General features: G+C 38.1%; 1 protein-coding gene and 1 non-coding gene across 3 annotated transcripts; one reads left to right on the top strand and one right to left on the bottom strand.

Annotated features, from left to right (window-relative positions):
• Positions 1-5,009: 5,009 nt before the first annotated feature.
• On the bottom strand, positions 5,010-5,116 carry LOC128118067 (U6 spliceosomal RNA). Its single transcript, XR_008220990.1, has one exon. It is a non-coding gene; the product is annotated as a U6 spliceosomal RNA (small nuclear RNA).
• Positions 5,117-22,150: 17,034 nt separating this feature from the next.
• Positions 22,151-110,429, top strand: Cul3 (cullin 3). Of its 2 annotated transcripts, XM_052749997.1 has the most exons (16): positions 22,151-22,330; positions 46,098-46,295; positions 67,957-68,070; positions 83,120-83,280; positions 84,451-84,565; positions 86,293-86,521; positions 90,147-90,292; positions 91,033-91,209; positions 92,435-92,605; positions 93,111-93,218; positions 94,460-94,584; positions 95,124-95,220; positions 96,146-96,280; positions 103,329-103,515; positions 105,677-105,822; positions 108,651-110,429. In XM_052749997.1, exons 1-16 carry the CDS (start codon positions 22,265-22,267, stop codon positions 108,780-108,782), a joined length of 2,307 nt encoding a protein of 768 aa, XP_052605957.1. In that variant the 5' UTR covers positions 22,151-22,264; the 3' UTR covers positions 108,783-110,429. The 2 variants fall into 2 exon arrangements, with proteins under 2 accessions (XP_052605957.1, XP_052605958.1); XM_052749998.1 differs by lacking the exons at positions 22,151-22,330; positions 46,098-46,295 and adding an exon at positions 47,385-47,510.
• Positions 110,430-121,896: the final 11,467 nt, after the last annotated feature.

The raw sequence follows: 121,896 nt of genomic DNA, 5'->3' as shown, positions 1-121,896 counted from the left end.
GAGACTGGCGCGCCCACGGGCTGGAGTGGAGGGTTTTTATAGGGTTGGGCAGCGGAAGGGCGGGTACAGAAGCAGGAAGCATAGTTTACAGGGTTCTGATTGGACGATTCGTATGAGGCCAGGTTCAAACTCAGGACAGCTCGTGGTTTTTCCCCGAGCTCGACACGCCTGCTGACTTGGCTCTCATCCAGGGTACAAGTTGTTTTTCTGACCTCTAGTTACTTTTCAGACCCTGCTCAAAAATGGCGTTAGGCTAAGCAAGTATGCTGGGGCCCTTCAATGGGTAACATGCTCCCAAACACAACTCTATCCTAGGGTGGAGCCTTTAAAGTCTGGTGTCACTCTCCATGGTTTAAGAAATAACTCCAAGGCCGGGCGGTAGTGGCACATACCTTTAATCCCAGCACTTGGGAGGCAGAGGCAGACGGATCCCTGTGAGTTCAAGGCCAGCCTGGTATACAGAGCGAGTTCTAGGACAGGCTCCAAAGCTACACAGAGAAACACTGTATGGAAAAATAAAAAAACAAAAAGAAAGAAAGAAAAAACTCCAAGTTGTCCCTGTTAGAATATATATGTCCTGCAAAGATCACCAGATGTTTTATAGTCTCCAAAACATTTATACACCAGACACTGTGCTGGAATCATTATCCCCATTAATCATTTGGTAGAAATAGATATTTTAAATGTTATATTTCACCACCACCACCACCACCACAACCACCACCACCCCCGCAAAAAATGGGGCCTTTGGGGAATGGAATAAAAGGAGAGTGATTTATGTTGTGAGATAAGCTCTGTTTTGCTTCCGAGTGTGTCCAGAAGAGATGAGATTTCACGGAACATGGGGTGATTAGGGTGTGGGCTCAGCCCCTGGGTATGGAGGAGGGATGGGATATGGCTGCTCTACTGTGCTGATGCACCCTGAACTGTGACAGTGCCACTGTCCCTAGCTGTACCAGTTCCCTAGCCTGATTTGAGGCAGTGTCTTCAACGTCGCTGGGAAGCCCTTAGGTTCCTGAGGTTGCTCAGGCTAGTCTCTCCAGAGGGGGACTGACAAAGGATGAAGACAAAGTTCTGACACAGAACTCAAATCTGTTACTACTGTTGCATTATTTTTATTAATCACTTATATTCACCAAAAGACTACTTGAAACATCTGTTGTTGCTATCATGTTATTTTATGCTCACATACACACTAAAAGGACATTTGAAATGCTTAAAAGCAATAAAAATTTGGATTTAATTTATGCATAGTTTACAAACGCTTAGTGATTTCCTACCAGGGCTGTCTGGCTAACCGTACGAATTTATCCTAATCGAAAGTTAAGTAGCCTTTTTTTAAAGTCCGAAGCATTTTGGTGAATTCTGTAGTTAACATCACATGGATTCACGGGAGTCTTACACAGATATTATATAATGCTAGAAAACTGTATTCAAAACACACTTCTCAGGGGCTGGAGAAATGGCTCAGGAGTTAGTAAGAGCACTGGCTGCTCTTTCAGAGGACCTGGGGTTCAATTTCCAGCACCCACAGGGTGGCTCGCAGCCATCTATGACTCCAGTCCCAAAGGATCAGACACTCACTTCTGGCCTCTGTGGACATTTGATGAATAGACATACATATAGGCAAAGCAGCCATAAACATACAATTTTAATACATGAATAAACACGCTTCTCTTTTATATTCTCATTCACATTTTAGAAGGGAAAAATGGAGACTGTGCTACTGATACTTCAAATAAGTTTTAATTAGTTTCACTGGCAGAGCGGTAAATCTTTAAATTAGAGAGTTCAGGAGTGCTTAGCCCCATCAGTTCTCTAAGGAAATTTAAATAGGAATAAGCTTTAAATACATCATCCCTGGTGCTTCCCAGGTGGCAGCCAAAGTTGCCCCTTGACACATGTCAAACATAAATACGCCTTGAATCTCCAAGAGTCCATCACAGACATTTAGTAAAATAAAATGCCATGATTAAAAGTCAAACTCTCCTGTCAGAGAATAGTACACAGCAAATATCAAGCAGGGAATAAATGGTGTACTCTTTTGTAATGATGGCCAACATTTACTAAGTTCTTGTTAAGCTCTGTTTTATGTGCTTTCCACTATTTCAATATGCCATTCTTTTACCAACCTTATGTAATGGTACTATTATCATTTCCATTCTACAGATGAGGAAATTGGAACATTAAACAGCCTCGAATAATATCCTAAGAATAAACCATAAGAGGAAATATGTAGCCAAGTCTGTAAGTGTGCCTACTATTATTTCTTCATGCTTTATCCATGTGATAAATACCCAGTTTTCACTCATAACTGCCAAGGCCCGTTGCAACCATCTTTGTGCTATGCAAGACTGGTCAGAGTTCAGGGCTAGAATCAAAACCTATCCACCCCAGGAGCCCTCAACCAACCGACATGTGGGAACTGGTATACTACCTCCCAGTTCCTTCACCCTCTGGCAAGATAACTCTAAAGTTCTCATTTTATATTGGCCACCAAGAGTTCTTGAGTAGAATTAAGCTGAATATCCACCATCATAACTTCCTTGAAAGTTCATCATTTATTCACTTTCATTTATTCCTCTCATTTTTAAAAAAGATTTATTTATATTTTATCTATATGTGTACCATGTATGTGGAAGCCGTGCCCATAGAGGCTAGAAGAGGGCATCAGAAGCCCTGGAATTGGAATTACAGGAGGTTGTGAGATGCCATGTGGGTGCTGGGAACCAAACCCGGGCCCTCTGTAAGAACAGACAGTGTTCTTAACCACTGAGCCATCTCTATTCTCCTTACCTTTTCACTGTGTAACAGTGATTTCTAAGATTGCTGCCGTCATAGTCTTGATGCAGAGTCAATTTCTGGCGGAACAGAAACTAAAAGAAGGCCCTAGCCAGGATTAAACTAAGACAGCCTGGCTGCAGAGTCTGTGTTCTTTATCATTGTGATATGCTACCTATTTTTTAAAATCTAGTGCATATGTTGCAAAAACTCTCTCAAGAAATGACAGGAAGAAGAATCTTTGTCCCCACACAACATATAACTTCTTGTCAAGATCCATGAACAATCTGAACTTTGCCTCCTCATTGTCTATATTGGTTATTTTTCTTCATGTTGTGATAAAACACCCGACAGAAGTAATCTGAGGAAGGATGGGTTTATTCTAACCTCCAGTTCAAGGGTCCAGTCCATCTTGGTGGGCAAGGCGTAGCATCAGGAGCATTAGGGGGCAGGTCACATCAAATCTGCAGTCAGGAAGCAGAGAGAGAGGAATGCTGATATGCCACTTCTTTTTCTTCCTCTTCCTCTTCTCCTTCTCCTCCTCTTCCTCTTTTTTTTTTTTTTTTAGAATTTTATCATTTCCTATTGTGTGTCTGTGTGTGTGGCATGTGTGTGCAGGTGTCCACAGGTGCTCTTCATCTGCGAGCAGTCTCTCCAGTCCCATCTTTTTTTGCCCTTAAACATTTGTGTGTGTGTGTGTGTGTGTGTGTGTGTGTGTGTGTGTGTGTGTCCATATACATATACATATACATAAGGCATACAAGTGGAAGTCAGAGGACAACTTGTAAGAGTCCATTCTCTTCCATCTGTGGGTCCCAAGGATCTAAATCATGTCGTCAGGTTTGGGGGCAAGTGCCTTTGTAGATGAATATCTAAATGGTCTTATTAAATAAAAAACACAGAGCCAAATATAGGGGTGAAAGCCTTAGAGAGATCAGAGAAATAGGGATAGCCTCCAGCCAACCTTACCTCACCAACTCTGCAGCTTCCAAATGTGAGTTACCTCCTGTCTACCCACGCCTTTATTTGCCTTGCTTTTCTGCCCTCTCATTGGCTCTTAGCCCAGCTACCTCACTTCTTTGTCACTGCCTGTCTGTACAGACCTCCAGGTCTCTACGGTTGGTACTGGGATTTAAGGCATGTGTCACCATGCTTGGCTCTGTTCCCTAGTATGGCCTTGAACACACAGAGACTCTGCCTGATAAGTGATTGGATTAAGGGCATGTGCTGCCTGACTTTGTTTTCTTAAAATGGCTTGCCTTTTCCCCCTGATCTCCAGTCAAGATTTATCTATTAAAGCACAAATAAAATATCACCACATTTCAGCACAAATAAAATATTACCACACCATCTCACTATGTCCTTAGCTTCAGCCTGTGCAATGGTGCCACTCCCATTCTGGATAAGTCTTCCTTCCCCTATTAGACATCATTGGATAGGGACTTACAGATATGTTCAGAGGTTTGTTTCCCAAGTGACTCTAAATCCAGTCAGTTTGATTGTGGATATCAACACTGACTAATGAATTAGCATGCCACAATTCAATGAAGGCTGTGAGATAATATGAGGCTCCTGGGTCAAGGATAGAGGGCTTTATCTTACTCTATAGGTAGCATCAGCATTTGCATTGGCACCCCAACACCTACTTTCAATAGGGTAATGCAGGGCATTGCAAATGAGTGCAGACAGCTGGATATGCAGTATTGTGTAACAGGTAAGAAATCCTAAGCTAAGGAACCTAACTCTTTAATATAGTATATTCTATATAGAGTATTCTATTGCTGTGAGGAGACACCATGGCCAAAGCAACTTATAAGAGAAGGCATTTAAGTAGGACCTTGCTTACAGTTTCAGATGGTACATGACCATCATGGTGGGGAGCATGGCAGCAGACAGCAGGCATGGTACTGAAGAAGTAGCTGAGAGCTAGTGACTGATCTTCAAGTTGCAGGCAGAGAGAGAGAGAGAGACTGGGCTTGGTGTGGGCTTTGGAAACCTCAAAGCCCACTCCTAGCGACAGTCCTCATCTAAAAAGGCCACCGCTCCTAATCCTTCCCAAATAGTTCTATTAACTGGGGACCAAGCATTCAAACATATGTGCCTCTGAGAGAGCCATTCTCACTCCATATATGAACAGGTACAGCTGTTCTTTGCTCTGGAGAGACTGTTCTTCTTTTCTCTTCTTTCTTTCTTTCTTTCTTTCTTTCTTTCTTTCTTTCTTTCTTTTTTTTAACATGGAACGCTTCACAAATTTGCGTGTCATCCTTGCGCAGGGACCATGCTAATCTTCTCCGTATCGTTCCAATTTTAGTATGCATGCTGCCGAGGCGAGCACAAGAGACCGTTCATTTTTCAAGGCTGTTATTCATAAATTCATACAAAGACCACCTGTAATAAAAGCAGTCAGTCCCGCCGGGCGGTGGTGGCGCACGCCTTTAATCCCAGCACTCGGGAGGCAGAGCCAGGCGGATCTCTGTGAGTTCGAGGCCAGCCTGGGCTACAGAGCGAGATCCAGGAAAGGCGCAAAGCTACACAGAGAAACCCTGTCTCGAAAAACAAAAAAAAAAAAAAAAAAAAAAAAGCAGTCAGTCCCTCCTCTTGAAAGATGTCCATGAGCTAGTGATGTAGCATGCACAAAGCCTAGGCTTGATCACAAGCACCAAATAGAACTGGGAGTGCTTATACACAACTGTTATCCCCAGGAAGGAAAAGCAGGAGGATCAGAAACTCAAGGTTGCCAGGCGTGGTGACACATGCCTTTAATCCCAACAAACGGGAGGCAGAGGCAGGCAGAACTCTGTGACTGTGAGTTCAAGGTCAGCCTGGTCTACAACTGGATTTCCGGGACAGCCAGGGCTGCACAGAGAAACCCTGTCTCCAAAAATAAAAACAAACCAAACAGAAGTTCAAGGTTATCTTTGGCAACACAGTAAGCGTGAGGCTAGCATGGGATACTTGAGATACAGTCAGAGGAAAAAAGAGGATTCTAGATATAAAGCAAAGAACAATCAGACTGCAACCCACAGAACCAGGGAGGCTATATAGCAGGGGGGACCCTAGGATGATTGTGGCTTTTAATAAGTTTTGGTTTTACTCAATTACTGGGCAAACCTCAATGAAACATTTCACTATTAAGATAAGAATTTATACTTATCAAGCTGATAATAGAAAAATAAATAAATAAATAAATAATAAAAAAGTATAATAACTATATACAATATATACAAGCAATAAATACTTAATAAAAAAGAGGAAAAAAGAAAGAAGAGAGGGAGGAAAGAGTGAGGGATTGAGGGAGGGAGGGAAGGAAAGAAGAAAGAATGGAGTGCAGGGCAATATCCAGACTCGTGGAAAATTGTCCTTCAACACTGAAATCAAGAAATATGTTCAGGATTTTATCACAAAGTAAAGCCATATACTGTGCATGATGGAAATGGGAAAACAAACTGCAAAAGTTTAAGAGTGTTTATTGTTCTTAGGTTTTATGATTTTAATTAAAAAACCAGACTTTTCTTTTCTTTAATGCTCACAGTAAACCTGCTACCAACTGCAATAAAGGTTAGACCTTTATAATTCAGGGGAATTCCTCAGAAATATGCTATTCATTTTTTAATGTTCAATTTCCCCTTTCCTGTCTTTTTAGGGTGGTTTGCATGATGTAAATCAGTCACTGTTGAAGCCGAAGACAAAGGAAAGCTATGGTCTTAGAATTCGGATTCAAATAAGCCTCTGAGAATTATCAGGGTTATAGCATTTTCACTCACATAGGGGTAATATACATTTATTTCAGAATTTCATACATTTTCCAGTAGAAAAATATGCATAATTTGAACACATTTGAAAGCTTGAGCTAATGTTACACTTCCAGACACACTGTGGATAGCAGCAGGATGGCTGTTTATGGCATGACTGCTAACTGAGAAAGGATATAGACGAAGTTCTACTCCATCAAATTATAGTGAAAGTGCCTTGTGAACTTGTTATGTTAAGAAATCCTAAAGCGAATCCATTTGGAGAGAAACAACAATAAAACTGCACTTAAATAAATGCTCCGATGAATCTCTGTGAGTTCGAGGCCAGCCTGGTCTACAGAGCAAGTTCCAGGACAGGCTCCAACGCTACACAGAGAAACCCTGTCTGAAAAACCAAAATAAATAAATAAATAAATAAATAAATAAATAAATAAATAAATAAATAAATACATGACTCAATGAGTGGAAAAAGTCCTGATGAGAGACTTTCTAGAAACTCTGGGATCCTAGTGATAATGGATTGTGTGTGTCATTTGTAACAAGGCATGGAGAAATGTCCCCCTTCTAGAACACAGTGCTTAACAGCATTGAATATTAAGGTTTTGATTTTGACTTGCACTTGTTAAAGAGATTTTATAATTCATTTCTGGTTCTTTTTCTTCCTTTGAAGATAATTTTAAGATACAAAAATCATGTATTTATTTTTGTATTTCAGAGTTTGTTATTTAACAATTCAAAAATATATTGGCTATACAATATTTCAGAATGCCTTTAAAATTTCATTGTTGGACTGGAAAGAAGGTTCAGTGGACATCTTGCTTGCTATACCCTGAAACCCACATAAACCCAGACAGAGTAGTGTGCATCTGTAACCCCAAGGATCCTACTGGAATATAGGAGCTGAAGACAAGGGAACCCCCAGAAGCCTACAGACCATTAAATCTGGCATACACAGCAGCTAACAAGGCCATGACTCAAAGAAGGCAAAAAGTGAGGACTGATACCCAAGGCTGTCCTCTGACCTCAGTATACATGCTGTGGCATGCACATGCCTGTACTCACACAAATGTATGTGCACACATATCTCTTCTCTCTCTCTCTCTCTCTCTCTCTCTCTCTCTCTCTCTTTCATACACACACACACACACACACACACACACACACAGAGCGAGAGAGAGGGAGGGAGGAAGGGAGGGAGGGAGGGAGGGAGGGAGGGAGGGAGGGAGGGAGGGAGAATTAAAATTCTGATGTTGAATGGCAATCTCACAGGTTAGCTAAACCACATCAAGATTCTCTTTTGTAATTTTCCCATCGGGGCACATGCAGCTTATCCAAATCCATAAAATGCACACTCTTCAGTAAAAAGAAGCACCACTGTAGTTAGTGAGAAAAACATCAATTAAACATATATGCTCAGATGTACCTACTTTTTCTGGCAAATTAAATTCAGCTTGCTCCAAAACATGAAAACTTACTTCTTCTCTCTAATATGCTTAGAAGAATATATTCAACAAAACTACATCTTCCAGAGATGGTCTTTGTGAATAAAAATCCTAACAGTGAACGGAAATGCACAAGGATGCAAATAATATGAAAACGGACCGGCTGCACAAAACACATCCCAGTCCCAAGCCAGGGCCACAAGAGTGTTTCCTTTAGCTGATAGCATATTAGTTTGGTCTCCTGTGGCATCTCGTTGACTTTATCCATTCACAATCATGACATTTATCTCACAAGATTAACTTATCCTGTTTCTGAGATTCTGGCCATTTAAGACTTGGCTATACCGTGTATTAATGCTAAGTTCACTCTGAATCAGAGAGTCTTTTTTCAGAGCAAAGGGATGATCTATTTATTAGAGAGGTCAAGAGCTTGGTGAAGGCCACTTGCATGCTTCCTGCTGGGGTTCCAAACCATCCGTCCATTGTATGAGCCTGGGCAAACTCCTTCACTTTGCTGAGTTATGTCTATTTCACTATTTTGAACCCATCACTCAAAAGTGCAAAGGACTCCGTTAGTGTCTTAGATATAGCAGCTGCCTCTGCCAATGCTGCCTCTTCATCCTCCTGCTCCTCCTCTTCTTCTGTTTATAATGCAACATCTAGAACGTGAGTTGTAGGTACAGAAGTTTTGAGATAATCCCTCATTTTTTTGATCCCCAATTGTTCTTTTTTTTTTGGTTTTTCGAGATAGGGTTTCTCTGTGTAGCTTTGCGTCTTTCCTAGAACTCACTCTGTAGACCAGGCTGACCTCAAACTCACAGAGATCTGCCTGACTCTGCCTCCCCAAGTGCTGGAATTAAAGGCGTGCGCTACCACCGCCCGGCGATCCCCAATTGTTATGCATTTCATCCCATCATCCTATGGCATTGGACCATAGGTCCACATAGATGACCTAACAGAAAAGCAACATAGTGAGAAACACAAACTCTAGAATTGAACATACCTGAAATTAGTTAAAAGGAATTGAATCCTTCTGTTGTGACTTACTTATGTGGAGCCCTTAAGTAAGATACTTAACTTCCCTCAGATATGACAAGTTACTTAGCCTCTCTGAGATGACTTCTTACCTGTAAAATGAGTCTCACTATGAAGCAGGAGGCCAACTTGGCTAAGCGCTTATTATCTTTGGGGTGCTGAATAAGAGCACATCACACAAATTAAATTTCTTACACAAATTAATTTTCACAACTACTATGATAAGTACTGTTACTATCCTTCTTTATTTGGGAGCACTCAGAGTCTCTCAACTAACTGAACCCTGCACTCTTCATTACCATGATAAGAATTCTCTACTGCAGTGGTTGTGAGGGAGAAACAGACCATGCTGTCAGGAAATGGAATGGATTATATGTTCATCCAAAGACAGCCCTTTTCCTCATAAAAGTCTACCCAAACAAGAGCACCAGAAACTTGTGTTAGGTGTTGTTTAACCTTGAGGAAGTGAGTTAATCTCCTCTTAAAGAAGCAACACATAGAGACCAGAACTGATCTGGAATACTAGCCTATTTCCAAAGGACAGCTGGCTGAGTATGGCCAGTTCTTCACATCTTCGGAAAACACAGAAATCGGACAGCATCAAGAATTTGAATGGTTTTTGGAGTAAATGTCACACATTTTTGAATAGTCAAGTCTCAATATTTCAGAACAGCTATTGTCACTGTAAACAAGTTCATTGAGATGTATATAGACTTTGGGTCTGGGCTTGTTGGAATGCTTTCATTAGCCTAGCTGCATGGTTGTTTCATTTTTAATTTACAAGTTATTTTATATATATATCTTTTTTTGGTTTTTCGAGACAGGGTTTCTCTGTGTAGTTTTGGTGCCTGTCCTGGATCTCGCTCTGTAGACCAGGCTGGCCTTGAACTCACAGAGATCCGCCTGGCTCTGCCTCCCAAGTGCTGGGATTAAAGGCGTGGGCTACCACCACCCGACAAATACGTGATTTTTAAAAAGAAGAAGTAGGCAAAGAGGCCACTTCATCATCTTCCAAATCCAGTGTGTGAGCAATCACTTTGCTTCCATTTGCCTCTAGCTACTCTAGTCTATAGGCCACATGACAGAAAGAAACAGGGAATAAGGATTTGCTAAGTACCTCTGAAGCCCAGAGAGTGAAGGTGTTTGTGAAAACATGGATACCTATGTCACCTCTATGCAGTAGGATTCACCTCTCTGTGGGTTTGTGGCTGTTATGTGTTATGGCTCTTTGGTCTTATCATTTCTATATGACAGCTTTCCTTTCAGTGTGGTTGGGCCCAAGATCATGCATTTTCATTAGCTAACCACTTAGTTTAATACGCATATACCTCTTACCCATAACCCTTCAGCGCATTGGTTGCCATGTGAAATCTCCTCAAAAAGAGACAAATATAAATGTGTGCTGTACTAAATAGGTGAAACTGGTTTACTTATAAGACCTATTCTTCTCCAATGACTAGAATTAGCCATGTTCATTCCCCCTACCACCTAATGAGATAGATAGGCATGTAACCTATTCTTGGCCAATGAACCATGGCACTGTCTCCATGGTCTGCCTCTGAAAACCATTCCCTGCTCACAGCACCTCTAAAAGTTTGTTTCTCTTTAACATCACTGCTGCCGTTGTTGCTGTTATAGCAGTGGCGGCCACCACTGCTACTGTTTCTGGGATCACCATTTCATAATTGGTTACTACAGCTAGCACAGTGGAGACCCTGGCGGCAAAAGTAGCTACCACAGTTAATTAATTTTCATTCTATTGGGCATGATAAATTTAATTCAATAGTTATATACATTTTGATTGGCTTTGAAAATTATAAATTTATAAACTCAAATTCCATTTGCTTTTGGGATACCATCTTACAAGGACTCCAATTTGAATAAGACTTGTTAGGGAAGGGAATGGCTCAGTTGCCTTTAGCCTACTGGCTATGGGTGGGTTAGGACTTCAGTTGGTCTTTTCTGTGTCGAACACACAGATTGCAAGCCCAGTGCCACTTTGAGATCTTTGGCAGCAGTTAACTCTGCAGCTCACACATGATTGAACCTATATGATAATGAGTATTCAGAGACTGGTAATACCTGGGGGTTGCTCACCAACCTAAGACAGAGCACCTGTGTGGCCTGGACAGGCGTCTCCATGACGGGAAAGGTGACCTGCTGATGTCCCAAGCAACCTAAGTCAGAAGCTCATTTATTATTAAAAGGAGACCCTGGCCCCCGTTTTGGGTAACTGTTGCCTTGCTTGCTGACCGTGACCTTGATATCCTCCCTATGTTAATTCCCTCCCGGGTTTCAACCTCCTGAATGCTTGTCTGTGTATCCTGCATAATGGGTGTTAACAGCTTAGATGCAAGATTGTAAAACATCGATATCGAACTTCTGCCCTCTGGGGTTCTCCCATTGTGCTGTAAGCCTGTATTTAAGACCTCCTCCCAGCTGGTGGTGGTGGCACATGCCTTTAATCCCAGCACTTGGGAGGCAGAGGCAGGTGGATCTCTGTGAGTTCGAGGCCAGCCTGGACTGCAGAGTGAGTTCCAGGAAAGGCACAAAGCTACACAGTGAAACCCTGTCTCGAAAAAAACAAAATAAAAAAAAAAGATTTAAAAAAAAAGTTTCTCTTCTTCCTCTTAGCCTAGTGGTTCTCAACCTTCCTAATGCTTTGACCCTTTAATACAGTTTCTCATGCTATGGTGACTCCACCCATACAGTTATTTTGTTGCTACTTCATAGCTGTAATTTTGCTACTGTTATGAATAGTAATATAAATATCTGATATGCAGGATATGTGATTTTTGACCCCCAAAGGGGTTGTGACCCACAGCTTGAGAACCACTGCTCTAGCTTCAAATGAAACATATTGTGCTCTAGCTTATATATCGTGACTATATCTGCCTTGTTACATATCGTGACTATAGCTGCCTTGCCACCAGCCAATGGAGGAGGCTAAGGCTCCCAAAACTGCCACAAACTTGACCTAGAACCTCAATGTACTACATCTGGGTTGCAAGCTAACTCTGGGCTTCTTTTATGCAAGACAATGATCTGGTTGTTCTTACACGAGACAAAGATGGGTTTTCTGCCTTGCTGTGGAAAACAGTTTAGCCTGGTTCAGATACACTATACTTTTCAAAGACAATATTAATAGTTAAGAATCATCTAGGCGGCTGGAGAGATGGCTCAGAGGTTAAGAGCACCGGCTGTTCTTCCAGAGGTCCTGAGTTCAATTCCCAGCAACCACATGGTGGCTCACAACCATCTGGAATGAGATCTGGTGTCCTCTTCTGGCATGCAGGCAGAACACTGTATACATAATAAATAAATAAATAAATAAATAAATAAATAAATAAATAAATAAATCTTTAAAAAATAATCATCTAATTTGATGTATTGTCTATGGGTACTCATCTACTCTATAGCTGTTATATAACCATATAATTGATCATTTTCTTTGTGTTCACAGAAACACCAGTTATACACAAAAGAGTTGGTTGGCTTGTTTTATTTTCAAACCTTCTCCATCCTACCCATAGCGACATAACATGAAGTGGTAGCTGTGTATCTTCATCTAAAACAGAGGTGGATAAGTTGCTCAAACAAAAAGAAGGAAGGGAAGAAGAGAGGAAGGGAGAAAGGGAGCAAAGAAGGAAGGAAGGAGAGAAGGAAGGAAGATAGGTCAGTCTGAGCACAATTATATGATGAGCTATCTTCTTCACAATAGAGATGGAAAGTACTTCAGGGTGCTGGAGATATGACTCAGTGGATAAGAGAACTTGCTGTACAGTCGTGATAACCTGAGAAGCTGAGGAGCAGGTGACAATGAATGAAGGTCATCCACTTCATTACTGCCACTGCCCCTGAATGTTCGACTATCTGTGTCCTTCAGTCATCTACTCATGATTTGAAGAATTGATTTGATTACCTGTATCATCTATATACATCCTGCCCTGAAATGTTCGACTACCTGTGTCTTTCAGTCATCTACTCACAATTTGAGGAATGGATCTGATTATCTGTATCATCTATACACATCCTTATACAGAAGGACCAGTCAAGCCACTGTGGTTAACATGGTTGGAAGTGATAACTGCTATCCACTAAGACCACCCCCAGTCAGAAATTCCCCTTAGAACAAAAGACTGGTAAGCTAATAAGAAACATGCCCATGGGCAGTGGTGGTGCACGCCTTTAATCCCAGCACTCAGGAGACAGAGCCAGGTGGATCTCTGTGAGTTCGAGGCCAGCCTGGTCTGCAGAGAGAGAGCCAAGACAGGCACCAAAACTACACAGAGAAATCCTGTGTCAACGCCCCCCCAAGAAAAAAAAAAAGAAACATGCCCTTCCCCCAAGAACAAATACCACTGTCATCACTGTCATAATTAATTTAAGCAAACGTGTAGCCACCTTAACAATCCAATCATCTGAAGTAGTTTTTCTAAGAAACCTGTAGGTTCATGTAGGAATAGGTACTTTTCAATGAGAATGTCAGCCACAGGGAAATACCACTGTTAATAGACCCATACATTAAAAATTCTTGTGTTTTTCTTTTAACCCAGTTAAATGTAAAGTTTGATTCATCTTAAAAAGATGTCCATGTTGCCACCATCTCAGAACAGCCCATTCAGAGGATCCTTTATTCCAAAACCAGCCACGAAGGAATGACAGGATCCAGAATGTGGTGGCATAGAGTCACCTTTTCTCTCTGTTTCATTATACTGACTGGGGCTAGATGTGGCTCTGTCGGTCTTGATGTGTTTTCGTCCATTCCTGTTAATTCTGTCCTACCAGGGCTGCTTCCATTCATTCACTCACGACTTCTACCAGGTCTACGAAGAATTCAGCATACAGCTTCACTCTGAACAAGACAGACCAGAGCTTGAAGAAGTCTCAAGATAATGCTATTTTATTACACTTATTGGTGGGCTAGTTTATACAATTACTAAATGTAGCATAAAATTTATACTATTTGCTTTTATGGCTCTCTGGCACCATGCTCTATCTTCAACTCCAAAATTACCTTACAAAGAATGAGCTGATGAATTACAAATTTCAACATATACTTTAGCTGTCATGAATGAAAGCAGTGCACAATATAATTGTCCCCCGGAGGCTTCCTGGGATGGTTACTGTTAAAATGCTATCGGTAAGAGGAAATTATTTTCCTTCAAAATAAAATCATGTGGAAGCTAGCCCGATGGTTCAACAGGTAAAAGAGCACCTGCCATACAAGCCTGGTGATCTGAGTTCGAACCCCAGAATCCACGTAAAGGTGAAGGAGAGAGCTGACTCAATAAGTTGTCCTCATCTCCACATATACACTATAGCACATGCCCCCCCCCCCCGACATGCTAATAAGTAAGTTTTTTTAAAAAACAGGTGGCTGCCGGGCGGTGGTGGCACACGCCTTTAATCCCAGCACTTGGGAGGCAGAGCCAGGCGGATCTCTGTGAGTTCGAGGCTAGCCTGGGCTACCAAGTGAGTTCCAGGAAAAGGTGCAAAACTACACAGAGAAACCCTGGCTCAAAAAACCAAACCAAACCAAAACAAAACAAAACCAGATGGCTGCAATGCCTGTGATTTTTAATTGTGAATTTATATTCTGCCAAGATAATGTATACATATTTTTATTTCTAAAATATTCATTTCTGTGGTGATATTGTGTTCCCTAAATACTGTGCACCCTAATAAACTTATCTGGAGCCAGAGAACAGAACAGCCACTAGATACAGAGGCCAGAAAATGGTGGCACACACACCTTTAATCCTAGCATTCTGAAGGCAGAGATCCATGCAGATCTCTGTGAGTTCAAAGCCATACTGGAAACAGCCAGGCATGGAGATTCACACCTTTAATCCCAGGAAGTGACGGCAGAAAGCAAAAAAAGTATATAAGGAGTGAAAACCAGGAACTAGAGCCTGGTTAAGCTTTTAGGCTTTTGAGCAGCAGTCCAGCTGAGATTCATTTGGATGAGGACTCAGAGGCTTCCAGTCTGAGGAAACAGGATCAGCTGAGGAAATGGCAAGGTGAGATAGCTGTGGCTTGTTCTGTCTCTCTGATCTTTCAGAATTTACCCCAATACCCAGGTTTGTTTTTATTAATAAGACCTTTTAAGATTCGTGCTACACACTTCCTGGGTAAAAGTGAAATAAACAGAACACTGTCTAAGTCAATGACAAAGTTTCTAGAATTGTCCATAAGACGATATTTAGCAATGACAGTGTGATGGAAAAATGGAGATGTGTTTTGATGAAGTAATCAGGCATTTAGAAATTTTCTTTAGTTCAAGCTGTAACTTGAAGGTCTCATACACTTCTTGTCTCAGGACATAAGAAGAAAAAGTACACAGTAAAGATGTATAGTTGTTGCATGTTTAAGTGGTTAGTTTGTTGATGGTCATTCTACTCTTGTTTCCTTTAATAACATGGCGTCGTACAATGCAGGTATACATGCTGTTACCAGGCATCTGAGCAACTCCACGTCTACTGACTTGTGATACTTATTAGGGAAAAGATCTAGCCCTTTCATGTAAGGAGCTGGGGCTCTCTACATCTGTCTTCTAATCTGAAAAGCATACAACTTTCCTTACCATAGTCTTGGTCTGTTCAAAACCATTACATTCTAATTGAATTGGTAGGCTGTGAGCTGATTTAATAACCAATATCTTTACAATCAAACAATGTGCGTCTGCAGTGGTGATTAGAGGGGCTTGGTTTCCTGGATACTAGAAACTCATGGCCAAGAAGAGGCTATTATTCCCTTTTACAGGCTCTTCACACCTTGTGGTGCTTTTTACAGACTGGGACTTAGAAGCGGGGGCTGGCCCACCCAGCTGCCTGGCCTGACCTGTCCGACTGCACGTCCTCCTCCGTGTGGATAATGGAAACGGGGCCACTGTTTCCCTGTGTCAGGACACTGTCAGCAGGAGTAGAGATAATAACTGTCAGGCGTGCAAGATCTAGTGTGTTCCTATTGCAGCGTGCTTGCTCTGTTGGGAAGGTAGCTAGCTGCTTGCACAAAAGATAATATCCTGAAAGGTCATCTTTTATTTGCAAGTCAGGGGCCACCATGAGGCATACAATAGTCTGCAGAGGCTTAGAAGTTTTTTCATATATATTTTGAGGATGCTGCTCCCCTGGAAAGAAAAAAAAAAAATCTCTGATTTCTGGACTGAAATATACAGGAAGTTACTACTCAATTCAACTTGGGTTTGTGATTTCTAATTTTGAGATATAAAAAAGAAGTTTTATGTTCTGTGATGCTGGCTCTCAATTCATTTGTTCACTCTAGTACCTCACATATATAGTAGCCATTCAGTAAATACTTGAATCAAGAAATGAATGAACAAATAAATCAAACTTTCTTTAAAATGATTTATTTGTTTTTATTTTATGTGCATTGGTGTTCTGCCTGCATGTATGTCTGTGTGAAGGTGTGGGATCCCCTGAAGGTAGGGTTACAGGCAGCTGTAGGCTGCCACGGGTGGGCTGGGAATTGAACCCAGGTCCTTTGGAAGAACACCCAGTGCTCTTAACTGCTGAACCATCTCTCTACCTCCAAATCAATAAATTTTTTAATGCAATTCCTTTTGAAGCATTTTTGTATTTTCCTGGTAGTTAAAATCTAAGAAACAGCCGGGCGGTGGTGGCGCACGCCTTTAATCCCAGCACTCGGGAGGCAGAGCCAGGCGGATCTCTGTGAGTTCAAGGCCAGCCTGGGCTACAGCGCAAGATCCAGGAAAGGCGCAAAGCTACACAGAGAAACCCTGTCTCGAAAAACCAAAAAAAACCAAAACAAAAAAAAAAAAAAAAAAAAAAAATCTAAGAAACAGGGTTGGGTGGTGGTGGCAGCACATGCCTTTAATCCCAGCACTGCAGAGGCAGAGGCAGGCAGATCTCTGTGAGTTTGAGGCCAGCCTGGTCTACAGAGCAACTTCTAGGACAGCGAGGCTACACAGAGAAACCCTGGGTGGGGGTGGAATGCAAAAAAATCTATTAAACAGTTGATAGTGATTCTTTTAAATGCACTTAAATTTTAAGTAACACAAACATGAGAATCTATGTTTGAAAAAATTTACAATTGAATAGATAATAGAGATAGGTCTTTTTTCTTTCCTTTTTCTTTGTTTTTGTGTTTTTTGTTTTGCAAGACAGGGTTTCTCTGTGTAACAGCCCTGGCTGTCCTGGATCTCGCTCTGTAGACCAGGCTGGCCTCAAACTCACAGATATCTGCCTGTCTCTGCCTCCTAAGTGCTGGAACTAAAGGTGTGTACCACCACACCCGGCTGAGATAGGTCTTAAGGTATAGTTAATTCCTCTAGTCTGGCCTTTTGTATTTTCCCAAGTTCATGGAAAACTGAGAAAGGTCAATGTACTGTTTTTCTAAGGCTAAATCAATCAATATAAAGAACTATTCTTTATTTTTTTGGTGGGGCACACCTTTAATCCCAGCAGAGGCAGGTGGATCTCTGTGAGTTCAAGGCCAGCCTGATCTACAAAGTGAGTTCCAGGACAGCCAGGGCTGTTACATTGAGAAACCCTGTCTTAAAAAACAGAGAGAGAGAGAGAGAGAGAGAGAGAGAGAGAGAGAGAGAGAGAGAGAGAGAGACAGAGAGAGAGAGACAGAGAGACAGAGAGACAGAGAAAGACAGAGACAGAGAGAGAGAGATTCAGATTCGGAGGCCACCAATGCCTGTTTCTACTTGCTTCATTCTATGCAAAGGTCCCAAAACTGAAGAGAAACTAGCTTGGCTGTGTAGAGAAAGAGACATTATGCATAACCAGGAAGCAGTGGAGAAGGTAGGTGCCAGAGCAGGCTGAGAGCTGGCCCCAAAGCCTGCCCCCCAGTACTGCTTCATCTCCTGGCACCTCCAGTTTAACTGGCAGAGCAGTGAACAGGCTTGAGAGATATCCCAGACCCCTCTTCCTGAAAGAACTAGTCTTTTTCAAAACTTAAATCTTCCCAATTTCTGAGTCAAAAATATCTCTTGTTTATTAAAACTGTGGAGATGGTTGTTCTTATAAATTTTTTAATTTAAATAAAATATTTTTTGTTATTTAAAAAACCCTTGCAAAGAAATAAAAACATCACATACATGGACTCTATAGTTAGAATTCACATTCAGAATGGAAGCTGTGGAGCTTCATATTAAATTTTACACTTTTTACTACTGAATATATTTTATGCACTTATTTACCACCAAAAGCAAAACAAAAACAAAAACAAAAAACCAAACTAGTTTCCTAGCCTCCCTAGCCTCCCTCCAAACGTGTCCATTACCTGCATTCAGTACTTCCTGATCCCATTATATTCAGCCTTATCTTTTTTTTTTTTTTTTTTTTTTTTTGTGCCTGTCCTGGATCTTGCTCTGTAAACCAGGCTGGCCTCGAACTCACAGAGATCTGCCTGGCTCTGCCTCCCAAGTGCTGGGATTAAAGGCGTGCACCACCACCACCTGGCTGCCTTTTCTTGTTCTCTTTCTTCATACCCACAAGCACATGTGTCTACATATTACATATATATTATATATATTATTTGCTGGATTCTTCTTATGAGAGAGAACATGCAGTTTCCTTCTTTTTGAGATTGCGTGACCCCCCCCCACTTAATAGCATACATTCTAAGCCCATCTAATTTTCTGCAAATTTAATGTTACTTTTCAAGCTGAGTAGTAAAAAAATAAAACTAAAATAAAACAAAATAAACTCTTCTTCCACCTACAGGCACTGGAGATCAAGCTCAGGTCCTCAGCTTGATGGATATCTGTCTAGCCATCTCACTCATCTATCTGGTTGTACCTTGTTATTTGACAAAGTAAAATTGATAACTTTATAAGGGCTCTCCAGCTTTCTGAAAACATTTCCCTGGTTTGTGGAATCTGAGCTGCAGGCTGGTTTTCAGATATGATCCATTCTATAAAAGCATGCAAGTATTTACTTATTTACTTGTTTTTAGGAAGTAGTATAGCCAGGCGGAGCAAGCTGGGCGGTGGTGGCACACACCTTTAATCCCAGCACTAGGGGAGGCAGAGGCAGGCAGATCTCTGTGAGTTCCAGGCCAGTCTGGTCTACAGAATGAGTCCCAGGGCAGCCAAAGCTACACAAAGAAACTTTGTCTCCAAACAACAACAACAACAAGGACGACGACAACGAGAAAAAAAGGAAGTAAGTAGTATAACTTTGGCTGTAATGAATATTACAGTGATAGCCAGCAGGTATTGCATGTCTGTTGTGTTGGCTTTCATATTATTTTTAAAGTTTATTATTGTTGTATGTGTAAATATGTGGATGTTGACATCCTCTGTGTGTTTGTGTGCGGTCAGAAAAAAACTTTAGGGAGTTGGTTCTTCTCTTTTTTTTTAACCGTTAGGTAGGCACCAGGGATAGACCTGAGGTTCATCAGACTTGTGTAGAGCAAACACATGTGCTTCTACCTGCTGAGCCATCCGGTCAACCCTTGGATGGTTTTTAAATGTATTCACCCATTCAAATTTGATAGCAACTCAGGAGGAAGTGTTGTCTCCATTTCAAAGATGAAGTCTTCCAGGCAAAACAGCCAAGTCTTTGCCCACAAAGACATCTATTACATAGTTAATAGAGTGGCAGAGCTTAGAATCAAACCAATGGCTCCAGAACATATATTAAATTTTACTAAGAAATGGAGCTATGGCCGGCGGTGGTCGCGCACGCCTTTAATTCCAGCACTCAGAGGCAGAGCCAGGTGGATCTCTGTGAGTTCGAGGCCAGCCTGGTCTACAGATCGAGATCCAGGACAGGAACCAAAACTACACAGAGAAGCCCTGTCTTGAAAAACCTAAATAAATAAATAAAATAAAAAAAAAGAAAAAAAGAAATTGAGCTATGTGACAGGACAGCCAATAGAAAAGTTTTATATTCTGATAATTATGGAAATGGAGATCAATTAGCATACAAATTATAAACTCCTACACAACACTTATATTTGTCAGAGCCCTTCCTGGTTTTTCTTAACCCATTCTTGATGTCTTATTTTTAGCTCAGTGTAAGCAACATTCTCCTTAAGCTTCTGTTTTTTTTTTTTTTTTTTTTTTTTTTTTTTTTGGTTTTTCGAGACAGGGTTTCTCTGTGTAGCTTTGCGCCTTTCCTGGAACTCACTTGGTAGTCCAGGCTGGCCTCGAACTCACAGAGATCCGCCTGGCTCTGCCTCCCGAGTGCTGGGATTAAAGGCGTGCGCCACCACCGCCCGGCAAGCTTCTGTTTTGATTAGTAAATATATAGATATTTTGTTGCTTGTTTGTTTTTCGAGACAGGGTTTCTCTGTGTAATCACTCTGACTGTCATGGAACTCACTTTGTAGATCAAGCTGGACTTGAACTCAGAGATCCTCCTGTCTGCTTCTCTAGTGCTGGGATTAAGGGCGTGTGCCACCACCCCCGGCTGTAAATATACTTTTTAAATGTTTATTTTTCTTTTCTTTTCGGTTTTTTCGAGACAGGATTTCCCTGTGTAGCTTTGCGCCTTTCCTGGATCTCGCTCTGTAGACCAGGCTGGCCTGGAACTCACAAAGATCCGCCTGCCTCTGCCTCCCGAGTGCTGGGATTAAAGGCGTGCGCCACCACCGCCGGGTTAATGTTTATTTTTCAATAGGGGCTTTTCAACCAAGAAGGGTTGACAGCATAGCACTGTAAGCTTAGACATTAGAAATAATTTAGGGCGAATTCAACCATAAATAAACAAGCTTTATTGTTTTCTATTTTAAAAAGTATTTAGAGCTCAGCTTTCAGACGTAGATGCACATCCCAACAACAGTTCATTCAAAATGGTAAGATCTGAAACTGTGGGATAAACTCAGATTTCTCTGAGGAGTTGGAAACAGCAATTGAACAAGCAGATAAATTAGGAAGTAGGATTCATACTAAATTAAAGGCAAAAGGCACTCAAACTAGACATTTCCACTATAGGATGGTAAGAGTCCCCGAACAAATTTAAAAAAACGCTTCCAAATCTACAGAAAACTGAATTCCGCGGTGAGTTTTGTTTTAGTGATCCACATTGCTCTTGGTAATGGTACCAAAGATTTGTTTGGCAGGTGTCTATCATGTTTAACACAAATTATTGCACTACATTAGGCACTTGTTTTATTTCAATAGAAACAAAAACCGGCTTTTAACATTGGTGGGCTCTGGATCCTGCAGGAAATATCAATTAGCCAGCAAACCCTGTGTAAGGAAGCCTGGTTGCCTCAGCTCAGAGGCGTTGCAACACTTTGCTAAACACAGGGCGCTAGTTTCTTATTCCGCAGGTAACTCAGGCACAAACCCGGCTTTCAAGTTTCCGGCTGGGGCTCCAGTAACCCATCCCTAGGCCACGTGCCCTAGAAAAACACAGGAACAGTTCTAGGACGTAAATCCGTCCTACTCGCAACCCACGCCCTCTCCCAACACTACCTGCAAGCCTCCCCAGCCAAGCTCAGCCGGGCCAGCCCACCGCAGAACCCTCCCAGCTTGGCTCCCGGAACTTCCCCCGCCCACTGCCCACGTGACACAGCATCTTCGCCCTCCACCAATCAGCGGCCACCTCCGCCTACCGGGGTCTCGGGACGCTCCTCTTTTGAAAACGCAGCCTACGCTTCCAGCCTCAGGCCCCGCCCCTTTCCCGCCCCCAGGACTCAGACCACGCCCATACTCAACTCTTACCCTCCCCCGCCCCCCCCAACCTCACCACTTCTCCCGACGCCCTCCCTTCCCGGGCTTGGCCCCGCCCCCGCCCCGGGCCGCGCGCCCGCCCCGATCTCGCGAGATCTGACGTGCCCGCCGCGGCCTCCCGCCTCCCCTCCCGTCCTCCTGCCCCCCTCCCCCATCTCTCCACTCTCCGCTCTCCTCCCTCCCTCCTCCCCCCCCTCCACCCTCTGGGCCGGATCTCGTCTCGCTGAGGCGGAGGAGGAGGAGAAGGAGGAGGAGGAGGACGTTCGGCCTGCGCAGTGAGATGTTTGTCCGTCGCCGCCGCCGCCGCCATCGCGGAGGAGCGCGATAAAGGGAGCCGAGCCCGGCGCGAGGGAGAGCCCGCGGAGCCGCCGCGCCAGCGCAGCCCGAGCCCGAGCCGCCCGAGCCCGAGCCGCCGCCCCCGCCGCCCAGGGGCCGGCCCGCTGCCCAGCCCAGCCCGGGGGCCGCGCCGCCGCCCCCCGCCGAGCCCCGCGGCAGCCCTCCCGCCTTCAATGTGACACCGGCGCCTCGGAGTGCGAGCCGCAGCCGCCGCCGCCACCGGGGAGGGGCCGAGCACCATGTCGAATCTGAGCAAAGGCACGGGCAGCCGGAAGGACACCAAGATGCGGATCCGGGCCTTTCCGGTGAGTCGGTCCTCGGCGCCCGGGACCCGGAGCCGCGGCCGGGAGCCGCACGCGAGGCCGGGGCTGAACTCCTCCAACAGGCCGCGGCCGCTTCCCCTCCCCCACGGCCGCCGGTGGCGGGGCGCGAGGCTTCCCGGCAACGGGGCGGCGCGGGCCGGCGCGGTCGCCTCCCGGGCCGTTCCCTGCCCCCGGGCCGCCCCGGGGCCTCCTTCGCGCCGGCCTCGGTGCCGCGGCCCAGAGGGGATGCGCGCCGCCGCTGCCGCTGCCGCCGCCGCCGCCGCACCCCTCGCGTGGGGCGTGTGTCTAACTTTTAGCTTGTGGTTTCCAGAGCAACCCGGCTTGGCTTTGACGCTGGGGAGGGGGACTGACCACCTCTGCCCCCCTCCTCAATCAGCAGCGGTCTTGCTAGCCGCCTGCCCCTCTCGGTGACAGAAACGCCACGAAATAGCCCGGTGGCAAAACAGCACTAGCAGCGAACATAATATTTATAGCGTCTTTGAACCTGCAAAGCCTTCTGAGCACTTTGCCCACTCTTGTTCGGAGTGGTCCCCAGGCAGAGAATGAATTGCACTCTCAGGTTTTTCATTTCTTAGCCAAGGAAGTCCCCAAGAATAGTCGCCACGCCGGCTTGTTTTACCTTGTACGTTTTTTTAGCGACAAGCAAACGTTTTCTCTTGAGAAACTTTTTCTCTTGGCGTTACGTTGAGTCATTGGCTTGCGGTGTTTAGTAGATGGAGTATAACTTTGGATGTCATGCCTCGATCAGACAGACAGCCAGTGGCAGGCAATTAAAATCTGTTGTAACAAACTGGACGTACTTGCTCATGTCGCTACAGTAACAGGTTACAGTCAAATAGACACACCAGCAGTGGAGCAGGTTTTTAAAAGACCAAGGAAAGTTGTTTTCTCTTCTAAGGCTCATAAGCATTCTGTCATGTGGGAGAGGAAGGGGGCTTCGTCATCACTTTTTTTTTTTTTTTTTTTTTTTTTGGTTTTTCGAGACAGGGTATCTCTGTAGTTTTGTGCCTTTCCTGGAACTCACTCTGTAGCCCAGGCTGGCCTTGAACTCACAGAGATCCTCCGGGCTCTGCCTCCCGAGTGCTGGGATTAAAGGCATGCGCCACCACCATCCGGCTGTCATCACTTTCTAACAGGCTTTTCCTGAAGTACCCTTTGCAGTGAGGAAAGGATAGACCACAGTATTGTCCGAGTTGAGTAGCTTTGTCCTGGAGAACTTGAGGGCCTCTGAATTCTTAGTATCGAAAAGTATGCAACTGATGCAGAATTGTGATTTGCAAGGAACATATTGTCAGTGTGTAGACACTTGCACCTGCATGTAAACAAAAGGGGTCTATGTAAACTGGGAGGGTATAATCAGGAGAATGACTTACCTTGATATTAATTGCATCGTGAATGGTTTTTAAAAAGACTACATCAGAAAATGAGAAATGCTGGTAAGACAGCACTAATAAAGTTCACTGTGTTTTCCTTTGTAATTGGGTAATGAACTGGACTTATGAATTTGAGTGATACAACTTTCTTGCTGAATCAACCATCCAAGTGATTGTCAAATCTGATACCCCCTCCCCCTGCTTTTTTTTTTTAGATTTTTGTTTTGTTTTTTAAATCAACAGTGACACTGGTTTTCTAGGAAATGTTTGCTCTTGGTGCTATTCTTTCTTGAAGTCTTTGTTGTTTGGTAAAATGTGGAAGAGCTTACTTATATCTGAGGAGATAATATTTTTCAGAGTAACCAGTTTTCTCCTTATCTGTGTTGGCACCTCTTTGACCTCCACATTTCCCTACTAGAACCTGTTTTCCTCTCCCATTCCTTCATTGATCCAAGATACACTGAGTATTATATGCAGGTACTGTTTGTTTCTAGAGCTTTAGGATTTATCAATAGATATGGAAAGGCGAAGATCTTTGTTTTCTGGAACTAGTATTAGGGATTAAAAGCAGGAGAGAATTTTATTCCATTAGCTGAAGATAATAGTGTGTGATAATACATCTTCCTGGAACTGAGATTTTTGTTTTGTTTGCTCTTTTTTTTTCCTAGTTCATAAGTAAATAACAGTCACAGTTCCCATTGGAAATAGTCAGCATTGTTGAGGATAGCTAATGCTCCAGTGATAGATAACTTCATTGACTTGTGGGAACCAAGTTCTTAGACTGTCAGAATTCCTTTCATTCAGATCAGTGGTCTTGTATAACCACAGCCCACATCAACTGCTAGTTAGAAGTTGTAAATAGTATTTCACACACACAAATACCATTTATGCTCATATATGTGTATTCCTACAACTGGTGTATGTTAACACCATGTGGATATATAGTTAGCTGTAAGTTATGGCAGACTGTGGTTAATCAGAAGTTTCATTCAGTTGCTCCTTTCAGGTTTGTTTTTTTTTTCCAAATTGATGTGTAAAAGGAATGAGTAAGTTTAGACTTGTTTGATTTACACTGTCCAGTAGTGGTAAGTTACCTTACAGAATATTTCATATACACACAAGAGTATTTCAGATACAGTTTTACCAGATAAATCAGGTTCTCTTATATGTTTAGTGCATATTTTAAGTTTGCCTTTACATTAATTTAGCAGAGTGAAAGTTACACCACAGTAGCTTAATGCAGTTTAAATTTTTTTCTGCTCCCCGCCCAGTTTACATAAGTTTACCTACAAATTTTAAGATAAATTTCTGTGCTTTTATTGTTGACAGAAAAAATGTTGATTCTTAATATTTAGACTCTGCTTCATTATATAAAATACAGCTTATTTTACATCTTTTTGTTGGTAATTTTTTTAAGATTCTTTTTTAATAATGTGTTTGGGTTTGTGCATGAGTGTAGATTGCTGCAGGGGACAGAGGAGTCAGATACTTTGGAGCTGTCCTGAACTACCCATTCCAGTGCTGGGAACCCAAGTCCTGGTCCTCTGCAAGAGCAGTGGGCATTTTGAACCACTGAGCCACTGATCTAGCCCCTGTTGATAAAATTTTGTAGAAAGTATACACAAAATATCAGCTGGGGCCACAGAACTTGAACTTTATTTATTTATTTTATTTATTTGTTTATTCATTCATTTATATGTTCATTCATTCATCTATTTATTTACCTATCTGTCTATCTACCTACCTGTCTGTCTGTCTGTCTGTCTATTTAGGCAGGGTTTACTCTGTGTAACAGCCCTAGCTGTCCTGGATCTCACTCTGTAGACCAGACTAGCCTTGAACTCAGTCCGAATTTGAGTATTATTAAGAAGGGATTTGGGCCAGTAATTATTCTGGCAGAGATTCTTTCCTGCTGTTATTTGTGTTGTCTGCTCAGCTACTCTCTTGGGTTAACTTTTCTCTGAAAAACCATTTTGGTTAAAAAACATGGGCTTTAACATCTTGGTTGGAATTGGAGGTGTGATTCCTGAATGAAAATGCTGTCCTCTGTCATTTGCCATTGGCTTCACTTAGAGGATTACAAGACACTGGAAGTCTCTCCTATGATGTGACCCATCTCTCTAGAAAGCACCCATAGGTCCTGGAAGTGACTTCAGTTAATAGTTTAGGAAGCATGTCAAATCATCACAGGGACAACTCTGGATGTAATCTGCTCTGTGATTGCGGATGAGTCTGACCTGTGCAACATGGTCAGCAGATGGTGCCCACAGAGTGACTGACAGAAATGCTAAGATCATTCATGACAGATGAGAGCATGGAGAGATAAGATAAGGACTTGGCGAGAGTTAACGTCTTTTTTTTTTTTTTTTTTCTAGTTACAGAAATATTTGCCAGATTTTACTTTTTACAGTGAACTAGCTGGACTGTGTATTTAGGAAAGGTGAAAAACAGTCTTAATCATACAAAGCCAGGAGTTATCTAATGCAGATTCTGTGTTAGTTTTTCTTTTCTTTTTTAAAATTTATGTGCATTGGAGTTTTGCCTGCACATATGTCTGTGAGAGTGTTGGGTCCCCTAGAACTGGAGTTACAGACAGTTGTGAGCCGCAGTGTAGGTGGGGTATTGAACCCGGGTCCTCTGGAAGAGCTCTCAGTGCTCTTAACCGCTGAGCCATCTCAATAACCCCTCTGTGTTATTTTCTTACAGAGAAATGATGGAGGAATGTATATCAAAATGCTGCTTACACTTAGACTTATGCTTTCTACTTTGTAATTGTGGAACAGCGTTTGTAGTTAGGAGTTAGTGCATCTTTGCTTTAAAATGAAGAGAAAGTAAAAAGAGGCATAATCTGTTAGTTTTCATTGTCTTTTTAAAAACATTCTTATTGTATGTGAATGAATGTTTTGTCTGCTTATATGTCTGTACCACGTGTGTGCCTGTGTGCCTGTTGCCCTCAGAGGTCAGAAGAGAGCATCGGATCCACTGGAACTGGAATTGCAGACAGTTGCTAGCCACCATATGGATTCTGGACACTGAACCCTGAATCCTCTGCAGTAGTAGCAAGTGTTCTTAACCATTGAGTCATCTCTCTGGGCTCCTTACTTTGGTTTCTAATTATACGTGTATGCTTGTGCCTATGAGTGCAGGTGCCCATTGAAACCAGAAGAGGGTGTTGGATCCCCTGGAATTAGAGTTATGGGAAGTTGAGAACCCAGGACTTGGGTGTTGGGAACCAAGCTAGGATCTTCTGCAAGGGCAGTACACACTCTGTAACTCCTGAGTCAGCTGTCTTGCTCCAGTTTGCATATAACAGCAGTTCAGAAGAGTTGGAAAAATTAGTACCTGTGCTGAATTTTATTTGTTTGTGTATGAGAGAGAGAAAATGGTGTCTGTTATTTACTTGTGTAAGTGTGGAATATGTGTGTGGTGTGGGCACATGTGTCTGTGGGTATGTTTGAGGCCAGAGGACTTTGGATGCCCTTGTCTATCATTACCTTATTCCCTTGTGTTATGTTCTCTCACTGAACCTGAAGATGGGCTGGCAGCCAGCAAGTACATCCCAGGGAGCCTCCTGTCTCTACCCTCCTATAGAGCTGGGGTTACAGATAGTCATTCACACAACTATGCTCAGCTTTTTACATAGGTACTGGGGTCTGAGTTCAGATCCTTATGCAGCAAGCACTCTTGGCCACTGAGACATCTCATCCCTCCTGCCCCATAAATTTTAAAGCCTAGTTGCACAGTAGAATAGTCTATAATGTGAAAATTTGGCCTTTTGTGTATAGTACATTAATCAGGAAGTTGAATCATTCACATAAAGTAGTCATTTATTTGAAGATCATTCATTCATTAAATGTAGCTTAGTGGTGGTAGTAATAACATTGGTATAGAAGAGTATAGAATTATGACTAGAAATATTATCACTTTTCTTTATATTATATATAAATATGAAGAACTTAGAACAGATTTTTGTTACTTTCAGGATTCTCAGAAGGGTCTTTAGTAGATAGACTTGTATGTTGTATGTTCCTGAATAATTTATTTTAAAATAAGTTAATATAATTATTGTTTGCCTTTTGTAAAATGAACCCAAAAATATTAGTAGAAAGAATCACTGAACTAAAGTATGGTATGTCATTAATAGATTTATTATGGTTTGACAGTTTAGGAGATTTTCTAATCATGAAAGTGATACTAGTGATACAAAGAAAGTGATACTTGGAAACAAAGAATTTTAACATTTTGATGTGTTTCTTTTTAATGTTTCATGTCACTGTGATTACATAATTCAACTCAGTTTTTTTGTTTTGTATATTGCCTCTTTGTGGTTTGGATTCTTGTTGTGGTGTTGGAGTTTGAACCCAGGGCCACAGATAAGCTAAATAAGCACCCTTAACACTGAGCTATTATATCCCCATCTTGTATTCCTTTTGAAATGTTTTTATTTTTATTATTTTATGTGTATTAGTGTTTTACCTGCATGTGCATCTGTGCAGCACATTGTGCTTGGTGCTGGAGGAGGTGAGAATTGAGCCCAGGTCTTTGACAAGTGCTCTTAACAGCTAAGTCTCCAGCTCCCTGTATTCCTTTTTAATAATGGTTCCTTCAGCACATAATGGTTATAGTTTTGAAAACATTTTTAGTCACTGGTATCTTAAAATTCTCACATTTGCTTAATCATTCACCTACTGTCACATATTTTGATTGACTCTAGGAAATTCCTGTTTTCTCTGTACAGAATGCAGCTTGGATTCTGCATAATCCATCTATGACTCTAGAATTATTAGACTGAATAGTTCAAATATATTATGTAATGAGTATTCAGAAAGGTAGAAATATAGCTATAACTTGTTGAATGCTTTTCATGTGCTGGACAGTCTAAACTTAATTCTTGAAGCTCTGTGCCAGTGGTTCTCAACCTATGGTGGTCGTGACCCTTTTAGGTCTCCTCGAAAGCCCTTCACAGAGGTTTGCATAAGACCATCTGCATGTCAGATATTTACATTAAGATTCATAACAGTAGCAAAATTACACTTATGAAGTAACAATGAAAATAATTTTATAGTTGGGGGTCACCCCAACATGAGGAACTGTATTAAGGAGTCACAGCATTAGGAAGGTTGAACTACCGTTTTATACTATCTTAGTATTATCTGTTTTACAAGTGAGGGCTTGAGAGTTTAATTTGCTTGAGGTTAGTCTGTAAATATGAGAACCAGGTTATAACTGGTTCTGTGTGAATGTGAATAGGAAGTATACACTTTAAGGGTGTTCGAGTTTTTTGAATCTTGGCCAGATATATCTTTTTATTTAATAGGTTAAAAAATAGTACTTGAACATTTTTTTGTCTTGATTTATTTTTCACTATTAATTAGTAAGGATAGAACTATGTGTAGACCCTGGGGAACTTTAGTTTTGCAGCATTCAACATATGTGTTTGTTGTGTGGCTCAAAAGTAAAGAGACTGAGAGAATAGCAAGCAGTTATGAGTGTGGGCTCTGTACTTCTGTGGTTTGACCAGCAGGCCCACTTCTTTATAGCTACACTGCCTCCTAAATTAGCCTGTTTGCTCTATGAAATGAGAATACTAAAAGGACCTGCCTTACCATCTTGTGTGATAAAGTAAAACTTAGACTCTACCTAGCACACCGTTAACTATAATTATGTCAATAGAGAGTCATGATTTTGCCAAAATTTGAGTATTCAAATTGTGATGTTTTTGTAGGTAGTTAGATTGAAATTTTGCATACTTATTTAGTGATGTGCTCTCTCTCTCCCTATTTTATACAAGCTCTAGGTTAGCATTTCTGAAAGCCTGTAGAACCAATTTGTGAACCACCCAAGAATGCATTTTGAAGAATATAGGGTTAGTACCTCTGGTTCTCTGCACAGGAATGCTACTGGTTCTTTGGATATGGCTTCAAGAAAGAATTTCCAGTAGTCATTCTCATACAAGTATATAAACACTCATTTGCTATGTGTATATACCCTAACACACACAAATTTAAATGCTCATCTAAAGCAACAGTTCTCAACCTGTGGGGTTTGGCCCCTATGAGGGTCAAGCAACCTTTCACGGGGTTGCCTAAGACCTTCTGCATGTCAGATGTTTACGTTATGATTCATAACAGTAGCAAAATTTACAGTTATGGAGTAGCAATGAAAATAATACTATGGTTGGGGTCACCACAACATGAACTGTATTAAAGGGTCACAGCATTAGGAAGGTTGAGAACTACAGATCTAAAACTACTTAGCGTTTTTTGTTTATTATTTCCTGTCTCCTCCCTTTTTTGGTATTACTCTTCAATTAGATTGTGGGTCTGCCCAGTGCTTATACCAGACAGCTTTGAACTACAGAGTGTGTATGGGTAGTGAATGATTGATTAAATGAGAAACTGGTTCTTTAAGCCGAACAATAGTAATTGATTGATTTAGTACAAATTTATGTTTGGGTCTGTAAGTGAAGTAGTAGATCATTAATGATCCTGTATCATTTTTCTTAGAAGGACAATCTTAGTGTTTGGAAGAGAAATTACTTGAAAGTAAATAGTATGATGGGTTACCAAGGTCTCTCTAAATTCAGCATTAGGAGTCTTAATCTGTGGTTCAGTATTTTCTGTATCCAAATGAACTACACACTACTCCACCAGAACACCTCTCCCAGGACACCCACCCTTGCATGTCCTCTTCCTCTCAGCTCTCTTTGTACAGTCTAAGCCACTGCTTTAACCTTAGATGGACTAACTCTGTAGTGTCCTCAGGATTTTCTTGTTTTTCTCACCTTCTGAAACATGGCTTTGCTCTGTGGGGATAGACTTATCTTGAATTCTTTCTGCTCATTCTGGGCCCAGAATGCAGTTATTGCCATAGCCATCATCATTCTAGGCTCAGTCTCTTGAGAACTATTATTTTCCTTTCTGACCATCTTTTCGTTCTTGATCACTCAGACTTTGAGTAACTTAGTGTCTCCTTCCTAGACATAAATTATCTCTAGTTCAAGTCTTAGTTTTATCCATTACATGTCAGAATAGTCATTTAATTTAAAAATGCTTATATTGTGTTCCGGGTGTGAATCAAATAATGGATCTACATTAATAACTCATTGATCCTGGCCTCGTGAATTACAGTGAACTTCATCCTTTCTTGGACTATGTTAGCTGTTAGAAATCTTAAAACACCTAACATTGTGTCATCATGGCTCTTCCATTTACTAGATACAGGACTTCTAGAGAATATTACTACATCATAAAATATTTTTATAAAGATTTTATTTTCTGTGTATCTGCACACGTGTGAGCCCATGGAGGTCAGAAGAGGATGTTAGATCCCTTGGAGCTAGAATTATAGGTAATTGTGAGCCACTTGGCATGGGTACTGGGATGCAAATTCTAGTCCTGATAACTGAACAGCAAGTGCTGTAAACTGTTGAACCTTTTCTCTATCCCTTGTAAAAAGTTCATACACATAAAACTTTTAGAATCGTACTGGAGGCACAATAAGCATTATAAACAGATGTAAGCTGTTATTTCATTATTCTGCCCTATTTTTTGCTTGGTTGCTTCTCATGTTGTGTTCATGACCTCAAGGAGACCAAGCTATGGTATTGTCACTATCTCCTCTGCTACCAGTTGTCCCATTATTCTCTTCTTCTTCTGCAGAACAAAGACAAGTATCAGCAAAAACCATCTTGGATGATACCACCGATTTTCTTTCATTGCTCATGTTTTCTAGACTGTGATCTACAGAAGAAACTGAAAGACAATGGTCACTAATTTAGACAGACACTTGGTGACTTGAAGCATTTTGTGTGTATCTAGCTAGTACGTTCTCACCTTTCCTGCTCAGCTGTTATTTATTTTTATTTTATGTGCATTGGTGTTTGCCTGCATGTATGAGGGTGTTGAATCCCCTGGAACTGGAGTTACAGTTGTGACCTGCCATGTGGGTGCTGGGAATTGAACCTGGGTCCCCTGGAAGAGCAGCCAGTGTTCTTAACTGCTGAGCCATCTCTCCAGCTTTAAAATTTCAATCACTGTCCATAAATAAAACTGTTTATTAGAAATTCTCAGCTGGGCATGGTGGCACACACTTTTAATCCTAGCACACAGGAGGCAGATGCAGGGTCTCTCTGTGAGTTTTGGCCAACCTGGTCTACAAAATGAGTTCCAGAAGAGCCAAAGCTGTTACATAGAGAAACTCTGTCTCGAAAAACCACCTGATAGAATGGTCTATATCTCTTTATTTAGAAGTATAATTTTCTCTTTGAGGAAGCATCAAGTCAGTATTGTGTACTATTGATTTTTGTCAGTCTAGTTATATAATAGTACACAACACAGAGTAGACAATATTCAGTAAGTGAAATAATACAGCCAATATTCTTTAGTCCATTTCTTCACATAAAATGGTACACCAAAGGATGGTTTTTCAGATTCCAATTATAAAGAGTAAATGAGATAGTATAAAAAATTACACTCTTAATAGTGGTGTAACTGGGAGATTTTTAAAGAAAGAGTTGCTAATTGTAAAGCCATAATTTTCATTTTAAAATGTCTTTTCTGTAGGGTAGTCACAGTCAGATACAGATTGCAGCAGACTGGAGGGTTTGTAGTAGAAAGGTATCCTCATAGTTGACCTCCATGGTCATTTAGAACTGCTTCTATATTGCTATTTATAGGAGATTCTGTAACAGAGTTCCCTTAAAAAGCTTAGCCACTGCCTTAATATCACTAATCACCAGCCTGCTTAACAGGGCTCTACTTGCCCAATTAGGTAATAATAGTAAATTGAGAACTAGCCCTGTAGTAGTATTTTTATTTTATTTTATTTTTTTTGGTTTTTCGAGACAGGGTTTCTCTGTGTAGCTTTGTGCCTTTCCTGGAACTTGCTTGGTAGCCCGGGCTGGCCTCAAACTCACAGAGATCCGCCTGGCTCTGCCTCCTGAGTGCTGGGATTAAAGGCGTGCACCACCACCGCCCGGCTGCCCTGTAGTAGTCTTAACTAGCCCATAGATTTTGCTACTAGAAAGCATTCCTTTTGATGTTTTAAAGCCAACTGAAATTCTGAAGTAATTAAGTAAAACTTGTTGATTTGTCTTGTATACATTTAAGACTTAGAATCTAGAGAAAAAGGAGAGGACCTATTTTGCTTTTTAAATGAGAAATGTTGCTGCTGAGCAAGTGGACAAAAACTTGAAAGGGGAGTTTTTACCTTTGGAAAATACATGATTTCTCGTAGATACCCTCAAACAGCAAGGCAGCATCACTAAGAGAGACACACTACTTGCAAGTTAGTGTCTAAAGTAGCTCTTGAACTTTTACCCTCTTACACTGCTATATCCTCTCCAAGTAATGAACCTTGTTTTCCTACACCTACTTTAATTCTGGATTTTGTTTGAAGTATTTTGACTGATCTCAAATCCTAAAGGCAAGTTTTAGTTGAGACATTTTTCCTCTTGTTTAAAATTAGTTGGGAATTCTGAGAGACTCACTGAAAGTATGTAATACTACATATACACATAGAAAAGGGTAGAGGCAGGATTCATATCCAAATGTCTGATTGAAAAACAATGTTGTTTTCATTAGACTACCAGGCATGTCCAACATTTGGACTTTGCTGCATGGCATTTTCATCTATAAAAGATTGGGTCATATTCATAGCTATCCTAGCATGCTTTCATACAGCCCATGGGACATAGATTGATCGTGCATGCTATACTACGTACTTATGTTGTTAAGTGTTTTCTAGATTCTGGAATAATATGCTTTCTTAATAGAAATATATTGGAAAAAATAATTCTAAGGTGGTTTAAATTATTGGCTGATAGCCGGGTGGTGGCTCAGGAGGCAAAGGCATGCTGATGATCTCTGAGTTCGAGGCTAGCTTAGTCTACAAAGCAAGTTCCAGGACAGCCAGGTCTACACAGACAAACCCTGTCTCAAAAAAACAAAACAAAAACAAACATATGTGTGTGTGTGTGTGTGTGTGTGTGTGTGTGTGTGTGTGTGTGTATGTATGTATATGTGTATGTATGTGTGTATGTATGTATGTATGTATGTATGTATGTATAGGCTGATGACAGATCTAGGAGCCCAGGGGCTCATACAGAGTATGCAGCACAGTGCAGTGTATCTTAAGTATGTACTTAGACTATTCCTTGAAGTTAGCATGTTTAATTACTTCTAAAGAAATCTAGAGTATGCTAAAGTAGTAAACAGGGAAATAAGTTTAAAGCACAAGGATTAGAGAGTTCAGTTAATATTTCTCTTGGTATATGTAAATGAAACATGAAATACAGTTTTTAAATTCAATTAGCCAAATTAAACGATATTTTGAGAGAGAGAGAGAGAGAGTGTGAGTGTGTGTGTGTGTGTGTGGTGTTTATGAACACATGCATGTGTGTATATATTCTTGTGGAATGCCAAGGTCCCAAGTTCGGTGTCTTCAGTTTCTTTTCCACTTTATTTTTTGAGATAGGCTGTCTTAGTTAGGGTTACTATTGCTTTGATAAAACACCATGGCCAAATCAATTAGGGGAGGAAAGGGTTTATTTGACTTACACTTTTTTTTTTAAGATTTATTTTTTTCATGTATACGAGTGCTCTTTTTTTAATTAATTTATTTATTTTTATTTGATGTGCAGTGGTGTTTTGCCTGCATGTATGTTTGTGTGAGGATGCCAGATCTCTTGGAACTGGAGTTACAGACAGTTGTGAGCTGCCACTTCGGTGCTGGGAATTGAACCCGGGTCCTCTGGAAGAGCAGCCAGTGCTCTTAACCACTGAGCCATCTCTCCAGCCTTAGTGCTCTGTCTTCATGCAGACCAGGAGGAATCTGATCCTATTACAGATGGTTGTGAGCCACCATGTGGTTGCTGGGAATTGAACTCAGGACCTCTGGAAGAGCAGCCAGTGCTCTTAACCCCTGAGCCATCTCTCCAGCCCCTTGACTTATACTTTCTTATCACTGTTCCTCATCAAAGGAAGTCAGGACAGGAACTCAAGACAGCAGAGCATGAACATGGAAGCAGGAGCTGATGGAGAAGCCATAGAGGGCTTGCTCCTCATAGTTTGCTCAGCCTGCTTTCTTACAGAACCCAGAACCACCAGCCCAGGTTTAGCACCCATAATGGGCTGGGGCGTCCCCATCAATCACAAATTAATGCTTGCCTACAGCCCATTTTTATGGAGGTATTTTTTCAACTGAGGCTCCCTCTTCTAACTCTAGCTTATGTCAAGTTGACATAAAAATAGCCAGTACACAGGTGCTCTCATTGAACCTGGAGTTCCCTGATGAAGCTGTATTGACTTGGCTAGGGAGCTCCAGAGATACTTGTGTTTCTACCTTCCTAGCTCTGGGGTACACATCATTGTGCACACTGGGGATCCAGACTTAGGTCCTCATGTGTTTTATGGACTGAGCCATCTCCCTAGCTCCTGATTTTAAAAAGCTAGGTAGGACTGTCTTAGTAACTGTAGCAATGGACCATAGACTGGACAACTTACAAAGAACAAATTGGAGGCTGGAAAGTTCATGATCATGATATTCCCAAGTTCAGTTCTCTGGCAGGCTGTTCGTTGTTCCCAAGATGACACTTTGATGCCACATACTCCAGAGGAGAGGAATGCTCTTTCCTCTTTTGGCCAAAAGAAGGGCCAAGGGGGGCTAACTCCCTTCATCAAGCCCTTTCATAAGGTTACATCATTCTACCCATGAGGGTTCCACCCCTCTAACCTACATCAGTTATAGGCCTCAGTTCTTAGTATTGGTGTATTCATTGAATTAAGAGCTTTGGAGCCGACACAAATACTCAAACCATACCAAAGACTTTAGAGAAAATTGGTTATTAATTTAACAGATGAGAAAAATTGAAGACTTAGACAAGGTGATTTCACGTAGGAATTTGCACTTTACTTGAATTATGGAAGAAGAACTACTAACATCTGATTTTTTGTTAAAAGCTTGTTTCTATGGACCAGACTGAAATAAGTATGTAGCCACAGTAATTCATTGTTAATATTGAATTTTTTAATAGAATTCATAATTTTTAATAGAATTCATAATTACGAATTTTTCTCAGTTTGGAGAGGCTTGATAATTTGAGCTGACATGATACTATAGAGGGACTCTTGGGCTCCTTCATTGCTCTAACTAGTTTTATGATCTTTGATAATCCACTTAGTCTATTTCCTGTTTTGTAAAATGAAGAGGTTTTACTTTGGGGTTTACCTTAGGCACATTCTGGCTCCTTTTCTGTGTGCTCTTGGAATTTGTGTAAAACATTTTGTCTCACATTGCAGACATTATTTAGCCTTTCAGAATTCAATTTTTCTCAACAGTGGGAATGCTGTTTTCCACTGATGGTGGCTAAGTTGCCATATGAAGCAGTGGGAAAAATAGCTAACCATTTTAGGTAAGGTTAAGCAGATTCCACCTTTGTAATAAATGTATGTGGTGGGTCTTTTGCTGTCATAACTGATTACAGTTAGGTCTATTCAAAGACAAAGCTAATAGCTGTGGCAAATTATACTTTCATTTGTTTCTCCCTTTGTTTACATAATTGATTCTCCTGTGTAACTACAATTTGGTATTGTCTTACAGTTTATAGAGGTTTTATTTGGAAATGCTGTTGTATTTATTTAAAAAAAAAAGATAGTGATTTCAGCTAAAGGGGAAAATGATAATGGTAATATCATTGTTATAGAAGTATGAATTTAAGTCATGCGTTCATGTATTTTTTTCCTAACAACTACTTTGAGATTCTGTCTTTTCTGTATCAACTATGAAAACAAGACCATTGGTGAGATACTAGCCAGATTTGTGCTTCAGTGGGAAGACGGTCTGTTCACCCGAAGCATCTTTATTAAATCTCTACAGACTTTACTTGTAGTCCATAAATAGTGCAGTTATAGTTATTCATATAATAACATTTATATTGCATTAATATTACAAGTAATCTAGAAATGACATAAAAGTATTGGGAGGATGTATGTACACAATTTTAGAAAAGAGGCTTGAATAGTCTCAAATTTTGGTATCCCCAAGGTTTCTGGAATCAGTCTTCCACAGATGCTAGAGACGAATGCACTTACATGATTGCATCTTGCTATGGTCATGTTGGATTATGAAATGTTTCTCATGTATAAAAATCATTCAAGGAATGTAATTGAAGTAGAGTTATGAAAGTAATAAGATCTATAAACAAATGGGCTTTGATAGACTAATATAGAAACTTAATCTGTTTTTGAAAAGTTCCACATTTTCCAAATGTTCAACATGATACCTGAGCATCCTACTCATGTGTTGAAGATTGAAATCCTGGGCATAATTGAACCTCCTATTGATTCAACTTTTTCATTATAAATGTAGCTGTCCTATAAGTTAATGGTAGACACCAGTTGGGTGTAGATAGGCATGTTTTGTGCTTTCATGGAATTTTCCCAGGCAGCTGTGCTTTTTGATAATTTTTTTTTCCTTCATGACATTAGTTATTGGGGTAATTTTCTTTTGTTGTTGTTTTATTTTTGGCTTGGTAGCACACTTTTATTCCCAAATGTTCTCTATTTTAAAACGAAAGCATTTAAGCAGACATCAGTGATTTTATACTGAAAGTCACTAAGCAATGCTGTCTTGTTCAGTAATGGGGGAAACAAATTTACATTTATTAAGCACATGCTGTGGTTCTGCGTGCTTTCATAAATGTTCTTAATTGCCATTCAGTACACCATCTCTCTTTTCTTCACCACAAACAGATGAGGAAAGCCAAGTTTGGAAATTTTATTAACTTGTTTACTCAGTGTCTTTTCACTATGCTGTTTGCCTCAAAACTTGGATCTTTGACTATGTTTTGAATGGTTGACATTATTTAAGGGATTAGTGCTAGAAAAATGAGGTTATTGCTGATACTGTATGTCATTGAATCTTGTCGTCAAGTAAGATCCTTTACCAGTATTAGCTAATGTCACCTAGTCATCATGCCGTGTGTGTGTGTGTGTGTGTGTGTGTGTGTGTGTGTGTGTGTGTGTGTGTATTATGGGGCATACAATAACAAAGGAGGAGAGACCACCTTACTAGTCTGAGTTGTTTGTAGCCTAAATGGGAGGTGCCTTAGTAATTAATGCTTCTGTTGTAAATGGTAAGAATGCTGTGATTCCTTAAGGAAGCCTTGTTGAGGTTGAAGCTTACAACTAAGCTCAAACATTTTCCCGTGTGTGTGTGTGTGTGTGTGTGTGTGTGTGTGTGTGTGTGTGTGTGTGTGTGTATCTGTCGCATTCTGAATTGCTTGGAATTTCAGATTTTTACACACACACACACACACACACACACACACAACCACCCTCTTGCATATTTCTGGTAGAACATTATTCACAAGAGACTAAAAACTTGTACTTTGTACATAGTGGACACAAAGCATACACTTCTCTCCATCTTAATTTTAACTTGTTTTATGATATAGTTCTACTCAAGCTTTTAATAATTGTAGCACTTTCCAGAAGATGTGTTAAATATGTAATAGACATCTTCTCAAACTCAGGCCTTCAGAAGTTACACCATTTGAAATAGTATAGATGAGCATTACAGTTTTTTAAAGACAGTAATTTCTATTGCTATTGCCTAATGAGAGAATTATAAACTACTTAAGAATAATTATATATCTTTCCTTTAAAAATAAGCTTTTCTTGTTGAAGGAATTTATTTTCTGTATCTTGAACTTGGGGTGGGATATGGTATGTATTTATAATTACATAGTAGGCATTAAATGCAATTGTGTGTGTGTGTGTGTGTGTGTGTGTGTGTGTGTGTGTGTTTGCGTGTGTTTGCACACACTCACGCACGCATGTACATTGTCCCCCTAAAGCCTTGGTTGCAAAAAACGCCTAAGTTTATTATAACAAATTTAGGGCAAATAAGTGTTATCAATGAGACTACTGAAATTCTGCTCAGATAGTTTAGATTGTTACTTTAAAGGATTTTTTTTATGTACATAGGGTATAACCTTAAGATTTTTTTTTCTCATCCTGTGTAAAGTGTAGAAAATAAATGTTTCTATGGTTAAATTTGATGAAATGAGTAAGTGAAAGATAAAGCTTCCTGGTAAAACATTATTTTGCCAGGGTTGATGTGCTTAGTGCCAGGACTAAATCATGGAGGAATCTGTAGTGACTGCCTGTTTCATTTGTTGTATTATTCTCATTTACTTAGGGAAAGCAAAATTATAGTTTGTTGATTCTTTTCTGAATGGCTTATTCAGTCCACTAGTTCTTCCCAGCTAACACTTAATAATGAAAGCAATAATTAAGCAGATTTCTAGTGTCTTTGATAATGGGTAAGATAAATGAGTAAATATGAAAATAGTGCCTGGTAGATTCTAGAATCTGTTGTTTCTCCATTACTATTCTTTATTTCCATTTAAAAAGACATTTGAATATTTAAAGAATTAGATTAATTTCTCCAGATAAGCACGTTTAATGTCCTCCCATTATCCTTGTGCCTAATACTGGTTCACATTTTCAAAATTCATTAGTGTAATAATGGGTAAAATGATCTTCATTTGACAATCATTGGTTTACTACCACTAAAGTGACATTGAAGCAAAACACAAGTTTCTTAGGATTCTTATGGTCCAGTGGAAGAAACAAAATAATAGTTACAAAGCAATATGGGATTGTAGTGATAGATAGGCCCTAAGTGTTAGGGAAGATCTGAAGAAGAATGTTGAATTTTGGTGTGGTGAGGGAAAAAAAAAATCCAGGAGAGTATGGTACCTGTTCTGCATTCAGAATCATGTAAGAATTAGATTAAGAAAGGGGGAAGTAGGGCCAGTGAGATGGCTCAGTGGTTAAAGACTCCTTCCTGCTTGCTACCAAGCCTCATGGCCTGAATTCAATCCCTGGGACCCACATGGTAGGAGAGAACTGATTCTTGCAAGTTGTTCTCTGATTACACATATGCTGTGGTGCTCATTTCCACCCTCCAGACATGCACACACAAATAAAGTAAGTAAAATGTAAACAAACAAAACCCGCTGACTATAAATACACTGAGAATCCTTAACTAGATCTAGAAGGATGTGTCTGTGCTTTTTTTTTGTTTTGTTTTTGTTTTTGTTTTTCGAGACAGGGTTTCTCTGTGTAGTTTTGCGCCTGTCCTGGAACTCACTTTGTAGACCAGGCTGGCCTCAAACTCATATAGAGATCCACCTGCCTCTGCCTCCTGAGTGCTGGGATTAAAGGCGTGCGCCACCACCGCCCAGCGTGTCTGTGCTCTTTAAAGTGCTCCTGGTCCATCTTACCTCAGAGAAGGGTTTTGATAGGAAAGAATGTTTTAAAAGATCAAGTTTATGCTTTTGGTTTGTAAAATTTATAATGCTATGACTAACAAAAAGAAGACAAAGATTTGCCCATGTGTGTGGTGGTGATTTTACATGGAATATGCACGTGATTAGATTTGTTTCTGGAGCTGGTTGGAGATATGCAGCAGGTAGTTGAGCATTGGAGTTTTAGGCTTTGGGGCAAAGTCTGAGCTGGCAATCTGGATTTGGGCCACATAAGCCAATCGTGTCTTCTTTATGATTTTATTAAGGTAAAAATATTAACAATCATGTGAAACAAAAATAAACCCAGATTGGGAATTCTGATTAAAAAACTCTAGGTACTTGCCCTCCAGAAAAGAAATACATACAAGTTATATTTGCAAAATATTGTATACAGTTTGGGAAACTTCATAATTTTTTGCAACAATCAAATCTGAACCCTATGTGTGGATAGTAATTGTCTAAATGATGAGTAAAGGTACGTAAGGGACACATTATAGAGAGTGACATAAGCCAAAGAGAGTGATGGGGCTAGAAATTACTTACATGACTGGTAGTATTGAGAGACAGTGTATAGAGAAATGCTGCTTTTGAAAAAAAGCTGCTTAACACTGATAGGCATTCCCCCCCCCCTTTTTTTTTTTGGTTTTTCAAGACAGGGTTTCTCTGTGTATGTGGTTTTGGTGCCTGTCTTGGAACTCACTCTGTAGCCCAGGCTGGCCTCAAACTCACTGAGATCTTCCTGGCTCTGCCTCCCAAGCGCTGGGATTAGGCGTGCAGCACCACAGCCTGGTGATAGGCATTTTTCATAGTCATGCTCTTAAGGACTTTTGTCTTAGCTCCTACCTGTTTACATACAGAGAGTTTGAAAGCTATTTCTGAATTTTGTTTCAAGAACACAGGAGAATTCAAGAGATTCTATCAGCAAACACTCTTGTTTTCAGTGTTAAATTTACTGACATTCTCATTTACTTTTTATGACAATCTTTGAGATAGTGTTACTAGACCTCCTTTTGAAATGAGTAATCAAGATCTAAAGGAGTTAAATGATTTAAGGTTCTAAGCTTGACAGTGAGAAAGCCATGGTACAAATCAAGACCCCCCATGACATCAAAACCTATCTTCTTTACTAGTGTAGCATATTAACATTGGTCGAGATAATAATCAATGACTTACAGTCTGATTTACCCTACATGTGAAATGTGAAGTGAGTCCAGTGGTTTGAATATTGTAGTATTTGGTGATTGATCTTAGTTTATTTTTGCTTATTTGATTGTTAATATTTTTACCATAGTAATTGCTAGAAGTAATGTTTATCCTCTGACTCTAATCCTTGCTCTACTTACAAGGCATGACATAGAAAATTCTACTACGGTATTAGAAAACAACTCTTAGATACATAATTTTTAAAAGTAGTTTGTCGTAATAGTGTGAGAATATTTAGGTAATATTAGAAGCTTCTTTAGTAATTTGTGCCGTGTAGATCTGTCTTTGTGCTTTGTCTACCTTATATTAGATAGTAAAGAGCCTGAAAAGATCCTTTGACAGACAGATATTTTGTGATAGGAGTATTTCTGGAGTTAATAAGTTCATTTTTTCCCTCTCATTGAAATTGTTCTTTATATTCTGCCTTGTATATTTATTATTTAATGCCATGAGATATCTTTGTTTTACTCCAGTGCTGATAGGTATCAATAGACTAAAATCTCATTGCACGGGAGTGAAGGATTTGAAGCCATCATTTTCTGTGTTGATTTGTACCTTTTTTTTTTTTTTTGCGTGTGAAAAGTTACGTATAACCACACCTTTACATTTTCCAAATATGCCGTTTTGTCTATCAGGATATCTGATAAAAATAGATAGTAGTTTAGGTATAGAGGTAGATTCTTTTAAAGTCTCTAGACCTCATATATGAGCAGGATTTGGTGGATGGAAGCAAATATTGTGTTAGCATTTCACATTTTGAAGCTTACCCCAAATTGTTAGACTGAGTTTGAGTCATCTTAAGGATCCTTTTGATTCAGTTTAGCTGCTATTTTCAGCTAGGGTAAGTGAAATAGTTAGTTTCTGTACTTCCTTCTCCACACTTTTATGCATAAATATGACTTGGTAAAAAATTCCACTAACTCAGTAATTCTAGCCCAGTTAGGGCAGAATGGTGCTGACTGACTAGTGTTTCTCAGCTTGTAAATACTGAGCTAAGTAGATTTATGTAATACAAAAGGGGTTCCTTGGTCAAGTATTAACAGAAGGATTGCTCAGCCAGCAACTACAAATACCTGTTATATACCAAGTATTATTTAGGGGCTGTTATAAAATTTCTACCTTCATAAAGCTAACATGAAAAAAGAAAAAATAGGGGTAGATGTGGGGTGGGGTGATTTAGTAGTGAGTGGAGGCTAATACTGTAAATAGGATGGGTACTTAACAGTTCCTTGTCAGCTGCCAGGTTTGAGACATTCAGGTATGTCTGAGGGAAAAACATTTCAGACAGAGAGTTTGAGAAACACAAAAGCTAAAGTGAGTTTATTTATGTACTCCAAAGAAGAGTTGGGAACTAGGTGCACAGAGCAGAGTGAACAAGGGGGAAAAGATGAAGTTGAGAGATGAATGAGATAAATAATAAGGCTTTGTGGGAGAACTGTATAAGCTTTTGACTTTAACTCCAAGGGAAATGAAAAGTCATTGGAGAGTTGGGAACAGATAAGTGACATGATTTGATGTATATTTTCAGGAGATCATTTTCTGGAGACAAGCCAAGAATTGTGAAGTAGCTGTTAGAACTATCTGAGAGATGGTGGTTTTACCATGATTGTATTAATGGAACTATTGTGAAGGGGTTGTGCTCTCTGCTTATATTTTGAAGGTAGAGAACAAGATTTCTATTTTGAGTTGGAATTGAAGTGAGGGAATAGCCAAATGTAGCAGGAATCTTAAAAGTTCTTATTAATAAAATCAAACCTGAGGCCAATTATTGGGGTCAATGCTGGTAGATCAAAGACAGAATAAGCCACAGCTATCTCACCTTGCCATTTCCTCAGCTGGTCCTGTTTCCTCAGACTGGAAGCCTCTGAGTCCTCATCCAGAATGAATCTCAGCTGAACTGTGTTGCTCCAAAGCCTGAAAGCTTAACCAGCCAAATGCTTCCAGTTTCTAGTCCTCACGCCTTATAACCTTTCTGCTTTCTACCACCACTCCCTGGGATTAAAGGCTGCTTTCTAGGAGTAAAGGCGTGAGTCACCATACCTGGCTGTTTCCAATGCAGCCTTGAACTCAGAGATCCAGAGGGATTTCTGTCTCTGGAATGCTAGGATTAAAGGCGTGTGCTAACATTTTCTAGCCTAAGTATCTTGTGGCTTTTCTGTTCTCTGACCCCAGATAAGTTTATTAAGGTACACAATATTTTGGAGAACACAATACCACCACATTTCCTCTCTTTTTGTCTAAAATTAAAAAAGGCTTATAACTAATACAAGAAAAACTATCCAATAAGTATATACAATATATACAGCCAAAAATTACATTAATGATGTCTAGTCCATTAACATTTGACAGATTCAGATAAAAAATTCCATTATATATAACAATGTCCAGTCCAGTAACATTTGACAAATTCAGACAAAAAATTTTCATTACGTATCTTATTTAAAACAAGTAGTTCCTTTTTAAAAGTAGATTCCATAATCTCTCTTTTTATCTTATCAGCCAAAGATTCAGATAAAAAATTCCATTATATATAACAATGTCCAGTCCAGTAACATTTGACAAATTCAGACAAAAAATTTTCATTACGTATCTTATTTAAAACAAGTAGTTCCTTTTTAAAAGTAGATTCCATAATCTCTCTTTTTATCTTATCAGCCAAAGATGGTGATTTTTGCCCTTAATACCTGGAAGAAAGAGGCAGACATTTATTCAGTTGGAAAAGACTGCAGGGCAAGTGGAATGTGGGGAAAAGATTAGGAGTTGTCTTTGAAACTTAAGGAGTTTGATATGCTTAGTGGGAACATTTAATATGCACTTGAAATACCAGTTGTGTGCAAGAGGCAGGGCCAGATAGGGTATTGGAAATTTGAGAGTGATTTAATGTCATAGAAATAAATGCAATCCCTAGCACATAAGTCTAGGATTGGAGATAGTGGTAAGAACCAGAAGCAAACTGACAAGTAGGAACCAATGAAATGGGAAGAAAAATAAGTGGCTGTGGTGCTTGGAAGGCAAGTGAAATTTTTGTTTTAAACATAGAATTGGTGAACTCTTTCAAAATATTCCTAGATAAGTCTAGAAGTCTAGTAAAATGAGACCTGGAACTTTGAACATTAGATTTATGAATATAGAAGTCACTGGTGACTTTCACAGTCCTAGTGAAATAGTAGGGATGAAAGTTATTGTTGTGGATTAAAGATATAATGGGAAAATGGAATTTGGAGACGCTGAATATAAAGGATCATTCCAACCCCTTGCTATTTAATTAATTCATTGTAAATGTAAAGAAGTTAAAGGATTGTGAAGATTTGTTTTTAAGATGGAAAAGTAATAATTTTACATGTAAATAGGAATGATTTAGTAGAGAGGGAAAATTAGCAATGATCCTACTAAAAAGGATCTCCTTTAGTGGGAGACTGGACACGAAAGACTTCGTTCTGTATAGATTTTGCTTAGACTTCCTGTTAAAATGCAGGTTGTGCCGGGCGGTGGTGGCGCACGCCTTTAATCCCAGCACTCGGGAGGCAGAGCCAGGCGGATCTCTGTGAGTTCGAGGCCAGCCTGGGCTACCAAGTGAGTTCCAGGACAGGTGCAAAGCTACACAGAGAAACCCTGTCTCGAAAAACCAAAAAAAAAAAAAAAAAAATGCAGGTTGTTTCTGAAAGCCTGGGGTGGGGCCTGACATCTTGCATTTGTGGTGTTTGCTTCTGGCTCCTCTTCTGTACTTGTAGTGTTAAGAATTAACAGATTATTATGTTGGCATAGAAACAAAAATGTTGGTGGATATGATCAGTTTGTATAGTGCCTCCCAATTATTTCCATTTTTCAGTTCAACGGAAGTATTCAAGTGAGGATATGGTGTAAAAATTATCTAGGAAAGTATAATAATAGTAGACTAGAAAATTGTGCTTGTAGGGTTGCAGGAAGGTCACACTTAGAGTTAGTTGGTATGAATTTAAACAGGTCAAATATAAGTAGTATGTTAATTTTTTTTTTTTTTTGGGACAGGGTTTCTCCGCATAGTTTCAGTGCCTGTCCTGGAACTCACTCTGTAGCCCAGGCTGGCCTTGAACTCACAGAGATCCACCTGCCTCTGCCTCCGGAGTGCTGGGATTAAAGGCCACCACCGCCCGGCTAGTATTTTTAACTACATGAGTTCATGTGAAGGAGTGGATGGGCTGTTGGAATTTAGCATGGCAAATATTTTGCAGGGAGCAAGAAAGGGTTAAGTGATAACCTTACGTAAATGTGACTTTAAAGTAGAGAGTTTTGATATACTTAGGGATAGAGGAAGAGGTTATAAAGGAATGAATAAGAATGTTTCTATTAGCTCAACTAACTTCAGATGTATCTTATTTTGTTTGCTAAAATAAAATAGTTGTTAATGCCTTTATAAATCATACAGGTTTCTGTGGTGATATAGTGTGTACGCCAATAAAGATTGCCAGAGGATCAGAGGACATAGAGGCCAGACAGTGGTGGCACACACCTTTAATCCTAGTACTAGGAAGCACACACGCCTTTAATCCCAGGAAGTGACGGCAGGGTGGAGAAAGATATATAAGGCTGTGAGGAAACAGGAACTTAGGCAGTTCAGCTGATATCCTTTTGGGTGAGGACTCAGAGGCTTTCAGTCTGAGGAAACAGGATCAGTTGAGTTGGCGAGGTGAGGTTGTCTGTGGCTTGCTCTGCTTCTCTGATCTTTCAGCTTTCACCCCAATATCTGGCTCTGGGTGTTTTATTATAACACCATCTCAGATTCGAACAAGTTTGTAGTCATAGTCGAAACATTTATGATATGAACAAATACAGAAATATTCTTAACGTTTTTTCCCCTTCTCTCTTTTGGATATTGCAGATGACCATGGATGAAAAATATGTAAACAGCATTTGGGACCTTCTGAAAAATGCAATTCAAGAAATCCAGCGTAAGAATAACAGTGGTCTTAGTTTTGAGGAGCTCTATAGAAATGCATATACAATGGTTTTGCATAAACATGGAGAAAAGCTCTACACTGGACTAAGAGAAGTTGTTACTGAACATCTCATAAATAAGGTACCCAATTTAAAGGACTGTTGCTAATACAATTTTGACTGTAGAGAATCCATATACTGTGCTGTGTTTAACATTCTTTTCAAGGCTACAGGAAGCCTATATTTAACATATCACTGTATTGTAAAACCTTACTGAAAACCTATAATTGACTAAATCACAATTTATGATAGTTGAGAAAAAAGGAAGTTTGTAGTCTGTGATGAATATATAATCATAATGAAGAAAACATTAGTGAATTACAAATGCTTATTAAATGTTATAATTCTTTTTTAAATATTTCCACTAGCCTTTTTAGCTTTATCTTCTGTATATTTGAAAATAAGAAAACTATATTATTTAAAAATATTCTTTAAGACTTTCACTAATTGAAGTAGACTAATTTTAGCTGAGTTTGTGGTAAATTTGAAATCTTTAAAGACAAATTAGTGGTTAACATTATAAAGTATTTTCATTGAACAGACTGCAAAACTAATTTCACTTATGAAATATCCTTACTACAATGTCTTGCTTTAAGAGTGTCAAATACAATGTGACATATCACAGATTCATTGATACTTTTATGTGATATTCATTTCTTAAATATTTTGGGGGAGAAAAGCCAGAAATGTTTTGTGGATAGTAAAATGAACTCACATTTCTAACTTATACATTTTGCTACATTTTTTTGCAAATTGTTCTATTACTAATTTTTATTTATTATGATTGTTATCAAACAATTAGCGAATAAGGTTTACATTTCATTTACCCTGAATTATTTGTTAGCATGTCTCCTGTGAATAAGGAAGTTCTCTTATGTAACCAAAGCGGTACGAGGAAAACCTGAAAGTTTAACATTAGTGTAGTACCATGCTGCCGTCCATATTCAGATTTTACTGGTTGTCCTATGTAGCAGTGATGTCTTCTATAGTAATCTTTTTCTGATCCATGATCTGATCCAGGATCACATGCTGAGTTCCCCAGACTTTTCGTCTGCCTGCACATTGGCAATTTTGAAGGTTGTAGGTCAGTTGATTTACAGATTGTCCCTCAGTGTTTGGTTTGTCTGATTGTTTCCTCATGACTAGTTTCAGGTTGTGCGTTTTTGGCAGGAATAATACATAAGTGATGTTGTGTCCTCAGTGCATCACATCAGGAGGCACATGCTGTCAGTTTATCCCATTATTGGTGATGTTAACTTTGATCACTTGGTGTCCGCCAGATTTCTTCACTGTGAAGGTACCATTTTTCCCTTTGTAATTCCTAAGTATCTGTTCAGTGATATTTTGATACTGTATGAATGTCCTATTCTTCTAGAAACTTCTATGTGGTGGTTTCAGTGGTCATTGATGGTTCTTTGAGTCATCACTGTAGGGTTGCAAAATAACTTTCTCTTCCTGTCCATCTTCTAGAATTTCTTTCTCTGGAAGGTGGGCTGGGGAGATTACATGAGCTAGGTAGTTTAGTATTTCCTGACGTTAAGAGCATTATGTTCATCATGTAGTCAGATTTTTGTTAAATACCTGTTCTTTCTTTTCAATACAAGTGCAGTAGATGCAGAGATAGTGTATACTATCCCTTTCTGGAGTTGTTTTTAGTTTGATGTGAGAGATGGTACACTTTTAGTAATAGTGTGAAACCCCAGACATTAAGTAGCAAATGAGTTGTGTAGGTGATAATAGCTTAGGGACTATGTGGAGGAAAAGTTAATGTAAGCTATAAGATTTCATAAGAAAGGAGGAAATTAAATCAAGTCTTTAAAAAAAAAATGATTGGGGAATTTATTCAAACACCGTGGGGGGCACTCCAGTATAGCAACTAGTATATAGTATAAAAAAAGAAAACTGGTTACTCTTTTTTTTTTTTTTTTTTTTTTTTTTTTTGGTTTTTCGAGACAGGGTTTCTCTGTGTAGCTTTGCGCCTTTCCTGGAACTCACTTGGTAGTCCAGGCTGGCCTTGAACTCACAGAGATCCGACTGGCTGGGATTAAAGGCGTGCGCCACCACCGCCCGGCCTCTTTTTTTTTTTTTTATTCTTTTATAAACTGGTTACTCTTAGGACAAAAGGAGTTGTTAATTAAGGAGCATAATAATTACTGGATTATTGAATTATTATATAGCAAAGAGCATAGGAAAAGATTAAGAAAATTTGAATGCCTCACAAAGGGATTTAAACAGTGGAAGGGTTTAAAAGGTACAAGTGGGTGACAGTGTAACAATATTTGGAGATTACTAAAATGAGGAGAAACAAATTAGAATTGGGCAGATGTTTATTAGAATCAGAAGAAAATCTTGAAAAACCTAAGTAAAAGGGTAGACTAGAAAAGAGTGAATGATGGCAGAGATTTGGAAAAAAGGCAGGCAAAATTAGTTTTCTCAAATTGTGGTGCATCCAATAGGAGTACTGTGATGTCAGAATAGAACGTGATTTGCAGCAGGTAAAGGAAAGGGTAAGTTTTGTTTTAGGTTATATTGACAGTTTTTATTATTGGAAAATCCCTTAGAAGTCATTATCCCCATATAATATCCTCAAATACAAGCACATGTTTGTAGATATAATTGAAAACTCAGAACTAGACATGAAGATTTGGTGGTTGGTAGTATGTACTGAGGAGTAAGCATTAGGTTTCAGAGAATGAAGTGACAGAGTCAAGGGATGGATGTAGAAGAGGAAACTCATAGGTAGTTGTCGGAATAAGGAAGATTAATTCAAGAAGGTAGACATTAAAAGAAAGGAAAGATGAGTGTTTTGCTTAAAGGTACGGAAGGGTGGAGGATTGGAATACCAGTTCTTAGATGTGGGATCAGAATGATGGAGAAATAAATTAAGAAAGTTATGTTCACATTTGTCAGGGAAAGACAGTAATGATCCTAACACCCACCCCTACCCCCACCCCCAAAACAGGGTTTCTCTGTGTAGCTTTGCACCTTTCCTGGAACTCACTCTGTAGCCCAGGCTGGCCTTGAACTCACAGTGATCCGCCTGCCTCTGCCTCCCAAGTGCTGGGATTAAAGGTGTGTGCAGCCAACACCCAGCTGATCCTAACACCACCCCAACACACCCCCTCCACCCCCCCACCCTCCGCATTTACTGTATGTTAGGCCCAGCAATAGTGGGTGGAACTTTCAGGTTAGTTGAATGTGAGAATTAAATAGATAATCTGACTTTTGAAAATGAGAAAAGGTACTTGACAGGGTCCTTGTGAAGATGATACTAAAGAATTGATGAGGGGTTGGGTATTTAGCTCAGTGGTAGAGCACTTGCAAGGCCCTGGGTTCGATCCTCAGCTCCAAATATATATATAGAAAAAAATTGCGGAAGGGTTTTAGTAGGAGTTGGTTAAAAGGTGTAATTTGTAGTATTACTATTATTTTAAACAACGCCTTGTAACTTGGCCACAGACTCTGAAAAAAATCTGCAATCATGTGTTGTTGAAAATTGGCTCATGGAAAAAGTAAGGAGAGAAGTGAGAGTATGAGGTCCCCATTTAAGTGAATACTTTTTGGAATCTGAAACGTGATTAAGTACATAATGAAGTCATTAGAGTATTCCTGCCATGAGAAATGTTAAGAGATTTTAGGCTTAATGTGATCTTCTAACGTGTCTCAGCTTGGGCTGCAGTCACAAATATCATGGCCCAGATGGCTTAAACAACTTTTCACAGCTCTAGGTGCCAATGCCATATAGTCCAAGACCAAGATATCCATAGATTCATTTCCTGGGGAGAGCTGTTTGCCTGGTTTGCACATAGCTGCTTCCTTGCTCTATCTTCACATGGCAGAGAGAGACTTTGAATCATGTTCATGAGGGCTCTACCCTCAGTATGTTCTTAAGGGCATGCATTCATGTTGATTGTTCTAAAGTTTAAATTTAAAACTTGAAAGCATGTACACCCTATTCTGATTTTTTTATACACAATCTTTAATATGTCTCCAGCATCTGAAATGTTATGATCCCCCCCCCCCACGCCACTTAACCAGCTGTTTTTAGTGAGGAAGTCTACTGATTCCGCACATCTGTCATTATGTATGTCAAATGAATTCAGTTTTGAGCCTCTGCTAGTATCTTTGCTTTTTTCATTTTTTCCTTTCTATTTATATTCATTTTTGTTCCTAGAGAAAAAAAAAATAGCTGCAAATAGTGTTGTACAAATGGACCACTACCAAGAGAGAAATGTTAATTGATAGGGGAGGTCAGCACATAGTAGCTCAAAATGTTTGTCCCTGAATGTAGGAAGTATCAGCTGGTTCAGTGAATGTGTTTTTCAGTAATGCTAAATATGATGTAATATACAATATATCCTTAATGGAAACCAGTATTACTTGTTGCATTGCATTTCCTTTTCTTACTGCTTAGAGTTACCTGAATTACCTACATAACATATCGATAAGATAGGTAAACTTTTAGTACCATTGTATAAGTAATCAACACCCATCTTTTCAGACTGAAGAGTTAAAAGAAAATTGAGTTTTTATATGGAGTGAGGATTTAAGAAAGTCCAAATAATCCAAGTGCTATTTCTTTTTCTAGTGTTGGTAGCGTATCGTTTCTAGAATATTTCCTGTTAGGAAACTGAAACCCAAAGAAATTAGTGAAATGCTTGAGAACATAACAGAACACTGGGTATGAGGTTTTTGTGCCTTCCCATAAGAAAAATACTGTCTTATTTTAGTAGGCATGAAAACAGGTTTGTTCTCTCCCCTGTCTTTTCTAAAGAAAATAAGTTTGAAGCATGGCTGAAAAATATTCTTGATGCTTTGTATTCAAGAAGTTTTACATTCCAATTTGTGAGTGCCTCAGAAGTACCCTTACAGTTTGTCATGACAATTCAACATACCAGGTATTTATTTGTCAGGCTCTGAGTTGGGTGTAAGGAATGTATTGATAAACAGAACATGTTTGATCTCCAGTCATGAAAGAGTAATAAGAGGAGCTGTATGAGTCAAGTTAGGCTTTTCGAGGAAGTTGTGATGTTTAAATTGGGACTTAAAGAATGAGCAGGTCTTCAAAAGAAGAGAGGGTTGAAGAGCACTCCAGACAGAGAGAATGCTTAGGTGTCATGTCTTTCGGTAAAAAAAAAAAAAAAAAAATAGTATTTTTGTTTTTCTCAGCCAGTCTCTGTCACACTCCTTAGCTCTTCTCCTAAGGCACAAAGCAGCAGATATCATATGTAAGCAAATACTTACGGCGGGATTCCAGTGAGACTTCATTTTAATAGGCAGCAGGACATCCTTTATCAATTCCTAGAGTAAAGATACTGACAATCTGCTGTGAGAATGGAGAAGTCTAAGACTTGGTAGTTGCTGGGAACAGGACAAGATGAAGTTGGAGAAAGAGAAGCCACCATGCCAGGCTTTGAAGCTGTGGCAGAATGGCTTGGTTCTTAATTATATGTATGTTGGAGCCAGTTGTGGTTTAAGTAAAATGGTGACATGCTGCTATATAGGTTATTAAAGTCCTACTTGTGCTGTTTGGAGAATTTAGAGGGCTTAAGAGTTGAAATGAAGAGAACTAGAACAAAGTAATCCAGAAAGAAGTTGATTTATACCAGTGATAGTAATATTATATACTAATAATATAGTAAGAGTTACAGAGCACAGTTGTCAGATCCAAAGTATCTCACATGTAAAAGCAATGTTACCTGCTGATGGTTGGTGTGTAAGGAATTTAGAAAAATATTAAAAGTCAGCTTTGCTTTGTGTTTAGAATTAGTGATCATTAGTTTCGCCAATTGTAGATAGGATCAGGATGAAGCCGATTTCCTTAGATGCTTCCTATTTGGATGCTAAGTGTAACTGACGAGTCTCTAGTATTGTCCTGCAGTAAGGAAATTACTCTTCTGCCTTCTCAGCATCTATTGAATAAGTAACTTAGATGTAGCTGCATTGGGAAAGTACTAAGTAGAAATGAGAACTGCACTTAGAAGCCTAATTCTTCTGCTATTCATCTTGAACAAATGAAGCCAAGGTTAGAATTTGCACTTTTTAAATCTTAACCCTTTAGTTAAATAAGGGTTGTCTGATAAATCTAGTGTTTTGTTGTTTCTTTGGCTTGTTTCAATTTTTCTTTAAAATTTTTTCCTTTATTTACGTATTTATTTATTGAGATAGAGTTGACTGTATAACCCTGACTGGCTTGGAACTTGCCGTGTAGAACCCACAGAGATCCACCTGCCTCTGGCTCCACTTCTCTGCCTCCTGAGTGCTGGGATTAAAGGCATGCATCATCATGCTGGGCTGTTCTTTGCTTTGACAATAGAGTCACCCTGTATAATCCAGGTTGGCCTCAGACTGGCTATTCTAAGCCTCCTGTGTTAGGACAGTAGTCATGAGCCACACGTTTGGCACATTTAGGTTAAGACTTGGAAACGCAATTTGTGATGCTTACTACTCATATTTGAACCACAAATGTGTTTAGAATAAAATCTTTTCCAGTAAGTCCAAGAAGAAACTAGTTTTGGTGTGACTTTATTATTGTCTGTTTTTAATACGTATTTCTTGGGTTTGGTTTATTTATTATTGGCAGTAATACTTTCATTAGTACCCTCTAGTATTAAATATTCTTGAATAATATAATTGAATAATGTATTTTATGAATGAACCTGTGAAAGCTTTGGATTGGTTATAGCTGAAGAAAAAGGTGTTAACTTTTAAAATCTAGATTTTTACTGCTATATAGAGCATTTACTCCAGTGGTGGTTTTTTTTTTTTTTTTTAATCTAAGCATCTTGTTCTTTGAATGCTATTTTACTTTGATTGAATGGGAAGGAGAATAAGAGGACATTTATCTTGCTCATTTTTCATCAATTGCTAATTGAGGACCTTGTATGTTCCAGGCTCTGGTTCAGGCAGTTATAGTCTGTCAAGCAGACCTTACTGCCTTTGTGTGCATTAGAAGCTCTAGATTCACATACTTGGATCGATCAGTGGGTTGTAAATCTGACTTTCTTGATGATTTACCTTACAGATAGGGAAATTGGAACCTGGAAGAGGGCATAGTTTAAAATTTTAGGTGACTTTCTTTTTTGAATTACTTTGTAAATGCAGTCTTACTTGTGGAACAAATTGCTTGTTTCTATTTTTTTTTAATTCGTTATCCTGTAATAGAAAATTGTATCTGTGTAAACCAGTTTTTGATTTTTCTTGATTTTTCTCACTTCTTTTAGGAGAGGAGAGATGAACAACTACTGTACTAAATGTTGTCTATAGATGACTTAGGTTATTTTTATGTAAGGGTACTAGTGGAAATGAAATTGGCAACCTTTAAGCTTTGAACTGTTTTGTAGGTCAGTTGAGAAGACTTAGCTTTCATATTAAAACTTCCTGAGTTCTCTCATTTTTAGGCAAATGTAAATCAATGTAGAGAGAAATTTTAATTGCATTTATGATTAAAATATAGTGATAGCAACTCTTAAGAGGACTATTGGTAGGAACAATGGAGGAAAGATTTCCATTAGCTGATCTGTAGGTTCATTACCTCATTTTCATTCATTTTAGTTCAGATACCCACAGAAGTTTTTCCTGTTTCTTCTCAGCCACCCTAAAATGAGAAAGGGTACCTTCCAATAAGAAGCTCTAATGGGGTAATCAGAATTGAAGGAGAAAATACTTTCCTTTGGGAAGGCAAGATACAAAAAGGAGGTCAATTTTGGGCAATCCTTAAAAAATTATTAAAGATTTACCATGAGAACAAAGACAAAATAACACTTGCAGTAGGAAACTACTCCATGGGAAAGAAGTCAGGTAGACATTTGTGTAGGTGGCTGGAGTAGAAAAGATCTGCAGAGACCTCTGTGGCAATGACACTGTGGGTTGGACTCAGAAAAGTACTGTGAGAACTTTAAAACAGCTTGACTTTAGATGGAGCTAACATTATAAAATGCTTAGTGTCAACTTGTTTCAGTGCTTCCTTGACATTTACCTTAAATTCTTGTGCCATCTTACACTTCAAGTTTTTGGGGAGAAACTGAGAACCTATTTTGTTTGATATTGGAGTTACTTAAGGTGATAATAGAATCAGAGAAAAGGCTGCCTGCTAGGCAGTAAAATCTCTTGATACATCGCATGGTGACAGTAACCTGAACACAAAAAGGTAACCCCAAAGTGGTGTTTGGAACTAGGGTAGGGAAAGGATTATTAGAGAATTGAGTATAAAGTAACTGTAGGATATGAGACACTTAAGAAGTTGAATAGCTACTGCTTTGAAGGATTCAGAAAAGAGCTGTCAGAAGAGCCAGGTTTAAAATGATGTTGTTTAACATTTCTTCTAGTACCCATCAGCTGTTGTATAACTTGTTAAGTAAACTACCAGCACAGTCAGGCAATTAACACCTTTCTCTCATTTCTGTTATGGTGGTGGTGGTCTTTCAATAATAGTAGATAATGTGAATAAGTGACCTTTTCAGTGAATGAATAATAGTATGAATAATAGTAGATAAGTTAAGCCCCTTTGTTCATCTCTGTGACTCTGTTGAAAGGAATTGGCAAAGTGGAAACAACCATGTTTTTTATAGCCACCAGTTCCTTACATGATGGGGCTTACACCTCTATCCACTCAGATTATTACTAAGTAACCACATAAGTGCATCATATGACTTGGAGGCATTGTGTCTCTCAGCTTTTCAGGTTTTTTTGTTTTGTTTTTTTGTTCTGAGATTTGAATGTATCTTCTGGAGACAGATTGTTACCTGCCAATCACAGTGGTCATACTTTAGTTATATACTTGTGATGTGATAGCTTTTTTTTTTTCCCCTCCCGAGACAGGGTTTCTCTGTGTAGCTTTGGAGCCTGTCCTGGAACTCACTCTGTAGCCCAGGCTGGCCTCAAACTCACAGAGATCTGCCTGCTTCTGCCTCCCCAGTGCTGGGATTAAAGGCGTGCACCACCACCACCACCTGGCGATGTGATAGCTTTTAACACCTCTCTTGACATCTCAGCCATTGGAAATCATTGCTTTTAAAATGTTAGATCTTAGCCGGGCGGTGGTGGTGCACGCCTTTAATCCCAGCACTTGGGAGGCAGAGCCAGGCGGATCGCTGTGAGTTCAAGGCCAGCCTGGGCTACCAAGTGAGTCCCAGGAAAGGCGCAAAGCTACACAGAGAAACCCTGTCTCGAAAAACCAAAAAAAAAAAAAAAAAAAGTTAGATCTTAGTGGAATCCCTCTGCGGGAGATTTTTTTAAAGTCTGCATCCTTTTGAAAATAAATTTATACATTTTCGTGTGTGTGCAGGTATATGTATGGGGTACATGTGTGTGAAGACTGCATGTGGAAGTCAGAGAACAACTTCTGGGAGTCAGCTCTCTTACTTTCATCGTGGGGGTCTCTGGGATTGAACTCATATCAGCTTGGCATCAGTTGCCTATCCACTGAACCATCTTACAGACCTTGTATATCTCTTTTAGCCGTCCCCCCCCCCCAAAAAAAAATCCCTTCCTTTTCTTTCATGGTACTGTAATGTACTTAGAAATTATGATTCTCTAACGTGGGTTAACACAAGTTTAAAAGAATATTTGCCGAACTGGTCATTGAAGATGTTTCTCTCATACATGCTAGGCAAATGCTCTACCATTGAGTTGTGTCCCCAGAGTTGAAAGAATATTTGAAAATAAGATTGCTTTTTAGGGGACTAGAGAGATTGATTCAGTAAGCACTAGGTGGTCTTCTAGGGGACCTACTTTTGATTCCCAGCACCCATTATGGTGACCCACAATTATAACTCCAGTCCCAGGGTATCTGACACCCTCTTCTGGCTTATGCATATACTGCACATATGTAGTGCACAAACATACATGCAGACAAAACAACTATATACACAAAAAGTGAAGAAAGTGAAAAATGAAAAAGAAAGCTTTTAGGACAGACGAGATGGGCTTTTCTGGTAAAGGCGTTCATCTACCAAGCCTGACAACCTGAATTCTGATAGCCTAAATTCAACCCCTGAGACCCATAGGGTGGAAGGAGAACTGGCTTTGACAAGAATTCTCTGACTATCCCATGCACACAATACATGTAATTCCCCACCCCCCAAAAAATGCTCCTAAAGAAATACCAAGCAAGTTTCATTGCCCTAACATGCAACAGATTACCTTAATGTGTGAAACTATGAAAATATACTACCCAAAACATTTCTGTATCTCTACTTTGATCTCAAATTGATCCTAATTATTAGACTCCTTCTACTACTGTAGAGATTATAAAGCGATTGAATGCATTTTGTATCCCACTACAGTGTTGTAGCATCTTGCTTTGCCTAATAGAAGCCAGCATAAGTCTGTCAGTAAAAGGAAGGATTGTGGTATATTCTTTTGAACAGTACTTGATAATCTGATATTATGACTTAGTGATTAGTTTGGGAAGCTTTTAGACAACTAGTGATTGAAATTTTCAGTTTGAAATTTAAAATATTCAAAGTTTGTGTGGTCTTTGTGAAGTCATAAAAGATGTTTTACTAACTGTGTTAGTAAAATTACTTCTAGAAAAATCTGGCATCGGAAAAAAATTTTTGTAGTGAATATAGTAATGTTTTTTTAATTATGATATATCTTTGATTCCTACCTTTATTTTTAAATTAATGAAAAGTAATTAGAGAAATATAGTAACCTACCTAATAATCATTGAGTTTTATGACAGATGTTCAGGAAGCTCACTCATGGAGTTTTGAAAAGCGTAAATAGCTACGTAATGTACATTTTATTCTCTTAGCCTTGATAGATGTTTAGTTTGAGATACAGAAATCTGAAGCAAGAAGAGAGCAATAGCAACATCAATTCATTGTGCATTAACTCCACAAAGTATGAAAATTAGTCATGTTAGCATTTCTGTTCTTTAGAGGGAAGGATAGCAATACCTGTAATCTTTTTTTAACTTTTTATAAAATCTTTAATAAATAATTCACGTAGTATACAATTTGCCTGTTTGCACAATTTGATAGACTTTAGTCCAGCATCCTCATAGGCCCATGACATCCTTACCACTTTCTGTTTTAGAACATCACTGTCTTCAGTTTCATACACACATATAATGTATGGTGATTACATTCCACCTTATTTTTTTAAGTGAACCTAATATTAGCAATTTTAACCATTTTTAAATTCACAATTCAGTGGCATGAATTACATTCAAGATATTAATTACACTCATGATATTCATTGATTACACTCATGAATTACATTTGTGGTCTTCATCGATTACATTAGCAGTATTCATTCAGTAACTATATGATATTAATTACATTAATTGTATTGATTTTTTTTTTTTTTTTACATTCATGATACTATGTTCTGATAGTACTGTCTGTTTGTGGGGCTTTTCCATCACACAAAACAGAAACTCTGTATTTAGGAAACCATTGCTCTATATTCCTTTCTTCTCCATCTTGAGATAACGTCTAATCTTTCTGTCTCTATGAATTTGTATATTCTGTATATTTCATGTAATACAATTTTATAGTATTTGTCCTTTTTTGAATGTAAAAACATTTTATGTACAACTGCAGGAGAAATAATACACAGATAGCTTGAATATAAAAACAGGTTATAATTCAAATGTCCAGGGTTATTTGAAACCGGAAAGTATTTTCTCTGAAAAATAGTAAAAATGAAAACATTTCCCAATAAGCCCTTTTAAGCCAAATAATAGCTGAATTATACATATAAATATCGATTTGGTTCTGGGATACAGAAGAAACCTATCTTCATCTGTTCAGAGAGCTATTTTTTACTTAAGTTGTGTAATTGAGATTCCTATTCATCTTCCCCTTCACTGTTTGATTTATGGCAGACATTTTTCTATGGGCTAATCCATAAAATGAAAAGATTTTAGCCTCCTCTCCTGAAAGTACAGCCAGCATATTCTTTCATCAGCTTGATACAGTACAAATTCTTATCCTAATAGTGAAATGTTTCACTAAAGCTTGCCCAGTGATTGATTGGTCAAAACCAAAACTTACTATAAGCCACAGTCATCCTAGGGTCTCCCCATGCTAGGTAGCCTCCCTGGATCTGTGAGTTGCAGTCTGAGTTGTCCTTTGCTTTACATCTAGTATCCACTTATGAGGACCATGTTTGTCCTTCTGAGTCTGGGTTGCCCCACTCAGGATGATATTTTCTAGTTTCATCCACTTGCCTGCAAATTTCATGATGTCATTGTTTTTCTCTGCTGAGTAGTACTCCATTGTGTATATGTACCACATTTTCTTAATCCATTCTTCAGTTGAGGGGCATCTAGATGTTTCCAGGTTTTGGCTACTACAAATAATGCTGCTATGAACATAATTGAGCATGTGTCCTTGTGGTATGATTGAGCATTCCTTAGGTATATGCCCAAGAGTGGTATAGCTGGGTCTCAAGGTCAATTGATTCTGAGAAACTGCTATGCTGATTTCCAAAGTGACTGTATAAGTTTGTACTCCCACCAACAGTGGAGGAGTGTTCCCCTTGCTCGACATCCTCTCCAACATAAGCTGTCTTCAGTGTTTTTTGATCTTAGCCATTCTGACAGGTGTAAGGTAGGATCTCAGAGTCGTTTTGATTTCCACTTCTCTGACAACTAAGGATGTTGAGCATTTCCTTAAATGTCTTTCAGCCATTTGAGGTTCTTCTTTTGATAATTCTCTGTTTAGCTCTGTAGCCCATTTTTTAATTGGATTGCTCAGTATTTTGATGTCTAGTTTGAGTTCTTTATACCTTTGGACATCAGTCCTCTTGTCAGATGTGGGGTTAGTGAAGATCTTTGTCTTATCGACCGTGTCTTTGCCCTGCCAAAGCTTCTCAGATTCAACAGGTCCCATTTATTAATTGTTGCTCTCTGTCTGTGCTACTGGTGTTATATTTAGGAAGTGGTCTCCTGTGCCAATGTGTTCAAGGCTACGTCCTACTTTGTCTTCTATCAAGTTCTGTGTAACTGGATTTATGTTGCGGTCCTTGATCCACTTGGACTTGAGTTTTGTGCATGGTGACAGATATGGATCTATTTGCAATCTTTTACATGTTGACATCCAGTTATGCCAGCACCATTTGTTGAAGATACTTTTTTCCATTGTTTAGTTTTGGCTTCTTTGTCAAAAATCAGGTGTTCATATGTGTGTGGATTAATGTTAGGGTCTTCAGTTCGATTCCATTGGTCCACATGTTGTTTTTATGCCAGTACCAAGCTGTTTTTATTACTAAAGCTCTATAGTAGAGCTTGAGGTCAGGGATGGTGATGCCTCCAGAGGTTGCTTTATTGTACAGGATTCTTTTAGCTATCCTGGGTTTTTTGTTTCTCCGTATGAAGTTGAGTATTCTTCTTTCCAAGTCTGTGAAGAATTGTGTGGGGATTTTGATGGGTTGTATTGAATCTGTAGATTGCTTTTGGTAAGATTGCCATTTTTACTATGTTACTCCTACCTATCCATTAGCATGGGAGTTCTTTCCATTTTCTGATATCTTCTTCAATTTCTTTGTTCAGAGACTTAAAGTTCTTATCATACAGGTCCTTCACGTGTTTAGTTAGTGTTACTCCAAGGTGTTTTATATTATTTGTGGCTATTGTAAAGGGTGATGTTTCTCTGATTTCTTTTTCAGCCTTTTCATCATTTGTATATAGGAGGGCTACTGATTACACCTGTAATTTGAAGTGCTGACATGGCTCATAATGCAAGAATATGGTATACAGCTGTCTGTTAGCTGTCATATTTATTACTGATGTCATCAGAACACTGATGTCATCAGATAAAATGATCATGTTCTAGAGTTCAGAAGCAGAAAGGCATCTACTGTCTATTATTTCAAAATTCTAGGAAACCCCTGTAAAAAACCACACACAAAAATCATACTTGGTAAAGGGAAATCTGGTTAGTAAGGCATCTCAGTCAGGCATGCTATGAAGTCACAGGTGTGATCAGTCACAGTCACACTTGATGTGAGAAAGGGGCTGCAGACCGGTTAAGTGATTTGGTCAGAGACCCTACTTAAATTTGTCTGAAAATGATGGTTTTGGTTATTTGGGTTTCTTGGTGAAGATTTATATACCACAAATTTCTAGAAGGACAGTACGCCCAGAGTTATGCCTCTGTTGTATTAATATTTTTGCTATAATTAGCATGTATTCCACATAATTCATGACCCATTTTAATTACATGCTTATATTTTCAATGTAATTTAATGCCAAGCATATAAATATCTTATAATATATATGTATCTTACATATATTATATATGTATATCTTACATATTATAGGTGTATTGTCTTATATATTATATATAGCTTCCTTTTCTTTCATGGTAATGTACTTAGAAATCACAATCTCTAATGTGGGTTAACAAAAATTTGAGAGTATTTGGAGTACTGGGGATTTTAGCTATGTATAGCCTCATGATGGATGGATGGGTGGGTGGGTGAATAGAAATATTGGAAGAGATTTGTCTGTATTTAGAGTAAATATTGACTTGAATTTTTTGTTTTGTTTTGTTTTGTTTTTTCAAGACAGGGTTTCTCTGTGTAGTTTTGGTGCCTGTCCTGGATCTCGCTCTGTAGATCAGGCTGGCCTCGAACTCACAGATATCTGCCTGGTTCTGCCTCCCCAGTGCTGGGATTAAAGGCGTGCGCCACCAACCGCCAGGAATTTTGAATCTTGAAGTCCTTAGTTTTCACTTCCATTTTCTTACTAGTTCTATGGCTTTGTTATACTTTTGGTAAACTTTAAAATTATATTGTTTTAGGTAATGATTTCTGTTTTACCTAAACATTTTAATAAAATTGGCTCTTTGGAATTTTTGCCTTAAGCATTAAAATTTTAAAAGTGAGAGTTTAATTGATGATTAAAATTTTGTGTATTGGAGGGTGGAATATTCTGGCAGATTATCTCCTACTCAAGAGTTGTGGCCCAGCCTCAGCCTTCTTTTCTTGTCCATCTGCAGGAACTCTTGGATGTGGAAATTCCAGAACAAAGACTGGTTCTTGTGTTGTTGGCTGTCTTGTCAGGTCCCCGACCTGCTCTTTGCCAGTAGTTTATTGACTTGAGAGTATGTCAGTTACAGCCTGAACATAGTTTGTGCATAAACAAATTTTATTATTGAAAAATAGAGATTTCCTTTGACTCAGTAATTCTCCTTCAATCGTAGCTAAAGTTGAAATTTTTTTAAGATGTAAGAAAAAGCTGGATTCACAGAAATAAATAGTATTCAAACTTGGTTTGTTGCAGTATTGGTTTAATATGTTGAAGTTATTTAACAACTCCAGTAATTTTTGGCATTTAAGTTCTTTTAACACTTGTGGAATTGTAGTTTATGTTAAACAGGTCCAACTTGAGAATTGTATTGCCAGTTTTTTAATGAATATATAAAAATGGGCCTTTATTTCCACGCACATTTTTTTGATTCTGATGCAACCACCACTACCTTAAAAACTCTGTGGTACCCCTTCATAGTTATGCCCTCCTTGTCCTCTCATCTCTAGCAACTACTGATCAGTTCTCTTTTCACTATAGTTTTATATTTTCAAGAATGTCCTGTAACTGGAGTCAGTTGATTACCTTTAGTGACTGGCTTCTTTGAGTGTAATTATTTCTGAGTCAGGTTAGAAGCAGCATTAGTTGGTCCCTTTTGTTGATGACCAACTCATACTCTTTTGTCTCAATCACCATTTGCTCATCGATTTACCTGTGTGCTTAATAAAAGATGATTCTTATATACAGCTTTTTGAGATTGTGATTAAAGCTTATAAATGTATGTGTACAAACTTTGTGTTGATAAATTTTAATTTCTCTGGGATAAATATTTAGAAGTGAGATTGCTGGGGCATATGTTAGATATGTATGTATTACTTTATAAAATGCTTAACGTCCTATATGGCTGTACTAATTTGCTTCTATTTGCTATAAATCTTTGCCAGCACTTGATCCTATCAGCTTACTTTAGCAATTCTAGCATGGTTAGTAATTTCTCATCCTGGTTTTAATCTATATTCTTGAAAATTTGCCTTTTGCTTTGTGAAGTGTCTAAGATACCCATTTTTAAAATTGAATTCTGTACTGAGATGTGTGAATTTTTTTTGTTTGTATTTTGTTTTCTTTGATTTTTCTGCTTCTCTGTAGCCTTTTCTCATTTTAACAGCATCTATAGAACAAAACTTCAAAATTTTCTGATGGAGTTCAGTTTATATCTTTCCCTCTTTTAAGCCATGCCTTTACAAATCAGGGTGACAGTTACTTTTAATTCTCAAGTGATATATTTTCATTATAATAAAGCCTCTTTCTTTGATGCTTTGCAAATACAACCATGACTATTGTTATTTAAAGTGAGGGATAATGTAAAATATTAACCATTGTCTTAACTATCAGGAGTCAGAATTGTGTACATCGTGTTACAGTAGTGTAAGTACGATGATGTTGAAGTGGGTTAAAAGCCAGAAAGGCTGACATGGCTCTTTAAGCCAGTGGTCTCCTGTACCTGGGCCTTATAGGAGAACTGCCTAGGCAGCATTTTACTTTTATATGGATTGTCTGCCTTTGGATTAAGGGTGGTCCTAAAATTTGTTTAAATATCCTTTGTTTTCCAGAGAAATTTTAGATTTCTAGCAAAATGGAATGGAAGGTACAGCGATTTCCCATTGGCTTTCACTGTCTCCCCTTCGACCAACATCCCTTACAGAATGGTACATTTGTTTGTTAACCCACACTGGTTGATGCCTCATCACCACCCAAAGCCCATAGCTTATATAAGCCTTTAGTGTGTGTTGATTCTGTTGCATTAAAGGTACAATTTTGGGCATGTATGTAACCATTATAGTCTTCTGAATACTTTGACTGTCCTAAAAATCCTTCTGTGTTCTGCCTATTCATCCTTTCCCTTAACCAACAATCCAATATTTCACTGATTTCTTAGTTTTGCCTTTCCCAGAGTATCATGTAATTGGAATCACACAGCATGTAGCCTGCTCACATTGACTGTGTTTGCTTCAGTGATGCATTTAAGTCTCTTCTTCTTCACAGCCTGGTTCTGTATTTCCTTTTAGTGCTTAGTAGTACGTCACTGTTTGCATGTGCTGTCTGTCGATTTTTGTGGTACAGGGAAAGAGGTCTCTCTCTCTCTCTCTCTCTCTCTCTCTCTCTCTCTCTCTCTCTCTCTCTCTCTCTCTGTCTTTGTCTTCTCTGTCTCTGTTTGTCTCTGTCTCTGTTTGTCTCTCTCTGTCTCTGTCTCTCTCTCTTTAAATAAGTTTGCATTCCTGTCACCAGTGAATGAGAAGATCCTGTTACACATATTTATCAACGTTTGGTTTGGTTTTGTCTATGTTTTGTTTTAGCCATCCTAATAGTATTGTGTTGAACATTTTTCATAGTTACTTGCTGTCAGTTTATCATTAGTTAGGTACTTTTTGTTGCCCCTTTTAAAAATAAGATTACTTAGTTTTTCATTAAATTTGAAAATTTTCTTGTATGCTTTGGTCTTTTATCAGATAGGTCTTTGTAAATAGGTTCTTCTAGCTGGCGGTGGTCTTCTTTCTTGTTCTCTTGACTGTTAACTATTTTTCAAAAGTTTTTAAGTGGTTTTAATTTTCTGCAGACTGATTCACTGTTCTGTTGAGACTTTCTCATTCTTTTGCAAGCCCATGTACCGCAGACCTATTAGTTCTCCACTGCCTCTATACTCATCACAGTTGGTTCCATCTTACTCTTAACTTCTGATGCCATCACTTCTTCCATGCTTCTTCTTGTGTTGCTCTTCAAATGCCAGCTCACCTGGATGAACTTAATGTAAGTTTTCGTTCAGTACTTGGTGTGTGCAGTCCCTTTATTGTAGGACTGCCTCTACAGCAGGTTCTGGTCATTGGCCCTGCTGGTGAAAAAAAAAGTAATGATTAACAGTGTTACTGCACAGATACACATTGCTCTGCTACTTTCCGTTTTTGTGTTAATTTTAAAAGTAGGTCGGTTATTTCTTATTAACTTACGTACAATTTAGTTTCTGTGTGCCAACTTACTCTCTCTTAAAAATGTGTTAATTTTTATAAAGGTTGAATTTTCATCTTATTTTTACTTTTTATTGTGTTTGGATTAATATTTTCACTTTTACTTCTTAAGGGTAGAAAGATTTCTGTAGGAAATTGTTAAAAAGTTTCTCATAGTATAGTCTTGAATAATTAAGAATAGTATAACAGCTATGTCTAAGAGACTTCATTTTCTGTTAGGTTTTGTGTGTATGCCCAGTTTGTTAGAATAATCGTGGGACTTGGCGGGGAAAGGTCAGGCAGGAGTTAAGAGCACTTGGCTGCTCTTGCAGAGGGCTTAGGTTTGTTTCCCTTCACCCACTGCAGGAGGCTCACAATGAATGGTTCTAGGGATTCGAACACCCTCTCTTGACCCCTGTGGGAACTGCATGTACATAATGCACATACATACATGCAGACAACTATTCATATATATAAATAAGTAATTAACAAATAAAACAACTTTTAGTCAGATTTTTCTACCTGGTAAAAGCTCACTATTTAACTGATAGCATAGTTCTTTGAAAAATGATGCAAATAGCATCATTTGCAATGTGTGCCGTGTGATGTCTTTTTAATTTTACCTAGAGGCTGGTTGTCATGGTTTTCTATTACTGTAGTAAAACACCATGACCAAAACAACACATAGAAGGAAGGGTTTATTTGTGGCTGACAGTTTCAGAGGTTTAGGGTCGATAATGATGGGACGGTGTACCAACAGATGTCCGACATGGAAGAGCTCATTAGAAACAACACATGGCTTTTGAATCCTCACAAGCAGCCCCAGCAGTATACTCCCTCCAGCAAGGACACGCCTCCTAATCTTACAGCCACCAACTAGGAACCAAGTATTCAATGACCAACATCTCAATCAAACTACCACACTGATATAAATTGTAAACATTATACTAGGTGAAATATTTGTTGGTATATTAAAGTGTATAATCAGTACATTTTAGACAACATACTTTGTAATACTAACTTATTTGATTGGTCAGTTTTTCATTTATTCAACAAATGTGTCATGTACATTTAGAAATAATTTCCTGATTTGAAGTGTTTTCCCAGACTGGAGTAATTTAATACAGTTTACATTTAACTCAATTTTATAATTGTTATGAAAGTTCAGTTCTTAGTAATAATTGGCTAGATGTTTTGGTATTTGGGATACATGAGTTTCATGTGTAGATTGTCTGAGGTCTTTATTTTTGAGAGTCTTGCTATCTTTGGAACTTAGGATCCTCTGCCTCCATCTCCTCCCAATGCTTGTGTTCCAGTTGTTTACTACCACACCTGCCCTGCATTGTCATGTTCTCATTTAATTACTACTCAAAACGTAGTGATCCAGTGAGGTATATGGAGCTTGATGAATGCATTTGTAAATGGGCATGTTTTCAAGATGCTTTTTTTGGGAGGGGGGGTTTACGTACCTTTGATATTTGCAACTGATAAGCCCTACACTTAATATTTAAATATATAGATTGAAATTATTACTCATTAATAAATAATTTTACAATTATGTCTATTGTATGTGAAAGTAATTGATTAACATAACTTATCAAAACACACACACACACGCACGCACACACGCACACACGCACGCACACACGCACACAGTCAGTGTATTGATGGAGCAACTCCAGGAGCTATACCTTAAAATTAAGGTGCTCAGTCCTAAAAGCTAAAATATGTCATATTCTGGGTTTATGATATAGGCTGTTATTTTTCATATTACACATTGGGTAGGTTATGATCCCATTATTGAAATATAATAACTTACCTTTATCCAGCATATAAGAAAAAATGGAGTAGTATTTTCTGTCAAGTCAGTCTGAGTTCAATACATAGGACCTACTTGATCAAGAGAACCAATTCCCACAGGTTATCTGTGACCTTTACACCCACAGGGTGTCACTCACACTCCCATCCATACACATACGCATCTATGCGCACACACGCACGTTCTAAATAAATAAATGTTATTTCAAAAGTTAAAAAAGTACATCAGACACAATTCTCTTGGTTTTAACTTAGTCTGTTGTGTGTTGAAGGCATTTTAGTTTTTTAATCTTTGCTTCTACCCATCTTATAATGACATTTTATTTGCATGTATTTATAACTCAGATTTATAGATATGTATATCCTGATTCACTAATTAATGTGCTTCAAAAATGCACCATGGCTTGAGATTCTCCCTAAACAACAAGGCTTGACATGTGTTTGGACTGGAGTTAATGAGAGTTGAGTTGGACCGTGGGAGACTTTTGAGTCTGAATATTTGTAGAGGTGTGCAGCATAGTATTCATTTTTGTCCTCTAGTATTGGTTCTAGATCCCCATAGCAACCAAACTTCATAAGTGTTCAGTTGGTTCTTGTGTGTGGAATCTGCACGTACATACTCCTCTATACTTGAACCCATCTCTAAGTCACATATAGCAAGTACAGTGCAAATCTCTGAAAAGGCTTTTCTGTTGTGTTTGGGGATGATGACAAGAACAAAAGATGTGTATATTTTCAGTAGGAAATGGGCTTTTTCTCCCAAATATTTTTGATTGATTGTTGCTTGAATATGTGTATGTGAGACACATGGATATGAAGGTCCAATTGTAATTTCAAAGAATTATATGACCTTGGCACACAACCACATTACTTCTTTATTCTAAAGTTAGAAGTGGAGAAAGTTTGTTTTCTAGGCAAATAAATAACCATTGGGCTGATAGCACAGTAGGAAACTAGAGAAAGTGGTAGCAAGCTTGTAGGTTTGGAAAGACTTTGTCAGGTTGAGTGGTCTTTTACTGAGATTGGAGTAAGAAGTCATATCAGACACAAGGAATCTTGATGAAAATATTTAACTTGTTGAAAATGACTCACAGTTGATACGATCTTCTGTATACCAGACACTGTACTATTTGTGAAGGAGGAACAGCTAAAGAGATATTCTGCCACCGTACAGGCATTTAGATTTTAGTTGAAGAAGCAATAAATAACTATGTAATGTAGTCAAAGAGCAACGAGTAGTAGGAAGAAAAATGAAGCAGAAGGTAAAGAAGTAGAGAGCTGGAAATAAAACGAACATGTATACAGAGAGATTTTGAAATAGTGTGGGTGGGAGAGGGAGGCCAGGGAAGACTGGGGGTGAGCTTTGAGTAGAAGAAAGTGAAGTGGGACCCTGTGATTTGAGTGAGCAGGATAATGGCCAATTATGGTTGCTGCTGGAGGTTTACATTTATTGTGTTTAGAAATTTACAGGCACAGTTCTTAGTATATTCCTCATTTCAATCCTGCAAAAGGATACTATTTTATATGTAAGGAAATCAAGTTCTGTAGGTGAAATAACTTTTTCAAAGTCACAGAGCTCCTCTGAGACCTAGCATTGGCAGGCCCTCAGGCAGTTTGACTCCTTATCAGTGGTCTTCAGCTTCATACCTGGGGAAAGTGTACGAGGATATTGGGCCTGGAAGCCTGGGGCCAAGAATAAAGTCTTGTTCACTATAAGCATTTGGGATTTTATTTTACCTAAGAGGTTGCTTTTGATTCTAGAGTTCAGGAGAGAAATCTGGTTTTTATAAGCACATTTGGTAGTCTGCTGTGTGCAGGTTACAGATTAACTTCTTTGATTTAAATCTAAAGATTCTACTTGATTACTTTATTGAACAATTGATACATGAATGTATATGTATGAGTGTTTATGTGTATAAACTAATGAATTGTTCTATTAATAGGTGCGAGAAGATGTACTAAATTCATTGAATAACAACTTTCTTCAAACATTAAATCAAGCTTGGAATGATCATCAAACAGCCATGGTGATGATTAGAGACATACTAATGTATATGGTAAGTACGGTTTTCCTGTCTTTCCCTTTAAAAAAAACAATCAAACATTTCAAAGCAGTGACTTTCTGTCAATTTTAGTTGGATACCGGCTAAATCTTTGTAGCAGATGGTTTTTGTTTTAAATGTTATTTTATGTGTGAGTGTTGTTGCCTGCATGCTTGTATTGCACCACTTGCTGCAGTGCCTGTAGAGGTCAGAGGAGGACATTGTGTCCCCAGGAACTAGAGTTACAGGTAGTTGTGAATCACCATGTGGGTAATACGAACTGGACCCGGGTCACCTGCAAGAACAGCAAGTGCCCTTGACCACTGAGCCATCTCTTGAGGCCCAGGTTTAGTTTCTTAAGTAAAAATACTTCCTTTGTAAAGGCCATCATCAGCCTATGTAAATGAAATTTTAATCATTCACGTTAATATTAAAACACTGAAAAGGCATGACTTTAAAAAGTGTTTTGTTGGGTTTGAGAGATGAGACAGCTCAGTGGTAAAATACTTGCCAAGCAAGCAAGGGGGCTGGGGTTGGATCCCTAGAACTCGTACCAGTACTGAGTGGGTGCAGTGGCTCATCTGTATGTGCAGCCTTGAAAGGTGGAGTTCAGGGTCCCCAGAGAAATCTGGCTAGCTAGACTAGCTATGCTACCTGTATTGGCAAATTCTGGGTTTGCTTGAGAGACTCTGCCTCCAAAAGAATAAGAAGCAAGAGGCACATGCATATGTCCCTGCATTCACAGGTGGGAGCATACAGAAGAAAGAAAAAAATGAACCAAGCGCTTGTGCTTCAAAATAAAAAGTATTAAAAAGCCTTATTTAATACCTCTTCCTGAGGTAAAGGTAGCTAAATTACAGCATGAATTGAAAGCTGAATGTTCTAAGTTTATGAAAGCTAACTATAAATATTTACAGTGACAAAAATGTCTTATTACTATAAATAATTTCTGATAGGTATAGTCTTCATAGCTGCTGTCCATCTCTGCTGTAAATTCCTGCAGTGTGTTACTGCAGTTGGTCTTTCGTTAGTGTATGAGTTTCATTGGATACATAATCTATGTCACTTGCTATTGTTGTTTTTCATTTCTTAATCATTCAAGAAAAAGATAGTGTTTAGTGAGATGACTTGAGAAACCTTGGGATTTTCTCTCTTCTTCCTTTTAACCCCCTTTGGTTTTTGGTTTGGTTTGGCATTTTTTATTTTTCGAGACAGGGTTTCTCTTGTATGTAGCCCTGGCTGTCCTCAAACTCACTCTTTAGACTAGGCTGGCCTCAAACTTTGCGTCCCGAGTGCTCAGATTAAAGGCATGCACCTAGCCTCTGATTTTACTCTTAATTAAAAAATACCTGTGAACTTATAGAATGAAACTAAATTATTTCAATTTAATTTATTTTATCACTGCAAAATTAGTAAGTCTAATGACTTGTTATCCATGTTTTTTGTTTCTTTGCTTATGTGCATGAGTGTTTTGCCTGCATGTATGTCTGTATACCATGTACATGCACTGCCTATGGAAGCCAGAAAAGAAGAGCATTGAATCCTGTGGAACAGGAGTTACAGTTGTAAACCACAGTGTTGGTGCTGGGAATTTTTGAACCTAGGGCCTCTGAAGAACAGCCAGTGCTCTTAACCACTGAGCTATCTCTCCAGCCCTTGATATCAGTGTTTATGTTGGAGAAGTGGACATAGTGATTTTAGTTCAACCCTTTACTCTCTTCAGATTTCAGTTCCTTAGTTGCAGTACAGCAACAAAAGCTTGCCCTGGTTTCCTTCACCTAATAGAGGAAAGCTGCGTTCGGAAAGTATTTCCAGGGGGAACAAGCAACCAGAGTTGGTTTTTGTTGTTGATGTTCTGCTGAGTGAATTCAAGCAAGCCTTTTCCCCTGATTTTGTAAGGGCTTAGTGGCAAAAGGGTAAGAGAGAGACCGTCTTATTTTTCTGGGATGAAATAAGAGGTCTACCAAAGTAACTGCTTTCTGAGCATTGTTTTCTTTGTCAGGTTAGGATCCACCTTGTGATAACAGTTTTAGGATAAATGAGATAGCACATGAAAACCAAATGACATACAAGTGTGAAGGAAGCTTGCCACTCTCATTCCCATTACAGTTTTAACAGGGGGAGCCTTTAAATTCAGTACAGTTGCTAACAGTTGTAAAGCCACTTGGAATTGAAATTTTATTATTCGTTGTCTCTTAATGAACTATTTTAAAATTATGTGTTCTCATTTTTAAAAATTGTTTAATTTCTGTTTACAAATTAATGAAATCTCAAGGTTTGTATATGACTGCTTCTTACATGACCATGTCAGTGTATTACTTCCTGTCACACCTTACTCATTAAAATGAAAAAACAAAAAACAAAACACCAATTGGGTAGTGATAGGGCTTATATGAACCATTTATGAAAAGCATGGCCATAGTAATAAGCTCAGTAAAAATTAGCTAGTATTAATATTTCTAATCTCTTAATGTTTTTGTTAACCCATATAGTAGCACAATGCTGGCTTGATCAATGACTTATGCTACCCTTTCCTCTGCTCTGCTGGAGGAAACCTCATACTAGATGGGTCTGTGTCAGGATTTGTCCACTGTCACAGACCTGGTAGCCCTCTTCATTGGCTTAAGGAGTTGTAGACTCCTTTTCTGGTGAGAGTACTCTCCTGGCTAATGCTTTTCGCTCTTCTAGCTCTGCCCTCTGGCTTCTCCTAGTAAAAGACTACCATCTCCCTCTCAGAAAAGGGAAAGTATCAGGTGGACTTCTATTCTTTTCTCCTCACCTGTGTTAATGCAGGAAGGCATTTACTTAGTCATAGACCAGGTTTTTTTTTTTTTTTTTTTTACTTGTATTAGGGACCAGGAAAACCTAGTTGAATTTTATCCTGAGCATGAGTGGCTTAAACACACCCAATGCTGAAAAAATCAATTAAAAACAAAACCAAAAACATTAGAATTCTGTACCCTTAAGTTTTGGGAGTTCTATTGTTTTTGTTTTTGTTCAACTAGATTTTTCTGATGGACCGCCATCTCCCAGAGTTATTACCTACCTCTCAAGTAAATGTCTCATTAGCAAATGTGGAAACTTGCTCTCTTTTTTATATCCACTCTCTAAACACGGCCCAGTTAAGCATCTCCCTCAGTTCTTGTTCTGTTTTGTCTTTATACTGGGATCACCATGGAGGGAGGAGCTCTCCATCTCTGAATACAGAGAGCACTGCTAATCCTCGTCTTTGTTACTTTTTAGCAGCATTTGGCACAGCTGGCTGCACTTGTCTTTCAATATATTGGGCTCTGGATACTGTGACAAAGCACTTTATGCCTCCTACCTTCTGCCTTTTCCTCAGCTACTACTCTTCCTCCACATCCCCCCTTTCCTCCTCTGTAAATCAAGGGATTTGGGACTTTTGATTTTTCTTCTCATACTGCACTACTCACTCTTACAACAACACTTTGTGCTTCAGTACGTGATTCCCAAATATATATATCTCACTTTGGTTGTATTTTTAAAATGTCAGGAAGGAGTCACACCATACAACAGGGCCCACAAGAGAGGTTTATTGAGGGGAAGAGAGAAAAGGAGCAGAGAAGGGGGCAGAGACTGGTCCCTGGGGAAGAGAGCAAAGGAAGAAAGAGACAGCCGGGAGGTGGGCAAGGCCCGCCTTGTATGAGGAAACAGCAAATACACACAGGGGGTGCTCTTAGTGGCTGCAGCTGAGGATATACCCTGTCAGGACCCTAAGGGCAGGCCAGTACAGATGCCTAAATGACAACAACTATTCTCAGAGGTTTGGTTACATTGTCTATTTAGTTGATGGCTCCCTTCCTAGTCTGTGGCACCCTTCATTGTCTGTCTGCAAGGCACTCAGACTTGGCATCTCCAAATGAACTAGAATTGTAATTCTAGTTGCTCATATAGAAACCTGGCACTTCTTTTCTCCCTACGTCTTCTTACGTTCCTGTCTATTGGCCAAGACTGATCCTCTTGCATTACTTTCTTGAAATTAAAAAGTGCACTAATCTTAGAAGTATATGTGTGTGTGTGTACTAGTCCTAAAGCATCCACTAGGCACCACTCTATTCTGTTTTCTGTATTTCTCCCACAGGTGTTCCTTTGTTGTTTTTTGTTTTTGTTGTTTTCTCCTTGGTACAAAAAAAAACATATCACTTAAATTCTCTGACAGTTCTCATATTCTCTGTTTTGACAAAGTCTGATTGTTCCGACTTAGAAATTTTGAAATTTCTTGTCAAAGCTGGGGTAGAATTAGTGGTGACCTACCTATGATTCCTGCACTTGGAAGGCATAGTCAAGAGGAGTTGAAGATCATCTTCAGCCACAGAGTGAGTTAGATGCCAGCCTAGGCTACCTGAAACCGTGTCTTAAGGAAAATGACCAGTTCTTATTAGTGGTCTCTGATGGGTTTTGCTCTAGTGGTTAGCAACATTCATAGCAGTCATTATCCCATCACTTACTGAAATTTGGAGCTGTGATTTAGTATAAGAATTATTTGAATAAAAGACTTACTTGTGGATCTGAAAACTGAGTTCATGAGTGGAGGTTGGGGATAGGGTGCTGGCTAATGCAGTTTGGAAATTCTAGACAGGGCATTGATTCAATCTGGTAGGTCAGAGTGAGACGGTGAGGTTTCATGTCCTTGAAACGCTGTATTATTTTAAACTTAGGAATTGTTTATTTCCAAAATTTTACATTTAATATTTGGAGCCACCAAAATAAACCTTCAGAAAAGGTGGTATTATTCTAACTGTATTGTGTGATTTCTACTTATACTGAACTGAGGACATGGACGGTGAATGCCTGTACAACCATTGTATGTCATAAAACCTAATGCAGCTCCTTGTGCAAGCTAGACACAGACAAGAAGTATAGTACCTGATCTTTTTGAATTGACTGCCTTTTTAAAATCTTATTTAAATTCAGAAGAAAAAAACTTCATTCCATAGCCAATTTTTTTTCTTTATGTCTTTCATTTTCTATTTCACACTTTTTAAATATATGTACTGTTCTGGTTTTAATTCAGATATATCAGAAATGACATTTTAAAACTAAGAAAAATGTGTATATGTTGAAATGAAGTAATTTTTGAAATATTAATATGTATTATTTATATTTTATTAATTCTTTGAGAATTTCATATAATATATTTTGACTATATTTATCCCCTTCCTCAACTCCTCCCATACACCCCCCCCCACCTCCTTACCTACCCAACTTCATGTTCTCTCTATGTATTAAGTCCAGTCTGTGTTGGCCAAGTACTCCTGGGTGTGAGTAGTTGTCGATACACCGGGTGTTGGTGTATGTATCCATATATACCATTAAAGATGACTTGAGTTTTCTCTCCTAGCAGCCATCAAATACCAGTTCAGGATGGGACTTCATGCCTACATCCTCTCCTGAGCTAGTCCATGTCCCTTCCCCCCTCCCCATTTGAGCTCATTCAGGTCTTGTGCATACTGCTTTGATATACATCTTTGTTGTATCTGGAAAACAGTTTCCTTGAAGTCATCCACTACCTTTGGCTCTTAAAATCTTTCCACTCTCTCTTTCACATAGATCCTTCTGTCTTTGCAGGGAGGTGTGAGATTCGAATTACCTATTTGGCAGGTGAAGGCGTTAAGAGTTTGTAACCACTTTAGTTAAATTCGCTTTTTATTTTGTTGGGTTTTTGTTTTGTTTTATTAGATTTATTTCTTCTTGTGTTTCAGTTGCCTGCATGTATGTATTTGTGCCTACTGCCCTTGGAGATCAGAAGAGGGCATGAGGTCACTTGTAACTGGAGTTAGAGTTTGTTGTTATGGGTGCTGGGACCTAAGCCTTCTGTTGTGAGCAAGTACACTTAGGTGCTGAGCTTTCATTCCAGCTCCACATTCATTGTGTCCTTATGTGTAGCTTTTAAGATAGTTTGAGGTTGGAGGAAGTTTCATTTTCAGCTTGGATTATCTAAAAAACTGAGTGGGAAAAAAATTAGAAATTCTTTTGATGCAGAATCTGATGTAATCCAGGTTGATCTGAAACACACTGTGTGACAGAAGATGACCGTGAATGTCTGATCCTCTTGTCTCCACCTCCTGGTTTCTGGAATTGCAAGAGTGTGCCATCATGCCTGTGGTAGTGAGGAGGAAACCTAAGGTTTAACTGCATGGTAGGCAGGTACTCTACCAACTGAGCTACATTCCTAACCATATTTGAGTGTTTTATAGAGTAATATTATATTAACAGTTTTAGTTATTTGTGTTAATTGTAACTATTAACATTTGGTTTACTTTTTTCTATATACTAGGGAAATAAATAAGGGAGAATTTTATTTATAAATACCATGCCCTATATAACATATTTAACATGACCTCTTAAAGATTTATCAAGACAGAGGTGAGGAAGAGGAAACAACACATAAGGGATTAGGGAGTATATAAAGGAATTAGTGGGAAGACAAAAATACATTAATGTGCTCAGAAACCATGGCCATTAATCCCAACAAATACATTGTTGATCTTTGAAAAAAGTGTTGATAGAATCTTCCAGATGACTTTGTCTTTATCCTCCAAGGAACAGAAGAAATTTGGCTCACATGGAACACAGTAACCTTCCTTTACACTTTGTCTGGACCTCACTAGAGTATTCAGAACTGGATTTTGTATTATATTTATAACTTTTCTAAAATTTCCACACATTTTGATCATGTTTTTACTCCTCCCATATCTACCCACCTGACTTCATGCTCTCTCTCACTTAAAAGAAAATCAAATAAAAATAAACTCAATAAGACAAAAAATAGCAAAGAAAAAATGTGCAAAAAAACCCTGGAGTATATTTTGTGTTGGCCAACTACTCCTGGGCATGGGGCCTTCCCCTGGAGTGTGGTTGATATAAGTGATAAATGACACTCCATTGAAAAAAAACTAGTTTCCCTCTTCCTAGCAGAATAGCAATTGCAAATAGCTTTGCTAAGGATGGCACTTTGTGTGCCCTTCCCAGTTCAGTACTGGGATTTTGTCTGGTTTGAAACTGTGTGTGGGACTTGTGCTTATAGCACAGATTTCTTGATAAAATACGTGGAATAAAGCTTACTTTGGAGTGGAGTGCTGCCAATTTATGTGGGAAGCTTGAAGCAGAGAGGAAATGCTTAATGATGAATTAAGAGAGGCTTGGTTGGTGTTAGTTCCTTGGTGTAAGTTAATTTACTTATTTAACCCTCTGGGTGAGCCTGCTTTTCCTTATCTATGAACCAGATTTATTGTATAAGGGCCCTGGTACTTTCTGGGAGCCAGAGAATTCTTAGTGCATGCTTGGAATTCCTGGATCCTCTCCTAGAAATAGGCATGTATTTGTTTATGTACCACACAAAACTTGCTTTTATTTTCATGGCAAGGGGCCTGAAGCCATCTGTAGAATATAGTAAGGATGTATTGGTTAGATCATTAAAATTTTAGGGTTCTTTCAGCTCTAAGGCTTTGAACTATTTTAATACTGAAAGTGAACAGCAAGATATTATATCTGGGGGGAGGAGAAGGAAGGAAGGAAACAGGCCGCGTAGGTAGATTGGTATTAAGTGGATCACAGTTTCTTTCGGAACTCTTAAAATTAGACTGATAGCAACCTTGTATGACAACACTTTCACCGTATGGAGACAGGCACTAATTTTAAGCACTTTATGGTTTAGTCTTCATAATGTATGGTTTAATCACCGTTTTTAGGTAGTTATAGCATTAAAAGTAGTTAAGCAATAAAAATAAAATACTTGCCTGAGTATATGACAGTAAATATCTCTTATTACATAGCTCTCTATCCTTTACTTTATTATACCTGGATAGTAAGTTGAATATTATCGTCTCCATTTTGTGGGTAAAGAAATTTAAGGTATAGTAATTAAGAGTTGGGGTTAGAGGGGTTGATTTAGCAAGATTATTTAGTTATATCCAGGGTATTGTAGGATATTATTTTAAGGTGTGTTACTTTTGTTTATGTTGTATTTGTCTAACTCTGTGAAGCTGTGCTATTTTGTCTGTCTAAAACACCTGATGGTCTAATAAAGAACTTAATGGCCAATAGCAAGGTAGGAAAAGGATAGGTGGGGCTGGTAGGCAGAGAAAATATATAGAAGGAGAAATCTGGGAGGAAAGAAAAAAGAAGTAGCCAGAGAATGAGGAGGATTCTAGAGTAAAAAAACAACCAACAACAGAGTAGTGAGCTGATTCCCAGTCTTTTTCATTCTGTGCTTGTGGTCTTAACCACTTTTGCTATACCACCTTAGAATGTTATAGTCAGTCATACAAATCATCTCTGATAGAATTGGTGGTAAACCCCAAGTGGAACTAACATTCTCCTTTGTGTTGTGATTCAGTAATGACTGGCTCTGTTTTCATGCTCCTTCTCTTCAATTGTTTTAAAACAGTTAATTCTGGTTTCACATACCTAACTTGGGAATGATGACTAAAGCTATGAAAACATTGAAAATTGTTTTCTTGCTTTTTATGTTGAAAGTGATAGTAAAAATCTCACTGAAGAAGTAAGTCACTTTCTAAGATCAGTTATGAGCACTTCATGGGAATGAATACTTAAGCTCTGAAACCATTGGCACCTTGGCAGTTATGCTGTCGTTTATTGACACATCATAAGCCTGTGTTGTCTGATGCTGCTGTTAGCTCTTTGGTAAGTGCATCTGCGTGGCAAACTTATATTTTTTTTACTGCTTTCTATTTGAAGTGTATCATTTGTACCATGCAGCATGCTTTCTAACCCCTTCTCTCTTAGTTTCTTTTCCCATTGCTGTAATAAATTGCTTTGGCTTCAGAAAGGTTTACTTTAGCTTGCAGTTGAAGGTACACTGTGGCAGGAAGTCCAGGGAGCAGAGGAGCTTGAAGCAGCTGGTCACTTAACGTCCACAGTCAGGGGAGAGAGAGCTGAATGGGAAGTGGGTGTGGCTGCTCAGTTTTCTTCCTGTTTGCACAGTCCAGGATCCTCAGTGAACTTGATCCCAACAGGCATGGCCAGAGGCCTATTTCCCAGGTGATTCTAGATTCTGTCAAGTTGACAGGTAGCACTGACCACCACAGCCATAGGACAGCATTTGGTCTTAATTTTAAATATTTATTCATTTACACTTAAAGTAATTATTGATATATGGTTTTTTATTGATTTTTTTTTTTGGCCTTGTTTTAGACTCGTTTAGCTAAGATTTATATAGTCAGTTGTTAATTTAGTGGTTACTAGAGCAGTTAGAGTATCCTTGTCACCTTAAGTTTTTGGTTTTTTGAAGCCACTTTTTTGAGTAAGATAAGGGTCGTAGAACACTGGCTTCCTGGGTTGTGTCGCGGCCTCCCCACTCATCCCTCCCCCCCTATAGATAGTATTCAGATAGTGGTGTCTGAGTTAATTGTTTTGTGTTGGGGAAGGGCAGTGTTGATAGTTGTGAATTGAGTGCTAGTACTGCTGTATGTGAAAAACTGAAGGCTGTGATACCTTCTAAAGAAAATTTAATTTTGTTTTAGTAGGCTGACAAAATAGAACATGTTCTAGTGGAAACTACTTGAAAGAATTATTAGTGTTGACCTGTTTTTAGTTCCTTCCTTCCTTCCTTCCTTCCTTCCTTCCTTCCTTCCTTCCTTCCTTCCTTTTTTTTTCTAGGCCATAGCTCTCTATACAGTGGCTGTATCATCCCCTTTGAGATCTCAGCTGAAAGCCTGAGATTTGTTCTGTTGTGTTTGGATGTTTTATTTTGGTTTGGTTTGGTTTTTTGTCTATGTCAGTAACTGCCCAAGACCTGCATGGCTTAGTTCTGGAAACCTGACTGGGGCCAAGAGGGAATGCAGAAAAGACACAGACACAGTTGTAGAAAAGCTGAGACAGGATGGGCCTTGTGCTCTCTGATGGAGACCCAGCAGCAGCAGCCATCCAGAAACGGAGCACTTTGATTTTATGTATCTGAGTGGAGAGGGGAGGTTGATAGTACACAGCTGAGTGGGGAGGCGGGTGGTTTAGCTCCTCTCATCTGGCTAGGGGAGAAGTCTGGGCTGTAGTTGTCCCAGATCAGGAAGCTGTGGCTGATTGTTACCCCGTCAACTTCCACACTTGAACCAGAGGAAGGTGTTGTCAATTCCCGTGGGTCTGAAGTCCTGGTGACTTGACATGGCTGTGCTTGTGTCAGCAGTAGCACACATTCCAGTAACCATCTCCTGATTGACCGAGTTTGGTTCTTTCTTTCCTCTTCAGAACCCTTGTCTGTTTGATAGCCAGCCCCCATAATCTAACCTGTGACATTGTGCCTGACCTCTCGGGATACTAAGTGACAGTAAGTGTGTTAGTGCTAGTATGCAGTGCTGCTCTAACTGTACTTGCTTTTCTTGGCCCCAAAAGTCCAAGTTGCCATGGTGATTTTAAACACTGGGGTTGGTGTGTGGGGTGGGTGGGTAGTGATGGTGGTGGTGGTGGTGGTGGTGGTTTGGATTTTTAAGATATGGCAAACACCATCCTATAGAATTCTTCTTGCAAAACTGGACCTCTTAACCCGTTACTAACCTCCCCCCAGTCTCCAATTTTGATCTTCGTTTGCGTCAGTGAATTTGATTACTGTGGTACCCTCTGTAAGTGAATCAATACAGAATTTGTTCTTTTTCACTTAGCACCTGCTCCTCCATGCTATAGAATATGTTCTCTTTTTAAGTCTAAATAATACTCCATTTTATATATACACCACATTTTGTTTGTCCTGTCCACTCATCAATAGTCACTTTTTAATTGGAAGTTGCTGCTGTGAACATTGGAATACACATACCCCTCCAGGACCCTGCTTTCTATACCTGATAGGGTGTGTACCTAGAAGTACATCTGCTCAGTCATAGGTGAACTCTGATTTTAATTTTGACAGTAATTGATGCTGCTTTTTATTGTATCCTGACCACCACTTACTGTCTGTTATTTACTTGTTGTTCTTGTTCTGTTTGAGTTTTTATTTGTTTGTTTGTTGAGGGGGGTGGGCAGAATTTCTGTGTATCCCTGGCTTTCCTAGAACTCCCAAGCTGGCCTCAAACTCAGAGATCTACCTGCCTCTGCATCCTGAGTGTTGGCATTCAAAGTGTACCATTACACCTGGCTTAGTTTTTATTTTAATAGTGGGTTTTTATTTTAAGGCTAAGTGGTAGCTTTGGCAGTTCTTTCTATTGTTGTCAATATTACATATGGTTGCTATTTGAGGTAGATGTTATGGATAAGCAAACAGATATGAAGATCATATTTAAGTGGCAGAAATAGGACTGATGGAAAGAAATACTTTATGCTCCTTGGGGTTTTTTGTTTGTTTGTCTGTGCCTCACATTTGTGCAGTGCTTGCCAAAACCAGAAAAGGGCATCAGATCCCCGAGAGTGCCCAGGTGTGGAGTTAGAGACCGCTGCTAGCCACCATGTGGGTGCTGGGAATTGAATCTGGATCCTCTGGAAGAGCAGCCAGTTTAACCACTGAGCCATCGCTCCAGCCCCTGACCCAGTGTTCCTAACCACTGAATTAAGTCACTTGAATACATGTCTTCTGAACTCACATGGGTCTAATAGAGATTATTTCCTAGTGATATCTTTTTTCTTCTGCTTATAGATTATAAAATTTTACAGTGGAGAACAGTATATTTTAGTATGAATTGGTATAATTTATATAGCTTTACACAAACCTGGTTTTCATTTATCTTATATTTTGGTAGAAAGTTCCTGAGTGAAAATTACAGAATTTTTTCTTAATAACTAGAATGTTATTTATTTTAAAGTACTTACATCCTTGTGAAAGATTTTGAGCTCACTTTGCAGTGGTTGAAACCATGACCGAGTTTAAGGCATCCAAGTCTCCACACCAGGTTTTTGGTAATGCTGCACCTGTGCTTTTCTTCGAAGTTTATCAGTAGGTAATGCTGTGTATTCACACAGTAAGTGTGCAGCTTACGACTTTACACCTGACCTGGTACCCTTTGTACAGAATGACATACTTGATTCATTTTGTAAACTATGAGCTAAAATTAGAATTTTTCTGAGTCTGTAGAAGAACCTTTTTTTTGTGCTTTGACTTTTTACTATTATTTCTGTCTTCACCGAGTTAGGCCTTTTTAACCTCTACTTCATGGCTTGAAAGGAACCTTATTTGAAAATACTTTTATATTACTTTTTATTAAACATGATTGCCTTATGATTAAGCTTATTCGAGGCTCGTTCTAACATGTTCTGACAGACTAGTTATTCAGTGCTTAGTTTGGGAGTATTTTGTTGTTGTTGGGGGCTTTTTAATAAAAGTGTGAGTTTTAAGTTTTTTAGTGTTTATTTCTTGTTTACTAGCAGGATAAATATTTAATATTTGTAAAGTTTTTTTAATGTTTTTGTTCTTTTCCTATTATAAGAAATGAATGAAAACATTGTTATAGATTCTCAAGTGAGAAATTGAGTTTAATTAACCCACTTGTCAGCTTGATTCATCATCTTTCACAGAGAATATTTAGAGCATTATAACTTTGGCCGTGAGTGAGGTCAGCTGGGAAAGTGTAGGTGAGTAACACATGACTATGGCTCAGGAGGGTATTGTTAAGTTAGATTGTCGGACATTTCATAAAGGCTTCCTTGTACAGAAGAACTAAGTTTTCAAACTTGGTATATAATCAACCCAAAGGTGGAACTTAGAATTTGTGTCTTAAATACTCTACTTAATTCTTTTTCTTTCCTTTGGAGCTTTTAAATTGTTATGATATTAATTTATTTTGTCTATGTGTGGAGTCAGAGGAAAACTTGGGGATGTGGGTGTCTCTCTTCCCTCCCTGTGTTCTGGGAGTGGAACTCCACAGTCGGTAGGCTTGGCAGCAAGCACCTTTGCCCACTGAGCCATCGCCAAGGCCGCGCCTTTGGTTTTGTTTGTTTTTGTAAATATGGCTTGCTTTTTTTTTTTGCATAGCCCAAACTGACCTAGAGCTTGGGATTCTCCTTCCTTAGCCTACTGAGTACTGGGCTTATTGGTGTATGCCACCACCCCCACTGTTTTTAATCTTGAAAGCAAACATTGTTTCAAATGAACACTAGATGGGAATAGTAGAACTGAAATTTCCCTCCTTTTGCACACTGATTTTGAGTCTGTAGCCACTTACCCTGACTTTTTTTGTAGCATGACTTCTAATACCATTCTTTGAGCAATAAAACCATTTGGCCCACTTATGGAGGTATTCCTTTACTCTCCTTTTTTTTTTTTGGTTTTTCGAGACAGGGTTTCTCTGTGTAGCTTTGCGCCTTTTCCTGGAACTCACTTGGTAGCCCAGGCTGGCCTCGAACTCACAGAAATCCGCCTGGCTCTGCCTCCTGAGTGCTGGGATTAAAGGCGTGCGCCACCACCGCCCGTCTCCTTTACTCTCTTTAGGTTAGCTTTCTCAAAAACTACTTTGGCATGTATGTTTTGGCACTTTTAGACATGCTTTTGTATTCTGAGTTTGATCTTTTATATCATAGTAAACAGGTGTCTTGGTGCATTTTAGCCATCAGGAGGAAAAGGATAAATTTTGCTAAAATGATAGAAGCTTTAATATCTGTGGATAAAGCGAAATACTTATCTGTTGTAAATAATAAGTACTCACTAGGCCTTAATTAGACATTGAAGGAAGGAATTTGGCTTGAAAATCACTCGGTTAAAGCTGTACATAGACTCTATCTCTCTACCCAACTCCCACAGTAGTGCTTTCTTAAAAATTGCTAGCCAGTCTTTATAGTTGTTCTTAGCAAGGTCTGAAAAACTATTCTTTTTAAGATACTGTATTAAAGATGCTGTGTTTACAAGTTGGTTTATGAAGTGAGCTATGAGCAAAGTAAGTAGCAAGATCTGACTCCTTGCCCAGTTCTGTGAAAGGACAGGTATGAGATGGTACCCATGTTTTGATTCCTCCTTTTACCCCCACGGTCTGCCTCCCAAGCCTAGGAAGGTTCATGTCTACTATAGACTGCTTGTGCAAGGAGTAACTCCTGGGGGAAAACTATTAATAGATTAAAATGGGGTTTATCTCTATGCTGATAAAATACACATTCCCTTATGGAACTTTCAGATACTTTTCATAATATTTTATATTTAAAATACCTGAATTTTGGATTTTGAAAGGCAAGCTAAAAGCAGACAATTTTGTTTGCACTCTTTGCAGTAGATGGTTACTAATGTTGGGCTTAAACATAATTGCACTTTGGTCTAATCCTGAGATTACAACATTTAAAATTAGTCCTTAATGTATTATCTCTTGGGGATGACTTTTTAAGTCTTGGCCCCTTTTAAGACTAGTAAAGAGTCTTTTTAAATTAACGGAAACATCTGCAAAAACATAGAAATCTTGCAGGGATTTAAATGATTAGAACTACATTATTTACTGTATTACATAAAATCAACAATGTAGTAACAAAAGGAGATTCCTATTGGGGTAAGTTGTGAAAATGCTCTTTACCTTCAGGTTGAATTCCTTCTCAGTGCTAATAAGCAGTAAACAAAGCACTTGGCATTTCCACTCAGCAAATATTTCAGTGTATCTTACCTTACTATCTACCCTTTTACACTAAGGTCTTGTGAACTAGTTTAACACATATAAGCCTTTGATAAGTGTTACAAATTGCAGACTTTGTCTTACTTGATGGTAATTAGCCATACATGTCAAGCATTTGCCATAAATGAATACTACTAATTTTATATAGCTACACTTAAGTTTCTGGTATGTTTTTTATACTTTCATTGGCTCTCTGGTGTGTCTTCTTATAATAATTGTTTAATGTTCCATAGGCTTATAATGTAGCCGAAACAAACAAACAAACAAACAAACAAACAAACAAAAAAAACTTGTTCCATTTTTATCAGGACTTCCCATTTTATCCATTTTAGGTTTATAGTAGACAAAAATTATTTTAAATTTGTTTGATTAACCATGGTAAATTGTAAAGATTTAATTTTACATAATTTGAGAAGACTAGAAGTTCTGACATGCTTAAAATTATTTTTATTATAGGTTATGATTATTTTATATTTGCATCAATTTTGATTAATACTATTTTGTTTTAACTGCAGGACCGTGTATATGTACAACAAAATAATGTAGAAAATGTCTACAATTTGGGATTAATAATTTTTCGAGATCAAGTTGTACGTTATGGGTGTATTAGGGATCATCTTCGGCAAACTTTGTTGGATATGATTGCCAGAGAACGGAAAGGAGAAGTTGTAGACAGGTATACCATTTATCCTGTTGGTTTTGGCTTTTTAGTGTTTATCTTAAGAACTGATTGATGAAATAATTTAATTAACAATTAAAAACTTCAATGTTTAGTATTTATTAAAATCTTCAAAGACTTTCACTGTTTTCAGTTACCCAGAATTTAAGGATAGTTATCTTAAGCTTTTTTATTTTTTAAAATTAGTTGGTTTTCCATCTTGGAAGAAACAAACCATCATTTGTTTGTTTTTACTATGTAATAAACTTTTAGTCTCTTAGATTTTTTTTTCCTTTTAAGGGCTCTTTTTAAATAATTTTCTCCTTCCTCCTATTTTTTTAATATTTTGTTTTCTTTGCATTCCTAGGAATTGAACCTAGGACCTTGCTTATGCCAATGTTGCATCTATAGCCTACCCCATCGTATTTTAGTAGCAGGGTCTCACTATGAACACAGACTACTGTTGGAACTCCTGAACACAGGTGTTTCCTCTCCAGTCTCCCAAAAAGCCTAAACTATAGGTATATACCATTGTGCCTTGGTGGACTTTTGTCTAACTTTGACTCTTTTTCTTTCTTTCTTTTTTTGGTAGAAAAATATTGAATGTACCCTAAAATATCCTAGAACCACTTCCATGTCTTACCTATCACTTTTCTTGACATGACAGGACCATTTTTGTAATATTGTTGCTGGAGTGGTTTGAAACCTGTGGGATTCCTTCTCTCTTTGGTTTCAGAGGAGCAGTGAACTAGCAGAGTTCTTACTGATTGAACTTGGTATTTAATCAGGATTGTTCTAAAGTCATTTAGTAAAAAATGTTGTGTTACTTTGGTTTTAGCATAGGTTGTTCTGCTGTCCAGCTTACTCTACCTTACCTGTGTACCTTTTCCTCTCCAGTCATATCCCATTAAACTAGCTCTGTATTTTTAAGTAAATAAAAAATTTTTCTTAAGCATACTTTCTTTAAAATTTTTGTATGACAGGGTAAGGATGACTTGATAAAGAGCTTCATAGTAAAGATGGGCTTTTTGATTAAAATTATTCCATATCCATTCTTAATGAGTTTCCTATGGAAAACTGGTCACTTTGATAAAAGCTAAATGTTATAAAGGTATTTCTAGTAAATTTTGTATACTTTACATGTCTTTAATATATTCGATTATCAATTAATGAAACTTCTTTTGACAGAGGAGCAATAAGAAATGCTTGCCAGATGTTAATGATTTTAGGCCTTGAAGGAAGATCAGTCTATGAGGAAGATTTTGAGGCTCCTTTTTTGGAAATGTCTGCAGAATTTTTTCAGGTAATCAATGATTGTATAGATAAATACTCTTTTATGATGATCATAGCATCATTCAATGTAGTTAACCAACCTGAACATTTTAACCTGTTTTGGCTAGAACCCATTGGAGAGAGGATGATACAACACACACACACACACACACACACACACACACACACACACACACACACCCCAAAAAACTCTTTAGAACCCCTACTTTATGTTCCTACACACTATTGAGCTGCTCATTGATTTAATAAAAGTTTCCACTTTAAAATTGTATGTTTAAAAAACTAAGCTTAGAGGTAAGTGCCCTTAAGATTTTATTGCATTTATTTAATTACAGTAAATTCACAGACACATATCACTAATGAAATCTCTCTACAGGCTTTTTCTATCAGTTATCAATATAATAAATATTAGCAATGTGTGTGATTCCATATGGCATATTTGCCTAACTTTAAGGTTACTGATTAAGAAATTAAAAGCTGACCTCAAGAAAGTAAAATGATTAAAAATTGAATGCTACCCCAAACCAATTAAATTCTAAAAGCAAGGCTATATTAGAATAAATTAATAATGAAGTATGATAATAACACTGAGTGTTATTGATTAACCAGGCATTCTTCCCTTATACAGTAACTGTGTTTTACAGAGAAAATGTAATGGTGCCCAAATTTTAGACATCTTACTACAATACTAAGTTTTTACTCTGATAATATGCTTTAAAAATAAGTCAGTAGGAAATTACTGTTATCTTAGAAAAGTTCAGTAATTCATTCGTAAGAGTCATTAGATGTGCATTAAATTAGAACTTGATAATTTATCTATACACAAACAAACAAAAATGGAGTTGCTGCCTTTTTCCTAATTGGTTTGTAGTTAGCCATTAGAAAAGTCTTTGGCCACGTTGAAGAGGCTGAGTCATGCTTTACAAGTTTATAATCTTGGAAGCAGTGCTTATTTTTAAATAATGTATCAGCTGGTTTTAGTGCTAATTTTTTTCATCTCCAAAATATGCTGTAATGAGCATATGCGTGTATAACAAGTGTACTTAGAAACACATGCACACTGTTATGAATGGAGATGGACTTGCCAGGATTTTTGTTTAGTATAAGTGTTCTTAGGAACTTGACTTTAAAGACTAAAACTACTTTTGCTAGGTTGAGAATGTTAGTACATTTTTGTATAACATATATCAACATGTCTTACTATGCAATTCTTAGATATATTGATTAATGTTACTATCAGATACATTAAAATCTTATTGGGATGACACTAGTAATTCTGAAAGTAGTAAGGCTAGTGTTTGATAGACAAGATTAATAGTTATTTAAATGCTCTTTTTTTCACATTGCATATATGTGTACTTTAAGGTTGGGAGTGGAGTGGCAGGAGAACTTCAGTAACAATGGTCTGTCAGCAAAGCATATGACGAACGCAGTGAATCTTTCTAGTTACAGTTTACAATATAATGGAAGAAGTTCCCCTGCTGACTTGGGTCAGATGCATAAATTTGTATGTAGTACATTAGCAGATCTTTAAAACACTCTGCTTACAGGTAATTTATTAATGTTTTATGTAAATAAATGCTTTAAACGCTAATTTAGACTTAATCTGTAGTAAGAAATTGCATGAACTATATTTAGCTGTTATACTGCTTAGTATGTTTCATTGTAATGCTATAGAAACCCTGTTAGAAGAGAAACAACGTTTTTCTATTGTGCTTTTAAAATTCTTAATTGCAGATGGAAAGCCAGAAATTTTTAGCAGAAAACAGTGCTTCGGTATATATAAAGAAAGTAGAAGCTAGAATTAATGAGGAAATAGAGCGGGTGATGCACTGCCTTGACAAATCCACAGAAGAGCCGATTGTGAAGGTGGTTGAAAGGGAACTCATTTCCAAGCACATGAAGACAATTGTAGAAATGGAGAATTCTGGGCTAGTGCATATGTTGAAAAATGGAAAGACAGAAGGTAAGTGCTATCAATTAAAAATAAATCTTTATTCTACCCTATCAGTCATTTTTAATTCTAACTTAACAAATGTCAGTTTTCAAAAGGCTATACTTTATAATAATAATTTATCCCAGTTAGCACTAGGGTAGAATTAATGATAGAGCTTTATGTTGTATTATATATGAAAATGTTAACATATTTCTAGTGAATTCAGTGGGTTTCCCATGCTTTTTACATTTTGTTTCCTCATTTCATTCTCACTAGTGCAAAAGAAGTTTAATGTTTAACCATAGGCCAGTGGCTTCCTCCTTGTATGCTTTCTTAAATACCAGTTAGTGTGAGGGCTCTCTAGTCTCACATACATTCTTACAAGGTTGTTGTGTCTGTGTCCATCTGTCTGCCTGCCTTCCTGTGTCTGTGTTTGAGAATATTTAGAAAAACTAGTAGACAAGTCAAAAAAAAGTTAGCATTTTTTTTAAGATAATGTATTAACTATAGCAGTCATTGTTAACTTTAATTTACCGTATTTGCTCTTGAAAGGTTATATAAATGATTGGTGTTCTTTAAGAAACTCTTGGTTTCTAGTGCTTTGCTTTGAAGTTTCCTTTTACATGACAATGGTGATTTTTTTTCAATAGCCATTGTTTTCCTGCTTCCTTGATTGAAAAAAAAAAAAAACCTTAGTATTCTAGCTGCTTACTATTAGTGAAAGGAGACATACTATTTGTATGAGCTAGATAAGGAATGAAAAAAGTTTTGTTTGCTTTTTAAAAACAGAATTATCAAGACAAGACCCAGAAGGGGCTGGCCGGTTTTAGATACATACTGTCAGGAAAAGACTTAACCTCTTAATCTCTAATGGAATCCTTGGCTTATATTTTAGTTATAGGTTTAACTATGTGGTAGATTATAAATATATTATATACACACACACACACACACACACACACACACACACACACACACAGTTACTGGTTTTTATTAGCAAGGGTGCCTTTTTTTTTCAAATGGAACTGTTCCTTGTTTTGTTTTTGTTTTTTATTTTTGTTGTTTTTCAGAAAACAAGTTTTCTGGTTTATTTGCCGTGTCTTCTAAAATACAATACTCTTGGATACTTGTCTAAATCAGATGATAACATTTTTCAAAAACAGTTTTACTGCATATATTTATTGTGTGCATTATATACATGCATAGAAGTCGAGAGAACAACTTGTGGAGTTGGTTATGCCATGATGTGAGCCCTGGGAATTAAATTCAGGTCATCAGGCTTGACAGGTGCTTTTAACTCCGGAGCCGTCTCACAGGCTCCTAACAAGCCTCTTGGAAAGGAATAGATAACAGATATTTCAGGCTTATGTGCTGCTACCTTGAAAAAGTAACCACTGACAGTGATACCAAAGGAAAGAGCCTAGCTGTTTGTATAAACAATTACATTTATGGAAATTGAGGTTAGGGGCTGGAAGGTGTTTGAAATCGTTGGACATGTTTGAATGACAATAATTCTGTAAGTTTTATGGAGACATGTGTCGTGAATATGTTAGCTATACCGATTATGGCAAGCACTCTGAATAGCAGAAAAGCTACTTACCATGGTTTTGCTCTGTTTAGTTCTTAACGTTGTTAGCAAGTAACTAGCTACCTGTGATTCTGAGTTAGATTTTTAAATTGTCTTTAACTTTCCTACCACTAGAAGCTTAATCAAAGAATGTATTGATTGTGGTGGGCCTTGTTGATGAGTAGTTGTTAATCAGACACAATTTCATCATTAATTTTCACAAATCAGAAAGTCTAGTTTGCTTAATGTGAATGAAAAATAAATGTTCATTAATCATTAGATACGTAAAAGCAGTGTGAACTGGTAAGTTCAAATGGTATTGTATTATTGGCTTATAATAATATAATAATTATTATAATGCATAATTTTTAATGCCAAACATTTTTCAGTTACTTTTTCACGTTTTCTACTATTCCATGTAATTAACTACAGTGAATCAAATAATACAGTAAGATTATATTAATTTATACACAACTTAAATGTACAGATAAGTAAAATTTAAAATGTATGAACAAAATAGACTTTAGAAAGAGTTTACTGAAGGTATTTGGCATGCAGAGCTTGCTGCAGTTTGTATATTGCTATTGTATTTTATAATGACTTTAATATGGGAAATTTTGGTTATATTCTATTAACAAACACGCAATTTGCCATATATAGGTTACCCTGGGAATATATTACAGATAAGAACATGTGTTAATGTAACTTGATTAAGTCAGTGAATCAAATAATAGTGACCTCTTGTGTAAGCTGTGCTTCTCATCTTTAAAATACACCAACTTTAATTTTAGGTACTAATTTGCTCTTGTGAATAAGGCCCAAGATAGACAATCATGTTTCATCTGTCAAATCTGGCTTCTTAACAGTTTTTTAAAAATAAAGAAATTACAGAATGATTATAGTATGTGAGGATTTATATAAATTTTCAATATTCATGAAGTTTTAATTGAACAGCCACGGTCAATCATTTATGCTTTTTCTTTAAATGCTTGCTTCTTGTAATGACAAAACTGATTTTGTGTCTAACATCCTTTTTTTTTTTGTTTTGTTTTGTTTTTTTGTGTTTTTTTGTTTTTCGAGACAGGGTTTCTCTGTAGTTTTTTGGTGCCTGTCCTGGATGATCCTGAAGACCCAGGCTGGCCTCGAACTCACAGAGATCTGCCTGGCTCTGCCTCCCAGTGCTGGGATTAAAGGCGTGTGCCACTGTTGCCAGGCGTGTCTAAGATCTTATGACCTATTAGCCTAAATATCTATTGCCTAGTGCTGAATAGAAGACTGTTGTTAGCCAACTTTGACCTAAGAGTTGCTGCTCTCATGCCATTTTCAAAAGTTACTGACAGTAAAATTTTTTTTTTAATCATCATAAAGTTCTGACTACAGTCTCCTGTAAGCGGCTCTTTGGAGAAAAATTGGGCATATGGAAGAAAATTGTGTCATTTCCACATTTTGGTGGTGGTGAAAATGGTATAAAAAAGTGGGTGAAGACCAGAGTCTAAATTGAAACAGTGTAGTGTGGTGGGCCCAGTATTTAAAGTAGAGATATAGACAGTGCCTCTGGGAAATAACTAATAATAGCCCAGAATTACTCGGTAAGAACATTTTTAAAATGTTTTTAAAAATATTTAGGTGGTAAATTTTATGCAAAATTTACCCTGAGATACAGTGAAATAATAAGTCCTGCTTTAATACATTTCATTTATTACAGTGGTTGTCACTTCATCTGTAAGATATTAATAGGTTCTAAATTTCTTCCTTGTGACTTTGAATTACACCTTTTAGCAAACATTTGTAGTATCTGTTGTTTCTACATTAGAGTAACAGGATGAATTATGTACAAATTCAAGTATTTGTCACTTTGGTGGCATTTTTTAGTATGCTGTCTGTGTCCTTCTTAGAAGTGAAAATGTGCGAAGACAGTTGATCGGAGCTTTCACCACATCTAGTCAGGCGCTGTAGCTCACAAATTGTTGGAGCTTTCAGCTAACCTGATTTTTATTTGTCATGTGGACAGTGATAATTGATAAATAACCTTTCTTGGTTTTTACCTTAATCTTGAATGTAACAAGTCTGTCTGTTTTCTAATTCCAGACCTTGCTTGCATGTACAAATTATTTAGTCGTGTGCCAAATGGTTTGAAGACCATGTGTGAATGTATGAGTTCTTACTTGAGGGAACAAGGAAAAGCCCTTGTTTCTGAGGAAGGAGAAGGGAAGAACCCTGTTGACTATATCCAGGTAGATAAAAGTTTTACATTCACAGTAAGCATTTTGCAAGTATTTTATGGATTACTTTTACTAAGTGTATGTGTTATATACCTGAGCTAAGTATTTTAGAATATTTCTCAGCTGTTTGTTGTTGATTTTAGTAACCTAGTCAAGATTTATTTAATCTCAATAATAAAAAACTGTATTTTGTTGTGTCTTAGTGTTTAAATACAGGAAAACCCAAGTTGTGTTTTAAATGATTTAATCTCAAAATGTTTTTAAGCAGTACTTTGACTAAATCTAAGGTGTTGTTTTAATATGAATAATCAGTGTTTTTATGTGGTTTTTTTAAACTTTATATTCTCTTTGGCTACCCCATTTGGTCCAGACAAGGGGGTGAGGAGAAGCAGTAGCAAGGTTTTTTTGTTTGTTTTAAAATGTTTATATTTCATTTATTTGTATGTAGTTGAGGTGGCAGTGGATGCACACACATGCATGCCTTATATAGATGTCAGAGGACAGAGTCATTTCTCTCCTCCTGTCCTGTGGGGCTGACAAATACATTTATCTGCTGATCCATCTTTGGGCCCTGTTTGATTTTTGATCTATTACACATAAGTGAAAGGTAGAATGCTTACCATGATTAACATGTGAGCTTATACACAAATCCTGAACACATAATTACCAACAAAGTTAAGGTATTTTACTTATAATTATTTTACTTCGAAGAACATTTCAATGATGTTTCCTCAATTGTTTTTTTTTGTAAGGGTTTATTGGACCTGAAGAGTAGGTTTGACCGCTTCCTCCAAGAGTCCTTCAATAATGACCGGCTCTTTAAACAGACTATTGCTGGGGACTTTGAGTATTTTCTAAACCTCAACTCCAGGTCTCCTGAATACCTCTCATTATTTATTGATGATAAGCTGAAAAAGGGAGTCAAAGGGGTAAGTAGTAATACATTGGAAAGTACCTTAGCTTTTACCTCCTGATCTAAAGTTCGGAAATAAACTTAAGTTTTACAGATAAAAACGAAGCAGGGCTCTTTACTGTGCTTATATGCTGTGGTCTACTAGACAGTTTTGTTGTATAGTTTTCACTTTAAAGAAAAAACACTAGTGTCACACAGTTTTAAAAATGATTGCCTTTGTAGCTAAGAATTAGTTGAGTGGAGGATGACAAAACTGGAAAATTTGCTAGCAGTTGTAGATTGTTGCTCGCTTTTATCTGGTTCTGGATGTAGGATATCAAGCAGGGCTTGATTTTTGAGGAATTTGAAGGCATACTTGGAAGAACAGTTCTCTGAAATACTTTGAAAGTTCCATATACTGAAGCTCAATTTTAAGTTTCATCTCTGGGACCTTGGGAGCTCACTTGGAACCCTAGAAAATTAAATTAAGCTATTTTGATGACAAGTGGTCTTTTTAAACCTCATGTTAGAAATTCTGCAACAAAGGAGAAAGCAGCAATTGACTTCAGATGGCAGAGGCAGTAGCTGAGTAAGAAAATAAAGTCACTGGCTGCAAAGAAACCACATTCAGCTTAATCTCTCATTCCTAAAATCACAAGCATAATACAACCCCTGCAGTGTTTTTTCCCTCCATTATTAAAGATATAAGATAAAGAAGCCTTTTTATCCTTTGGATTTAACAAAAATTTACCCATTTGTTTGCCAATTTTGAGGTTTTTTTTTTTGTTTTGTTTTGTTTTGTTTGTTTTTTTTTTTTTTTTTTTTTTTTTGGTTTTTCGAGACAGGGTTTCTCTGTGTAGCTTTGCGCCTTTTCCTGGAACTCACTTGGTAGCCCAGGCTGGCCTCGAACTCACAGAGATCCGCCTGGCTCTGCCTCCCGAGTGCTGGGATTAAAGGCGTGCGCCACCACCGCCCGGCTAATTTTGAGGTTTTTAATGAACCCTTTAAAAAAAAAATCTATCGCCATGTAAATTTCTGCAGAAAGTTTTAATATATGCTTTGTTAATGAAATTTCATCTATTCTTAGTCCAGCCCTGTAATAATTAATGACCCATCTGAGTAGTAGTCTCTCTCTCACTCTTTAAAAATGCACTAGAGAGTATAGGAATGGATAAAGTAGGGGAACATTCTCAAATCACATCCTTTCTCTTAACCAAATATGGTTGTTTTTAAACTAAATTGTCTTTTGATTACTTTTGCAGCTAACAGAACAAGAAGTAGAAACAATATTGGATAAGGCAATGGTCCTTTTTAGGTTTATGCAAGAAAAAGATGTATTTGAACGTTACTATAAACAACACCTGGCAAGGAGACTGCTCACGAATAAAAGTGTTTCTGATGATTCTGAAAAAAATATGATTTCTAAATTAAAGGTAAGCTGTATTTAAAAATGAATGTAGTATGCTTAACAATGTTGATTGTGTGGTTGAACACCAGCAACATCAACTTATATTTAGAAATTGTTGGATTTTAAATGTTTACTTCCAGACTTACTCAAGGTAGTCTGGTTTAGAGCAGGAGGCTTTGCTTTCCTTTGTTCAAGGTACAGAACGTCAGAGTTCTTGAGTACTGCTACATAGAGTGGTTTCTAAACTAAACTGTACCAGAATCCCCTGAGCTGTTTGTAGAAGTGTCAGTTTAGACCCTACTTTCTCTGGAGTGTATTTGAATCTCTGAAAGAGCCTGGGTATGATATCTAAAATCTTTAAGTTATTCTTAAACACTCTGAAGTTTAATAGCCATACACATATAGCAACCAGAGAAAAGACTTTCAGAGGAGATAATCAGGGATGGCAGTAACGTGAAAGACTTTGTTTCTGCACTTTTCATAGGAAAGTCCACTATTTATTTGTACGTATTTGTGCTCTGTCTCTGTAGACTGAGTGTGGATGTCAATTCACATCGAAACTGGAAGGAATGTTTAGGGATATGAGCATCTCAAACACAACTATGGATGAGTTCAGGCAACATCTACAGGCAACAGGGGTAAGAGTGTGCATTAATTTCTTTTCTCAAATGTTGGATCTTTGCTTTTATATTTCAGAAGTCTCTTTCTTCATTTTAAATAATATCTTTGGCAGTTCATTTACTTTCAGGCCACTCTACACGTGTATTTAAAAGTAGTTGTTGGGGCTGGACAGATAGATGGCTCAGTGGATAAGAGTTTTTATTGGTTCCCAGCTTACAACTGCCTATAACTCTACCTCCAAGGGCTCTGAAACCCTCTCTGTATTGTGAGTGTAACTGCACTTATGTGCACAATTTCACACAGACACACATATAAACATAATTAAAACTAATAATTTTTTTTTTTTTTTTTGGTTTTTCGAGACAGGGTTTCTCTGTGTAGCTTTGCGCCTTTCCTGGAACTCACTTGGTAGCCCAGGCTGGCCTCGAACTCACAGAGATCCGCCTGGCTCTGCCTCCCGAGTGCTGGGATTAAAGGCGTGCGCCACCACCGCCCGGCTAAAACTAATAATTTAAGAAATCTTTTGAAGTAACTGTTTATGCTGCAGATCATAAGCTTTAAATCTCCTAAGCTTTTCCCTGTGTTGGAAACAGTAGAAGGACAGCAGCAGAATCTGCAAAGCAAACGTGAGCATCCTGAGGTCTTTGAATTCTATTAAAATATTGTGGATCTTCATGCTGAACACAACTCTGCTAAGATTTAGAACCTGTTGAAGGCACAGTGGTTCTTGTATTTACTTTAAAGAGTCATACAACAAATATTTTGCTCTTAAAAAATATACTATCTAGCCGGGCGGTGGTGGCGAACGCCTTTAATCCCAGCACTCGGGAGGCAGAGCCAGGCGGATCTCTGTGAGTTCGAGGCCAGCCTGGGCTACCAAGTGAGTCCCAGGAAAGGCGCAAAGCTACACAGAGAGAAAACCTGTCTCGAAAAACCAAAAAAAAAAAAAATTCTATTAAAAAAAAAAAGCAGACATGAAAGATACAGTTTTGTCTAAAACGATTCTACTCACATGGAAGAATTATCTTGTGTTCATTAAAGTTAACAGCTTAGACAATAGTTATTATTACTTGGAAAGCATTAAACATCCAATTCTTATGAAGATCTCTCTCTCTCTCTCTCTCTCTCTCTCTCTCTCTCTCTCTCTAATTCTAGACGTGAAGATATCCACTTTACAACTACTTTGCTAATTGTAACAGACTGTATGGGTAGATAATGAATCTAGTCTGTTGTAGTTCATTGCTTTCTGTTTGTTTAGGTATCTTTAGGTGGTGTTGATCTCACAGTCCGGGTTCTCACAACGGGATATTGGCCCACTCAGTCAGCCACACCAAAGTGCAACATCCCACCAGCACCAAGACATGCTTTTGAGATATTTAGAAGGTAACACCTTAATAAGACACTTTCTGAATATAAATAACCAAATAATGAATTTTGTTTTCACATTAGTCGTATTTCTTATTGATGGTAAATATATTCCACTTTAAACCTCATATTCAGAAGAATTTGTTAGTAACTTGTAGCGTGTAAGAACAGATTAAATAAAACTTCAGAAGAGTCTCAATGTCCTTCCTTTGGCATTGGGCCATGTTAGTAGTGTTGTTTTGCACTGTTAGTGTCGATCACTGGCTTAGGATAGACTGTGGAGAAAGTCTTTTGAAGAGCTGGCTTAGAGTGTACAAGAGAGATGATTTAGTGTGTTGGTACGTAGTTAAGTTGCATTGATCCTACATCGACACCCTGTACCCAACCCTTACTTTCCTCTTCTGATAAAAAGCAAGAACAGAACTTAATTCCTAAGGGCCTCCTTCATCTTTTAATGTCTCTTATCTCTATGTTTGCTAAGGATTGTTGTCTTACGATTTGTAATTTCAAATGCATAAATTGTATAATTTCTTAAAACTTGGTTTGCTTTGCTATAGGTTCTACTTAGCCAAACACAGTGGTCGACAGCTCACACTCCAGCATCACATGGGTTCTGCAGATCTCAATGCTACCTTTTATGGTCCAGTTAAAAAGGTAAATACTGACACTTTCAATATGCAGAGTAACTTAAAATTCATGTACAGAATTTGTGTGTGATTTTGGTTGACCTGAGTATAGCTGTTACTTCCATCTCATAAGTTGGAAAGCTTAAAATCTGTGCTTTTATTTATTATGTGTTATTTGCTAACTGCATTTGAAAACAGGAAGATCATGTCTTCTTTAAAGAATAAAATAATAGAGAAATTATGGATTTTATTTATAAGATTTAGCCAGAGACCCTGTTGCCAAGTCTAGCATAATATAAGTTGATTTGAGGGCATACAAAGCAAAGTACCCCCTTTTAAAGTTCTTTTAGTTCTTCTGATCAATCAAACCCAGGAGATTAACACTTAATACTTGCAAGACATGCAAATATTTGTAGAATCATTTTTTAAATGATGTACAAATAATTTGTTTCTTTTTCAAAAAGTAATTTTTAAAATTTTGAGGTCTAGATTTATTCTTACTACTTGGTTTGAATCAAGCCAAGGTCATTTGACTTAAAATTGAAAATTAATCAACTTAGATGCCTTAATCTAGATTGTAACCTAGACTTCATTCGATGAGTTGCTATGACACCAAAGCATTTTTAGTGTTGTTAAATGCATGTGTAAATATTGTTGCATTTTTATATAATTAACAAAGATGAAGAACTTTATAATTTATTTAGTTGAAAAATACTTGGCACTGTTAACTCCTTAGGTATATAAACACTTTTCTTGGCTACATTGAAGTATTCACTGTGTAGGGAAATGGGGACAGTCCCTTGGTAAAGGGGTGGGTGGGTGTCTGTGAGTGCATGTGGGTTAAGCAGGTTTTCTATTATATAGGAATGAGGTATATTTATTGGCGGGGAGGAGATTGTGATTAAAGTTGTTAGGAGATAATGTCTTTTTTATTTTTTGAAAAAATCCAACAGGAAGATGGATCTGAGGTTGGTGTTGGCGGTGCACAAGTAACTGGTTCTAATACCCGGAAGCACATACTGCAAGTCTCCACTTTCCAGATGACCATATTAATGCTCTTTAATAATAGAGAGAAATACACGTTTGAGGTATGGCTTATGTTTCTAACTCTTACTTATTATTGCTTGAGTCTTTCTTGATGGAGTAAACTTAAGAAACACTCTTTGAATACCATTAGGAGAAACTGCGTAAAATTCAGCCATTGACCTTTGTGAGTATCATTCGTCACAGGGGCATGTTTTATTTTTGTTGTTTTAAATTGACATTATTTAGGTATAGTTTTCATATTATATGAGTGCATAGCTTGCTAAGCTTTAAAAGTAAGGTACCTTTCTGTCCATTATCACAATCATGAATACCACCTTCTATATTTCTTTGTATTTGTCTGTAGTCAGTTCCCCCCAACCACTCTTTGTGCCAGGTAACTAATGATTAATGTTTTATTTCTGTGGGTTGTTTTGCCTTATATAGAATTTTATATAAATATAATTATATGTATTGTTTGTGTTGAAGTTTCATGGTTCAGTGTTTTTTTAGATTCATCTAGGACGTGTAGTATCAGTAGCTGGTTCTTTTTACTGCATGTAGATTTGATACATTTTCTTTATCAGTTCTCTTGTTGATGAAAAGCTTTGGGTTTTGTACCAGACTTGATCTGTTAAGAATAGAACCGTGGAACTAGAAAGATAACTTGGTTGGCATTGAATTGCCTGAAGTTTGATCACCTGAACCACCACCATGTTTAAAAAAAAAAAAGGCCAGGCATGGTGGCATTTACATATAATCCCAGAACTGGGGAGATGAGCCCCAAGCCTGTGAGAGACTATTGAGAGGGAGGGAAAGAAAGAGAAAGGTGACTACCCCCTGGGAAACTACACCTAAGGTTGTCCTCTAACATCCATATACACACTCACCTGTGGAGAGAGAGAGAGAGAGAGAGAGAGAGAGAGAGAGAGAGAGAGAGAGAGAGAGAGAGAGAGAGAGAGAGAGGGAGAAGGGGAGGGGAGAGGAGGAGAGGAGAGGAGGAGGGGAGAGGAGAAGAGAAGAGGGGGAGGAGAGAGGACGGGGAGCGAAGAGAGGAGAGAAACACTATGTGCTTGACTTTTAAGAAGCTACCCAAACTGCCCTAAAGCAAGAGCTCCAGTTGCTCCATGTCTTCTGCAGTCTAAGTAGTTTTGGTCAGTTTAGTTTGTGTTCAGTTGTATCACGGATTTAATCTTCCTTTAATGACTAATGATATTGCACATCCTTTATGTGCTTGTAAGCTACGTAAATATATTATCTTGAGATGTGTGTGTGTATGTATGTATGTTTGTCACATTGTCTTCTATTTCTGTGATAAAAACACCATGACCAAGGAAACTTATAAAAGAAAGCATTTAATTGGACTTGGAGTTTCAGCAAATTTAGAGTCTGTGAAGGCAGAGCAAAGGCATGATGTCAGGAATAGCTGAGCTCCAGATCCACAACTAGGAGGCAGAAAGTACTAGTCTCTCAAAACCTTAGAGCCTACCCCTAGGGAAAGCCCTCCTCCAACAAGGCCACACTTCCCAAACAGTTCATCAACTGAGGACCACGTATTCAAACATAAGAGCTTATAGTGACATTGTCATTCCAACCACCACATATGAATATGCTACAAATATTTTTTCAATTTGTTGCTTGCTTTTTCAAAAATCTTCAGAAGAAGAAAACTCTTTAATATTTAAAATCTAGTTAGTAACTTTTTCCTTTTTTCTTTTTTGGTTTTTTGAGACAGGGTTTCTGTGTGTAGCCCTGGTTATCCTAGAACTTGCTCTGTAGACCAGGCTGGCCTAGATAGAGCTCAGAGATTCACCTGCTTCTGCCTCCCGAGTGCTGGGATTAAAGGCATGTGCCATCTTGCCTGGCTCATTATGGTTTATTATTTTGATGTCCTAAGAAATTATTTTCTACCATGAGATGTAGAGATTTACTTCTAGCTCTTTAGTTATAAATTTAGTTTCTATATTTAGATATGGTAATTTTCAGGTTAATTTCTGTATGGTATGAGGTAAGGATTAAAATTGATTTCTCTAGAGCTGAAGAGATGGCTCAGCTGTTTAAAAGCATTGGGTACTCTTCAGAAGGACTTTCTCAATTCCTAGCACCCACATGGTAGTTCACAGCAGTCGGTAACTCAAATTCCAAGGGGTCTGACACCCTCTTCTGGCCTCTGCCAGCACTAGACATTCATTTGATGCAGAGGTGTACATGCAGACACAAAATAATAAAGTAAGTTTGAATAGTTATTTCTCTTCAAACAGTTCATTCTATCATTTATTTAAAGTGGTGATTTTTTTTTCCATCTTTGGCAAACCTTTATTATTATTATAATGTACATACTTATTTTTCTTTTTTCACCTGTCTCTTTAATTTATGATTTGGTTACATTAACTTTTTTAAATGGGTATGTGGCGGGGTGTGTGTGTATATATACTTGCTAGGATCTATGTCTGAAAAAGAACAATTTGGAGGTTTCTTTTCCTATCATGTAGGCTCTGAGGATCAAGGATGGAATTCTAGTCACCAGACTTGGTAGCAAGCACCTTTACTGCCAAGCCATCTCTAAACCCAGTTATATTAAATTGTACTAGTCTTTTCTATACCTGTGAAGAGTTACTTGGTATTGAAATGAGTGTGATCTTAATTTTTAAAGTAAGGTATTAAGTGTTTTGAAAGGCTTTAAAATTGCCCTCATATTTATTGAAAGCCAATTTTTAGCTATAGGTGACAGGAAGGAAGGAGTATGAGTTTGAAATTAAGAAGGTTAAATTCTACATCTATTTTGGTACTCCCGCCATCATGCCTCTTTTCTGGCAAACATTAAAAGAGAGCATTTTTATATGATATGTTAAAAGAAAGCTTCTAAACTTAGATGTTTTAGTTCAGTGGCCAACGCAAGAAGTTTTTTCCTTTATATTTAACAAATAAATTCTACTCAAGAATAACACAAATTTTCATGCACAAATTATGTGGAATTGAGTCCTAATAATATTGATGAAGCAAACATGGAGTATACCTTAGTCAAGCAATATACATAAAGCTTTTCTACAGAGGAGGAATTCAGTTGTCATATTTTAGATATGCTGGGATTGCAGGTGTGTTTCAAGTTTTATGTGGTGCTGGGGATCAAACGGGGGATGGGGACGGACGAGGGGGAGGGCAGGCATCCTGCATGCTAGGCAAGTATTCTGCCAACTAAACTATATCCCCAGTTCTCTTAGGTTTGCTTCAGTTTATATTTACTTGTTTTGAAGAACAGAATTGAGACAGGGTTGCTCTCTTATGTAAATCTGGCTATCCTAGAATCTGTGTGTGTGTGTGTGTGTGTGTGTGTGTGTGTGTGTGTGTGTGTGTGTGTGTGTGTGTGTGTTTTATTTGTTAGTTTGTTTGTTTTTATTTATTTATTTATTTATTTTTTCGAGACAGGGTTTCTCTGTGTAGCTTTGTGCCTTTCCTGGAACTTGCTTTGGAGACCAGGCTGGCCTCGAACTCACAGAGATCCGCCTGCCTCTGCCTCCCGAGTGCTGGGATTAAAGGCATGCGCCACCACTGCCCGGCTGCCATTGCTACTTTTAGCTATTTCATACACATTGAGTTTTCTGTGTAGAATTCCATGCAGTATAATGGGCCTCAAAACCTTTGGGTTCCCTGTACCTTGAAATCTGATGAAGGCATTGTGAGAAGATACATGATAGTTGACTTTCGTTTTTACACTGTGTGTTACATCTGTTGATTAAATCCCATTAACCATCTCTTTACAGAAATTAGAGGAGATATAAAGTCATCTTCCTTTAAAATTATTAAATACTTATAAGTCTTTGAGTTTAGGAAGATGGATGCCTTAGCCACATATCAAATCCCAAATTGATGTGACTTAAAATACCCACTAACAATCTATTATCTCTTGGTTTCTCTGTGTTGAGTGTTTAGCTAGATCTCACTTGGGTAGCTGTGGCTTAAGTACCTTTTATTTATTTTATTTTATTTTATTTGTTTGTTTTTCGAGGCAGGGTTTCTCTGTGTAGCTTTGCGCCTTTCTCTGTGTAGCCCAGGCTGGCCTCCCAAGTGCTGGGATTAAAGGCGTGCACCACCATCGCCTGGCTTAAGTACCTTTTATCTTAAGGTCCTTGGAAAGGCTGCAATTAATGGTCAGGTTGAGCCTAGAGAATCCAATGGTTAGTAATTCCCTATATATGTATTAACTAATAAAATAATTAAAAGGGATATAGAAGATTACATGATACAACAGAAGGTGCAATTGAAACTTGGTTAAAGAATTTAGACTCAGCAAAATAGAAATAAATAGAAGTAAATTTGTACCTGACACAACTGTTTTACCAAAAAGAAAAAGATGTTAACTCTGTTACAGATGAATATTATATATCTGTTGAAAGAATGATGTACAGTGTCTATGTAATTCTTTGCTTGGAATACAAAGAAGAATCTGCATGAGGATAATGTTTTAAAATACAGTTAAATTGTAATTGTAGGATATTAAACAGATTTTTAGTTGCCACAAACCATTTTAACACAAAAAGCAGTTGATGATCTCTACAGATACACTGAAAGTATTTGCTTAAAAGTCAGTTTTCATATTTCTGAAATGTAGGTCTTTTAGCCACCTAAGTAGAATGAAAGTTTTCTTAGTTGTCATAAGATTATATTTAAGGAGAGTTCTAAACACACAGGGCAGCACTAGACTGTTGCTGCCTTTTAAGCAGTGGCTGTCCTAGTTAGCAACAGCAACTCCGCTGGTAACCAACAGCTGTTAGGCTGCAAGGCTCTTAACCTGAGGGGGTTCTATTCCTTGAGGCACCGACTCTTTGAAAGCTACAAAGGGAATTTGTCTAAATCTACCTCTTTAAAGAACTCAAGACTCAAAGGTTGAAGTCAAAGTCTGCTCTGTAGAGAGTCTGAATAGCAAGTAGCTCCTCTCTCTTTGCTCGTGTCTCCCAAAAAGTAGCTCGTCCTTCTCTGTATTCTCTCTGCCTGCCCGTCCCTCCTCTATTTTGTCCTGCCTTGCTAGTGACTCTTCAGCTCTTTATTAGAGCATCAGGTGTTTTAGACGGCAGGCTCAGTACCACAGCTTCACAGAGTTAAACAAATGCAGCATAAACCAAAGTAATACATTCCCCAACACTAGACATTTTCCTGTTCCATTGGAAACTGATACAGATGTCTACCTTTGCTACCACAGTTTCTGTTCAGGTTTATTAACAAAAGAAAAAGAAGTAAAAGTGATAAATACCATGAAAGAATTAACCAATGCATTTACATTTATGGGCATTATGTAATTGTGAGCTTGATAGTGTGTGACAATCACTTGAGAAAGTGTTCTCAAAATTGTTGTGTGGAAAAATTACACTTTCTGTTAGCAAGCTTTTCATAGTTTGTGACATTAAGAAAAGAATTACCAAGAGTCATAACCTTACTTATACTCATTGTAGCAAGATATAGAGGATTTATACCAAATTAATCAATTTTGCTTTTAAAAGAGAAGATGATTACCGGAAGGGGAGGACTCCATATTATATGATCATTTTTTTTTAAGTCACCTATAAGTTCAAAGAACTTTAAAACTCAGTATTCTTTTATGAACTTGATGTGCTGATCCCAGAATTTATGTGGATAAGAAAGTGTGTAAGATTAAACAAAACTTTTTTTTTCTTTTTCTTTTTTCCTTTCTTGATTTTTCGAGAGTTTCTTGTATATCCCTGGCCATCCTAGAACTCACTCTGTAGAGCAGGCTGGTCTCCAACTTAGAGACCCTCCTGCCTCTAGCTCCCAAGTGCTGGGAGTAGAGGTGTGCACCACCACTGCCCAGGCCATAAACAAAACTTTTTATTGGAAGGAAATGGGTCTTGGTTGGTGGTGGGGAGTCTTAATAACAAAACATAAAATTATTTTGTTTTAAATGTATTCCTTCAAGATGATTTATCATGTATCCCAGGTTGGCATCTAAATTCATAATGCTCCTGCCTTTTTCTCCTAAGTGCTGGTATTATGATAAAAGTCATAGATGAAGAATTTGTTTGAATAAAATAAGAACCCAGAAGCAAATTGATTTATATCTTTCGATACTTGAGATATCGTAAACTTATCATTTTAAGTCAATCTAAATATTTTTGGGGGTGTTAGAGGACAGTAGGAGGACTTTGGTGCCATTATATCACATCAAATATGAAGATAGATTCTAGGTAAATGCATAAATTTGAAAATTGATATGTAAGTATAAATAAAGATACCACTTAAAAATATTCAGTTCTTTCAGTATAAATAACTTTAAATATGTTGTAACTATCTGTGATCTAATAATAAAACCTATTTAGCTTTCTATTAATTATATAGTATTTGTAATGTCTACAATAGTAGTAAACATGTAATTATTTGAAGGAAAGACATGTAAAATAGCATTTCAGAGACTCTTGACTTTTACCTAATTCATGTTTCCATATAGATATATGTGTACTAAGTCATGTGAGTGTACAGTTCTTTTAGTTATCCTATTGACATAGTGGGTTAAAAAGTACTGCTCTTACCCCCAGGTGTTTTTATTTTTTTCAGTATAACATTATATTCATATCATAACATATACAAAAGCTATTACCTAGATCTCAGAATATATGTCTTACTGATTTTTGTGGTTAATGTTAATTTCCAGTAGTCAAATCTTATTTTGATCCCAGAGGCAGTAAATATGGTCAAATTCAGGTTCTAATGTTTGTTTTCATAATGAAAGCTTGAACAAAGTAATCTTGAAAATAAACTTGGAAGGAACATAGTAAATATTCCTGAGACTGACTGTGTAGCAATATTATCCAAATGCCATCAATTTCCTAGTGGTGTCTGCAGATGGCATTTATTTTTTGAGTGCACATTGTATTTCCTTAAGCAGAAATGCCCTTGCCTTTAACAGTTTTATAGTTTGTTCCAATAATGAGATTTTAGTAGCAAGTCATAATATTCAGGAGATTTTTTTATTGTAAATTAATTCTTTAATAGAATTACCTTTCTCTAGCCACTGCTTGGTCTATTTATTTGCTGATTAACTAATGTACTTTTAATCTTTGGTGGGGGGGAAATCTAATCATGTCAAATCTAATGAAATTTCAGGAAATTCAACAAGAGACAGATATCCCTGAAAGAGAACTTGTTAGAGCCCTCCAGTCCCTCGCCTGTGGTAAACCAACACAGCGGGTCCTCACAAAAGAACCCAAGTCAAAGGAGATAGAAAGTGGCCACATATTTACAGTTAATGATCAGTTCACATCCAAACTACACAGAGTCAAGATTCAAACAGGTACCTGCAATTCAAGTTTTCCTCTAAAAATTATGTATATTTTATATAGAAAAAAAATGCCTCATCTGCTGGATTTCTTCCTTTTAAAAAGTAATAGTTTCATTGTTAACAAAATAATGCCTATAGTATGATTGTGCTTGGTCCTGAGAAGGGATACCTGCATATACAAAATGCAGCTGAACCCAAATGCAAATGAGAGACAGTCCTACAGACTTCTTAGCACTGACAGGGTAATTGTTTTTAACTAGTAGTCAGAAGTCTTTCAAAGCTGTATTACAGATTTTTCAAAATTGGTTGTTACTTACAGAAGGATTGGTCTTCAGATATTTTCTAAGTTTTGAAATTGTAAAACCAGTATTACCTTTAATTTAAAAGCATGGATGGCACCATGGTGAACAAGTTTTAGTACCCTTCTATGTTGATACTGAAAATACTATTCAGTATATATAATCTGAATAAGGTTTTTATTTTCTGTTTGTAAATGGCAAAAAGCCAATCCCTTCTTTCCAGTGTTTAGAATTAAAGCATCCTGCTACTTGGTTTCAAGGTTAATATTAGTACAGAAAGACATACCTCAGCAAACAAGTCTCCTTGAAGTAAGATGTTTTTCTCCATCATTCTAAATATGATATCACATGGGAAAAATGATTTCATATTGTGTCCATTGTGTGTTCTCAGGTTGTCTTGAAAGTTCCTTTTGTGTCTTACCTTTTGGAACTAGAATTCTTTCAGGATTTCCATGTTATCACTTACTATATTTCTTTTGTTTCTCTTAATCTAAACCCATACCCTTTTTTCATTGACCTCATGGGGGAGGTAGATTCTTTGTATAGATTATTTTTATTTGCTTTTACTTTTTTTGGCTATTGTTTTTTCTTAACAAATGATACTGAATGCAGTTTCTCTTGTGCATGTGTCTCCCTGTGTGCTTTTGAGTGAAAAAGATACATTATTTGATTTGTTTTTGATCAGATAGATGCATGAGATTAGATAAGATACCAGGGCTATAATCCAGGACCTCACATATGCTAGGCCACGTGCTTCTAACACTGAGCCATGTCCCCAGCAGAAAGTAGTATTATCAAGGAACTTTTCATACAAGTAGCTAAATGTTTATGCATACCAAAATAATACTATAAATTATAAATCTACTATATCATGTCTATGTCTGTGCATGTCAGTTTTTTTTTTTTTTTTTTTTTTTTTTTTTTTTTTTTTTTTTTTTTTGAGGTTTGCTAGTTTGATTCCAAAAGTTTCATGCTTATCTCCTTTTAAGGGCCAAATAACACAACAAATAGTTTGGGTTTTTTTTTTGTTTGTTTGTTTTTGTTTTTGTTTTGCTACATCAATTATAGCACAGTTGGACATTAGTTCTTTATTTTAACCCTTGCTGATTATATTTAACATTGTACAGAGTAAAACTCTCTTAAAAGTTGGAATACAGAGTAAATATATGATGAGATTATGAAAATTTTGTTAGGTAATAGACTCAAAGAGTTGGCAAGGCCTACACAGAAGTATTTCAGTGCTATATAGAATTCCTTTTACTGATACCTCAGTAGTGCTTTTTAATTGTTTAACTGATAGAATCTTGACAATACCTACTGGTCCCTCTCCTGCAGTGTGTTAGGAGTTAGGACAGCAGATACTTGACTGCCTGAAAGATTTTGGTTGAAATAAAACTTAAGACATGACGGGAAAGTAAGAGTTGAGGTCTGAAAGCCGTAAACAACTTGCAAATTGTATACTGCTAATTTTATCACTGGAGATATCTACTACCATTTTTCTTCTAGGATAGGAATTATCCTAGTCTATGAATAATTGAATTTCAGCCAGGCATGTATCTGAAACATGAAGACTTCCTGGTCCAAATAGTGAGTTCTAGCCCAGCCAGGGCTGCATAGTGAGATTCTGTAAAGTTTTTTCGCTTTATTTTTCCCCATTAAAACTAACTTCTAATTGTACAAAGGAATAATTTATAATTATTTATAAATATTTATAAAATATAATTGAGATGAATGAGAATGTTTGCTTATTGTGTGTTATGTGTGTACTCTAGTTGAGATGGACTTTTCTCTGAATAATATTAAATTATATTACATTTTCTTTTAAACCAAATTTTTATTGTATATCTAATAAATGCCTTTATTTCTATTTTTAGTTGCAGCCAAACAGGGTGAATCTGACCCAGAAAGGAAAGAAACAAGACAGAAAGTAGATGATGACAGAAAACATGAGATAGAAGCTGCTATAGTGCGAATAATGAAGTCTAGGAAGAAGATGCAGCACAATGTTTTAGTAGCAGAGGTAAGGACGCTTGAGGCCAGGTCAACATCATTATCACACCACACTGCTTACTAAGAACAAGATACTGTGCATAATTAAACACCTGTACATCAACATACAATTTTAAACAAATTACCTGTGTTTCTGAACATTAGTAATGGTTACCATTTTTTGAGGGCCTCTTTACAAGTTAGGAAACTAAGGCCCATGAGGGCCCATTAACATATGTAACAAAAGCCTTGTGTAAGAATTGAGAGTTAGTGCTGACAGTTTTAACTGAGAAATGAGAAGAGTTTAGCCCCCTGGGTTTCTGGCTTGAGTGAATAGACAGACAGAGGTTGGGCTCCTTAACTATAGAGTGAGAGAGAATAGTGTGCTTCTGTGCTCCGTATCTTAATTAATAATGGTTTGCACACTTGTCTTTATTTTACACTGGCATATGTGAGGTCAGGAGTCCATTGAAGCATTAAAAGTCAGAAAGTGAAAGCCAGACGTTAAATTGGGAATTCACATTATATAGGAATATAGTCAAAACGGTTGGTATTAAATTGCTCAGATGTAACATGGGAAATAACAGAAGGAAAACACTGCAAGAAAGAGCCTTACAGTGCCACATTCAGGAACAATGAGAACGCCCAATGACACTGAGGGGAAGCCCTTGAGCACTGGTTTTAAAGGGGTTCTTTCTGAACCAGTCTTAAAAATACAGGTTCTTGGTCCACCTAGACCTACTAAATCAGAAATTCTCAGGTCAGCAATCTGGCCTTTAACAGACTCTGCATAGGTGATTATGAAGCGTGTTCAAATTTGATGCCCTTCCAAAGAGAAGAAACAAAAAACAAAACAAAACAAAAAACCCCAAGTACAGTTTTAACACAGCAGAAGAGTGACCATGAGTGAGTGGTAATTGTAAAAACCATAAGGCTTAGATGAATGACTATATTGGCAAATGTGACTAGTTAACTCTGCCATCCATTTTCACTGGCCTAGTAAGAGTAGATAGTTGATGCATCACCCAGAAAGTAAGTGGAGGTGGAAACCACCAAGAGTTTGTTTGTACTTTTGAGACAGTGGGTCCTGGTAACAGGCAGAAGGAAGAGCTCTAGAGGACTCAGTGGTAGAATTAGGAGTTCTGGAATGTGGCTTTTTCTTTTACATGGACGATTGTTTATATTGTGGGGAGGAGGTGCTAGGTGATTAGGACAGAGAGGTAGTGAAGTCTGGGAAAGGAAAGGCGAATATTGGTGGCTGGTAGTAGAAATAGTGGGCACTGACAAAGTGTTCCTTTTCCTGAGAACACAGTAGTGCGGTCTGTGCTGACCAAGAAGTGATGAAAGTAGAGAAACACAATGTAGGGTAGGAAGATGAGGACTGTGAAAGGGAGATGAGATGGCTTCTGGTCCCTGTGTAAAACAGGATGGTGGTTCTCAGGTTGCAGCACCAAGGTTGAAAACACAAGGAGCTCATCAGAATTAGAAATTGTGCCTACATCAGACTGGTGGTTTTATTTGTGTTAGGATTTCCCAGGGGTTATCAAACCTTTATAAAAGGCCAAGTTTAGCCTGAGGGCAGCTATAAGAAGCACATACAAGTGTGACTAGATAAAAGTGATTTTATAAAAACAAAGTATTAGGTGATATTTGACCTGTGAGTGCAGCTGATGATTTCTAGTTTATACTGATAGCAGTTTCATCAAACAATAGGAACAAATAGGACCAAAGAATCTAGAGTCAAAGATGCTTTTGAGAGTTGAAGGAATCTTGAATGCAGTCTAAGCCCTGTAAGGAAGGAGACTGTCCAAAGTAGCTGTTCACATTCTAGAAGATAATTGGGCATTGGCCATTTCAAGTAGGTGGTAGCAAGATTTTTGTTTTTCTTAACTTTTTTTTTGTAATTAGGTTTATTATTAAGTATACTGTGAGAATGCAGAGATTCTAAGGTTGGAAAAGGAGAACTACCTAATGGATGAGTTAGGGTGGATTATTGAAATGTTGGTGAGCTTTGAGGACAAATAGATTCAGAATCTCTCTGGTTCTGGTACTAATTGTTAATACCAAGTTCTTATTTTCTTTTATAAAATGAAACAGCCTATATTTCAGTTAACAGCATTACACACACCACACACACACACACACACACACACACACACACACACAGTGTTGCTAGCAGTAGACTGTGACTGCTACAGTTAATTTAGTACTGGAAGCACCATACTTAGGCTCTGACTTCAACTGGAGCAAAGAATGACCGCAGTTGCTCATAGTATTGGGTGTCATTGCTGTAAGTCATGTTAACTCATCTCTGAGATCCCAAAGCTGGATGGATATGGATATGAATCAGGAATTTGAACCCAGGCAATCTGGTCCAGAGCTTGTGCATGTGAACACAACACACTATGCTACCCAGATTCATTGAACTGGGAAAATAACCCAGAAGTTAGTAATATCATCATCAAAATGATTAAACTGTATGTTGGTATGTAGTTAGACTAGTGAAATCCAAGTAATCCTCTTTATCATTCACATTTGGACACATGGAAATGAGTTCTAACCATCCATAACATTTTCAAGTAAAAGCTTCAAATTTTTTTTTTTTTTGTACTTTTTCTGTTTTATGTGTCTGTTACATTGAGGCACAGCGTATTCCTTCTGCCTCACGCTCCTAAGTGCTGTGATTATAGACATTAGCCACCATGCCTATAGTTTCTAATAGTTTCTAGGGTTACACAGTCACTAACTCAATTTTGATATTCTTAGCTTTAAAATGGCATGTCAGCTGTAGTAAAATGGATTTTTGTGTTTATGTGGAAGTCTTTTAGTTAAAATTTGGCTTGTACCTTCTCTTTTCAGGTAACTCAACAATTGAAGGCTCGATTCTTACCAAGTCCAGTTGTTATTAAGAAACGTATTGAAGGACTTATTGAGAGAGAATATTTGGCACGAACCCCTGAGGATCGCAAAGTATACACATACGTAGCATAAAATGCATTCAGAAATTTGATTTATTCTTGGACTGTACTCTTCGCATGGACTGGGAAGTTCTTTTAAATCATTACTATTAAGACGACCATCTCTTCTGTTAAATTGCAGTACATGTTATAGACCACTCAGATCAAGCCTCCTCCCTCTGAGAGTTTTCAACATCAGTTGATTGAGCTTCAGGCTTTCCAACGTTATCCCTGTAGAGATCATCTTTACAGTTCCTCGGGAAAATGTGAATGTGCCGCGTTTTGTTTTCAATATTGTATGAAAACAGGAAAAAAAATAAACAAATTTAGAAAACACAGCTCATTAAAATAAAATTGTTGGATTTCATTTCCCCAGGTCTTCAGTGTTGATGTAAATGTGTTTCTGTAGTGTTGCTTATTAGCACTTTGCGCATTGTGTAAGTTGGGTAGCAAAAATGGCAAAAGAAATGCAAAATTCCCAGTTAATCTTGCTCTGCTTGTGACATTTTCTTAGCTGGTATTGTTTAAAGGTTTGATAAATATACAAAGATCCAGGCATACAATTGGCGCATGCTTATCCTATCACTTGCACTTACTAATCTTCCAGCCTTATGACCAGGAACCTTTGTTTGGACATGAGTACATACTCTGAGTTGTTTTGTCCCTGTTGTAATTTGAGGGTTCCAAATTCAGTTCTAAGAGGATTAGGTTTTGCTCTGAGTTATTTCTAGAGAAAGAAAATATTTTAGTATGTATAAATTGTACAATAATTTTTTGCTGTTGTACTTAATGCTAATAGTGGATTGTATAGGGTGGTGTTTTTATTTCATTTATTGTAGACAAAAAAAAAGAATGAATTTAGTATTCACATACACAGTAACTCAAGTATGTCAGAGCACAAAGGTGGCAGCTGGTTATATTTAATTCAGTCCCTTTGAAAAGCACATACATTCTACCCTTCGTTTATAAATACCTTTGCCCCCATCTATCTCTCTCTATCTCTCTCTCTCTCTCTCTCTCTCTCTCTCTCTCTCTCTCTCTCTCTCTCTCTCTCTCTCTCTCACACACACACACACACACACACACACACAGTTGAAATATATATATTGGTGAAGCTGTGGTACACCATTAATTGTCTGTTTCAAAATGCAATCTAAAGATGCAATAAATAGATTACCTTGATAGTTTGAAGGAAGTCTTCAGTTCTTGCAGCTGTGTTTTGGAAAGTGATTAAGCAATATTTTTCAAATGTGATGATTCTTGGGTATTTAGCTCTCCTGTTGTCCTCTGAGGAGTCATTTTTATGTTTGCAGAGATGTGCTTTGTGTCCGTTACTCTGTGCTTCCAACCATCACTGAAGTTGTTTTCTACCCAATTAATTGATCTCCAAGGATTATAGTTTGCTTTAACTTCAGAGTATTTTTATCTTCCATTTTATTTAATTTTGTTCCTTTTTTCTCTTACAAGATTAATATTTTAGAGATGTAATTGGGGAAAACCACTATAGATTTCTGTCAGAAAAATGTTACTGAGTTCAGGTAACCAATTCTCCATTTAATATCAATTCTGTTGATAGACTTTTTGGAATGTATGTCTCAGAAGATGGTTTCTGTTTAAATTTATGGTGAAGTTACAATAACTGAATTCTAATATGGATTAAAAACTCCACGTAAATATTTTCCCCATGCGTCTTGGATTATAATTTTTCTTTTAGGCCTGCAAATAGGCTTTTACTGCATTGAGATTTGCTTTTATCTGTACTGTAAAATTTTACGTTTTATGATCTTGGTTTCTACATGTTTTCTACCTTTACACGAGACAGGGAAGTGTTGTCAGTACACTTTGCTGTACTGCATGGGTACCACCGAATGCTGAAGGGTTGCTTTCTGGTGTAGTTAGAATTTTCACTAAGGAAGCTGCTGCTTTAACACTTTGGAAGTAAGGACATTTCAGGTTGTCAGCAATCAGGAAAGCTATGAAAGCTTCAATTATGAAGTCTCCTAAGTCAGACATTGAAAACAATGAAGTACTAGCTCAAACCATTAGAATTCCATTTTTGTCATCTTCAGTATGGCTGTACAGATCAGATCTAGCATATGTAGAGATATAAAGATTTGATACTTGTGCTTCTAGATGCCTGCTTCTGGGTTAAAATAGATTTGCTGGGGAATGCTGGCTCTGCTACCTTACAAAATTCATGTGATGTATTTTGAAGTTTCTCCTCAGTAATAGGTCATTGACATTTTTACCCACTTTTAATGTTTTGAAAGAATAATGTGACAATTTTTTTGTGACGTGAATTTTAGGGAAGATGGATAATTTTTCCAGCTATAAAAATGATGTCACCTCTGTTCATTAATTGTTATGTTGTGATTCTTTGCTGCTGTTTTTCATGGGGACAGCATTTATTTTTAAATTGTCATTTAAAAATTGAAAATTTATTACAATTAGGAAACAGCCTTACAAAATAAAAGAAATGGTGATTGCAAGGATTCTTTATGTCAGTGAATTTAACCAGGGAATTGAAGGGATGCATGCATGGGGCATTGTAAGTACAGTGCAGGAAGGCACCATTTCGAGACCTGGAAAGTACTTTGTAGTGAGAATCTTGACAACAGTGAAGAAACGTTGACTTTTGTTTTCACAGTATGCTGGACAGTTGGAAAGACTTAGGTAAGAACCGGTGCTCTTACAAATAATGGGTACATATCCAGAAACTAGTACCCTGACACCTTAGGCTTCTGAATACCTAATTCCTCTATTTGAGTATTAGTGTTTGATATTAAGTCTATACAATGCTTTCTTGAGTTTAATTTTGGATAATCACTTTAAACAATACAAGATTTTACCCTTGTCTGTCTACTATACTTTGAGAGTAGCGTAAGTATTCGTGTTATGTGTTAAACAACAAAAGATTCTCACAGTGTTAGAAGGAAAGCCTCTGTGTGTCATTTGTAATGTGTTGCACTATATGGTAGTACTTCATTTAGTAAGTACTTCATGTTCTATTGATAAGAATGGAAAATGTAAAAAAGGGGAGATGTGAGTGAAATTGTAAATTCTTTATAGTCCAAAGAGCAGACACAGTCAAGTCACAGGTAACACTTGTGTGAGCTCTTTGCTGTTCATTGAGTTGTCGTCATCAGCTGACATGACCATTATACCAGAGTTGTTCACAGTAACTGCTTAAAAATGCCTGAGCCAAGATTTGGACCTTGGTTTAATTCTAAGCCAGGACTCTGGAGCTTGTCCATGTCCCATGCAAAGGAATGTGGTTTTCCATTTAAATCTGTCATTGTGTACTTCATTTGCATGAAGCAATGGATGTAATGTGGAAATGTATCTCAGTATGGAATTGTGTACGTTTTTGTTGGCCCATATTTGCTGATTCCAACATCAGTCCAGAAGCAAGGATAATGATGGCTGTTATTTTGGAATATGTCCATTTAAAGGAAAATGTTCTCAAATTCCTAGTATGTGGGTTACAAGGTAAGTGATTCATTTAAATTCTATACTTAAAAACTCCTTTCCTTATTGCATGGTTTTCTATACCAAATCAGTTTGTTATCCAGAAGGTAGAGGATGCAAAATGACAATGAATTTAATGATTGGTCATGAAGCTAGCTCTTGGGAGAACTTGAACAAAACTTCGTTTAATACTCTTAGAAATGGTGCATTTGTAAACATGACATAAGCAATTTCATCCTTGGTATTTGGGTCTAACTTGATCTTGAGTTTGCCTCATTGAAATGCCTTGAAGTATTAGATTTGAAGTACATGAGAAGCTCCAAGTAGTGTGTGCTGTGTTTCTAGTTAATGAAATCAAGTTTCAGCATTTTAAATAGCATACAGCTCATATAGCATAAAACTTTCACGTGCACAGTTCTTGCAGTGTGAAAAGTTAAAACCCAGAGTCTCCAGCTTCTTTTCCTGTTCTGATTTCCGAATGAGTGCTTTAGGATCTGGTACGGTGGACATGGCAATCTAAGCCCCAGATGCTTCAGGTCTTGGAAGCATTGAGCTTCCTAAGTTAAAATCTGTGCAACAAAACTCAGGCATCATGATACAAGAGCATGTGGACAGTTCACCTGGAAAACTTCGGGTGGCGCCTTGGAGTACCAATTTAGGAGCTTTATTTGGTGTATTTAACACAACTGGTAATTACAAAATCCACTTGACTTGTATAAGTGAACAGTACACACACCTTGTTGGCTCTGGGATTCTGCAGTCTACTCAGTATATATTTTATCTTCATTACTTCCTAGCTCTTGAGCCACATTCTTTCCTGTTCATTATGTTTTAATTTTGAGGACCATATCATGGTAGAATGTATTACCTTTGAAAAAACTGCAAAAATTTATATAGCAAATGGCTTTAGGTTGATGGTCAAAAGTTAAAATGTTATTTTTATATTGTTTATAATCTTGTCTGAATAGGTTTCAGTGAAAAGCTTCTAAAGTATTCCTCCCCCCCCCCCCCCCCCCCCCCCGGCCAGGTATGGGGGTAAATAACTTTACTACAATTAGTGTGTATGGTGCAGAATTTCATGCAAATGAAGTGTGCTGGTAGTGTGGTGGTTTAAATGTATTAAAAGACCAATGCACAAACTTGCTGCTGAGATCACTGCAGCTTCTAGGTCACAGTTTCTTTTACTGATTTAAAAACAAGGAAAATAAGAAAGGGCTTGAAAAAAAATGTGCAACATCCCACTAATAGTGCAGTGCTGGAATTTGGACACAAGTCTTGATTGTTCTAAAACTTGTGTTTTTAATGACTGTTAAGTACCATCTCCAGGAACCAGTGGGCAGAACTTTGCAAGTTAAAGTTGGGTCTTTTCTTGGCATATATTTTGGTGAAAGTTTTTGTTGGCTTATAGTGTCCTTGATACAGAAACAACATGTACAAAAACGTGTAATGTGCATATTGGTATATATGTATGTACATATTCTTTACTATTATTTGCAAAAAGAACTGTGAGCAACACCTATGGAGTTAATAGCTTTCTGTTAGCCTAGGACTATGAAATAACTACTAGCCTGATGTTTTAAAGGTAGAATTATAGATGAAACAAGAGTGAGAAGTTTAGCTAAAGAAATAGTTTCAGTGTGTTCCAGTGCAGCTCTAGCAGGAGGCACAGCATGTGTGTAACAAAACAAGACATTGTGACTATGATGTTTAAATGAAGGGGGTGGGGGAGAGGCTGGGGAAGATCTTGATCCAGTTTCAGAAATTCCTCTCATGAGGTTGCCCACAAAGCATTTTTGTAATATTCCTAAAAAAAGCATTTTTAAGCAAACATTTTTATTCTTGTTTGTTTCTATATTCAGCTGACTCGAGCCCATTAGAGGAACAGTCAATTTCAAGGGAGTGAAGGTTTGTTGTCCCCTAGGTTAGAGAAGAGTGCCACAAGCTCTAAAAGGCAGTTCAAGAAGGGAGTAGCCAGGCCTAAGCTTTTTCCACTAATTGCTCACCAGGTTCTAGAAGCTTGGGGTAGGGGTCCCCCATCTGAAGTTCATGTTTTTATAGGTGCAAGGTGAGGGCTCTGGGGCAACCATGTTTGGGAATCATTGTTTAGGTTATTTGTGTTAAACTAAAATTACTCCCAGTTTCATTAGCTAAGAATATTCATGTGATAAGTTGTAAGACCCTTTAATATCTTTCTTGTTCTTACTAGACCATTTGGTTAAAACAGCATGTTTCTCAAGGAATTTTGTAACAAAATGGGCTCATGGTCACAGGTCACATTCATAACAAGCAAGCTATTGTTAGTCCTTATTGAGAGAGTAACGTCAGTCATGGCACCTCTATAGTCAAAAAGCAACACAGCTAATTGGTGTCTGAATTAAGCATTGTCACTAAGAGAAAAGTGAGCTTAGAAACCACAGCTTAGTAACTTCTACCAGTGACTAAGTAAAAAAAGCAGGTGCCTACTGGATGGGCTTGGGATTTGTTCCACTAGAACCATAGGTTACGAAGTGACTCAGTCTGGGTAGCAGACATGGAAGTTTGTATAGCCAAGTTTGCAAATTATGACCATAAGTATAAACTACTAACCTGGTGGTTGTCAATCAAGATGGCTTGAAGGGATTCTATTTTTAGCCTTTGGTTTGGAGTGTCTATATAATCTAACATTAAGGTAACTTCCAGAAGAATGTAATACTCTTGATTCCCTAATTCCCCAGTGTAAGGTGTGGGTTATTTTTTCAGTAATTAGCATTCATAGAATTATCCAGTAAAAGTAAATAGATGTTAGCTCCCTCATCAGATTGGTACACATATTGCATAATCTAAGTATATAAAATCTACAAGCTATTAAAATCCATTTCTGGTTTTCAAGGTTAATGAATGGGAGACTCCCCCTAGCTCTAATACCACCTTCCAGCCTCTACTGTTGTCAAATTGTTTCTGCCCTTCATAGACTACTCAGTAGACAGTGCTGTTCTCAGTCTACATGAAAGCACAGCCTGGTGTTTACTTACTTCATGACTTCATTCTCCAGACTCTGGATCCAGTGGCAGTCTGGTGTAGGTGGCACTGCAACTCTCATGGAAGATTAATTTCCATCTCTGGCCTCTTCTAGAAGATTGAAGCTTTGATCTACTAAGGGGCAGCTGGTAGCATGCTCTCACTGGAACAGCTCTTAGTATGGTACCTGCCAGTCAGTTTGCAGTAACTGCTCACTACTACCCATTGATGGTAGCAGTCACTTACAAAACACTAAACAAGTTGACTGCCCCCACTTCTATAGTTAGGAACTCTGCATCTGAGCCTAAGCTACCCATTAGCTTTGCTATAATACTCTGATCAACTGACCTTATCACCTAGAAATTATTTATACACTAAATTAAAGTCTCCATATTTTTTCTTTTTTTTCCCGAGACAGGGTTTCTCTAGTTTTGGCGCCTTTCCTGGAACTCACTCTAGCCCAGGCTGGCCTCAAAATCACAGAGATCAACCTGCCTCTGCCTCCCGAGTGCTGGGATTAAAGGTGCACACCACCACTGCCTGGCTCTCCATTTTTAAGCTAGTATAACTTCCTAAATTTTACCTAAAGTCACATTTCCCCTGCTTTTTACAATCATGACCAAAATACGAGATATTAAAATAGTTATAAAACAATTATGCTGAAGTCTAGTTTCATGTAAGTGCTTTTGAACATGTATGTTTATGTATTGGGACACACAGATCTGCGTATATTTGTATATGTTTGATTAGAGAATAGATCTTAAAGGTTAGTAGGTAACTGATGAGGAAAGGATTTTTTTGCTATGTCTTATACAGTTAGTTGGATATCAGACCATAATAAAATGACTTTAAGCCCTAGTTGGTTTTTTTTTTTTTTTAACTTGCTAAGAAACCCTTATGAATACCAACAAATTCTACTAGGCCAAAAAGAAAAAGAAAAAATGTGTACAAACATACAAACCCACATACCTGGAACTTTACAGTAAATTTACTTACTAAGGAATTACATAAGTTAATTTCCCATTGTTAATTGTATCAAGTTTTATACCTCCTTTGCTTAAAGTGTACTACAAATGCATGAATATAAAAAGGTATCAACATCTTTACAAAAACTCTTCCATTTATCCATCGCAGCCAGAGATTGATATGATTTGTATTCCTGTCATAATTTCTGATACCAGTTTTAGGCAACTATATAACTAATTTAAAAATCATCTCTCTGGATTAAATTCTAATCCTTTAAAGTTCAATCCAGATTTACAAGGGACTCTAAAAGGAGTGAAGTCCAAAGAGGACATTAGAGCACAAGTGGCTCTCATCAAGTTCTTCTACATTCTTTACTTGTTCTAGACACAGGGCATACAAACAGCTATATTTTTGGAAGTTGCCTCTGTTGGCGGTATGAATTCCCAGGTGTAACTGTGCTGTTATAAAACAAACATCTCCAATCTGTTACTTGATTGGTGTGTTGTACATAGCCTAATTTTAAAGGACGTTAGTGTAATGAAATACCAATTAGACTTTTCCATAGAATTCATGTTACCCTATTTGTCACTTTGGCACTTTCTCTGTTAGAAGTTAGCTACTTCTCAACAGGAACAAAATAGACAAAAAATCTTGAAGAAGAAGAACATACTGAGAAGAATGACAGACGGGGATAGAAGTCTGTGGACATGCTGTGATGGCACATGAAGAGCTCAAGGGAGTGAGGGTAAGTTGTCACTTTAGACAAGATGACAAGAGCTTTAATGAATGAAAAGATGATACTTTGGGGTGGGCCTTGAATAAGTCCTGTCGGTATGAAAGAAAGTTCTGGCAGAGAAAGATGAGTCATCTAGAGAGGATTAGGGGAGGTTGGCATCCAGGTGCAGAATACAAGAAGGAGGCAGAATAGGCAGACAAGAGGGAAGAACTCCAAAGCACAAGGCTATGAAGTCCACAGGGAGGACTATGGCAAGGATTATAAGCAGAGTGCCACAGACCATTGTTTGCTGGGGCATTGCAATCGCCACAATCTCCAGCTGACGGCAGATGAATACTGGCATCACGTCAGGAAGTGACCATTGTAAGAACATGGACTCTGCCAAACAGTACCTGGATGTGGTAGAAAACAGTACCTGGATGTGGTAGAAGAAGATGTCATTTAAAGGCTTTTGGTATGATTGGCTGTAAACAAGTTTGCCATTATCTTTAAGGACGTTTTAAGTGGTTTATTTCATTTCTCTTTTGCACTTATTTATTATTGATATTTGTTTTTTGGCTCTTTTGGGGAACCCACCACCCGGTTCCCAAATAAATCACACATGGAGTCTTATTCTTAATTATGAATGTCCATCCTTAGCTTGTCTTATTTCTTGCCAGCTTTCCTTAACTTAACCCATCTAGCTTTTGCCTTTAGGCTTTTACCTTTCTCTCTTTCTGTGTACCTTTCATTATTTCTTACTCTGTGGCTTGCTGTGTAACTGGTTGGCTGGCCCCTGGAGTTCTCCTTCTCTGGCTGCTGCTGCTGCTTTTTTCTTCCTCCCAGATTTCTCCTTCTATATCCTCTTTGCCTGCCAACCACGCCTATCCTTTCTCCTGCCTCACTATTGGCTGTTCAATTCTTTATTAGACCGTCAAGTGTTTCAGACAGACACAGTAACAGCTTCACAGAGTTTTAAAAAATATGCAAATAATATTCTACAACAGATATTTTAATACAATTTATTTTTATTTTATGTGCATTGGTAGTCTGTCTGCATGAATGCCTGTGTTGGGTGTTGGGTTCCCTGGACCTGGAGTTACAGACAGTTGTGAGCTGCCATGTGGATGCTGAGAATTGAGCCCAGGTCCTCTGGAAGAGCAGTCAGTGCTCTTAACCACTGAGCCATCTCTGCAGCCCCTACTTGTTTATTTTTTATAGACTTTCTTTTGGAGTAGTTTTAAATGCATGGGAAAATTGATCATTTTGAGAGAGAAGAATCAAGAGGTCAGTGTAGATCCTTGCCATTTCTGTGGCCAGAGACACCGAGTACTGCACTGTACATCTGGGTTCTGGGGAAAGAGAGTGGGACTGGAAGTGCACAGAACCATCACTGTATGGGCATGCTGGAAGAAACTTTGAAGGTGCTGCACACCCATGATGCATTGCCTTTCTCCAAGTGTACTGGCCACCGGCATTCTTGAGTATGCTCTCTTGCCTGCTAACCAGACATTCAGCTTTGTTAATAGGAGATAGTCACCACAGGGAAGCAAGGAAAACTTCTGGTCAGGTTCCAGCTCTGCTGGCTCACAAACTACCTTTCAGTCAGGCAGTTTCCCCAGCACTAGGTGCCAAACAAAGTATAGCTTTCTCTAGCCATGGGTTTCTTTTTTCTTTTAAAGATTTATTTCTATGTCTGTGTACCATGTGTGTGCAGTGCCACCAGAGACCAGGAGTCAGATCCCCAGGAACTAGAGTTACAGATGGTTGTTAGCCACTGTAGTTGCTGGGAGCTGAACACAGGTCCTTTGGACGAGCAGCCAGTGCTCTTAACTGGGAGCCATCTCTCCAGTCCTAGCTCTGGTATTAAGCCCTTAATGTTGGTTCAGCAGCTTATTAGATACTGCCAGTGTAGGCCTGCACCCCAGCTAAAATAGCTGCTGCCCCGCCCCTTTTTGGGCATGCCACACACACAGGCACATTGACACATGCACACAACACACACACACACACACACACACACACACATGTGCGCGCGCAGGCGTTTTAAGCAGCTATAATCAAATGGCTGCTGGACCTTTGCCCCTTGTAGCTTTTGGAGCTACCTATGTGAGGCGACATGTGGAGGAAGCTCACTAAATTAGCAGGATGCTGCCTCTAGTACCTGATTCCAGCAATGTCTGCAGAGAGACCCCAACCTTCTGCAGGCTCGGTTCCTTCTGTTAACTCACCACCTGTCTCCACTGGCCTAAACCTGGAACTTGGTTCACCAAGGTCTCCCAGCACGGAGAGCATCTGTTCAGACATTGATCCCATTGTGGCACCTCTTTCTCTATACCTCCCCACAACCCTTGGCTCCCCAGCTTCTCAGAGGATTGTGCCTGCTTGTCTGTGAGCAGGAACAAGCAGGTGCTTCTACCCCCTCTTCACAGAGAGGTGTGAACTCCAACATACTTGCAAGTTTGTCCATAAGTACTCTGCCTAAGCCTTTAGATTACCTCGCAAAATTCTCGTTTTATGAGTATTTTCCCACAGCAGCTTAAATACTCCTTATGTTAAATCATTTAAATAGTAATTCTCCATGTTAAAGTAGCTGTGGATAATTTACTGTTTTGAAACTGTCTCTTATTATACCCAGACTAACAGAGGAGTTGAGAATAGAGAGAAGGGTTAGGGGAAGGCCTGTGAGGCACTTAATTGGAAGCTGGCATGGTCGACCAACTTGTAACCCAAAGCATTGCTGCTTTCCAGGCCTCCAGGGACAAGCCTCCCCCTATGTGTAGGAATAGACAATTTTGGAATGTCACTAATTATGTTGTGTAAACTTTTGGGTTTTGTGTGATTTTTCAGTAGAAGCATCAGTTATTGTAAACAGAGAAAGCATAAGATATCAGGATGTCTCCTGATGTTTCTTTGTATGACTTTAGTATGTTACTGTTACTCTAAGAACTGGAACGTTTAGTGAGTAGAATAGGAAGGAGCTTATCATCACAAAGCACCTATGATGGATGGAGAAACACACAGTAAACATGAAAAGAAGTACATAAAAGAGTATGTTTTCTGAAGGAGTTGTGCAAAGGACATGACAAGAGTGGCAGGAGGAGATTAGAATGGCATCTATGGTTAGGAAGTCCTTTTGGAAGAAGTAGTATATGGGTTGAAACCTAAACGTGGACAGAGGTAAACAGAACTGGGCAAAGAGTGTCTTTGCTAGACTGTGTAGCAAATAAAAGGAGAGGCTTTGTAGAGACCATTGACACAGAGAGAAGACAACTGAAAACATTAGTGGCTGGGAAATGACAGGAGAAGATGGGGTGATGGGCATATATAGAGAGGGTGAACTATTGCCTTGGACAGAAAGCTGGACCCTATGTGGCTCGTGTTTTGTGACCTTTTATGAACCCCCCACACCCAACATTTTTGGTTTTAACTTTCCCATGAGAATTTCCTTTCATACTTAAAGATTGTCTCACTGCTTATCCCCCTATTCTTCCTGTTTTACTTCCAGTTATATGTGTTCCTGTGTGTCCAACTAAGCTGAAGCATCTTAAGGGAGGTAGCTCCTTTACAGAAAATGTATGTCCACAGAATATATCCATGCTACCATGTTTGTCTTCTCTAGAAATTCCTGTATTGAAGCCTTATCTCCAAGATGTTTGCATTGCTGCAGCCTTTAAAAAGGGGGTAAGTTGTGAGGGCAGAACCTATAAGGACACAGCACGCAAATGTCCTGTATGATGCCTCCCGTGAGTTCTCTCCAGATAGCACACCTGCCTATACAGTCACTTTGTTCTCCCTGCCTCCAAGAAACTCAACAAATCAATTTCTGTTACAGTTTCTAAGTTCCCCAGTTTATGGCATTTTGTCATAGTAACTGGAGCAAACTAAGTCTATGGATAGACTGAATCCACACAACCCTTCTGTTACTGTTTTTCCTAATTTTCAGTGTGTCTCACACGAAAGTTACTACCCCATGAAGTGTCTCATACATTTGAAGGCATGAGGGAGAGAGTTCATGCCTTTTCCTTCACTGGCTTTTCTACAGTCTCCAACCTCTCTTGCCTCAGCCTCTTCCTGCAGCCATGTAGCATCTTCACCTCCGTCTCCTGCTCCTTCTGTTGCACCTTTCTCTCTGACTCCTACCCTTCCTGGTCCTCTCTCGAGAGTCCCAAGATACTATGTCAGTTCCAAGTAGGTAACTCGGGATAATCTTCCTGCTCAAGACTATTTCAATTAATCGCAGCTGCTGAGGAGTCATGTGCTCTGGGGAAACCATTATATAGTATATTATACCAAGTAAATTAATTACTTTTACTTTTTATGAAAAATAAACATTAAAATAAGGTCAACCTTTATTATTTTTTGTTTCAAATGGGAACCTGAGGGATTTAACTGCTTCTGCTTAATAATGTGATAGGTGTTGATTAAAAAAACATCAAGAGAGATGTAGATTCCATTTCTTCCCTTCACATTGATTAGTTTCTTTGTTCCAGTTGCATTATAACAGGAAGTATTATTATGACCTATTAAAAGACCATCCTTGGGCCAGCAAGATGGTTCAGAGGGTAATGATGCTTGCTACCATGTCTGACCTGAGTTCAGTCACCAGGATCAACATTTTCCAGTTTTATCACTATTTAGTATCAACTTTCCAACAGCTGGACTTTTCCAGTCGTCCCATAAATCAGCTGAGCTGAATATACTATGTTGCCTTTTTCTTGTTAAAAAAATCTTAATTCCTCACCTCAAATGGAACAACTGGTATCTAATGGGACTTGTATCTCTCAATTTGCAAATCTTTTCTGTGCACAAATGAAATATGCTTCATTTGTGTCTGTGAAAGTTGGAGGAGGACTTATGGGAGTCTGTTTTCCCTTTCCACCATTGGGGTCCTGGGGTTAGATATCAGGTCATCAGGCTTGACTGATTGGCTATTATCTGTGGAGCCATCTCACTGACCTTATGGGGTTTGGACAGGGTCTCATTATGTAGACCAGTCTAA

Source organism: Peromyscus californicus, unplaced genomic scaffold, assembly GCF_007827085.1.
Source record: "Peromyscus californicus insignis strain IS unplaced genomic scaffold, ASM782708v3 Scaffold_21__1_contigs__length_65335640, whole genome shotgun sequence".
NCBI classification, from domain to species: Eukaryota; Metazoa; Chordata; class Mammalia; order Rodentia; family Cricetidae; genus Peromyscus; species Peromyscus californicus.
Note: the sequence above shows the minus strand (reverse complement) of the source record. Positions and strands in the feature narration are given on the sequence as shown.

Bases quoted from the DNA above. Each gene is read 5' to 3' on its own strand.
- Cul3 (XM_052749997.1), top strand. From the start codon at position 22,265: ATGTCGAATCTGAGCAAAGGCACGGGCAGCCGGAAGGACACCAAGATG. The intron at 92,606-93,110 runs GTAAGCTGTATT...CTGTCTCTGTAG, and splicing joins ATATGATTTCTAAATTAAAG to ACTGAGTGTGGATGTCAATT. The intron at 95,221-96,145 runs GTAAATACTGAC...AAAATCCAACAG, and splicing joins TTTATGGTCCAGTTAAAAAG to GAAGATGGATCTGAGGTTGG.